Source organism: Neofelis nebulosa, chromosome X (assembly GCF_028018385.1).
Source record: "Neofelis nebulosa isolate mNeoNeb1 chromosome X, mNeoNeb1.pri, whole genome shotgun sequence".
Classification (NCBI taxonomy): domain Eukaryota; kingdom Metazoa; phylum Chordata; class Mammalia; order Carnivora; family Felidae; genus Neofelis; species Neofelis nebulosa.
The window spans coordinates 66,911,484-67,055,662 of record NC_080800.1 but is presented as its reverse complement, the minus strand read 5'-3'; the positions used below and the strand labels follow the sequence as shown (position 1 = coordinate 67,055,662).

At 36.7% G+C, this 144,179-nt stretch overlaps 1 protein-coding gene across 5 annotated transcripts; it reads right to left on the bottom strand.

Moving 5' to 3' along the window:
- Nucleotides 1-33,697: 33,697 nt before the first annotated feature.
- Nucleotides 33,698-133,913, bottom strand: TENT5D (terminal nucleotidyltransferase 5D). 5 transcript variants are annotated; one of them, XM_058713174.1, is made up of 5 exons: nucleotides 133,760-133,913; nucleotides 128,696-128,771; nucleotides 50,100-50,146; nucleotides 43,985-44,106; nucleotides 33,698-38,496 (listed from the first exon to the last, which is right to left on the bottom strand). In XM_058713174.1, the coding sequence occupies exon 5, from the start codon at nucleotides 38,475-38,477 to the stop codon at nucleotides 37,305-37,307; it is 1,173 nt and encodes a 390-aa protein (XP_058569157.1). In that variant the 5' UTR covers nucleotides 38,478-38,496; nucleotides 43,985-44,106; nucleotides 50,100-50,146; nucleotides 128,696-128,771; nucleotides 133,760-133,913; the 3' UTR covers nucleotides 33,698-37,304. The 5 variants fall into 5 exon arrangements, 4 of the variants coding, with proteins under 4 accessions (XP_058569157.1, XP_058569158.1, XP_058569159.1 ...); XM_058713175.1 differs by lacking the exon at nucleotides 43,985-44,106; XM_058713176.1 differs by lacking the exons at nucleotides 128,696-128,771; nucleotides 133,760-133,913 and adding an exon at nucleotides 50,876-50,965.
- Nucleotides 133,914-144,179: the final 10,266 nt, after the last annotated feature.

Below are 144,179 nucleotides of genomic sequence, written 5' to 3'. Positions count from 1 at the left end.
ATCCAATTCAATAAACTAGAGAGCAATTTGAAGATGGCAGAACAAATTCCATAACTACAGAGAAGCTGCGTCTGAAAACATAAAAAGGTCAGAAAGGTGGGGGAAGGTTACCTGCAGCAGGCAGAGAGCTGTGCACACACAGTGGGCAGAGAAATGGGCCCTCACACCAGGGAATTCATACAGGGAAGTCTAATTACCATAGCATTTGTTTTTAAAAACCAGAAGGGCTGAATTCCACGAGTTTGTAAAACCACTGGAGCTTTGGAGGTCAGCTGACTCAGCATTGGGCAAGCCAAGAGGGCAAGTGATAGCCATGTTGCCACCCTTAAAGAGACAGTAGCCTGCACAGAGAGGCAACATAAAAATGTTAGTTTACACAGTACCAGGATCAAACAGGAGACAAATCTGTTCATATTGATTTTGGAGCTTGTTGGGGGACTTCTCTGGAAACAAGGGGTCTGGCAGGTACCATCTTCCTCCCTTGCCCTTGCCATCTGGTGTAAGCGGAGACACCTGCTGGAGGTGGCCCTGCATAGATACTTGTTAAGTAACCACCAGCAGTGCACCACACCCACAAATTCTGATTATTCACCCATTTCAAGCCTGTTGGCCTCCATCCTGGGCTCAGGGAAAATTTTGTTAAAGCCAAGCAGGCAGCTCAGCTGCCAGGTGCATAGCTGCCACCAAATGCACCACATATCCACCACACCACACTTAGCTGTGAGTCCCCAGCCACAGGTCCCCAGCCACCACATCATTTCAGCAGATCCAGCATTGGATTATGTGGAGTCATTTCTAGAGAATGTATTATAAGTCCTGGAGGGCGAATGGGCCAATAGGTGAAACGTCAGCAATGTTCTGGTCTCAAGGCTTTTGAACATGATAGCATTATAAGGCTTTCGAACATGATAGCATTATGAGATCAGAGACCCATGATCCCCCAAAGGACATTTAAGAAATAAAACCTGTTGTAACTCCCTGACATTCCTTGAAACCACAAGCACTCCCTTATTGCCTTCACATAGCCACCAGATGTATGTCTGGCTAATATCTAAAGATCCTTAGTGCTCTCTTTCCTTGCTTTGATATTTTTTGATACTTCTATCTAATGAAATATGAAATAAAGACTATGTGCAGACTGCTGCTGTTGTTCTCACTGGCAGAGGCAGCCCTGCACATCTGCTCAGCCTAAGTGTCTGAGAACTTTTTCTTCAGTGTGAAGCAACAGGATTAGTGGTCCAGAATACATTTTGCTAACACCACGTCCCTGTTTCCATGTTCCCTGGTGGGTATTCTTGCCCAGGAGCTGGTATTCCTGGGTCCCTCTAACATCACAGAAGGCAAGCAGAGCCCACATCAGGCAGAGAGTCAGTGCAGATGACTGCACAGAAAGAAAAAGTGACTCAGACATAAGAGCAAGGTATAATCAAAAACAGGATACTCTTGAAGTGCCAGGTTCTGGAAAAGAGGGGACACTGTAAGGCAGTGTTCTCCAGAACTTCTTTTTCATTAAGTCACTACTTTAAAGAGCAGAAGACACAGAAAACATGACTTTATTAATACACATAAATAGACACAGAGAGGCAGACAAAATGAGGAAACAGATAAATATATCCCAAATGAAAGAACAGGAAAAGGCCACAGACAGAGACATAAACAAAACAGATATAAGTGACATTCATGATAAAGAATTTAAAGCAATAATGATTAGGATATTCACAGGAATTGATAGAAGAATGGAGGATATGAGTGAGACCCTTAACACAGAGATAAGGAATAGCATAGTAGAGATAAAGGGTACAATAAATGAAATGAGAAACACACTTTATGGAATGAATAGCTGTATGGAAAAAACAGAAGAAAAAAATAGTGACTTAGCAGAGACAGAAAAACACATGATTTCTCTCATATGTGGAATTTAAGAAACAAAACAGGTGCACATGGGGAAGGGGAAAAAAGAAAGAAGGAAGCAAACCATGATACTCTTAAATATAGAAAACAAACTGAGGGTTGATGGAGGAAATCAGGTAGCAGATGGGCTAAATGGGTGATGGGTATTAAGGAAGGCACTTGTGATGAACACTGGGTGTTATATATAGGTGATGAATCACTAAATTATACACCTGAAAACCAATTTTATGATATATGTTAACTAACTAGAATTTTTTTAATTATTTAAATTTTAGCCAACATAGAGTGAAATTTTGGTTTTAGGAATAGAATTCAGAAGAGTTAAGATGGTAGAGAAGTAGGGGGACCCTGGGCTTTCCTCATCCCTCAAACACAGCTCTATATTGAAATTAGATCACTTGGATCACCCAGGAAATCAACTTGTGGACAGGCAGAAAGATCTCCATGGTTGAAGACAGTGTGGCAGGTGCGAGGTACATGAGAGTGAATTGAGGGAGAGAAAAACACCGGTGCCACATAAGGGAGGGAACACTTTCTGTGGAGAGTAAAAAGGAAGAGAAAGAAGAGAGGAGTTGAAAGAGTGCAGTATCAGGTTTGTACAAGAGGAAAACCTCTCTGGATCATGGACTGTAGAGTGAGAAATACTGAATGTTGCAGGGTGTGTTTTGTTTTGTTTTGTTTTGTTCCAAACAGTGTTTGGAGTTTACGCTCTGAGGTTTGGAAGTGTGTGACTTTCTCTGGAGTGGAGCTGTGGTACACACTCCTGGGGAGAAGGAGGGAGCTGGCCCCAGAGTGCATGCATAGGGTGGTGTAGGGATCTCCAGGGCACACTGGGAGAGAACATTCCCCTTCCTGGCATAGTTTTGGAAGATGGTATATTGCCTCTCCAATGACAAAAGACCTTGTATGGACCAGCAAAAGACCTTTCACCAGTAGGAGACAGAGGCACATCCAGAGGGCATATAACCTTTTTCCTGCTTTTAGCTACACCATAGATTATGTGCACTACACAGGCATAGGACTGTTTTACTGGGACAAAAGATATCAGACACAGGGTGGAGAGTCTCTACTCCAGAGGAAGGGGCGGGTCCAGTTGTTCCCGGTACTTTAAGACTTCGAATTTTGAATCCCAGACATGTGCCAAGGAAAACACACAGGAGAGCTGTGGTGCCAGGAGAGCTGACTGTCTTTGCTATTGTGTGACGGCTGCCTGAACAGTAAGAAGTGTGAAAAACCCTCTCTGGGGATGAGAGATTGAGGTGGCGCCATTTTCCCTCCCAACGCCAACATGTTAGGACTTCAGAAAGCAGCACAGTGACCCTTCAGTGGAAGCAGGACATGCTTAGACCAAAACCTGCCCCCTGTGCCTGGAAACTGCTTATTTACTGGGGCAAGACTGACTCTGATCCAACGCAGCAAGGCCTCTTCTCCAGAAGACCAGCACAAGGCACCAACCACTCATGTCCATCAAGTGTACTGAAAATCAAGTGCTTCAAAATGACAACTGCAGTGCTGGTGGAAATAGGACCAGGCTTATTTTATTTTTTTTCCTTTTTTCCCCTTCTTCTTCTTTTGCTGTTTTGGAATCAGACTAATAGCTTTTTTTTAAATTTCCTTTTCTCTTTTTTTGGACCAGACTTTTCTTTTCTTTCCTATTTTTCTTTCTTTCTTTTTTTAATTTTCTTGTTCTTTCTTTTTCTTTGAAATCAGCCTTATAGTTTTTTGATTCTCTGTTTGGTTGGTTGGTTGATTCCCTTTCCTTTTCTCTTTTTTGGGTATCAGGCTTTTTCCTCCTTTTTTTACAGGCTTATTTTAACGAACAAATAAAAGCACACACCTAATTAACATTCCAAACACTCCCAACTACAAGCAAGGAGGAGCTCTCCAGAGGACTGACCAGTAGGAAAGAGTAACAAAAATGCAACAGCAGAGTGTACAGAGCATACACAAGAAACACTTCCTGAAGTTTCAGAAACTTGGACAGTGTATGACCCCTTTTAAATATAGCAGTACTATCAGGTGCAGGAAACATAACAATCTTTTAAAACATACAATAGAGCAGGAGGAGTTCAAATGGTGGGGAAGTGAAAGGACCTTTCTTCATCCCTCAAACCCAGTTGTATTGAGGTAAAATCACTTGGAACACCCAGGAAATTGGTCTGCAGACAGGAAGAAGGATCTCCACAGTTGGAAGGAGACACCTTGGTGAGTGTGTTATGTAGAAGTAAATCGGGAGGGGGACAGTGGTACTTCAGAAGGGAGGGAAACCTTTATGTGGAGAGACGTTAGGGAGAGAAACAAAGAAGGGCTGAGAAAGCATGGCAACAAGTTAGCACAAGAAGAAAACTTCTCTGAAAGAAAATTTCTTTCAGGAGAGGGAATTACTGAGTGTCCCAGTTCCTTTTTGCAAACAGCATTAGGAGCTGAAATTCTGAGGTTGTTAAAATGAGAGACTTTCTCCAGAGAAGAGACATGGGGTACACCCCTGGGAAAGAGGGAGTGGGCCCTGGAGTGCATACAGTGTTGTAGAGATCTCTGGGGCACACTGGGAGAGAACATTCCCCTTCTTGGAGTACTTTTAGAATAGGGTTTATTGCCTATCCAAGGAAAAAAGAGCCTGCAGGTGTCAGCCAAAGCCCATTCATCAGCAGGGTGGAGAGGCTCTACTCCCTTCAGGGAGTAGATCAGCATCATGCCAGGTCTGTGAAGACTTTCGGTTTTGAATACCAACCATGCACCAAGGAAAAAACAAAGAGTGTGTGCAGGGCAAGCTGACTGACCTCGCTATTCTGTAAGGGCAGTCTGAACCATGGGGGTTATGAGACCCTCAGTCTGGGGATGAGAGATTGGGCTGGTGCCATTTTTCCATCAATACCAACACAGTGGGACTTCAGAGAGCAACACAGCAGCAGTCCCCAGTAGAGGTGGGACCCACTTACACCAAACATGCCCCTCTTGCCAAGCAGCTGCTTATTTACTGGGAAAAGACTGAGTCTGAGCCAATTCAGGGAACTTATCTTCAAGAAGACCAACACAGCTAGCACCTCTCATGCACCAAGTTCACTGAAAATTGTGCCTCAAAATGACACAGACAGCTCTTTTTTCCTTTTTTCTTCCTTCTTTTTTTTCTTTTGAAATCAGGCTCATAGTTTCTTGTTTGATTTTTTTCATTTCCTTTCCTCTTTTTCTTGGATCAGGCTTTTTATTCCTTTCTTTTCCCTCTTTTTCTCTTTCTTCTTCGTTTTTCTTTTTTACCTCCCTTTCATTATCTTTGGAATCAACCTTACAGTTTTTGGATTTTCATGTTTTTTTTGTTGTTGTTCCCTTTCTTGAAATTAGAATCCCCCCTTTTTCCAGGTTTGCTTCAACAAGCAAATACAAGCACACCTAATTAAAGGTCCAAACACTCCACCACTGTAAGCAAGGATGAGCTCTGCAGAGGACAAACAAATACAAGCACACCTAGTTAAAGGTCCAAACACTCTACCACTGTAAGCAAATATGAGCTCTGCAGAGGACTGACCAGTCAAAAGAGCAGCCAAAACACAACAGCAGAATGTACACAGCATACCCAGAAATATTTCAAGTGCCAGGTCCTGGACACTGTATGACCCTTTTGTAACACAGTAGTACTCTCAGGTAAAGGAACCATAAGAACCTTTTAAAACACACAGAAGACAGAAACTTAGCAAAAATGACAAGACAGAGGAATTCTCCCAAAAAGAAAGGTCAAGAAGAAATCATAGCCAGGGACTTGGTCTAAACAGATATAAGCAATATGTCTAGACAAGAATTTAGAACAACAGTCATAAAACTACTAGCTAGGCTTGGGAAAAAGCATAGAAGACACTAGAGAAACCCTTGCAGCAGAGATCAAAGACCTAAGAACTAGTCAATATGAACTAAAAAATGCTATAACTGAGATGAAAAACAAACTGAATACATTGACAGCAAGAACTGAAGAAGCAGAGAAGAGAATAAGTGAAATAGAACATAGAATTATGGAAAATACTGAAGGTGAAAAAAAAGAGGGAAAGAAAATTATTAGATCATGGGGGGAGACATAGAGAACTAAGCAATTCCATGAAACAAAACAATATCCATACTACAGGAGTTCCAGAAGAAAAAGAGTGGGAAAAAGGGGTCAAAGGTTTATTTGAACAAATTATAGCTGAGGACTTCCCTGATCTGGGGAAGGAAACAAGAATCCAAGTCCAAGAGGCACAGAGAACTCTTTTCAAAATCAATAAAAACAGGTCAACACCACAACATATCATAGTGAAATTTCCAAATACAAAGGTAAAGAGAGAACTCTGAATGTAGCTAAGGAAAGAGGTCCATAAACTACAGGGGTAGACACATAAGGTTAGTAACAGACCTATCCACTAAAACTTGGCAGACCAGAAGGGAGTGGCAGGGAATATTCAATGTGCTGAATGGGGAAAATATGTAGCTAAGAATTCTTTTTCCAGCAAGACTATCATTCAGAATATAAGGAGAGATAGTTCCCCAAATAAACAAAAACTAAAAGAATTCATGACTACTAAACCATACCTGCAAGAAAATTTAACAGGACTCTGAGTGGAGAAAAAAAAAAGACCTAAGCAACAAAGACTACAAGGAATCAGAGAGCATCACCAGAAATACCAGCTCTACAGGTAACAAAATGACACTAAATTCATCTTTCAATAATCACTCTGAATGTAAATGGAGTAAATGCTCCAATCAGAAGACATTGGGTTTCAGAATGGATTTAAAAAACAAGGTCCATCTATATGGCACCTACAAAAAAAAAAGTTATTCTACACCTAAAGACACCTGCAGATTGAAAGCGAGGAGATGGAGCACCATCTATCATGGTCCTGGAAGTCAAAAGAAAGCCAGAGTAGCCATACTTATATCAGACAAACTAGATTTTGAAACAATGTCTGTACAAGAGATGAAGAAAGGGCATCGTATCATAATTAAGAGGCCTATCCTACAATAAAATATAACAATTGTAAACATTTAAGCCCCCAACTTGAACACCCAAATCTATAAATCAATTAATGACAAACATAAAGAAACTCATTGATAATAATATAATAATAGTAGGGGACTTTAACATCCCACTTACAACAATGGACATATAAATAAATCAATCACAAACATAAAGAAACTCATTGAAAATAATACCATAAGAGTAGGAGACTTTACTACCTCACTTATAGCTATGGACAGATCACCTAAGCAAAAAGTTAACAAGGAAACAATGGCTTTGAATGACACACTAAACGAGAAGGACTGAATAAATATATTCAAGAACATTTCATCCTAAAACAGTAGAATACACATTTTTCTCAAGTGCACTGGAACATTCTCCAGAGAAGATCACATACTTGGTCACGAATCAGCCCTCAAGAGATACAGAATAATTGAGATCACACCATGCATATTTTCAGATCACAATGCTATGAAACATTAAATCAACCACAAGAAAATATTTAGAAAGCCCTCAAATACGTGGAGGTTAAAGTACATCCTACTAAAGAATGAATGGGTTAATAAGGAAATTAAAGAAGAAATTTAAAAAAAACATACATAGAAGCAAATGAAATTAAAAGCTGTTACTGTACAAACACTTTGGGATGCAGCAAAAGCAGTCCTAAGAGGAAAGTACTTTGCAATTCAGGACTATCTCAAGAAGCAAGAAAGTTCCCAAATACACAACCTAATCTTACAACTAAAGGAGCTAGAAAAGGAAAAGCAAATAAAGCCTGAAGCCAGCAAAAGAAGGGAAATAATAAAGATTAGAGCAGAAATAAGTGATATAAAAACAAATTAAAACCATTAGAACAGATCAATGCAACTAAAAGCTGTTTTTTGAAAGACTAAACAAAATTAACAACCCTCTAGCCAGACTTATCAAAAAGAAAAGAGGACCCCAAAAGACAAAATAATGAATGAAAGAAGAAAGATCACAACCCACGCCACAGAAATACAAACAATTATAAGAGAATAATATGAAAAAATATATGCCAACAAAAGTCAATCTGGAAGAAATGGACAAATTCCTAGACACTCACACACTGCCAAAACTGAAACGGGAATAAATAGAAAATTTGAACAGACCCATAACCACCAAAGAAATTGAATAAGTAATAAAAAGTCTCCCAACAAACAAGAGTCCTGGGCCAGATGGTTCCCAGGGGAATTCAAGAAGACAATTAAAGATGAGTTAATACCTTTTCTTCTCAAACTGTTCCAAAAGACAGAAATGGAAGGAAAGCTTCCAAACTCATCCTATGAAATCAGCATTACCTTGATTCCAAAACCAGACAAAGACTGAACTGAAAGGAAAATTACAGGTCAATATACCTGATGAAACTCAATGCAAAAGTTCTCAACAAGATACTTTCAAACTGAATCCAAGAGTACATTAAAATAATTATTCACCATGAATCACTATGCCACCAAGTGGGATTTATTCCCATTGTAGGGCTAGGTCAATATTGGCAAACCAACGTGATACACCACAATAATTAAAGAAAAGATATGATCCTGTCAATAGATGCAGAACAAGCATGTGACAAATACAGCATCCTTTATTGATAAAAACCCACAAAAAATAGGAATAGAAGTAACATGCCTCAACATCATAAAGGCAATATATGAAAGGCCCACAGCTAATATCATCAATGGGGAAAAACTGAGAACTTGCCACCTACAGTCAGGAACATGACAGGGATGTCCACTCTCAGCACTGGTTCAACATAGTACTGGAAGTCCTAGCTTCAACAGACAACAAAAAGAAATAAAAAGCATCCAAATTGGCAAAGAAGTCAAACTTTCACTCTTTATAGTTAACATGATACTTTATGTGGAAAACCCAAAAAACTCCACCAAAAAGAGCCAATACGTGAAATTGGTAAAGTCGTACAATATAAAATCAATGTACAGAAAACGGTTGCATTACCATATACCAAAAATGAAACAACAGAAAGAGAAATCGAGGAATTGATTCCATTTACAATTTCACCAAAATCCATAAAATACCTAGGAATAAACCTAACTAAAGAGGTAAATATCTGTATACTGAAAAATATAGAAAGCTTATGAAATAAATTGAAAATGACACAAAGAACTGGAAAAACATTTGATTCTATTGGATTGGAAGAATATTGTTAAAATGTCCCAAAGCAATCCACGCATTCATGCAATCCCTATAAAAATAACATCAGTATTTTTCACAGAGCTAGAGCAAACAATTCTGAATTTGTACAGAACCAGAAAATACCCCAAATATCCAAAGTAATGTTGAAAAGGAATACAAAACCTGGAGAAATCACAATTCTGGACTTCAAGCTGTATTACAAAGCCATAATCATCAAGTCAGAATGCTACTAGCACAAAAATAGATACCTAGATCAATGGAAAAAAATAGAGAACCCAAAAATGGACCTACATATGTATGGTCAAGCTGTCTTCTCAAAGTAGGAAAGAGTATCCAGTGGAAGAAAGATAGTCTCTTCAACAAATGGTGGTGGGAAAACTGGACAGCAACATGCAGAAGAATGAAATTGGACCCCTTTCTTATACTATACACAAAAATAAATTCAAAATGGTTGAAAGACCTAAATGTGACAGGAAACCTTCAAAATCCTGGAGGGGAACACAAACAGCAACCTCTTTGACCTCGGCCACAGCAACTTCTTACTGGACATGTCTCTGGAGGTAAAGGCAACAAAAGCAAAAATGAACTATTGGGACCACACCAAGATAAAATTTTCTGTACAGCAAAGGAAGCAATCAAAAAACTAAAAGGCAACCAACGGATTGGGAGAAGATATTTGCAAATGACATATCAGATAAATAGTTAGTATTTAAAATATATAATGAACTTATCAAAATCAACACCCAAAAAACCCAAATAATCCTGTGAAGAAATATGCAGAAGACATAAATAGACCCTTTTCCAAAGAAGACATAGATGGCTAATAGACACACGAAAAGATGTTCAACAACACTCATCATCAGGGAAATACAAATCAAAACCACAATGAGATACAACCTCACACCTGTGAGAATGGCTAAAATTAACAACTCAGGAAACAAGAGATGTTGGCAAGGATGTGGAGAAAGGGGAACACTTTTGCACTGTTGGGGGGAATGCAAACTGGTGCAGCCACTCTGGAAAACAGTATGGAGGTTTCTCAAAAAAAAAATAAATAAAAATAGGATTTTTTTTTTAACTAAGGATGCTCACTTAGTTAAGCATCCAACTCTTGATTTTGGCTTAGGTTGGGATCTCATGGTTCATTGGGCTCTGCACTCATGGTGAGGAACCTGTTTGGGATTCTCTCTCTCCCTCTCTCTCTGTCTCTCCTCTGCTCTCTCTCTCTCTCTCCAAAATAATAAACTTTGAAGACAAAACTAAAAATAGAATTGCCCTACGATCCAGCAATTGCACTACTAGGTATTTATCCAAAGGATACAGAAATGTTAATTCAAAGTGGCAAATGCACCTCAGTGTTTATAGTGGCATTATCAACAGTAGCCAGATCTGGAAAGAGCTCAAATGTCCATCGATCAATGATTGGATAAAGAAGAAGTGGTATATATAAACAATGGAATATTAGTGATCAAAATGAATAAAATCTTACCATTTGTAACGACATGGATGGTATTAGAATGTATTATGCTAAGCCCAATTAGTCAATCTAGGAAAGGCAAATATATGATTTCACTCTTATGTGGAAGTTAAGAAAGAAACCAGATGAATATAGGGGAAGGGACAGAAAAATTAGATAAAAACAGAGAGGGAGACAAACCATAAGATATTCTTAAATACAGAAAACAAACAGGGTTGTTGAAGGGGTGGTGGGTGGGAGGATGTGCTAAATGGGTATTTAGCATTAAAGAGGGCACTTGTTGAGATGAGCACTGGGTGCTCTATGTAAGTGATCAATCACTAAATTCTGCTCCTGAAACTATTACTACAGTATATGTTAAGTAACTTGAATTTAAATTTAAAAAAATGTGGAAGATGGTGGCGTAGGAGGACGCTGGGCTCACTGCGCATCTTGCTGATCACTTAGATTCCACCTACACCTGCCTAAATAACCAAGAAAACCACCAGAAGACTAGCAGAACGGAGTCTCCAGAGCCAAGAGCAGAGGAGAGGCCCACGGAAGAGGGTAGGAAGGGCGGTGAGGCGGTGCGTGCTCCACGGATTGGTGGGAGGGAGCCTGGGCGGAGGGGCAGCCTGCCGGCCAGGCAGAAACCCCGAGTCTGGCTTGCAAAAGTGGAGGCGCCAGACGGAGTGTGTTCCGACAGCAAGCGGGACTTAGCATCTGGGAGGTCATAAGTTAACAGCTCTGCTCAGAAATCGGGAAGGCTGGAGGATGAAGGAAGGGAGAGTTGCTGAGCCCCGCGACGACAGAGCTCAGTTTGGCGGGGAATAAAGGCACTCGCCAGCACCCTCTCCCTCGCCCATCCCCCAGCCAAAATCCCAAAGAGAACCTGTTCCTGCCAGGGAACTTGCTCAATCCACGCAAACACCCAACTCTGTGCTTCTGCGGAGCCAAACCTCCAGCAGCAGATCTGACTCCCTCCCTCTGCCACAGGGCCCCCCCTGAAGTGGATCACCTAAGGAGAAGCAAGCTAAGCCTGCCCCTCCTGCCCCCGTGCACCATGCCTACCCACCCCAGCTAATACGCCAGATCCCCAGCACCACAAGCCTGGCAGTGTGTAAGTAGCCCAGATGGGCCACGCCAACCCACAGTGAATCCCACCCCTAGGATAGGGGAAGAGAAGGCACACACCAGTCTGACTGTGGCCCCAGCAGGGGGCTGGGCGCAGTCATCAGGTCGGACTGCGGCCCCACCCACCAGCTCCAGTTATACACCACAGCACAGGGGAAGTACCCTGCAGGCCCGCACCACTCCAGGGACTATCCAAAATGACCAAACGGAAGATTTCCCTCATAAGAATCTCCAGGAAATAACAACAGCTAATGAACTGATCAAAAAGGATTTAAATAATATAACAGAAAGTGAATTTAGAATAATAGTCATAAAATTAACCGCTGGGCTTGAAAACAGTATACAGGACAGCAGAGAATCTCTTGCTACAGAGATCAAGGGACTAAGGAACAGTCAGGAGGAGCTGAAAAACGCTTTAAACGAAATGCAAAACAAAATGGAAACGACGACAGCTCGGATTGAAGAGGCAGAGGAGAGAATAGGCGAACTAGAAGATAAAGTTATGGAAAAAGAGGAAGCTGAGAGAAAGATAAAAAAATCCAGGAGTATGAGGGGAAAATTAGAGAACTAAGTGATACACTAAAAAGAAATATTATACGCATAATTGGTATCCCAGAGGAGGAAGAGAGAGGGAAAGGTGCTGAAGGGGTACTTGAAGAAATAATAGCTGAGAACTTCACTGAACTGGGGAAGGAAAAAGGCATTGAAATCCAAGAGGCACAGAGAACTCCCTTCAGATGTAACTTGAATTGATCTTCTGCACGACATATCATAGTAAAACTGGCAAAATACAAGGATAAAGAGAAAATTCTGAAAGCGACAAGGGATAAACGTGCCCTCACATATAAAGGGAGACCTATAAGACTCATGACTGATCTCTTTTTGAAACTTGGCAGGCCAGAAAGGACAGGCAAGAGATCTTCAGCGTGCTGAACAGAAAAAATATGCAGCCGAGAATCCTTTATCCAGCAAGTCTGTCATTTAGAATAGAAGGAGAGATAAAGGTCTTCCCAAACAAACAAAAACTGAAGGAATTTGTCACCACTAAACCAGCCTTACAAGTGATCCTAAGGGGGATCCTGTGAGACAAAGTACCAGAGACATCACTACAAGCGTAAAACATACAGACATCACAATGACTCTAAACCCGTATCTTTCTATAATAACACTGAATGTAAATGGATTAAATGCGCCAACCAAAAGACATAGGGTATCAGAATCGATAAAAAACAAGACCCATCTATTTGCTGTCTACAAGAGACTCATTTTAGATCTGTGGACACCTTTAGATTGAGTGAGGGGATGGAGAACTATCTATCATGCTACTGGAAGCCAAAAGAAAGCTGGAGTAGCCATACTTATATCAGACAAACTAGACTTTAAATTAAAGGCTGTAACAAGAGATGAAGAAGGGCATTATATAATAATTACAGGGTCTATCCATCAGGAGCAGCTAACAATTATAAATGTCTATGCGCCGAATATCGGAGCCCCCAAGTATATAACACAATTACTCATAAACATAAGCAACCTTATTGATAAGAATGTGGTCATTGCAGGGGACTTTAACACTCCACTTACAGAAATGGATAGATCATCTAGACACACAGTCAATAAAGAAACAAGGGCCCTGAATGATACTTTGGATCAGATGGACTTGACAGATATATTTAGAACTCTGCATCCCAAAGCAACAGAATATACTTTCTTCTCGAGTGCACATGAAACATTCTCCAAGATAGATCATATACTGGGCCACAAAACAGCCCCTCATAATTATACAAGAATTGAAATTATACCATGCATACTTTCAGACCACACTGCTATGAAGCTTGAAATCAACCACAGGAAAAAGTCTGGAAAACCTCCAAAAGCATGGAGGTTAAAGAACACCCTACTAAAGAATGAGTGGGTCAACCAGGCAATTAGAGAAGAAATTAAAAAATATATGGAAACAAACTAAAATGAAAATACAACAATCCAAACGCTTTGGGATGCAGCGAAGGCAGTCCTGAGAGGAAAATACATCGCAATCCAGGCCTATCTCAAGAAACAAGAAAAATCCCAAATACAAAATCTAACAGCACACCTAAAGGAAATAGAAGCAGAACAGCAAAGGCAGCCTAAACCCAGCAGAAGAAGAGAAATAATAAAGATCAGAGCAGAAATAAACAATATAGAATCTAAAAAACCTGTAGAGCATATCAACGAAACCAAGAGTTGGTTTTTTGAAAAAATAAACAAAATTGACAAACCTCTAGCCAGGCTTCTCAAAAAAAAAAAAAGGAATTGACCCAAATAGATAAAATCATGAATGAAAATGGGATTATTACAACCAATCCCTCAGAGATACAAACAATTATCAGGGAATACTATGAACAATTATATGCCAACAAATTGGACAACCTGGAAGAAATGGACAAATTCCTAAACACCCACACTCTTCCAAAACTCAATCAGGAGGAAATAGAAAGCTTGAACAGACCCATAACCAGCGAAGAAATTGAATGGGTTATCAAAAATCTCCCAACAAATAAGAGTCCATGACCTGATGGCTTCCCAGGGGAGTTCTACCAGACGTTTAAAGCAGAGATAATACCTATCCTTCTCAAGATATTCCAAGAAATAGAAAGGGAAAGAAAACTTCCAGACTCATTCTATGAAGCCGGTATGACTTTGATTCCTAAACCAGACAGAGCCCCAGTAAAAAAAGAGAACTACAGGCCTATTTCCCTGATGAGTATTGATGCAAAAATTCTCAATAAGATACTAGCAAATCGAATTCAACAGCATATAAAAAGAATGATTCACCATGATCAAGTGGGATTCGTTCCTGGGATACAGGGCTGGTTCAACATTCACAAATCAATCAACGTGATACATCACATTAATAAAAGAAAAGATAAGAACCATATGATCCTGTCAATCAATGCAGAAAAGGCCTTTGACAAAATCCAGCACCTTTCTTAATAAAAACCCTTGAGAAAGTCGGGATAGAAGGAACATACTTAAAATCATAAAAGCCATTTATGAAAAGCCCACAACTAACATCATCCTCAATGGGGAAAAACTGAGAGCTTTTTCCCTGAGATCAGGAACACGACAGGGATGCCCACTCTTACCGCTGTTGTTTAACATAGTGTTGGATGTGCTAGCATCAGTAATCAGACAACAAAAGGAAATCAAAGGCATCAAAATTGGCAAAGATGAAGTCAAGCTTTCGCTTTTTGCAGATGACATGATATTATACATGGAAAATCCGATAGACTCCACCAAAAGTCTGCTAGAACTGATACATGAATTCAGTAAAGTTGCAGGATACAAAATCAATGTACAGAAATCAGTTGCATTCTTATACACTAACAATGAAGCAACAGAAAGACAAATAAAGAAACTGATCCCATTCACAATTGCACCAAGAAGCATAAAATACCTAGGAATAAATCTAATCAAAGACGTAAAAGATCTGTATGCTGAAAACTATAGAAAGCTTATGAAGGTAATTGAAGAAGATATAAAGAAATGGAAAGACATTCCCTGCTCATGGATTGGAAGAATAAATATTGTCAAAATGTCAATACTATCCAAAGCTATCTACACATTCAATGCAATCCCAATCAAAATTGCACCAGCATTCTTCTTGGAACTAGAACAAGCAATTCTAAAATTCATATGGAACCACAAAAGGCCCCGAATAGCCAAATTAATTTTGAAGAAGAAGACCAAAGCAGGAGGCATCATAATCCCAGACTTTAGCCTCTACTAAAATGCTGTCATCATCAAGACAGCATGGTATTGGCATAAAAACAGACACATAGACCAAGGGAATAGAATAGAAACCCCAGAACTAGACCCACAAATGTATGGCCAACTAATCTTTGACAAAGCAGGAAAGAACATCCAATGGAAAAAAGACAGTCTCTTTAACAAATGGTGCTGGGAGAACTGGACAGCAACATGCAGAAGGTTGAAACTAGACCACTTTCTCACACCATTCACAAAAATAAACTCAAAATGGATAAAGGACCTGAATGTGAGACAAGAAGCCATCAAAACCCTAGAGGAGAAAGCAGGAAAAGACCTCTCTGACCTCAGCCGTAGTAATCTCTTACTCGACACATCCCCAAAGGCAAGGGAATTAAAAGCAAAAATGAATTACTGGGACCTTATGAAGATAAAAAGCTTCTGCACAGCAAAGGAAACAACCAACAAAACTAAAAGGCAACCAACGGAATGGGAGAAGATATTCGCAAATGACATATCGGACAAAGGGCTAGTATCCAAAATCTATAAAGAGCTCACCAAACTCCACACCCGAAAAATCAATAACCCAGTGAAGAAATGGGCAGAAAACATGAATAGACACTTCTCTAAAGAAGACATCCGGATGGCCAACAGGCACATGAAAAGATGTTCAACATCGCTCCTTATCAGGGAAATACAAATCAAAATCACACTCAGATATCACCTCACGCCAGTCTGAGTGGCCAAAATGAACAAATCAGGAGACTATAGATGCTGGAGAGGATGTGGAGAAACGGGAACCCTTTTGCACTGTTGGTGGGAATGCAAATTGGTGCAGCCACTCTGGAAAGCAGTGTGGAGGTTCCTCAGAAAATTAAAAATAAACCTACCCTATGACCCAGCAATAGCACTGCTAGGAATTTGCCCAAGGGATACAGGAGTACTGATGCATAGGGGTACTTGTACCCCAATGTTTATAGCAGCACTCTCAACAATAGCCAAATTATGGAAAGAGCCTAAATGTCCATCAACTGATGAATGGATAAGGAAATTGTGGTTTATATACACAATGGAGTACTACAAGGTAATGAGAAAGAACAAAATATGGCCCTTTGTAGCAACATGGATGGAACTGGAGAGTGTGATGCTAAGTGAAAGAAGCCATACAGAGAAAGACAGATATCACATGTTTTCACTCTTATGTGGATCCTGAGAAACGTAACAGAAACCCATGGGGGAGGGGAAGGAAAAAAAAAGAGGTTAGAGTGGGAGAGAGCCAAAGCACAAGAGACTGTTAAAAACTGAGAATAAACTGAGGGTTGATGGGGGGTGGGAGGGAGGGCAGGGTGGGTGATGGGTATTGAGGAGGGCACCTTTTGGGATGAGCACTGGGTGTTGTATGGAAACCAATTTGACAGTAAATTTCATATATTGAAAATAAAAAGTAAATTTAAAAAAATGTGAAAAAAGGAGTAGAATTAAGTTATCCATCTCTTATATACAACACCCCATGTTTATCACAAGTGCCGTGCTTGATACCCATCACAGATCTAGCCCATCCCCCATCCATCTCCCTCCAACAATTCTGTTTATTTTCTATCTTGTGGTTTGTTTCCCTCTCTCTTCTTCCCCACCCCCTTCCTATAAGTTCATCTGTTTTGTTTTTTAAATTCCACATATGAGTGAAATAAAATGGTATTTGTATTTCCCAGATTGACTTGCTTAGAAAAACTAAAGAAAAAAATGGAAGCAAGAAAAATCTCAAATAAAACCTAATCTTACACCTAAAGGAGCTAGAAAAAGAACAACGAATGAAGGCTAGAGGCGGCAGAAAAAAATAAATAATAAAAATTAGGTCTGAAACAAATGATATAGAAACTAAAGAGAAAAAACAAACAATGCAACAGATAAATGAAACAAGGATTTGGTTCCTTGAAAAAATTAATACAGTTGATAAACCTCTAGCTACATTCATCAAATGAGAAGGAACCCAAATAAAATCATAAATGAAAGAGGAGAAATAGAAACCAACATCATAGAAATACAACCAATTATAAGAGAATATTATGAAACACTATATGCCAACAAATGGGGCAACCTGGAAGAAATGGACAAATTCCTAGAAACATATAAAATACCAAAACTGAAACAGGAAGAAATACAACACTTGAACAGACTGATAACCAGCAAAGAAATCAAATCAATTATTAATAAATTCCCAACAAACAAAATTCCAGGACCAGATGGTTTTAGTGGCAATTTCAACCATATATATATATATATATATATATATATATATATATATACACACACACAAATATATTTTATTTATATATATATAAAACAAATATATATATAAACAAATATATATATATAAAACAAATATATATATATATATATATATATATATATATATGAACATTTATTTATTTATTTTGAGAGAGTGCGAGCAAGCTATCAGGGGAGTGATAGAGAAAGAGGGAGAGAGAGAATCCCAAGCAGGCTCTGTGCTACAGAGCCCAACATGGGACTCAATATCATGAATCTTGAGATCATGACCTGGGCTGAAATCAAGAGTTGGATGCTTAACCAACTGAGCCACCCAGGCGTCCCTCAACTGAACATTTACACAAGACTCTAAAGCTATTCTTCTCAAACCATTACAAAAAACAGACAAGGAAGGAAAACATCCAAACTCATCCCAGGAGGACAGCATTACCCTAATACAAAAACCAGATGAAGACTCCACTAAAAAAAAGAACTACAGGCTAATATCCCTGATCAATATGGATGAAAAAATTCTCAGTAAAATACTGGCAAAGAAATCCAACAATACATTAAAAAAATTATTCACCATGATCAAGTGTGATTTATTCTTGGGTTGCAAGGGCAGTTCAGTATTTGCAAATCAAGGTGATATACCACATTAGTAAATGAAAGGGTAAGAACCATATGATGATTTCAATAGATGTAGAAAAAGCATTTGACAAAGTACAGCATCCATTCATGATAAAAGCTTTCAACAAAGTAGGTTTAGAGGGAACATACCTCAATATAATAAAGGCCATCTATGAAAAACCCACTATGAATATCATCCTCAACGGGGAAAAACTGAGACCTTTCCTGTATAGTCAACGATGGCACAGTAATGTCTCTGGTCAGGAACAACACGGGAATATCTCCACTGATTAAACACGGTACAATTAGACAAGAAAAAGAATAAAATGGCATGCAAATGGACAAGGAAGTCGTAAAACTTTCAGTATTTGCAGATGACATGATACTCTATAAATAAAACTTGAAAGACAACACTAAAAAATTGTTAGAATTGACACAGAAATTCTATACACCAATAATGAAGCATCAGAAAGAGAATCAAGTAATCAATCCCATTTACAATTGCACCAAAAACAATAAGATACCTAGGAATAAACCTAACCAAAGGGGTGAAATAACTATACTCTGAAAACTATAAAACACTGATGAAAGAAATTGAAGATAACACAAAGAAATGGAAAAGCATTCCATGCTAATGTTCTGGAAGAACCAACACTGTTAAAATGTCTATATTATCCAAAGCAAGCTACACATTTAATGCAATCCCTATCAAAATGCCAGCAGGATTTTTCATATAGCTGGAACAAACCATCCTAAAATTTGTATGGGACCACAAAAGACCTTGACTAACCAAAGCAACCACGGAAAAGAAAAGCAAATCTGGAGGCATCACAATTCCAGACCTTAGGTTATATTACAAAGCTGTAGTTATTGAAACAGCTTATTGTGTATGGGCACAAAAAAGAAACATAAATCAATGGAACAGAATAGAAAACCCAGAAATGAACCCACAACTATATTGTCAATTAATTTTGAACAAAGCAGGACAGAATATCCAATGGGAAAAAGACAGTCTCTTCAAGAAATGTTGCTGGGAAAACTGAACAGCAATATTCAATAGAAGGAAACTAGACCACATTCTTATACCATACACAAAAATAAATTCAAAATGCACTAAAGGCATAAATGTGAGACCTGAAACCATAAAAATCCTAAAAGGGAATACAAGCAATAACTTCCTTAACATTATCTGTAGCAACTTCTTACTAGATACTTCTCCTGCAGCAAGGGAAACAAGCAAACATAAACTATTGGGATTTCATCAAAATAAAAAGCTCCTGCACATCAAAGGAAACAATCAACAAAACTAAATGGCAATGCACAGAATGGAGAATGATATCTCACAAAATTTAGTATCCAAAATATATATAAAAATATATAAAACTCAATACCAAAAATATGAATTATGCTATAAAATGGTCAAAATATCTGAATAGACATTTTTCCAATGAAGACATCCAGATGGCTAACAGGCATGTGGAAACATGGTCATCTCACCAATAATTAGGGAAATACAAATTAAAACTACAATGAGATATCATCTCACACTTGTCAGAATGGCTAAAATCAACAACACACACAAAAATAAACAATAGTATGTGGAGAAAAGGGAATCTTCTTGCATTGTTGGTGGGATAGCAAACTGGTACAGTCACTCTGGAAAAAGTTCCTCAAAATGTTACAAATAGAACTCCCAGCAATTACACTACTAGGTATTTACCCAAAAAATACTAAAATACTAATTCAAAGGGATACATGCCCCTGATGTTTATAGCAGCATTATCTACAATAGCCAAATTATGGAAACAGCCCAAGTGTCCACTGACTGGTGAATGGATAAAGAAGATGTGGTATATATAAACAATGGATATTACTCATATATATATATATATATATAGCCATAATAAGAATAAAATCTTGCCATTTGCAATGACATGGATGCAGCTAGAAAGTACTCTGCTAAGTGAAATTAGTCAGAGAAAGACAAATACCATGTGTGTAATTTCATTTATGTGTGTAATTTAAGAAATAAAACAAGTGAGCAAAGGGAATAAAAAAGAGAGAGTGAGGCAAACTAAGAAACAGACTCTTAACTGCAGCAAACAGACTGATGTTTACCAGAGGGGAGGTGACGGGGGGTATGGGCTAAATAAGTGATGGGAATTAAGGAGTATACTTGTGATGAGCACTGGGTGTTGTATGGAAGTGTTGAATCACTAAATTGTAAACATGAAACTAATATTACACTGTATGTTAACCTATGGAATTTAAATAAAAAGAAATTTAAAAAAGGATCATACAGTGTTATCAAGTGGGAATCATACCTGGGATGCAAGAATGGTTCAACATATGCAGACAAAAATTGTGATATACCACATTAACAGAATAAAAAATAAAAATCATACAATTATTTCAATAGATGCAGAAAAAGAATTTGACAAAATCCAGCATCCTTTAGTGATAAACCCTCAAAAATTAGGCATAGAAGAAATACACCTCAACATTTTAGAAACTATATATGACAATCCTACAGCTGACATCATTCTCAATGGTGAAAAGTCAAAAGCTTTTCCTCTAAGATTAGAAATGAGACAAGGATGCCCATTTTTAACATTTTTATGGAACATGGTACTGGATATTTAGCCAGAGCATTTAGACAAGAAAATTTAAAAAAGTCACCCAAATGGAAAGGGAGGTAGTAAAATTTTCTTTTGCAGATAACATGATCTACATGTAGAAAACCCAAAAGACTCATAAAAAGTGTTAGGACTAATATATAAATTAAGTAATGTGGCAGGCGACAAAATTAATATGCAAAAAATTAATTTGTTTCTATGCATTCACAAAAAAAAACTATTTGCAAAGCAAATTAAGAATACAATCCCATTTACAACAGTCAAAAAAAACCAAAACATTATGAAACTTAATTAACTAAGGGTGTAAAGGATTTATGTGATAATTATAAAACACCAATGAAAGAAATTAAAGCAGACAAAATAGGCATCCTTTGTTCATGGATTAAAAGAATTAGTATTTTTTAAATGTACATATTACCCCCAAATGATCCACAGATTTAATGCTATCTCTATGCAAATCCCAATGGCATTTTTTTTACAGAAATTGAGAAAATTCTAAAATTTATATGGAACCATAAAAGAACCTGAATAGCCAAAGCAATTTGAGCAAGAAAATAAAAGCTGGATCCATTATACTTCTTAATTTCAAGCCAAATTAGAAAGCTACAGCAATCAAAATAGTATGGTAGTACAATAAAAACAGACATATAGACCAATGGAACTGAACAGAGAACCCCAAAATAAATCCACACATTGATAAACAACTGATCTTCAAGAAGGGTACCAAGACCACACAATGGGGAAAGCATGGTCTCCTTAATAAATGGTGTTGGTAAAACTGGATATCCACATGCAAAAGAATGAAACTGAACCTTTATCTAACACTATAAAAAAATATCAACTCAAAGTGCTTTAAAAACTTAAACATAAGACTTGAAACCATAAAATTCCTAGAAGAAAACCTAGGGAAAAAATGTTATTGACATTGACTTTGGCTATAATTTCTTGGATATGACCCCAAAAACACAGGCAACAAAAATAAAAATAGAAAAAGTGAAATAGTATCAAATTTGAAAACTGCACAGCAAAGGAAACAATTAACATATGAAAAAGTACTCTATAAAATGGAAGAAATATTTTCAAACCAAATATCTGATAAAAGGTTAACATATAAAATATATAAGGAACACCTATAACTCAACAGAAAATAGTGAGATTTAAAAATGGGGAAATGATAGGGTGCCTGGATGGCTCGGTCGGTTGAGTGTCTGACTTCGGCTCAGGTCATGATGTCACAGTTCACGGGTTCGAGCCCTGCATCAGGCTCTGTGTTCAACAGCTTGGAGCCTGGAGCCTGTTTCAGATTCTGTGTGTGTCTCTCTCTGCCCCTTTGCCACTCGTGCTCTGTCTCTCTCTATCTCTTAAAGATAAATAAATGTTAAAAAACATTAAAAAAAAATAAAAGTGAGGAAATGACTTAAATAGACATTTCTCCAAAGAAGATATATAAATTGCCAACAGGTGTATGAAAAAGATGCTTAATATTACAAACAACTAAGGAAATGAAAATAAAAACCATAATGAGATATCATCTAATACCTGTTAGGATGGCTATCAAATATTTATTATATACTAGTGTGTGTGTGTGTGTGTGTGTGTGTGTGTGTGTGTGTGTATATATATATAGTGTGTGTGTGTGTATATATATATAGTGTGTATATATATATATATACTAGTGTGTGTATATATATATATATATGTATATACATAGTATTGGTGAAGATGTAAAGAAAATCCTTAAATAATCTTAGTGGAAATGTAATTCAGTGCAGTTACTATGGATGAAAGCACAGCAGTTAACAAAAAAAAATGAAAATGAAAAATAGAACTACGGTATGATCCAGAAATCTTAGCTCTAGGTATATATCCCAAAGATATCTATAGGTATATGTCCCAAAGATATCTATATCTATCTATATCTATCTATATCTCTATCTCTATGTCTATCTCTATATCTATATCATCTATCTGTATCTAATCTATATCATCTATATATCTATAGTTATCTATACCTATGTATTATCTATCTATCATCTATGTAAGAGATATCTGAACTCCCATATTTATTTCAGCATCATTTACAATAACTATGACATGGAAACAACTATAATGTTCACTGATGGGTGAATAAAGAAATGTAGTAAACAGTGGAATAATATTCAGCCTTAAAAAAGAAAGAAATCATGCCATTAGTGACAACATGGATGAATCTGGAGGACTTTAAGTTAACTGAAAAGAAGCTAGACACAGAAAGACAAATATTTTGTGATACCACTTATATAAAGAATATAAAAGAGTCAAAATAATTAAAGCAGCAAGTAGAATGGTGGTTGTCTGGGCTGGGGGAAGGGGGAAAAGGGAAGGTATTAGTCAAATAGTACAATTTTTTTTTTGTCATACAAAATGAATAAGGAATAGAAATCTGTGCAGCATAGTGCCCATAGTTAGCAATACCATATTGCATAATTAACATTTGACTAAGAGAATGTATCTTATTGTATTAAGTGTTTTTATTTAAAAATAATCAGTGGGTGCTAGGAAGATTTTGAAGGTGGTGGATATTTTTGTGGCACAGAATGTGGTGATTGTATTTATTTCCAAACTCGTCATTCTGTATATATTAAGTATGCACAGTTTTTGTATGCCAACCATTCCTCAATAAAGTGTTTTAAAACTTTAAAAATAATAATTATACACCACAAACAAATAGGATTTATTCCAGGTATGTAAGGTTTGTTTAACATTTGAGAATTAATGTTATCTATCATATCAATAGGCTAAAGAAGAAAAATCACATGATCATATCAGTAGATGAAGAAAAAGCTTTTGAAAAATAGAATGCCTATTCATGTTAAAAAAAAACCTCCTAAAAAACTAGGAATGTAGGGGGAATGCCTTAATTAATAATATGTACAAAAAGTATAGCTAAAATCAGACTACATAGTGAGAAACTAGACTCTTCCCTTCTAATATCAGAAAAAAGGCAAGGATGTCTTCACTAACCACTGCTTTTCAACATCTAACTGAAACTCCTAGTTAATGGAATAAGAGAATAAAATGAAACAAAAGATATACAGAATGGGAAGAAAGAAATAAAAGTGTCTTTTTTTTGCAGATGAAATGACTGTCTTTGTAGGAAATTAAAAATAATCAATAACAAACCTGGAACTAATAAGTGATTGTTACAAGGTTGAAAGATAGAAGGTTCATATATAAAAGTCAATCACTTTCTTATATATCAGCAAGAAACAGGTGGAATTTAAAAAATTAAAAACATTATACCATTTATGTTGGCACCAAAAAAATGAAATACTTAGGTATAAACCTAACAAAATGTGTATAAGATACAAATGAGGAAAAATATAAAACTCTGATAAAAGAATTCAAGAAAGAGCTTAAAAAATGGGGAGTCCATGCTCATGGATAGAAAGACAATATTCTCAAACTGTCAACTTGATCTATAGATTCAATGCAATTCCAAAAAAAGTCGCAGAAAATTATTCTGTGGATATAGACAAAATAATATTTATATGTAGAGGCAAGAGATACAGAATCAACACCACAGGATTGAAAAAAACAAAAAAAAAAAACAAAGTCAGGGTATTGTCACTACCCATCTTCAGGACTACCTCAGTAATCAAGACAATGTATTGGCAAAACAATGGGCAAATAGATCAATGGAAAAACAGCTCAGAAATTGATTCACACAAATATAGTCAACTTAACTTTGACAAACTTTGTCAAAGGAGAAAATATAGTCATTTCAACAAATGGTGCTAGAACAACTGGATATCCACATTCAAAGTAGCTTCTACTTTATAAAAGACACAGTCAAGAGAATGAGAATACAAGTCACAGACATTGAGAACATACTTGCAAAAAATATAGAAACTGTTATCCAAAATAAACAAAGAGCTCTTAAAACTCAACAGTATGAAAATGAGCAATCTGATGAAAAAAAATGAACAAAACATCTTAACAGACACTTCACTGTATATCAACATGATATACAGATGGCACAAAAGCATATGTAAAGAATATTCAACATTATATGTCATTAGAAAATTGAAAATTAAAACAACAATGAGAGGGTTGACTGGGTGGCTCAGTTGGTTAAGCGTCGGACTTCAGCTCAGGTCATGATCTAGCAGTTCATGAGTTTGAGTCCTGCGTCAGGCTCTGTGCTGACAACTCAGAGCCTGGAGCCTGCTTCAGAGTCTATCCCTCCCCCACTCATGCTCTGTCTCTCTCAAGAACAAATAAATATTAAAAAATTAAAAAAACCCGAGATATCACTACACATCAATTAGAATCACAAAATTCTAAAATACTGACAACAACAAATGTTGGCCATAATGTGGAGCAGTAGGAGCTTACGTTCCTTTCTGGTGGGAATGCAAAATGGTACAGACCCTTGGGAAGACAGATTGGCAGTTTCTTAAACAAAACAAAACAAAACAAAATAAAACTTACACCTACTCTTACCAAATGATCCAGCAAACACATTCTTTAGTATGTGCCCAAATATTGAATATGTATGTCCACTCAAAAACCTGCACACAGATTTTTATAGTAGCTTTATTTATAAGTGCCAAAACTTGGAAGCAATGAATATGTCCTTTAGTAGGTAAATGGATAAACTGTAATACATACAGACAATAGAACATTATTCAGCGCTAAAAAGATGTGAGCTATCAAGCTATGAAAAGACATGGAGGATTCTTAAATATATATTACTAAGTAAAAGAGGCCAATCTGAAAAGACTACATGCTATAAGATCCCTACTATATGATATTTTGGAATAGAAAAAAATGTGAAAAGTAAAAAGATCAGTGGTTGCCATTGTGTAGGGGGAGAGAGGAATCAATAGGCAATGTACAAAGGATTTTCAGGGCACTAAAGTTATTCTGTATAATACTACAGTTGTGGGAACATGCAATTTAAAATTTGTCTAAACTCAGAATGCACATTATCAAGGTTGAACTCTAATATAAACTATGAATTTGGGTAATAATGATGTGGCAATGTAGATTCATTGATTTTAACAAATATATCACTCTAGTTTGAGATGCTAATAGTGGAGAAGGCAGGGTGTGCATAGGGGCAGGGGATATTTGGGAGCTCTCTGCACTTACCCCTCAATTTTGCAGTGAACTTAAAAATTCTCTAAAAATTAAGTATTTTAACGTTTTTTTTTTTTTTTATTTATTTTTGGGACAGAGAGAGACAGAGCATGAACGGGGGAGGGGCAGAGAGAGAGGGAGACACAGAACCGGAAGCAGGCTCCAGGCTCCGAGCCATCAGCCCAGAGCCTGACGCGGGGCTCGAACTCACGGACCGCGAGATCGTGACCTGGCTGAAGTCGGACGCTTAACCGACTGCGCCACCCAGGCGCCCCTAAAAATTAAGTATTTTAAAAAAGCCACTGTTTTTACTAAGATTCAGCTATTTCTCTCCCTGTATTGCTGCAAGCCTCTGGGTAATTTTGAGCTCTGGAAAAGTTAATTCTAACAATTTTTGTGTTTTTCATTGTTTTTATCAAAAACTGAAATTTTGTAAGTTCTTATTCCACCATTTTTATTGACTTCACCCTGGACATTTCACCTGATATAAGAAAATTTAAAAGGGGCGCCTGGGTGGCTAGGTCAGTTAAGCATCGGACTCTTGATTTCGAGTCAGGTTACAATCTCAGGGTTCCTGAGATGGAGTCCTGCATCAGCCTGCTTGGGATTCTCTCCTCTCTTTCTGCCCCTCCACCCTCTCATGCTCTCTCTCTCTCAGAATAAATAAACATTTAAAAAAGAGAGAAAAGTTAAAAGAATTAACTTTCTTGGCAGATGATACCATAGGCCATTAACATTTTGATGTTAGGGATGTATGAAGTACAGTCTATGGTGGGGGAATCATATAAGGATGCACATTTGTATGAGCTGGATGAAATGGTGGTAGTATAGGGGCTAGGATGCAGTCAAATGCTTAGGGGTCCGAGTCTTTGGAAGGGAGTGACTAAGCCATACTTAACAGTTTTCCCTAGGGCTTCCCCAATGGGGATTCTCAAAATTATTTCATATTGAGCAGTGGGGTGAATTAAATCAGTACAGAGATACTTGGTCTTTGAGTTTTAAAAGAAGATACTCAGACAAGCCAAGACAAGGGTTGTTCAGGTGAGTTTTAATTCTCCTTTAGAATCTACAAAGGCATTAGAAACCGACAAGAATATGATAAATTACCTTCCCATAGAACTACTTTCAGAGGGCTTTTTTCTTTTTCTTTTTACAATTTTCTGTATTAGTTGGTAATGCCTCTCCGTTCAGCCACTGTTTTATCCCATCTCTTGTCTAGGAAAAAAAAGATTAGTTTCAACAATTTTAGCTATAACCTAAAGCAATTCTCATATATATCTCCCTTTGAAATTGGAGAGGTGATTTTCCTCCATGACATGTATGTTAAGTACCTGCCACTTTTGTGTATCATTGTATGTATGGAGATGGGGAGAAGGAATCTCTAATAAAAAGCTGAAAGAAACGTGGAGATTATTTCACAGGTATATGTGTATTCTAAAGGAGACCAAATTTGTTGCTTGATCATGCTATTCAAATTATATTTTTAATGTTTTAATTCTTTCCATGGCAAATAATTGTGATTTTAGAAATGGAAATTCTGTAATAACACAGGATATGATAAATATGGAATCAGCTGTGACAACATGTAATGTGTGCAGTGATGGGAAATAGAACACTACTCATCGTCTTTCTTTTAACAACTTTATTTTTAAGTATGTAAAAATATTGTTAAAATTTAAACAAAAATGAATCTTTGAAGAAATCATGAAGGTAGATAGTTTTAAATATTCCTACTAATGACCAGACCCAAATTGAGTAGAAATGAAAGCATACAGAGTAATAACGCTTATCCACTTTAACATTGGAAATAATGTGTGTGGGGGGAGGACAAGTACAGTGATCGCAAAGTCTAATCAGAAATTTCATAATATGCAAGTACCTTAATGGCATCATTGTCAAGGATCCCAAAGTAAATGAATCTCATTTTTACTAATGCTTAATAATGAAATATTACCATGCTTGGTAAAATATCACCCATCGTTTAACTGTCTTGTTAGAAGCAAAACAATTTTTTTGACTTGCATTTTTTACCATCATTTGTTACTATAGTTGGCTCTTTTTATACAAGTGGATACTACCTATGCTTTCTGCTCAAGTTGGAAGTACCAGACGAGGCACAACTTATCCTTGCGTATTAAAGGATGAAAAAACTGTCTTGATTGTGTCAATGAATCATTTTATATTTTTTATAAGCAAGCAGCTCTTTTTTAATTTTATTTTTAAAATTTAAATCCAAATTAGCTGGCATATAGTGCAACAATGATTTCAGGAGTAGATTCCTTAGTGCCCCTTACCCACTTAGCCCATCCCCCCTCCCACACCCCCTCCAGTAACCCTCTGTTTGTTCTCCATATTTAGGAGTCTCATGTTTTGTCCCCATCCCTGTTTTTTATATTATTTTTGTTTCCCTTCCCTTATGTTCATCTGTTTTGTCTCTTTAAGTCCTCATATGAGTGAAGGCATATGATTTTTGTCTTTCTCTGACTAATTTCACTTAGCACAATACCCTCCAGTTCCATCCATGTAGATGCAAATGGCAAGATTTCATTCTTTTTGATTGCTGAGTAATACTCCATTGTATATATATACCACATCTTCTTTATCCATTCATTCATCGATGGATATCTGGGCTCTTTCCATACTTTGGCTATTGTTGATAGTGCTGCAATCTTGAAAAAGAAAACCAAAGCAGGAGGCATCACAATCCTGGACTTCAAGCTATACCACAAAGCTGTAATCATCAAGACAGTATGTCAAGACAGTATGGTACTGGCACAAGAACAGGCACTCAGATCAATGGAACAGAATAGAGAACCCAGAAATGGACCCACAAACATATGGCCAACTAATCTTTGACAAAGCAGGAAAGAATATCCAATGGAATAAAGACAGTCTCAACAGCTCTTTTTTAAAAATTTATTTACTTTGAGAGAGAGAAAGTGAGAGCAGGAGCATGAGCTGGGGAGGGGCAGAGAGAGAGAGTGAGAGAGAGAGAGAATCCCAAGTAGGCTCTGCATTGTCAGTGCAGAGCTCCATGTGGGGCTCGAACTCATGAACCTGAGCCAAAGTCAGATGCTCAACTGGTTGAGCTACCCAAGCGCCTATCATTTTGTTTCTTTATTGTAATCATATATTTTGCTTTAAGATTTAGCAATCTGATAATTTACATTATGTAAAGAAAATGTGCCAGCTTTAGCATGAGTGTATTTACTTATATATTGCTCTATAGTTTATGTAAAATAATGAATTCTCCAGCCTAGGGTTGCTGTTGCTAAAACTGTAGAACCTTCAAGGAAACCATATCAAGTGGTGTTTTCTCTCTCCAATCCCTTTCACCATAGTTCTTAATTCTTCCAATAAACACTGTATCCTAATATATTTTCCACTCCATAGAGTAGTCACTTAAGGTCATTGCTTGAATATGTGTTTAGCATACACAGACTTTAGTAGATACACTATCTGGCTCTGCTAAATATATGGTGCTGTTGTGTGTGTGTGTTTTGTAAGTTTCTTTGTACATTTTGAATACTAACCCTTTATGAGCTATGTCATTTGCAAATGTCTCCCATTCTGTAGGTTGCCTTTCAATTTTGCTGATTGTTTCCTTCACTGTGTGGAAGCTTTTTATTTTGATGAAATCACAATAGTCTTTTGTGCTTTTGTTTCCCTAGCCTCTGGATACATATCTAGAAAAAAGCTGCTATGGCCGATGTCAGAGAGATTACTGGCTGTGTTCTCCTCTACAATTTTTATGGTTTCATGTCTCACATTTAGGTCTTCCATCCATTTTGAATTTATTTTTGTGTAAGATAGTGGTCCCCAGAGAGATGGAGAGAGAATCCCAAGCAGGCTCTGCACTGCCAGCATGGAGCCTGATGCAGGGCTCGAACCCACGAACCGTGAGATCATGACCTGAGCCAAAATCAAGAGTTGGATGCTTGGGGCACAAAGCTTGCTTGGATGCTTGGGGTGGCTTAGTCGGTTGAGCGCCCGACTTGGGCTCAGGTCATGATCTCACAGTTCGTGGGTTCAATCCCTGCATCAGGCTCTATGCTGACAGCTCAGAGTCTGGAGCCTGCTTCAGATTCTGTGTCTCCTTCTCTCTCTGCCCCTCCCCCACTCACGCTTTGTCTCACTGTTTCTCAAAAATAAATAAATGTAAAAAAAAATTAAGAAAAAAGAGTTGGATGCTTAACTGACTGAGCCACCCACACACCCCTGAGACACAGTAAGTTCTTAAGAACACTTCAAAAGTTTTGTAGTAAAAGATCAAAATTGGTGCTGTGAACTAGAAGGCTGAAAAGGTACCTAAAACATTTATAAAGCTATATTTATATTCACTGTTTTCCTAAAGTGCTGAATTGTTTAACGATAAAATGTAGGCCTGTCTTGAAATAGTGTAGGAAATCATACCAGTTTTACTGGGTGCTCAGCAACTACATTTAGATGTTTCAATTTCATTTTCCACTCAGTGACTATAATTCCTTTCACTGATATTTTCTTTCATGCTTAACAATTGGATTTGAATTAACTGAAATTTTAAACACGTATTTGAGATAAATTCTTAAGTATTTCATTTGTTCTCTAAGCTTTGAAGTTAGATCTTCTAACTTTATTCTATATTGGATTGTTTTACATCTAATAAAATGGTATTATTGTAGGGATTTTCTCATATCCAATAGTTAATTTTGGTCTTGTCTATATGGGGAAAATGCAGTTATTCAATGACTTGGACTATAATTAATTTGGAACCACTTTTCCTTATTCATTAATTAGTGACATGTTTCAATTATCTGGACAGCTTCTTTGTTTTGCAGGTTGAAACATTGATTTAACATCCAGAATTTTAAGGAAATAACTTTCTATTTGCTCATGCTTTTCACTGATTTCACTCAATCTAAACAAGGACTATGTGAAACAATAGCCACAAGCTGTCAAAGAGAACTTTAGTTTTCAACTAAATGTAGTAGCACTCTATGGATATAAAGTAGATATTTTTTTCAGAGATATATAGGATTTGCTTTAAAATAGTGGGATATTTTTATTTAAAGAGCAAGTAAGAGTTTGCTATTTCACCTATGCTTTAGCATTAGTCATTTGTAAAGTGAAAACTTAAAGAACTTAAATTGGACAAGATAGTCCCAAGACAGTATCATTCAATTATAATGGATTAAGATCTGGAAAATTCAGATAATCCAACAGGTTATTTCCAATATTTACTGGAAGACACGCTCTTTGAGTGAAAATAATAAATACTAAAAATTTTCAATAAATGTAATACACAATTATAATTAATGAAGGTGAATCATCTATTAATAGTTTTATAACTTAATGTAACATTATTATACAGGAATTTAAAAATTTTATAAATTTATATACTCTAATGTATAATTTTATGTATTAAATCTAAGTTTATGGGGGGGACTTTTGTCCTTTTTAAAAGTTCAATTGGTTTGATTTACAATTTTCATATATACAAATGAAGTTGAAATGAAACTTACTTAACTTTAAAAAGTTCCAAGAATTATACAAAAGCACATAACACTTAAAATGATTTTGACTATTTCTTACTAAAAGTTAACTTATAACTTACCCCAGTCTGAACTCTGGATGATAGTCATGTAAGTGATTTCTCCACATTTAGTTGCCTAAAATTCTTAAGGAACTGAAAAGTGAATGTTTAAGAATCATGGCCTTTTAATTCAAGTGTTGTGTTTTCTAAGAGAAATCTTGAAAAATTGGAGATCCTAGAATTGGATTCTCCACAATGCACACATGAAAGTTTTCTTCTCTAGAATGGAATCATCTATGATTACCATCTTGAGTCAATACTTTTGACATTTCCAGACTCTTCCCTCACTTGGAACAGTGTCATTTTGTCTTTTGGTACTAAAAACAGTAATAAATAACCCTTAGACTGCATTTTTTTTGCATCTTATCACTATGAACACACAGAGGTATCATTTTAGTAAACAAGGGAAAGGTGGCACAAAAACAGAGGGAATTAAAAACTTGTTCTTCAGGAAAATGGATTATGTGCCCCCTTTTTGTAAACTGTCAGGATTACAATTCACATAACCTTTCTTCAGAGGTATTCACCTTGACTTAAGTAAACAGACACTGAATTTAATATAAATCTACTTATAGAATATTAAATATAGTCCTCTACCTTTCTAAAACACATAACCTCCCCAGCATGATTTTCATTTCAGGACACATATTGTGTACCTAGAAGATGATGATAACTTTCCCTTTAAAAATATATTTAGATGCTTTTACAAGTAGTAGATTTTTAACCTTAACTCTTTTAATTTATGTTCTTTACCTGCTGACATGATCTGAAAGCATTTCACCTGATAATAAATCTTGAGGAGTTACAGTAAGACAGAAGTTATTTGGACTTCATTGCCTGAGATACCATTGCTTTTTGAAGGCCTTTATTTTTTTTTTAATTTATTTATTTATTTTGAGAGAGAAAGACAGAGCACATGACCAGTGAAGGGCAGAGAGGGAGAGAAATAATCCCAAGCAGGCTCTGCACTGCCAGTGCAGACCCTGACATGAGGCTCAAACCCACAAACAGTGAGATCATGACATGAGCTGAAGTCAAGAGCCACATGCTTAACCGACTCATCCACCCAGGTGTCCCTTGAAGGCATTTAATCCTAAGTATCCCAAAGCTACCCTACAAAATTCCCCAAAACCATAAAGAAAATAACTTATGTAAAAATCTTTTTGTTCAAGGAGGTCACATGTAAGGCTTAAAGAAAATTATTTCCAATCCTCTTTATTCAAATATCCACTAATATATGCTCGGGTTGAATAATTTTATTGGGGAGAGGTGAACATTTGTTAAAACTTTTAAAACAGACATTTTAAATGTAAATGACTATGTAATACCAGTTTTTATTTAAAAACATTTTATTAGTGACTACTACAAATATACTGGAATTCCTTTTTTAACTGACTTTATAACTTAAAGATATTAAAATATCTTTATTATTTTTCCATTTAGTATTGAAGCCACATTTTATATAGAAATGTTTTTTATGTTGTCTTTCTATGATAAAAATGAAATTTCTGAATAAGATATGAGTGTGAACTTTCATATCACTCTCTACTGTCATTTTCATGGAGACCAATCTCCCCCACTGATTATTAGCATACCAATGCTAAAACAAGAATTCAGTCTTAGGATCCTGGGTTCTCTAGTTGAGCCAAAGGACCAAGTGTGACTTGGTCACATTTTATTTATAATGTAAAGTGGACTACTCACTAAAATTTTAGGGAACAGTTCAAATTCTACCACCAGTCTACAATTTATAACAAGTAAATTTTCATAAATCATCATGAAACCACTTAAATTGGATTTAACAGGGTTATTCAATCCATCACTTTTAATTTGGAATCATAAGAGAAAATTTTGCAAAGAGGGCCCTCTGAAGACACTTCTTTCTTAGGACACTTATTCATTTACAGGGGCTATTTTCTTGCTCTTTCAAAGACTACATCTAAACAAAAAGGGGTTTCTATTGTTTCAAACACTAATTCAATTCATTTAGCACTACTTGTGACATAACAATTTTGTGAAAAATAACTTCACATCCCCCATATTAAAGAAAAACAAAACTAGAAGTGTAATGTGTTGAGCTTAAAGATCACCTGTTACAAGTTAAATTTATTTACAGACACCATATACTCTAAACGGTATGTTTTTGTTCGCACTGACAAAATTTGAGGAAATCTGTTTTCTTAAGAAAGCACCTAAAAGCAATACAATGACATTTCAACAAATTAGCTGCTTCCATGTATACATGCTAAAAAAGTGTTCATAAAAGGGAGCAGTGTATCAGCAATACAATTTCCAAACTTGTAACTTTTAACATTGTAACATACAGAATATGACCACAAAAGAACAGAAGTGAAAAGAAAATATCATTAAAAGTATTTTCTTTTACAATGCAAAGCAAATAAATCCTAAAGAACTTTAAAATATTGGGTTTTAGGCCTTGACAAAATGGTCTTTATAAGAATACTTTTCAAACTGTAGTCCCACAAACCTCCCAATCCTGTTTTAATGTTAAGTTACAGACTCAATTATTTTTTTTTAAATCCTCTATAAATGGAACTGCCATATTCATAGATCAATATAATTTTGATAAGCATTAAAAACTTTAAAACTTCAAATTTTTTCTCAATTGTAAACTTTTAACTCTCTATATTTTCAAAGATGGATGAATCCTTCCAGATAATAGATCCATGCATGAAAAGAGTTTTAATCATATCTCAGACATTTTGTATATTGATCCTTCTTAATACCTAAAAACTAAAATATGGCTAAAGGCAAATTTTAAAAATTGTTTATTTTGCATGAATTTTAATAGAACATTTCTGAGATGATATTAACAAATGGAATTCGGGCCTAGGATATTTTCCCAGTTTTTTGGAGAAGTTCATAATTGTTCCATCTCTGTTATTTTGTCTTTAATTTAAATAACTTGTCTTCAACTTTCCTTGGCAAACTGGACATCAGTCACTATCAGAATATCTCTGAATTTAAAAGCTACAGTCTACTAATATAACTTTAATAATTATGTGAAAACATCTGTGAAATGCAAGAATATTTTGGTTTAAAAAATATGTACCTATAACTAACACCAACTGTGTCCCACTGGTATGAATACTACAACTATGTCAAACGATTTTTTTTTTGGTTTTGGTTAGGTTTCTGAGAAGAAAAAACAATTCCCAAACTAAGACTCAGTGTTGAATTTGTATAAAATAAAAGAGGAAAAGACAACATTTCTCTCTTGTAATGAAATGACATATGCTCTAGAGTCAAATTTAACTAACATCAATTAACTCCTTTAGGCAAAGAATCTGGAACTATTTTTATAGGAAAATTTTCCCATTTATTATCTTAATGAACAGAATGAGGTAATACTATATCTTAAGAAAACTAGCCTAATCCTGGAGAGATACTCATACGCTATTGAAGATAGATATTTTTCTGTTTGGTTGGAACCAAAGGACAGCCTAGCTTGGAAAGAAAACCATGAGAGATCAAACTACAGCTTTCTCTTTAGTGATACCATTTCCATTCAACAGGTTTGGATTCTCTTTCTTGAGAAAATCTTATATACCAAGTCTGAGCTTTTATACTACAATGAAAACACATATTTGAAAATGTTAGGAGTAAGCTGGTAGCTTTCAGGCCATTCTTCCAGCAGTATGTAAAGCTTTAGGAGAACACCATAGAGAATTTCCTCTTTAGGGAAAAAGGAGTTCAAATTCTCAATAGAACCAAAGGAAACTAAGGGAGCACATGAGGGATGTTTCCAAACAGCTTCAGAATTCTGCTATTCAGCATAAAATTCTGTGGAAATACTGAATCTTTCCCCATGACTCATAACTACTATAGTTCTTTTATTCCTAAATACTTTTCCCATATCTTTTGGAATTGTTTTTTGGTACTTAAACATAGCATATACTATTTCAGTTTTATGTGCAAGCACTCCCCCAACTGAAAACTAAAGATTATACTTTAGTACAGAAAGATCATTTTTCAGCCAATACACTATGTTAATAGATTACTAAATTTTCTCCTTAATGTAGTATTTATAAATTCTTTACTTTTCCCAAGCAAAGAGGTGAATCCATATAATGTTTAAAACAGGGTTGTATGATTGATAAATATGTGCATGTGTAAATACACATAAATACATTTTAAATATAATTCTTTAAAAATATACTGATGGCCAGTGGTGTGGTGGTATAAAACATCTTGGAAATATTTATTTGAAAATGCCATATTTTATGTACTTTTTGTGTCCAGTACTGTAATACAGAGAAGACAGATTAAGCACAGTTTATAAGTGACAAATTCTCAGAATATGCCTTTTGAATCATGCTGTGATGAAAAAACTTATGATGGTCAATGAAAACTGAGATGGAAAAAACAAAAAATCAGAAGCAAGTGAAAATGGTGAAGTTGTCTGATGGTCTTCTCTATATTCATTCAGGATAGTTCATCTTCTCTCTCATCTCCATTTATATTGGTTATGGATTATTTTCTTCATTATGGGAAAAACATTGTTTTAATTCTATTGGTAGATCTGCTAGCAGCATACCTGATGTAGTAGGCAAATAGTCAGATACCTGATGAATGTATGCAATTGTTGGATAAATTATAGTATTATGCAAAAACTCACATAAAGAGGCACTTGAGTAGCATGTTAGAAACTGACCTTTAATAAGAGCAAAGTGAAAAAAATGCACTTCAATGAACAATAATGAAAATATTTTAACTTACTGATACTGAGTATCTCCAGATATACTAATACATTAGACAAATAGGTCCTAAAAATGATAAATACCATCCATAGCTAAAAAAAACATTGCCTGTTTTTTTGCTATCTGCCATTTAGAGCCTCTAACAGATAATGATAAAAAATGTTCACATTCATAGTTGGTCATTTTCATTCTTTTCAACTTATTTAGGGGAAAAATGAAGACACTTATATAATTTTGATCGCAGTATTGATTTTACAGCTGGATGGTATTCTTCAGATCAACAACACTATTTGACAGTTGACAAACTGCTAATGTCCAGTGTTTTTTCAGAAATATTTTTTTCAGTGTTCCTTGAAATAACAGTAGGATTTTGTATCTAACCCAATTTAATTGGAAAACAAAATAAGTGCTTATAAAGTCCAGAGTTTTAATCTCTTCTGAATCTGTTGTCTTTGAAATCAGGCATTTTTGTTAAGTATTGAAAACTCAGTGATGGTAATATTCACCAGAAAAAAAATGGTGAAGTGAATGAAACACAGGAATTGATTGAATAAAAAAATGTTGGCACTTATCTTTACTGTACCTTTGAATTTGAAAATATGAGTTTCTTATATTTTAATCAAAGATTCAGGCATCTGTTATGTATTTTTCAGGACAAATTTGAGTCTTAAGACTTAGTAAGATCTGAAAATCATTTTAAGTGGTCCACAACATTTGAAAGTTATTATAGCTAATTAATAACACTTGAAAATCATTTACAGTGGTCAGTTTATAGATGATATTGTACTTACTATGATGGTTTAAGCTATAATTAATGGAAAATAGTTGATAACTGAAGAAATATAAAAAATAGATTTTAATTTTATGGATTTTGGAAACTTGCTTTTAAGAGGTGTTTAATTAAAGCAAAGTTTCTGGTGTGTGTGTGTGTGTGTGTGTGTGTGTGTGTGTGTGTTTAGACCATACCATTTGGCACATGAAAGTGCAGTGGTTGGTATGGTTGGAAAAAAATTGGTGGTGGTCCAGATGTTACATAATAATTAGGATACCCTCCCTCAGCAGCAAAGTATGGAGCAGGCTGATAAAAGCAAGTTACATTGTCTGTATTGGGTAGAATATTCTGTTCTCCAAGTACTTTTAAAGCCATAAGGGTGATCATATTGAGTGTCTGCCTTCTTTCATGACCCATAAGGCAAACAGTGCTTTCATTCACAACTCCACGCAAGGTCATAAGGTAGTCATATTTGCTATTTTCTTCACCTATGAAATGGTTACGGAGGTATGATTCAATCTTCTTTTGCTGTTCTACTACATCAGGAAAATCAATGAAGAATCTAGAACACATGTAACGTTCCAGTGTCTTGATTTCTGCTTCACAAGCTGGTTTAAAATCACGAACCAGCAAGTTGCTGTACTTCAGAAGGCCACCACCTCTAATCTCTTCAGGTTTTCTAGTAGATATAAGCTTGTATTGCAAATGTGTCATTGCTTCTTGGAAGTCTCCATACATGCTTTCAGCTATCACAACAGGGTAACATTCTTTGGTTAGCCTAGCATTTTTGTCACTGTAAAATTCTAACATGGGATCCAAAACAATTTGAAAGGAATCAACACTAAATTCAAATTGTCGTCTGAGTGAATTCACAAATTTTAGCTCTACATTTTTTCCAGTGTTGTTTGAAAGAGAAATGAGACTCCAACGATCATGCATATTGCAAACTTTGACCATCTTCTGCACATAAGCCTCTTTCATGGTCTTTAGGGTGATCTTTTCCTTTTTCACACCTTTTGGTAAAAAGTCCAGTAGACAACCTAGAACTGCATTCTTAACAACTTGAAATTCCTGATCACCTGGTAATTCAACACCAAAAATAACATCAAGATCCTTATAGCTGATTCCACTGTGGCTTGCAAGTATATAACTTGCTGTGGAACCATTCAATCGGGAATCTTTAACAATAATTCCTTGCTCTATCAATTGGTCTTTCACAACATGAATGATATCTTTTGGTTTTACCTCCAATGTGGGGAAATTTCCCCTTCCATGAATTGGAATTACTTCATCTAACACTTGATCCAGTATTATAACTTGATCCCAAGTGAGATTGCTAAATCTGATTTCAGACATTGTAAGGTCAGGAGATCAACTAGAAAGCAAGCATATATTGAGAGGAAATGTTAGCATCACAAAATCAGTGTTATACTTAAAGCATACGAAAAAGTTAAAAATAGACTTACCCTCATAAACAAAACTAATACTAGGAAGTAAATTGTCACTGTTCCTAATTGTGTTTAAATCTATTTTTTAAAGTTTTAATTTAAATTCCAGTTAGTTAACATACAGTGTAATATTAGTTTCAGGTGTACAATATAGTGATTCAACACTTTCATTCAATAGCCAGTACTCATCACAGCAAATGCACTCCTTAATCCCCATCACCTATTTTACCCATTTCCCCACCCACCTTCCCTCTGGTAACCATAAGTCGTTCTTAATAGCTAAGTGAAATAAAAGCCACTATGATTATGTCAAAATTGTTAGATCCACTGGTGCATGCAAACAGACATTCTCAAGGAATTGTTAGAAATGTAATTATTTTGTTATGTAAGATGGTGGCCTTTCTCAATCTTTCTTCATGTAAATACTATAATGATTGTATTTGGTATAATTTTTTTTCATGAAATAACCATAGTACATCACTGATATTAGTTGTTGTTAATTTCAAGTGAGATCAAAGAGCATATCTGTGTGTGTTAGACCCAGCTGACTGAAGGCATGATGTTTAGAAGCAATGCATAGAATCTTTAATCCAAAAGATTTAAGGCATTATGGTTTCATATATATTACTGCTCTCATTTTAAAGATTACTGAAGTCCATTAGGTTATGAATTCCTTGAATTGCCTGAGGATATAAGGATAGTACCTAACTTATCATCTCTTCTATGTGCCCAGTAACTCTAAGAAATGTTGAAGGAGGAGCACCTGGGTGGCTCAGTCGGTTAAGTGTCTGACTCTTGATTTTGGCTTAGGTCATGATCTCAAGGTTTGTGAGTTCAAGCCCCACCTTGGGCTCTATGCTGACAGTGCACAGCCTGCTTGGGATTCTCTCTCCCCTTCTCTTTCTGCCACTCCCCTGCTTGCACATTCTTTCTCTCTCAAAATAAAGAAATAAAAAAAGAAATGTTGAAGGAAATAATAAATGTCATTTTAAGATGAAGAACAGGGAAAAATGTGAAACAGGGGCACCTGGGTCAGTCGGTTGAGTGTCTGACTTAGGTTCAGGTCATGATTTCATGGTTCTTGGGTTCCAGACCTGCATCAGGCTCTGTGCTGACAGCTCAGAGCCTGGAGCCTGCTTTGGATTCTGTGTCTCCCTCTCTCACTGCCCCTCCCCATCTTGCACTCTCTCTCAAAAATAATAAATATGAAAAAACTAAAAAAAATAAATAAATAAAATGAAAAACAAATGAGACTACTATATTTTTCTCCAAAATGGGGGCAAAGATATAAAAAAACTGTAAGATTCCTGAGCTTTAAAAACTGTTTTCTGCAGATGTACAGTATGATATGCTCAGGAAACTTTACAGTTTGGAGTTAAGAAATTTAAAGTTATAAATACTATATATGCAATTGTTAAATATAAGTCTATTATGTAATTAGGTACAATTACAGTTGTTAAATGGATCTTCAAATACTCTAGTAAGCTGTCAAGCAGATATATCTAGGAAAATAAATAAAGCTAGTTATGGATGTAGCTTTGGGTTTAGGCTTTCTTTCATGAATACTAGAAATTAAAAAAAAAACATATGAAGTTTAAGGCAGATTTATATAGATAGTATTCATATTTTTCCCATGTAAATGTGTATAGATAGTATTCATATTTTTCCCATGTAAGGAGGTATTAAAACAGAATATCAATATTTAGAATTTAGTGTTGTATATTTCCCTAGTAGACTAGAGTAAATATAATCATCTTATTTGACATCTGTAGAATCAGCTTTTTTCTCTTTTTTTGCTTTTTTTATTTGCTTATTTCCAGTATAATTAACATACAATGTTATATTAGTTTCAGATGTACAATATGGTGATTCAACAATTCTATACATTACTCAGTACTCATCACACATCATGATAAATGTAGTCTCTTTTTTTCTTGAGAGACACAGAAATAGACGGCACAAAGGAGGGAGGGACAGAGACAGAGAATCCCATGAGGGGCAGAGAAAGACAGAGAGAGAAGCAGGGCTCACCTGAAGTGGGCCTTGTGTTTTTTACCTGAAGTGGGGTTTGTGCTCACCTGAAGCAGGGCTCGAGCTCACCCAATGTGGACTTGAACTCACAAACCATGAGATCATGACCTGAGCTGAAGTCAGATGCTTAACAACTGAGCCACCCAGGAGGCCACAGTAAGTGTACTCTTCATCCCCTTTATTTCACCCATCCCTCCACCCACCTCTCCTCAGGTGACCACCAGTTTGTTCTCTGTGTTCTGAGTTTAAGAGTCTGTGTTTTTGTTTGTCTCTTTATTTCTTTCTTCATTTGTTTCTTAAATTCCACTTATGGGTGAAATCACATGGTATTTGGCTTTCTCAGACTGACTTTGATAGTCCAAGCACTGGCAAAAGATCAATTAAGGAATGGCAAATCTATGTCAGTGGGAATATAAGACTAAATCTATTGTTTCTGTATATGAAATCACCATATATATGAATAAAAGTACTTATTTTTATTATGTGATGAAATGGCCCATGTAATGTATTGTTTCATTTTAAGCCACATTAATTACTAATGCTCAGAAAGTTTTATTAGCAATGTCAATATCCAAATCAATCCTTAAAGATGAAAGGGCTGAACTGACTACACACCAGGTTGTTGGAGTTTGGTTATTCATCCATCAAGTGAAATAGTATGTATATTGACTTTAGAACATTAGAAAAAATAAAATGTTACATGAAGAATAGAATATGCAGTAAAAACTGGCATGCCTATTACCTAATTTCTCTTCCTGAATTGTCACTGAATTGTTTTAAGCTAACAAAGTTTGTTATCCTCAAATTCTCAATCTAGAAAAATGATAATTCATAACATTGGCTGGCTTCATGTAAGGGCCTAAGGAAGATCAAGCATTTACCTAATATTTTAGAAATATCACATGTAAATTATTTAACTTTAATTGATATAGAAAAAGTTTCCAAGTTCCTTTTTAATATGTAAATTTCTTTTGCAAATGGCAATTTTCCTTTCCTTAATGGTAAATTTCCTTTGTTAATATTAGTTAAAAGTTTAAAATTCAATGGTCTATTACCAGGCCTACAATCCCCATGTGAACCTAAACCTTTAATCACCAATCATCTGAAAATAAAGATCACTTACACTGATATACTGATGTTATTAAAATTACCACATTCGGGGCGCCTGGGTAGCTCAGTGAGTTGAGTGTCCACTTCGGCTCAGGTCATAATCTCGCGATTCTTGGGTTCCAGCCCCATGTCGGGCTCTGTGCTGACAGCTCAGAGCCTGGAGCCTGCTTCGGATTCTGTGTCTCCCCCTCTCTCTGCCCCTCCCATTCTCATGCTCTGTCTCTCTCTTTCTCTCAACAATAAATAAACGTTAAAAAAATTAAAAAAAAATTACTGCATTCTTTTCCATACAGAAGTTTCCAGGATATTTATGTGCAAATAAAACCATCCAAAGACATGACTAAGTTAACTGTCAGAATGCGGGAGTCCTTGATCAAAAGGTGTCCATCAAATCAAGAAATAGTAAGTCTTACTTTGTATCTTGAATCTGCTCATAGATATAAGAGGAGGAAGGGAAGGGTCAGAATTTTGTTTCCCAGGCAGAATAATACTATGATCTTTCAAGGACAAGAAATATGTTGTTCAAAGGTTAACTTTACCTTACACTAGAGAAGTGGTGTAGGGAAATTGATCATCATTGAACTATAGAGTTGCTGCTTGATTACCCTATGTTAATGATACCCTATGTTAATTACCCAAATTTCTGGTTTTCAGAATTATCTAGAGAGCTTTAAAAAAATACACATACAGAATATTTTAGGCCTGGTATTTCTTGTTACAAAAGTAACAGTGACACCAACTTGCTAAAATGTAGGAAAACTGTCTTTGGTTGAGCAATATATTACTTAAATATCAAAATTGGAGCTTTGATAACCAGCTATTTTCTCTCATGTTTCTCTATGCACAACTATGTAAACATACTTTTTCTTAAGTTTATTTGTTTTGAGAGGAACAGACAGCATGAGAAGGGGAGGGGCAGAGAGAGAGAATCCCAAGCAGGCTCCACACCGCCAGCACAGACCCCGATGCAGGGCTGAACCCACAAAACCATGAGATCATGACCTGAGCCAAAACTGAGAGTTGGATGCTTAACTGACTGAGGCACCTAGGTGCCCCCAGAAGCATACTTTTTAAATCAAGCCTACTTCTCTACTGAATTAACATTATTACCAGCTGAGGAATTTCAAGCTACCATCTCACCAATCACCTCTACAGCTACATATACAGGAAATGCAAATTAGAATTTTAAAAAACAGTTTTAGAGAAAAGCATAGTTATGAAAATAAATCTGTGATACACAAAAACACATATATACATATAGACATACATGAGCATACAAAATATTATGAACTATATGTCACAATGGAATAAATATACATGATTTATATTGATCTGGAATCTATATATGCCTCCATCAATGCTCACCACTATAAACATGGATAATCAAGATTTGAGAGTAATGTTATGTTTTCCTGGCACATCTACTGTTTTAGCATAATGCACAATATCCATATAATGTTGTAGTTACAGATTTCACACATGGCACTAAAATAATAAGACTTATCTTCATGTGTGGGTTATGGCTCAGCAGTTAACTTCATATAGCAAAATAAAATACTTATATATCAATAAAAAATTATAAAACTTGGAAAATTTAATTTGAATTGCTGAACCAAAGATCATGGCTAAATATAAACTTTGGATGACTGATGGATATCATATTAAAGGTGGGAAAATGCCAACAAAACCATTCACAATGCTTAAGTTTATCTTGGATACAGTGCAGTTCTTAGTTACTGAAAGTATGTTTATTGAACATAAAATATAAAGCTATATTTTCAAAGACTAACAGCTCAAATTATAGGCAGAAATCCTTCAATAATGCATCATGTAAACTCAAACAGAAGTACAAAATCTGAAATTCCTATTCATCTCCAAATGAGGAAATCAGCAGTAGTTCACTATTTTGCAGAGTATATAAATCTTGTTCTCTCTGACTTCTCCCAATTTACTCATCCTTAAAGCTATCACTTTTTCCATCGACTTTAACTAATATTAGTGTGCCCCAAATGTATCCAACTATAGTAAACACAGAACGTGGTTTCCATTATTCAATTGGTTAAATTCACTGGAGTGCAAGGCAAGGTAAGCTGCCAAGATTTCACAAAGAATTGCAAATAGATACTTATATAATAAAGCATAATTGTTCTCCCTATCACCACCTTATGGTCCTTCTGACTACAGGAAAAAAAGGAAAACTTAGCCACTGCTTTCAATTTGTATTAATACTAGAATAGTATTTCCAAAGAGAGAGAAAAAAGGCTTAAGACTTACGCTGGAAAGACTACCTCAAGAATGCAATACAGTTGAATTAATGTGATGATTCAGTGGATCCCTTAATGAAGATAGGAATTTTCATTTTATCACTGAACAAAATAATGAATCAACCAGGAAAACTGCAGGAAGAAAAAAATGCAATGATGGGGTTCTTTGAAAAATGTTATGTACAAGTAATCTAGTGATCCTTGGCCAGTAGTCCTACAAATAATACACACACACACACACACACACACACACACACACACAGACATATATACACAGACAGATAAAGAGGAAGACAGCTTCAGGTGTACAACAGTGATTCAACTTATCTGTACTTATGCTATGCTCAGCACAAGTGCTGATAGCTGAAGGTTTTAAAATGGGATACGTGAAGTTTTAAAAATGTATATAAAGTAAGATGGAAGTTAAAAAACTCTAAAAGAACCAGTTTTTCCTTTCAATTCACTAGTTCTTTGTTCTGCTAAAATCAGAGTATGTTTTGCTTACAAGGAGACATAGAAATAAGCCTGTGTATAGAGTCTAACTATAGATGCAAAATATTTTAAAGTAAATTCATTCTTTTTATTCAATTTTACTTTCTTTTAATTCCAGTATAGTTAACATGAAGTGTTATATTAGTTTCAGGTGTATAATATAGTGATTCAACAGTTCCATACATCACCCAGGGCTCATCATGACAAGAGCACTCCCTAATCCCCATCAGCTATTTCACCCATCCCCCCACAACCTCCCCTCTAGTAACCATCAATTTGTTCTCAATAATTAAGAGTCTGTTTCTTGGCTTGTCTCTTTATTTTTCTTTGCTCGTTTTTTTTTTTAATTCCACATGAGTGAAATCATATGGTATTGTCTTTCTATGACTGACTTATTTCAGTTAGCATTATACTCTCTAGCTCCATCCATGTCACTGCAAATGGCAAGATTTCATTCTTTTTATGGCTGGATAATATTCCATTGCACTCTTAATAATAAATACTAACATTAAGTTCTGTGGACAACCCATAAAATTATTTTTATAAACATAATAATCACAATATATTTATCAATCTAAATAGGCAGCTATTTTATAATCTGTTAAAAATAAATATCTTGACTAAAAGTCATTGATTATAATAAAGTATTTGCGTGCTCATCTTTGTGGATTTTTCTGTTAGGCCATTACATTCAAAAGATTTAATTACAAAGAATTAAATTTTACCTGAATTTTAATTTCAGGTAAAATTTAGCAAAGGATGAATGTTTTAAAAGAAAAAGTGTAAACATTTGAAAGGGAAGCTGTGTATTTCCAAAGTTTTTAATATAGATAAAAATTCTAATACTTGTTTATAATCTAATTTAGAATGCTTATATGAAGCCTCTATTATTGTGTGTATACAATTTTTATATGATTGACCACAGTGCTTAAGTTCTAGAACAAATCTTGTATCACAAAACACTATATTATTAATGCCATAATGCACTGTTGATGTTACAATTCTATAGCATTTAAAGATTTGGAAGTGACTTCTCACTATCAGTTCACTTTTGGCATTAGTCATTTTCAAATTTAGTTCTGAAGAATAAATCTCATCACATTGATGCTATAACAGTTCCAATTTACATTACTTCAAAAACTATTTTATTAGCACAGAATTCTACTAATAAAACAAATGGGCTTATTTTTCAAAGTTATAGCCTCTTACAAATGTGCTTCAGACAATGATGAAACTTAAGAAAAAGATGTTTATTTAAATTTTTTCTGAATTAAAAATGTTTTAATTATGTTAAAAACACGTGTAATAACTTTATTTTCAATGAATAGAAGTGGCAAAGTGCTCAGAGATGTCACTGGACTTAAAATTAGGCTTGGGGGTACCTGGGTGACTCAGTCGGTTGAGTGTCTGACTCTTGGTCATGATCTCACAGTTCGTGAGTTCGAGCCCCACATCGGGCTCTGCGCTCACAGCTCGGAGTCTGCTTGGGATTCATTCTCTCTCTCTCTCTCTCTCTCTCTCTCTCTCTCTCTCTCTCTCTCCCCGTGTCGCTTCCCCACTTGCTCTCTCTCTCGCTCTCTCAAAAATAAACAACAACAAAAAAATAGGCTTGGGCCATGGAGTGAGTAGAAAAATGTTAACTTCTCATGTACCAAAAGATAGAAGTGTTCAAGATTTCTAGTTTCTACTCATACTCATAAAAACACAGGCAGGTAGATTCTACTTTAGCGTTATTAATATCCTAGTCTGTCATTCTCTTCACTTTATGTCCATCTCTTTTCAAACACTGCTTAGCTCTAATTTTCATTCTAATACTGTTTTTACAGAAAATTTGCATGAATTCCTGGTTTCCTGCCATTGATGATTAGGGAAATAACTTGTTCTTGAAATTCTTACATATGGATAGAACCATGCTAAAAGAGGGTTTTTGAGTTAAAAAGCTAAGATAAAAGGTGCATTAGAATAATTAAGATCAACATGCCAGGGGTGCCTGGGTGGGTTAGTGGGTTAAGTGTCCTACTTCAGCTCAGGTCATGATCTTGTGGTTCATGGGTTCGTGCCCCACATTGGGCTCTGTGCTGACAGCTCAAAGCCTGGAGCCTGCTTTGGATTCTGTGTCTCCCTCTCTCCCCTCTCTACCCCCACCCATGCTCTGTCTCTTTCTCTCAAAAATACACATTAAAAAAATTATAAAAAAAGATCAACATGCCAGACACCTAGAGAAAACAATACAAAAGCCTAAATGAGAAATAGCTCTGGATTTAAAAGCATGATGCTCAGAAGCTTAAAAACGAGCTACCTTCCCCCAGGTTAAACCTCTGCCTCTAATTCCAGAGAAATCTTATCATTTCCTTCCCATTCTGCCCCAATCCATAAATATACTTTGTGTTTGTTTATAGTTTTTGACTTGCTGTGGATATTATTTGTTGCTTCAAAGTGTTAAAAGTGTGCAGTGTTCTAAGGAAATCATCTCCCAAATCCTTTCAGGTTTAGCGCCAATCCCTTACAGTGGTAAGTGAGAGAGCTCTCAGTAATACTTCTTTCTTCCTTTTTCCCTCTGCTCTTTATATAAGTGGCTGATAAAGGCTGATAGCTATGCAGATTCAACCAAATCAGGCTTCTTTTGCTTCTAATGTACCTGATACTAAGAGTTGCTGCCTCTCCAAACTGTCATTAACCTCAAATAGGGGAGCTGGCCAGAGAGAACTCTATTTCCCTTTGGAGGGAATGACAGGGTGCAGAGATCACTGAGAAGGCTCTGAAGTACAACAGGATTCTGGGCAAACTGTGAGCTAAAGCTACCTAGTGAGAACAAAGCTCCATCCCCTTAGCACTGACCCTGTTCAGTTCACCATGACTCTCACAATAAACCCAGTAATCAGGTAAACATTCTACAAGTCATTACAGATCTGTTGCCTCTTTGTAGATAACCCTGTCAACACACACAGATCAAGGATGCTCTGGAGACTAAAGGAGATTCCAGAATTATAGCCAACAACATATATACCTTCCATATGACTCAGGAACACTACCTGAAGAAGGAGGAAAGTAGGAACTCACTAAAATGCTCAAGGAAAAAGCCTCAGTATTAAAAAAAATCTGTTAGCCTGTTTCCCCTTCTCCCTTCACAGCACCTTCTTGGCCATAAGAATTCACTTCACCAACTATTGTTCTCTTCAAATCTGTCCAGACAACTGGAGGGGGGCAGGGATGCCATGCTACAATGAGGCTTGGGAGGGGGGGCTGCTGATAAGCACAGAGAAGAAGGGAAAGGGTGGCCAAAGAGAAAGAATGAGAAATGTAGAAATTAAAAGGAAAGGAATAAAGGGAGAAGGAAGGAAAGAGATTTTTTTTTTATTTTTTATTTTTTATTTTTATTTTTATTTTTTTTTTCCTTTTTTCTATTTATTTATTTATTTATTTATTTATTTTTTTAATATATGAAATTTACTGTCAAATTGGTTTCCTTACAACACCCAGTGCTCATCCCAAAAGGTGCCCTCCTCAATACCCATCACCCACCCTACCCTCCCTCCCACCCCCCATCAACCCTCAGTTTGTTCTCAGTTTTTAACAGTCTCTTATGCTTTGGCTGTCTCCCACTCTAACCTCTTTTTTTTTTTTTTTCCCTTCCCCTCCCCCATGGGTTTCTGTTACGTTTCTCAGGATCCACATAAGAGTGAAACCATATGGTATCTGTCTTTCTCTGTATGGCTTATTTCACTTAGCATCACACTCTCCAGTTCCATCCACGTTGCTACAAAAGGCCATATTTCATTCTTTCTCATTGCCACGTAGTATTCCATTGTGTATATAAACCACAATTTCTTTATCCATTCATCAGTTGATGGACATTTAGGCTCTTTCCATAATTTGGCGATTGTTGAGAGTGCTGCTATAAACATTGGGGTACAAGTGCCCCTATGCATCAGTACTCCTGTATCCCTTGGATAAAAGAGATTAAGAAAGAAAGTGTACAGAAATCAGCTGTTGCTGTCCAAGGGCAAGTGGGTAGGGACAGTATTTCCCCCAACAGACCCCTCTAGCTCCACTCACCTACCCTACAAACTTCCCTTCCTCCCAGGCTAATCCCCCTTGTAGTGTAAGACCACTTTCATGGCAACCTATAGGCACACAATTTAAGGTGGCCTATAGTGTTGAGCCTACCTTCCCCATGCCAGTGATCTCTCCATTACTTTCCTTTTTCCTTTAGTGCTGAACTTTGTCCAGTGGAATACTACTTTTTCTCCCTCCCCACACAGAAAACCAATTTCCTATCATCTCCCCAAATACTGTCTGACATCTCTTTCCCCAAAACACACACCTACCATATATCCTCCTCCTTCCTATACCTCTTCAATCATTGGCAACATAAACACAAACTTAAATTCATGCTCAGAGGGCAGTTTTTCTGAAACAAGTGGCTTTTTCCCCTCGTGTTCTCTTTTTTCCTTAAGTCTCTCCATCATGAGGACTTCCCTCTCTCACTGAATACCTTCTGCCCCTGGAGGCACATGGGTGACCCAGTTGGTTAAGCATCTGACTTCAGCTGAGGTCATGATCTCACTGTTCATGAGTTCAAGCCCTACATTGGGCTTGCTGGTGTCAGCACAGAGCCTACTTCAGATCCTCAGTCCCTCTCTCTCTGTCCCTCCACCATGCATGCTCTCTCTCTCAAAAATAAACAAACATTAAAAATATACCTTCTGCTCTTAGTTTGGCTAGAAATATAGGTCCTTATAGTTTCTCCCATATCTATAGCTACTTCTAAGAAGAGAAAACAGCTGGATAGCATTTTAAAAAATTGTTTTTAATGTTTATTTATTTTTGAGAGACAGAGCACAAGCAGGGGAGGGGCAGAGAGAGAGAGAGAGAGGGAGACACAGAATCCAAAGCAGGCTTCAGGCTCTGAGATATCAGCACAGAACCCAACTTGGGACTTGAACTCATGAGCCATGAGATCATGACCAGAGCCAAAGTCGGACACTTAACTGACTGAGCAACCCAGGTGCCCCTGGATAGAATTTTTTAAAGAGACAATTTCAAAATGCAGTCTTTGATAATTTAAAATAGAATTGCCTTAATGAAATCCACTAAGTTTATAATCAGTAATATTAAATGTATTAATCTATTATTATTAATTTTAATTCCAGTATAGTTAACATACTGTGACAATATAATGATGCAACAATTCCATATATCATCCAGTATTCATCACAACAAGTACACCCCTTAATCTCCATTACTTAATTCACACATCCTCCGACCCACCTCCTCTCTGGTAATCATCAGTTTGTTCTCTAGTTAAGAGTCTGTTTCTTGGTTTGTACCCCTGTCTTTCTCCTTTTTTTTTCTTTCCTCATTTGTTTTGTTTCTTTTTTTTAAAAGTAGAATTGCCTTAATGAAATCCACTAAGTTTATCATTAGTAACATTAAAAGTATTAATCTGATTATTGTTTCCAAACTTTACTTCCATTAAATTCTTCTACTAGCATAAAATAAAGTTCACTTTTAAGGGTACCTCAAGACTATACAAAAGAGACAACTAATGGGTGGTTTATAAAAGGAAAAGTAAATCCTGAAAGGAAGTTCAGTATTATAGAAAAAATATATATGTAAATATGCTTGATTACCTGGCTGCAATATTCTTTCACTGGTATGTAGTAAACATACTTGATACCTAAAAAAACTGAGGTACAGACTTTAATACTTCACTTGAGAAATGTGTGAAGTTAAAGTTTTCAAAATCATTCACTATCTGGCTATTTATTGCAACGTAAATGTGTTAGTCGATTAACCTGGAGAAAGTTGTAATTCCCTTACCCTGGAGTTGTGAATAAACATAATTCTTTATACTACATCAACATATCAGTTATATTTTGTCTTTCATCTATCACTATTGACATAAACACAGAGAGTAAAATATAAAAACAATTACTGGGGCGCCTGGGTGGCGCAGTCGGTTAAGCGTCCGACTTCAGCCAGGTCACGATCTCACGGTCTGTGAGTTCGAGCCCCGCGTCAGGCTCTGGGCTGATGGCTCAGAGCCTGGAGCCTGTTTCCGATTCTGTGTCTCCCTCTCTCTCTGCCCCTCCCCCGTTCATGCTCTGTCTCTCTCTGTCCCAAAAATAAATAAAAAACGTTGAAAAAAAAATTATTAAAAAAAAAATAAAAACAATTACTGATGTCTTTTTCATCACATTAACTGAGTTCTATTTTTTACCACAGCTCTAATTATAGACATAATTAGTAACAAAATAGCTAATTTTCTAAGAAATTCAGTGCATATTTTAGTTGAGTAAAGTAAGTTTTCAAATGAAATGTAATCACAATGTCAATTTCAATGTCTACTCATAGCTGAAACTAAAAGAAAAAAGTAATTAAACTCCCTTTTTATGGGATTTCTCACCGTGTCTTTTCATAGCACACTTTTTTGAATTTAACAACACTACTACTCTGAAGATTAACTTCCTTCTCAAGAGTTCCCCATCAACTGATCTCCCCACATTCTCTGAAACTCACTTGCCACAACACAGTGGATACTGTTGCCAGGAAACCAAGAATATTACTGTCGCATCATTAATGCTCTTATAAAAATATTTTAAAATGAGAAATTTATATAAGGAAATTCTAAGTCTGAAATCTCAAAAGAATCCAAAGCTACATGAGACATTTTAAACATTAAAAATGCATTCCTAAGTTACTTTGACTTTAATAAAAATAGTAAAGACAGGGGCGCCTGGGTGGCGCAGTCAGTTAAGCGTCTGACTTCAGCCAGGTCACGATCTCGCGGTCCGTGAGTTCGAGCCCCGCGTCAGGCTCTGGGCTGATGGCTCGGAGCCTGGAGCCTGTTTCCAATTCTGTGTCTCCCTCTCTCTCTGCCCCTCCCCCGTTCATGCTCTGTCTCTCTCTGTCCCAAAAATAAAAAAAAAATAAAAAAAAAATAGTAAAGACAAATTTTTATAAATTTTTTAATGAAATTATCAAAATTGAGAAGATAGGCAAGCAAATAGATTATAGATAGGAAATATCTGTGAAAGCCAATGATCCAAAGGAGATGTTTTGGATAGTCCATGTAGTCATTTTGCAGTGAAATGTAGAAGGGAATAAGTACACTTTGGAAGGGCCAAAGATCAAACAAGACACTTGCTCAATTTTTTTCCTGGCACTAAAGTATATGTCAGAGGAAGAAGAAACAATTTTTGAATAACATCTAACAATACACATTATGTACATGAAGGAGATCATGTTAAATCAGAGCTTAATTTGAATAGGAAAATATATCTGTTCATTTTCCAAAAGGAAAAATACATAAGTTACATGACATTTCATATGTAATACTGAATATAGATTTTAAAATTTTAACTTTTTGAGTGTAGAACATTTAAACATGTAATTAAGTGGTAATAATAACTAAAATTATATAATGCTCATAATGTGTCAGGTACTAAGTGCTTTAATTAAGTCATGTAATTCTCACTCAAAAAAAATGTAAAGAAAATCAAAAGGCCCAAGATTCAGATGACAAAAACAAATAACAAATTATACAAATAAATTAGTGAGTAGAGTAATAGATATAATAGCCCAGGATTAACGAAGAGATCAATAGGTACAAGTCGGGGGACGGGGTTTTAAGTAGAATTTAAAAAAATGAAACAATGTAGTAATAAAACAAGACAGCACATTTAACAGTGAAGAAGATGATGGAAGGAGTCTTGGGAAAATAAAAAGACAAAACAAAAGTCAAAAGACAACTATCATTAAGTAGCTGTTTAGTGATCCAAATGTCTTATTTAAGTCCCATTCACTCCAAAGGTTACAATTCCCAACTTGATTAATTGTGCCATATCTCTTTTGACTTAGTTTGATACATTTAAAAATTCATTAAATATACTTTTTTTTTTCAAATATGAGTGATTTTAGAAATAACTGAGTGGGAACTGTCACATTTTAGGACAAAACACTGAATTTCTTCCATGAGCTCCAAAGAAAAGTTGTAGAGGAATCATGCTGTGAAGAGCCAGAAGGTTAGAAATTGGGATAATGAACACTGAATATGGTATAGACAGTGAAAAATCATTCTTAAATGGGTTTCTGAAAATAAACCTCTAGTAGAGTAACCAAAAACACTCAATATCTGAAGTACATAGGTGGATACATCCTTGACCATTGACATCTATCCTGAATGGAAACTATCTGTCGTTAGCTTGAGCTACTCAGATAAAAAGCATGAACATCTCCTTCATGGTAGGCTTATCAGGATGAAGAACAGTTTCCCTAGGATTTTTCACTTCACCTTCTTTTACCAGTAAAATGTTGCTTTATTTTAAAAGCTACACTATATTTTAGAGTGGCAGGTTCAGCCTGATTTTAATATGTATTTTTGTCTTTTTGTTTCACTGATTCAGATTGGTGCTTAAAAACAAATACTCACTGGAGTAAACTCAAAGATTATATTTGGTGAACAATTTTAATATCAAAAATCCAGATCCCAATATCCATTTAATATCACTTTGGGAAAGGAAATGAATAAGAACAAACTGAAGGTATCAAAAGATCTTCAGGAAGAAATTAGAATAATTTAAACAATGTAAAGTTATTGTGACACAATACAAAGCTCTTCTCTTCTAATATTTCTTTGTATATCAAGTAGTCTCTACTGATTTTTTAAAACAGCTAGATGTGCACTGGGAGTGCAGCTAAAGTTGGGACTATGTAAACATTACCACAGTACTTTATCTGAAATGCTTGGGTGGTAACAGGGCATCTTTTCAATGTCAGAATTTTTTTCAGATATTAGAAATGCAATATTGGAGTATATAGCAAGTATTATATAATACCTCCATTGGGATTTGGAGTAGCATCCTCTAATCCAATACATTAATATTTTTTCAATGAAACTTGATTATTCACACCAAATGGAATAAATAAATATACTAATTAACACCTCACATTTCTAGGGTTTGCTACCAAACGAGTTCATGTTAGGTCAGGGTTTGCAACCAAGATTAATTATGAAAACATTTTAGATTTTCAAAATTTAAAACAAATTTCTCAATTGTGGATAAGGAAATGTGGATCTGTATATAAAGTCTGGTTTTTCATTGGGAATATCTCTAGCCAAGAAAAACAAGAAAGTCAATAATACCAATTTCTATTTATACATCCATTATTCAAAGCCAGAGTTTTGTTTACAATCTCTGTGATAAATACTTGTTTGAATTTTATAATTGCATTTGAATTTCACTGATGGAACCCATGCACACAGTCAACACTTTTATATTGAAATTTTATCTGAGACTACAATCACTCAAACAAACATAATTATAATTCATTATATTTCAACAACTCTCTAATGTTTACAAATTATGTTTACATACATTATCTCCTAAGTCTGAAAGGTGGGTAGGGTAGCTGTTACAATGTCATTTCATGGATGAGAAAATACATTCCTAAGGATAAATGGTTGCTATTTATCAACTGTCCAATGTTGTTTTATCAGGGTCTTTTTGTAGGTGTGACCAATATAAATGATCATTGCTGAATATGTGTATAGAAAAAAACAAAACATTGTAGGTAGGTCAACAAGTAGAAAGCTATGACGGAATGGCTAAGGAATGCTCACCTGCATGCTTAGTGCCTTAAGGCCAAATGCAAGGCCTCTCAGAGATGCCTTCCTCTACTTAAAGATATAGCTTTGTACCGGGCTTTTGAGACATACTTCATTATACTCACAGAAAAAAAAAATGTAACCAGAACCGTGATTCATCAATTTGTTAATCAGTCTTTCCAGTAGAGACATATGTAAGCAGTAGGTACTATTTGGTACACATACTTTTCCTTAGTAAAGAACACAATGTTCTTCATTATGCTTTACTTTTGCCACAAGTCATGTCTTGCAGCTGAATTTCATCTCATAAAAAATTACACTCAGAAATAAAAATTAAAAGTTATTAAGCACAAGATCTAAGAGTTATAAAAGACCTAAAAGGCCATGAAGTCCAATCATCCAACAAACTCTTGAATTCTCCATGCAATACAGGCCTGCCTAACACGCATACTAATCCAACCCTAAACATTGTCCATTGACAAGTAAAAAACTCTAAAGCAACCCATTTCAGCTTTGGACAGTTCTGCCAGAAACTTATACTGAACTGAAATCTGTCTTTATATTGCTTTTACCCACTAATTCTAGTTCTACTGCTTACAAGTGTAGACAAGAAGTTATCCTTCATTACCACGAAAATTCTTCAACTATATGAAGACTGTGTTCAGGTCCCTCATGGGGTATCTTTACACTAGGCAAATAAATAACCTAATTCATCCAACAATGCTTTATATTCTATGATTTTGAATCTCTTTAACATACTGATCATAATATCCTGAACATGCTCTAGTTCTGTTTTTCTGTTTATGTATTCAACAGATTTTACTAAGGTAACTCTCATGTTTAGAGACCACTTTTTAATTTTTAATTTTTATTTTTTAATATGAAAATTTTTGTCAAATTGGTTTCCACACAACACCCAGTGCTCATCTCAACAGGTGCCCTCCTCAATGCCCATCACCCACTTTCCCCTCCCTCCCACACCCCATCAACCCTCACTTTATTCTCAGTTTTTAAGAGTCTCTTATGGTTTTCCTCCCTCCCTAACTTTTTATTTCATTACCCTCCCCCATGGTCTTCTGTTAAGTTTCTGAGGATCCACATAAGAGTGAAACCACATGGTATCTGTCTTTCTCTGTATGACTTAATTCACTTAGCATAACATTCTCCACTTCCATCAATGTTGCTACAAAAGGCCATATTTCATTCTTTCTCATTGCCAACTCGTATTCCATTGTATATATTAACCACAACTTCTTTATCCATTCATCAGTTGATGGACATTTAGGCTCTTTCCATGATTTGGCTATTGTTGAAAGTGCTGCTATAAACATTGGGGTACAAGTGCCCCTATGCATCAGTACTCCTGTATCCCTTGGGCAAATTCCTAGCAGTGCTATTGCTGGGTCATAGGGTAGGTCTATTTTTAATTTTTTGAGGAACCTCCACACTGTTTTCCAGAGTGGCTGCACCAATTTGCATTCCCACCAACAGTGCAAAAGGGTTCCCGTTTCTCCACATCCTCTCCAGCATCTATAGTCTCCTGATTTGTTCATTTTGGCCACTCTGACTGGCGTGAGGTGATATCTGAGTGTGGTTTTGATTTGTATTTCCCTGATGAGGAGCGACGTTGAGCATCTTTTCATGTGCGTATTGGCGATCTGGGTGTCTTCCTTAGAGAAGTGTCTATTCATGTCTTCTGCCCATTTCTTCACTGGATTGTTTTTCGGATGTGGAGTTTGGTGAGTTCTTTATAGATGTTTGATACTAGCCCTTTGTCCGATATGTCATTTGCAAATAATTTTTCCCATTCTGTTGGTTGCCTTTTAGTTTTGTTGATTGTTTCCTTTGCAGTGCAGAAGCTTTTTATCTTCATGAGGTCCCAACACTTCATTTTTGCTTTTAATTCCTTTGCCTTTGGGGACGTGTCAAGTAAGGAATTGCTGTGGCTGAGGTCAGAAAGGTTTTTCCTGCTTTCTGCTCTAGAGTTTTGATGGTTTCCTGTCTCACATTCAGGTCCTTTATCCATTTTGAGTTTATTTTTGTGAATGGTATGAGAAAGTGGTCTAGTTTCATTCTTCTGCATGTTGCTGTCCAGTTCTCCCAGCACTATTTGTTAAAGAGACTGTCTTTTTTTCCATTGGATATTCTTTCCTGCTTTGTCAAAGATTAGTTGGCCATACTTTTGTGGGTCCAATTCTGGAGTCTCTATTCTATTCCATTGGTCTATGTGTCTGTTTTTGTGCCAATACCGTGCTGCCTTGATGATTACAGCTTTGTAGTAGAGGCTAAAGTCTGGGAATGTGATGCCTTCCGCTTTGGTCTTTTTCTTCAATATTACTTTGGCTATTCAGGGCCTTTTGTGGTTCAATACAAATTTTAGGATTGCTTGTTCTAGCTTAAAGAAGAATGCTGTTGCAATTTTGATTCGTTTTGCATTGAATGTGTAGATTTCTTTGGGTGGTATTGACATTTTGACAATATTTATTCTTCCAAACCATGAGCACGGAATGTTTTTCCATTTCTTTATGTCTTCCTCAATTTCCTTCATAAACTTTCTATAGGTTCCAGCATACAGATGTTTTACATCTTTGGTTAGGTTTACTCCTAGGTATTTTATGATTCTTGGGGCAATTGTGAATGAGATCAGTTTCTGTATTTGTCTTTCTGTTGTTTCATTGTTAGTGTATAAGAATGCAACTGATTTTTGTACATTCACTTTGTATCCTGTGACTTTGCTGAATTCATGTATCAGTTCTAGCAGACTTTTGGTGGAGTCTGTCGGGTTTTCCATGTATAATATCATGTCATCTGCAAAAAGTGAAAGCTTGACATCATCACTGAAAATTTTGATGCCTTTGATTTCCTTTTGTTGTCTTATTGCTGATGCTAGCACTTCCAACACTATGTTAAACAAAAGCGGTGAGAGTGGACATCCCTGTCGTGTTCCTGATCTCAGGGGGAAAGCTCTCAGTTTTTCCCCATTGAGGATGATATTAGCTGTGGGCTTTTCACAATTGGCTTCTATGATGTTTCAGTATGTTCCTTCCATCCTGATTTCCTCGAGGGTTTTTGTTAAGAAAGATGCTGAATTTTGTCAAATGCTTTTTCTGCATCGATTGACAGGATCATATGGTCCTTTTCTTTTCTTTTATTCATGTGATGTATCACATTGATTGATTTGCAAATATTGAACCAGACCTGCAGTCCAGGAATGAATTCTACTTGATCGATTTGCTAGTATCCTGTTGAGAATTTTTGCATCCATATTCGTCAGAGATATTGGCCTGTAGTTCTTTTTTGCTGGGTCTCTGTCTGGTTTGGGAATCCAAGTAATGCTGGCTTCACAGAATGAGTCTGGAAGTTTTCCTTCCCTTTTTTGGAACAGCTTGAGAAGGTTAGGCATTATCTCTGCTTTACATGGCTGGTAGAATTCCCCAGGAAAGCCATCTGGTCCTGGACTCTTATTTGTTAGGAGATTTCTGAGAACTGATTCAATGTTTTCACTGGTTATGGGTCTGTTCAAGTTTTCTATTTCTTCCTGTTTGAGTTTTGGAGATGTGTGGGTGCTTAGGATTTGTCCATTTCTTCCAGGTTATCCAGTTTGTTGGCATATAATTTTGCCTAGTATCCCCTGATAATTGCTTGTATTTCTGAGGGATTGGTTGTAATAATTCTATTTTCATTCATGAGTTTATTTATTTGGGTCATCTCCCTTTTCTTTTTGAGAAGCCTGGCTACAGGTTTATCAAGTTTGTTTATTTTTTCAAAGAACCAACTCTTGGTTTCATTGATCTCCTCTACAATTTTTTAGATTCTATACTGTTTATTTCTGCTCTGATCTTTATTATTTCTCTTCTTCTGCTGGGTTTGGGGTATCTTTGCTGTTCTGCTTCTATTTCTCTTAGGTGTGCTGTTAGATTTTGTATTTGGGATTTTTCTTGTTTCTTGAGATAGGCCTGGATTGCAATGCATTTGCCTCTCAGGACTACGGTCACTGCATCCCAAAGAGTTTGGATTGTGGTGTTTTCATTTTCATTTGTTTTCATATATTTTTAAAATTTCTTCTCTAATTGCCTGGTTGACCCATTCATTCTTTAGTAGGGTGTTCTTTAACCTCCATGCTTTTGGAGGTTTTCTAGACTTTTTCCTGTGGTTGATTTCAAGATTCATACCATTGTGGTCTGGAAGTATGCATGGTATGATCTCGATTCTTTTATACTTATGAAGAGATGTTTTGTGACCCAGTATGTGATCTATCTTGGAGAAGGTTCCATGTGCACTCGAGAAGCAAGTATATTCTGTTGCTTTGGGATGCAGAGTTCTAAATATAGCTGTCAAGTCCATCTGATCCAATGTATCATTCAGGGCTCTTGTTTCTTTATTGATCCTGTGTCTAGATGATCTATCCCTTGCTGTAAGTGGGGTATTAAAGTCCCTTGCAACTACCACATTCTTATCAATAAGGTTGCTTATGTTTGTGGTTAATTGTTTGATATATTTGGGGGCTCCCGTATTCGGCACATAGACATTTATAATTGTTAGCTCTTCCTGATGGATAGACCCTGTAATTATTATATAATGCCCTTCTTCATCTCTTGTTACAGCCTCTAATTTAAAGCCTAGTTTGTTTGATATAAGTAAGGGTACTCCAGCTTTCTTTTGACTTCCAGTAGCATGATAAATAGTTCTCCATCCCCTCACTTTCAATCTGAAGGTGTCCTCAGGTCTCTTGTAGACAGCAAATAGATGGGTCTTTTTTTTTTTTATCCATTTGATACCCTATGTCTTTTGGTTGGAGCATTTAGTCCACTTACATTCAGTGTTATTAGTGAAAGATTGGTTTAGAGTCATTGTGATGTCTGTAGGTTTCATGCTTGTAGTGATGTCTCTGGTACTTTGTGGTCCCTGCAACAATTCACTCAAAGAGTCCCCCTTAGGATCTCTTATAGGGCTGGTTTAGTGGTGATAAATTCCTTCAGTTTTTGTTTGTTTGGGAAAACCCTTATATCTCCTTCTATTCTGAATGAGAGACTTGCTGGATAAAGGATTCTCAGCTGCATATTTTTTATGTTCATCACATTGAAGATGTCCTGCCATTCCTTTCTGGCCTGCCAAGTTTCAGTAGATCGGTGTGTTACTATTCTTATGTGTCTACCTTTGTAAGTTAGGGCCAGTTTATCCCTAGCTGCTTTCAGAATTTTCTCTTTATCCTTGTATTTTGCCAGTTTCACTATGACATATCAGGTAGAAGATTGATTCAAGTTACGTCTGAAGGGAGTTCTCTGTGCCTCTTGGATTTCAATACCTTTTTCCTTCCCCAGATCAGGGAAGTTCTCAGCTATGATTGTTTCAAGTACCGCTTCAGCCCTTTCTCTCTCTCCTCCTCTTCTGGAATTTCTATGATATTGTTTCATTTGATTGCATCACTTAGTTCTCTAATTCTCCCCTCATTCTCCTGGAATTTTTCTCTTTTTCTCAGCTTCCTCTTTTTCCATAATTTTATCTTCTAATTCACCTATTCTCTCCTCTGCCTTTTCAATCCGTGCTATGGCCACCTCCATTTTATTTTGCACCTCATTTATTTATAGTATTTTTTAGCTCCTCATGACTATTTCTTAGCCCCTTGATACCTGTAGCAACTGATTCTCTGCTGTCCTCTATGCTGTTTCCAATCCCAGCAATTAATTTTATGATTATTCTAAATTCTTGTTCTGTTATATTGCTTAAATCGTTTTTGATCAATTAGTTAGTCTTGCTACTTCCTGGAGTTTCTTTTGAGGAGAATTCTTCTGTTTTGTCATTTTGGGTAGTCCCTGCAGTAGCTCCAAACTGGGGCACTTCCTCTGTGCTGTCCAGAGTAACTTGTGTTGGTGGGCGGGGCCATAGTCAGACCTGATGTCTGCCCCCAGCCCACCACTGGGGCCACAGTCAGACTGGTGTGTACCTTATCTTCCCCTCTCCCAGTGGCAGGACTCACTGTGGAGTGGTGTGGTCCCTGTCTGGGCTACTTGCACACTGTCAGGCTTGTGGTGCTGCTTTGATGGGACCTGGCCAAGGGCATATTAGAAAGGTGCACAGGGGTGGGTGGGTCATGCTTAGCTCTCTTTGACCTTGGTGGTCCCCTGAGGGAGGGGCCCTGCAGCACTGGGAGGGAGGCAGGACTCTCGGAGGGATGGATCCACAGAAGCACAGCATTGGGCATTTGCGTGGTGCAAGCACATTCGGTGATGGGAACTGGTCTAGGGACCCCTTTAAAAGTACAGCATACATTACAGACATTCCTGTTTTAAATTATGTATTTTAGTATACATTGTTTCCTTATTGGTAACCACTGTCTTCTATTTTTAAGAGAGGACGTGCTCACCTGGTAGAAAAGTATTTAAGAAAAAGCTGCTGGTAGAAAATTTAAACAAAGTAACATTTTTAGGTGGTAATTTGTAAGGTAAAACAAGTTACCTCCTTGGATATTATCCTTTAATCCAATTTTATAACTTAAAACTCCTAATTGCCAACAAGTTCAACAATGTAACAGTTTGTGAGGTTTCTAGACAATGTGACATATTGATAAAGATATTATCAATCTTTATCTTTACTAGATAAGCAGCATAAATGGCTTAGTGAGCAGATGTGTGGAAAAAATTTAGGTGTTTATGTTGTAAAGAGGGGGGAAAGGAAAATCAAGGTGTCACTGACATCAGAGGTGTATTTTAAGAGAGAAAAAACCACAGAAAATAAACTGGGACCTGTAAGTATACAAACATAGCTAAGTTGGCTGAGTTGTCCTTATATCCAGTTTAGAATTAATATCAAAAAAAGAAGGGAGGTGGAACATAAGTGACAAATATTATGAAATAAAATTAATTGACCTCTTCTTAACAAGGTGTCCTATAAGGTAGGTAGTATAGTAGACCACCAATACTCAAACATGTCGGCCTCAGGATATCATTATATGCTTAGGAGTTGAGGAACCCAAGATATTTTGTTTATGTGGATTATATTCATCCAGATTTACCCATCAGAAATGAACACTGATAAATGAAAAAAAAAAAAAACAAATTACAGTTTTCACTTGCAAGTTTACATTTGTTCCTTGGCAATGAATACTGCCATTTACCTTGCTTGAAGTGAGAGATTCACTTTATCCACTTTGGAAAAACTGTCTGCCAAATATGCAAGACAGAATAACCAGTTTTTCAGTAGCTCAAGTAAAAATGGTGGTCCATGAAAAAAAAAGTGGCTAGGAAAGTCTCATAATTCACTTGATCTTATACGTGCTTTTTCTGGAGACAACCATCATTCTTGGTATGAGGAAGGAAGTGCTTTCGGTCCACTTTATACTCTATTTTATAGATTATTAAAGACATATATACTCAAGCATCTAGATCTAATAAAGTTAATAATTTTTAGTGATTCATCAGACATTAAATGAAATCGGCTTTTCTGCCCCTATGAGTGTACTCTGGTAAAGAATACAAATGATGACTACTAGAGCTTAGTACCAGTTCTTTGATTCATGCTAAAGTGTTAGTACTTTCACTTATCATTGCTTTTACACCATTGTGCAAATATCAACACAGTGTATAATGAAAATAATGTCTTAGTATTATGAAAATAGTTTTGACCTCATGGACCCACAGAAGTGTCTCAGGGACTCCTAGGATCCTTGGAATATACTTTGAGAACTGCTACAAAGGACTATACCTAAGAGCATTGAATTTCTCATTCATTTTTATTTGAAGCCAAAGCTTATTTTAGGTGACTGTATATTGTCTTAATTTTTTTAATGTTTATGTTTGAAAGAAAGAGAGAGAAATGATGGGAGAGGTGAAGAGAGGGAGGGAAACACAGAATCTGAAGCAGGTTATGGTCTGTGAGCTGTCAGAACAGAGCCTAACACAGGGCTTGAACTCATGAACCAGAAGATCATGACATGAGCTGAAGTCAAATGCTTTACCCGACTGAGCCACCCAGGCGCCCCTTACTGTATGTTTTCTTAATGAAATTGTAAATACTTTTATTGAATGAAAAAAATTTTTTTCTGTTGTTCCTATGGGAAAAGGGGAACTACAATCTAGTGGATATTTTCTATTCCCAAATTCATCTATAATTGAGGACCATATAACTCTCTACTGCCACTTGGCTACAGCAAACTCACATTACAAGAGACAGCAAATACGAATGGAAAATATTTAGTAAATATAAAATAATAGTTCATGGTGTATGGTGGTAATTTAAATGAAACAATTAGAAAGAAAACTATAATACTCATAAAGAATAATTTTAATTTTTTTTAATGTTTTTTATTTATTTTTGGGACAGAGAGAGACAGAGCATGAACGGGGGAGGGGCAGAGAGAGAGGGAGACACAGAATCGGAAACAGGCTCCAGGCTCCGAGCCATCAGCCCAGAGCCTGACGCGGGGCTCGAACTCACGGACCGCGAGATCGTGACCTGGCTGAAGTCGGACGCTTAACCGACTGCGCCACCCAGGCACCCCAAGAATAATTTTAAATAAGTTTTGTTTTTATGAGATTAAAAAAAGCTGCAGGGGAGCTAAGATGACAGAGTAGTAGGAGGGGTAGGAGGACCCCAGGCTTCTTGCCTCACCCCTCGAATACAGCTAGGTAAGTATCAAACCATTCTGAATACCTAAAAAATAAATCTTAGGACTGGCAGAACAAACTACACAACTAGCAGGAGAGAGAAGGCCACATCATGGAAGGTAGGAGGTGTGGAGATATGGTTTGGGTGAGAAACGGATGGCTGGTACTGCAGAGGGGAGAGAGCCCTGGTTGCAGAGAGAGAGAGGGAAAGAGAGAGAGAGAGAGAGAGAAAGAGAGAGAAGAACACACAAGAAATCACACAAGGAAAACACTTCCCCAAAGCCACTGACTGGGAAAACTTTTCCCCAGGGGATAATTTTTGTGAGTATTTGCAACCATTAGGGCTCAAAAACTGGAGTTTTAGAGGTTTGTGGAATGGCTGGTATAAAGCCCTGGGGGTGCTGCAGTGCTTCTGTACAGAAGACAAGCAGGTAACCTGGGAACAGAGGGTGAGATCTGTGGATCACCTGAGACATGTTAGGAAAGATGACAGTTCCTTCTTCTTGGAATACGTCTGATAGAGGTGGCATTGTATCTCAAGGGACAGAGGTGCCAGGAGGTGTCGTTTTCCTCCTTTGCTTCTCAGCATAGGCCTAAAGACACCTGCTGAAGGTGGCTAACCTGGAGAATGGCTCTTTAGCACACCTTGCTCCAAACCTCACACTCCTGAAGTCTGGTGCAACTGCTCTTGTGAGTTAAACCTGTATCAATACCAGTGCAGTGAGACCCTCCCGCAGAAGACTAGTGTAGTTCCTGCCACACCAGGTCCCTAAAGTTTGGAGATTTAAAACTCAGTGGGCCTGGCTGGGATAGACCCCAAAGTGTACTGCACTGGTCCAGGCAGGCAAGCAATGCAGACACAGTGTGAAAAAAAGCAATCTGAGAAACACCTATGATGGGTGAGGGGAAATTATTTGCTCTTCTGGGAGGGCTTCCCTGATAGCAGCAAGCACAAACTGCCCTCTCTGGGGACAAAGGAGATGGCTGGTACCATTTCCCTCTCCCACCCCTCAGGCATAAACTAACTTCAGTAAATAATACGTTGATAACACTGGCAGCTTGAACTGCTTAACCAAGTGCCACCACCATGTACACTGTTGGTACTTGCCTGAGAACCAGTGCAGTAGGCCCACTACCTGAAGAATAGCACAAACTCCCACACGCACCATGTCTACTGACAGTAGAGTTCTGCAAAACTTCAGCTCTAGTGGAAATAGTTTCAGGTCTCTTTTTAACAAAGAGATAAGAGCATACCTCATTAAAAGTCACCACACTCTCACCAAGGTCCAAACATTCCCCACTTCAGGCAAGCAGAACCTTGTGGAAGACTGACCTGAGGGACAGAGCAGCCATAACAGAGACACAGAGTGTATGCAGCATAAACCAGAGACACTTCCTGAATCACCAGGCCCTGGAAAATACATGACCTCATATTCATAAAGGCATTACTCTCAGGAGTAGGAAACAGGAGAGGCTTTCCTAATACAGAGAAGAAGACAGAGACCAAGACAAAATGCCAAGATGGAGAAATTCATCCCAAAAGAACAAACAAGGAATGGTCATGGTCAGGGATCTAACTAAATAACTAACTAACTAACTAACTAACTATAACTAAATAACTATAACTAACTATAAATAACTATAACTAACTAATAAATAATATGCCTGATCCAGAATTTAAAGCAACAATCATAAGGATACTAGCTGGATTTAAGAAGGCACAGAAGACACCAGGGTGTCCTTTACTACAGAGATAAGAGCTTAAAATCAATCAGGCCGCAATGAAAAATGAGATTTGAAACTGACTGGATGCAATGACAACAAGGATGGAAGAGGCAGAGGAATGAATAAGTTATATGGGCAATAGAATAATAGAAGGTAGAATGAATAACAGAAGACAGAATGAAGGTAATCAAAGCAGGAAAGAAAAATTTGGATCACAAAAGTAGACTTAGAGAACTGAGTGATTCCATGATGTAATAACATTCATAGCATAGGAGTCCCAGAGAAGAAGGAGAGAGAATAGAGGGCAGAAGGTTTAATTGAGGAAATTATAGCTTAAAACTTCCCTAATCTGGGGAAGGAAACAGACTTCAAATTCTAGGAAGCACACAGAACTCCCACCAAAATCAACAAATTCAGGCCAGCACCAAGATGTACTGTAGTTAAATTAGCAAAATACAGAGATACAGAAAAATCCTAAAAAGCACCAAGACCAAAGAAGTCCCTAACTTACAAGGGAAAACAAAGAAGTTTAGCAGCAGATCTCTCCACAAATCATGGCAGGCCAGAAGGGAAGGAGTGACATGATATATTCAACGTGATGAATGGGAAAAATCTACAGCCAAGAATACTCTATCCAACAAGGCTATCATTCAGAAGAGAAGGAGAGATAAAGAATTTCCCAGAAAAACAAAAACTAAAGGTGTTTGTGTCCGTTAAACTAGCCCTGCAAGAAATATTAAGGGGGACTCTTTGTGAAAAAGACTGAAAGGAACAGAGAAAATCTGTAGAAATGACAAAACAAGCAATAAGATGGCACTAAATTCATATTTATTAACAATTACTTTGAATGTAAGTGGACTAAATGCCCATTCAAAAGTCACAGGGTGCCAGAATGGATAAAAAAACAAGACCCATCTATATGCTGCCTACAAAAGACTCATTTTAGACCTAAAGACACCTGTAGATTGAAAGTCATGGGATGGGGAAATATTTATGATGCAAATGGACTTCAAAAGAAAGCCAAAGTAGCAATACTTCTATCAGACAAACTAGACTTTAAACCAAGGACTGTACCAAGAGCTGAAGAAGGGCACTTTAAAAGAGTCTCTATAATAAGATCTACCAATTGTAAATATTTATGGCCCCAACTTGAAATAACCTAACTATATGAAACAAACATAAGGGAATTAACTGAATATAATACAATAACAGTAGGAAACTTTAACACCTCACTTACATCAATGAACAGATCATCAAGCATAAAATCAACAAGGAGACAATGGCTTTGAATAACACACTGGACCAGATGGACCTAACAGCTATATTGAGAACATTTTATCCAAAACAACAGAATACACATTTTTTTCAAGTGCACATGGGACATTCTCTAAAACGTGTGACCACATGCTAGGTCACAAATCAGGCCTCAACAAGTACAAAAAGACTGAGATCATACCACGCATATTTTCTGAACACAATGCTATGAAATTTGAAGTCAACCACAAGAAAAAAATAGGAAAGACAACAAATACATGGAGGTTAAACAACACGGTACTAAAGAATGAATGGGTCAACCAGGAAAACAAAGAAGCAATAAAACAATACATGGAAACAAATGAAAATGAAAACACAATTGTCCAAAACCATTGAGATGCAGCAAAAGCAGTTATAAAATGGAAATATATAGCAATACAGGCCCACCTACCTTAAGAAGTAAGAAAAATCTCAAATAAACAACCTAACTTTACCTTATACCTAAAGGAGCTGGAAAAAGAACAACAAATGAAGCCTAAATCCAACAGAAGAAGGGAAAAATATAAAGATTAGAGCATAAATAAATGATATAGAAACAACAAGAAAAAAACCCAAAACCAAAAACATTGATATGTCAATGAAACCAGGAGCTAGTTCTTTGAAAAAAATAATAAAATTGATAAACCTCTATCCAGACTTATTGAGAAAAAGAGAAAGGATCCAAATGAATAAAATCATGAATGGGAGAGGAGAGATTATACCAAAACTACAGAAATATGAACAATTACAAGAGAATATTATGAAAAATTATATGACAACAAATTGAGTAATTGGGAAGAAATGGATAAATTCCTAGAAACATAAACTACCAAAACTGAAACAGGAAGAAATAGAAAACTTGAAGAGACTGATAACCAACAATAGTCCGGAGCCAGATTGCTTCCTAGGGGAATTCCAGCAGACATTTAAAGAAGAGTTAATACCTCATTTTTCTCAAACTGCTCCAAAAACTAGAAATGGCAGTAAAACTTTCAAACTCATTCTACAAGGCCAGCATGACCTTGATTCCAAAACCAGAGCTGACTAAAAAAGAGAACTACAGGCCAATATTCCTGATGAACACTGATGCAAAACTTCTCAACAAAATACCAGCAAATCAAATCCAACAGCACATTAAAAGAATTATTCACCACAATCAAGTGGGATTTATTCCTGGGCTGCAGGGGTGGTTCAATATCCACAAGTCAATCAAATTAATGTGATATACCACATTAATAAAACAAAGGATAAGCACCATATGATCCTCTCAGTAGATGCAGAAAAAGCATTTCACACAATACAGTATCCATTCACAATAAAAACCCTCAACAAAGTAGGAAGAGAGGGAACATACTTCAACATCATAAAGGTCATATATGAAAGGCCGACACTACTATCATCCTCATTGGGGAAAAACTGAAAGCTTTTACTCTATGGTCCGGAACAAGACTGGGATGTCCACTCTCACCACTGTTACTGCCATATTACTGGAAGCCCTAGCCTCATCAATCAGCCAAAAGAGAAAGAAAGAAAGAAAAGAAAAGAAAAAAAGAAAGAAAGAAAGAAAGAAAGAAGATACAAATTGACAAGGAAGAAGTAAAACTTTCACTATTTGCAGAAGACATGATACTCTATGTATAAAATCTGAAAGACTCCACAAAAAAATTGCTAGAACTGTTACACAAATTCAGTGAAGTCTCAGGATACAAAATCAATGTATAGAAATGTGTTGCATTTATATAAACCAATAATGAATCACCAGAAAGGGAATTCAAAGAATTGATGCCATTTACAATTGCACCAAAACCATAAGATACCTAGGAATAAATCTTACCAAAGAAGTAAAAGATCTGTACTCTGAAAAGTATAAAACACTGATGAAAGAAATTGAAGATGATAAAAAAAGTGGGAAAACATCTCATGCTCATGGATTGGAGAATTAATATTGATAGAATGTGTATACTACACAAAGAAATCTACACATGTAATGCAATCCCTATCAATATACCACCAGCATTTTTCACAGAGTAAAACAATCCTAAAGTTTGGAACCACAAAAGACCCCAAATAGCCAAAGCAATCTTGAAAAAGAAAAACAATGCTGGAGGCATCACAATTCCAAACTTCAAGTTACATTACAAAGCTGTAGTGACTAAGTCAGTATTATACTGGCACAAAAACAGACACATAGATGAATGGAACAGAATAGAAATCCAGAAATGGACCTACAACTATACGGTCAACGAATCTTTGACAAAACAGTAAAGAATATCCAATGGGAAAAAGGAAGTATCTTCAATAAGTGGTGTTGGAGGGGCGCCTGGGTGGCTCAGTCGGTTAAGCGGACGACTTCAGCTCAGGTCATGATCTCGCGGTCCGTGAGTTCAAGCCCCGCGTCGGGCTCTGTGCTGACAGCTCAGAGCCTGGATCCTGTTTCACATTCTGTGTCTCCCTCTCTCTGACCCTCCCCCATTCATGCTCTGTCTCTCTCTGTCTCAAAAATAAATAAACGTTAAAAAAAAATAAGTGGTGTTGGGATACGTGAACAGAAACATGCAAAGGAATAAAACTGGGCCATTTTCTTATACCATATGCAAAAATAAATTCAAAATGGATGAAAGATCTAAATGTGAGACAGGAAACCATGAAAATCCTAGAGAAGAACACAGGCAGTAACCTCTTTGATATTGGCTGTAGCAACTTCTTATTAGATAAGTCTCCTGAGGCAAGGGAAACAAAAGAAAAAATAAACTGTTGAGACTTCATCAAGGTAAAAATCTTCTTCACAGTGGAGGAAAGAATTAATAAAACTAAAGGGCAACTTTCATAATGGATAAGATATTTGCAAATGACATATCTTATAAATGATCAGTATCCAACATCTATAAAGAACTTCTAAAACTCAACACCCAAAAAACAAATAATCCAGTTCAAAATGGGAAGAAGACATGAATAGATGATTTTCCAAAGAATACATCCAGATGGCTAACAGACACATGAAAAAAATGCTCAACATCACTCATCATCATAGAAATACAAATCAAAACTACCATGAGATATATCACTTCACATCTGTCAGAATGGCTAAACGTAACAATACAAAAAACAAGAGATGTTAGGGAGGATGAAGAGAAAGGGCAACCCTCTTACACAGTTGGAGGGAATGTAAACTGGTATAGTTTCTCTGGAAAACAGTATGAAGGTTCCTCAAAAACTTAATAGAATTACCCTATGACCCAGCAATTCCATTATAGGTATTTACCCAAAGGATATAAAAATACTGATGTGAAGGGATACGTGTACCCTAATGTTTATAGCAGCATTATCGACAATGGTCAAATTATGGAAAGCACCCAAATATCCATCAGCTGATGAATGGAAGATGTGGTTTATATATATCAATGGAATATTAGCCATAAAAAAGGGAATGAGATCTTACCATTTGCAACAATGTGGATGGAGCTGGAGAATATTATGCTAAGTGAAATAACACAGTCAGAGACAGACAATTACCGTATGATTTCACTCATATAATGAATTTAGGAAACAAAACAGATGAACATAGGGTGGAAAAAGGCAGTAGCAAACCATAAAACAGACTTATCTATAGAGGACACAGAGGGAGATGCTCGAGTGGAGGTGGGGAGGGATGCATTAAATGGGTGATGGGTATTAATGAGGGCAATTGTGAAAAGCACTGGGTGTTGTATGTAAGTGATGAATCACTAAATTTTACTGCTAAAACTAATATTACACTGTATGTTAATTAACTGGAATTTAAATAAGAACTTGGAACTAGGGGAAAAGCTGCAGATAAAATATGTTTAATAAAATGATACAGTTACACAAAAATCCCTTTGCTTTAATATCATTTTTTCTAAATATTTACTATACTAATAAATCTCAGAAATTAGTACAGATCCCTTGCATAAAATATCACAATCTCTTTGATGACAAGGATGTCTTAGTTTGGCAGAAATAAAAAAATAGAACATGACTTTAATCAGACACTATCTAACAGGTTTTCTATTATCAACAGGTTTTGGTATTTCCAGAACATACTTTAGGCTTTTTTGACCCCAACGATTTGTTCTTCACACCTCAATGCTTCCCTTAATTTATGCCTATTACAAACCCTTTCATACCCTCTACTCTCTCCAAACCTACCTGACAGTCATTCTTCAGACCCATTTCAAAAGCCATTTCATCTTTGGAGTCTTTCCAGGTTCCTCTTACTTTTGGCATTTTCTGTGTCCTTTTTATGGTTTTCAGCATATTCTCCCTATTAATGATTTTATATATTTATTTTAGCCCTGTTACTAATGTTTCTTGAAGGGGCAGACTATTCTTTCCCATAATTGTATACCCTTCAAGGCCAGTCACAATAATTTTATCATTAAGAATAGGTTGAAGGGAATCTATAAACATTTACTTAGGTTGAAGGGAATCTATAAACATTTACTGAACCCATATAATGTGTGAGACATAGGCTAGGCAATATATATATGAACTATAAGACCATTCTTGACTTATGAGCTCTTATCATCTGTTGGGAGAAAATAAAGGATGAAAATAGCATGATATGTTGGTAAATAAAAAGTATAATGACTCAGATAATAAGGTCAGAGGAAGACTTTGAGCAAGGGTTTATTTAGGTTCTCACTCAGTTATGGCTGATGATAGGGTCATATAGGAATGAATAGTTCCTCCAAAGTGCTGTTATAACAGTGGTCCTCAACTAGGAGTAATTTTGCCCCCAAGTGGATATCTGGCAATGTCTCAAGACATATTTGGTTGTCACAGCTGTAGGCAGGGGGATTGCTATTGGTATCTAGTAGGTAGAGGCTAGAGATGTTCTAAACATCTTATAAATCACAGGAAAGCTTCTTGCAACAAAGAATTATTCAACCTAAGTGTCTACAGTGCTGAGGTTGAGAAACCCTGTGTTATTAGAAAGTACACAGATATTTATTTAATTTTTTTAACATTTATTTATTTTTGAGAGACAGAGAGAGATAGAGCACAAGCAGAGGAGGAACAGAGAGAGAGAAGGAGACATAGAATCCAAAGCAGGCTCTAGGCTCTGGGCTGTCAGCACAGAGCCTGACGCAGGGCTCAAACTCACGGACCATGAGATCATGACCTGAGCGGAAATCAGCCACTTAACCAACTGTGCCACCCAGGCAGCCCTAAAGTACACAGATATTTATTTAGATTCAATAAGAAGTATTTCTAGTAATGGATACTAAGGTCTTTAAAACTATAAGATTCTATTTTGCAAAACTACCAGAAATTCCTGGTTTTTAAGAAAGGGAAATTATAGCATGTTATGAGGTAATTAACAGTATATTAAAGATATTTCACAATGTCATCTTGCTGATTTTTATGGCAGATTCAATTTTTTAAACTCTAAGAAGCAATCAGATTATGTCTAATTTTTACTTAAAATGAATTTAAATGATTTTTTATCCCAGTAGCTTTATGTTAGAAAAATGATACATGTTCACTTAAAACTATTTAAGGACAGTAAAAAATACAAATAGCATAAAAACAAATTACCTTGAATCCTACCAGGGTTAACATTTAAGGAAAAACACTCTGGAATACTTTGTTCTCTCTGTGTATATATCATATGGAAGGTTAGAAGTAAGTAATTTTACTACAAGAAGATCATATGATATTATTTTAAATGTCAAATGTAATTTTAGTTACTTTTATAGACAAGGAAACTGAAGTTAAACTGAAGAAATTGCTAAATATCAGACAAATACTTCTTCACAGAAAGATAGATTCATTTTAAAAAGATTCCTCTAGGGGCGCCTGGGTGGCTCAGTCGGTTAAGTGTCCGACTTCAGCTCAGGTCACGATCTCACGGTCTGTGAGTTTGAGCCCTGCATCGGGCTCTGGGCTGATGGCTCGGAGCCTGGAGCCTGCTTCCGATTCTGTGTCTCCCTCTCTCTCTGCCCCTCCCCCATTCATGCTCTGTCTCTCTCTGTCTCAAAAATAAATAAGAACGTTAAAAAAAATTAGAAATTAAAAAGAATCCTCTAAAATTAAGTAAAACAATCATACTACATTAACATTAAAACACTTTTGTATTTTTAATTACCAATTTTAACTTTGTCAGAATTTATTGATTCCAAGCTATGAAAGACAATGATATTAATATGACATTTCATCTCCTTCATGACTGTTATTACCTATGTAATCATAATTATTTTAACATCACCAAAGTTTAAAGAATTTACACTTTATAACCAAAATTCTTTTAATTTCTCTATTTCCTTTCCCTTCTAATTTCCTAATACAATACTTATCCAAATGTGCTCTGTCTGCTATAGTGATGTTTACTTCCTATGATTCTGACATTCTGTCTATAACTTTTAGATCTTGCTAGATCTTATTATTCTAAGAAACACATTGTAGAGGTTGTTCTTGTACATGGAAAGTTGCAAAGAGTAACATTCCCACTCTAACAAGAAAAAATGGATAATATACAAAATCATAAATTGTCATGAACCTATCACAGAGGCAAGGTCACAGAGCAACAAACTGGACTGAAATGTAAAGAAAGCCAGGTGCTTCCAAGAAGAAATGAGACATGAGCACTGAGTAACTTGGGGAAGAACATGGAAGGGTAATAGGCAGCCATAAAAGCAAGAAAATTTTCAGATGAATTTTTTTAACAAATTGATGAAGAAAATTTGAACTAGCATGAAAGTACAGAACCCCTGAGACCTGTAGACTATGGAGAGAGCTCAAACACACTTGCCTCTTGGCTGCTTCATCACCATCGACCCCCCCCACCCTGCCCCCACAAAAAAATACTTAAGGAAGATCAGGAGGCCAGAGGAAACCTACCTCATGGTACAGGCTTGGGGAAAGGGAGTGGTTACTGATATGGGAAAAACATAAATTTCTGTATCACTGTTCCATTTGTTCCCCTATGGAACAAATACCTAAGATGCAGCAAAATTAGTCATTCTCGTGGCACATTTGAAGACTCACTGTGGATAAAGAAAATTTACAAAAACAAACAACAAAATAACAACAAAACTATACCACTAGGGGAAGGGCAGGATCACTGAGAAAGCCCTCTTTAGGAGAACCAGAAGCACAGGGCAATAGAGGACAGAAGCTAAAGCAAAGATGACAGAGAGTGCTTTCCCCTACTCCTACCAATATCATGTTTCAAGGAAAAATGAAGAGAGGTGTTTTTCTGAGGCACAGGATAACAGGGAAAGGCTAAACCCGAGGGTGTAATATGAATATTGGAAAAACCCTTCAGCAATGTAACATTCACTCTAAGTACAAGGTAACTACAGGGATTTGAATCTGGTAGTATACTGAGAATAATCACATCAAGAACAAAACCTACATCCACTTCAGTTACCTGATTAGATTATCTTAATTGGAATTTCTAGATTGTAATAATGTGATTATCTCAATTACAATATCCCAACCCCCACACTAAAGGCCTGACAGAACATACATGCCCATTTCTAGGCATAAATATTATTCACTCTAATCTGTTCTGTCCTACACATGCTACTCGATTATAAAGCAAAAAAAGGAAGAAAAAAGCAATACAACAGAAAGATTTGAATACAAATGATGTAAATGGTGAGACCATCAGAGTTAAAATAATACAGTAAAATACTCCAGTAGAAAAGGTGGACATCATTCAACATTCATGAACAGATGGGTGATCTCAGCAGCCAGATTGAAGCTACAGGCGTACCTTGTTTCATTGCCCTTCACTCTACTGCACTTTGCAGATATTGCCAGTTTTACAAATTGAATGTTTGTGGCAACCCTGAGTCTATTGGTGCCATTTTTCCAATAGCATTTCCTTACTTCACGTCTCTGTGTCACATTTTGGTAATTCTAGCAATTATTTCAAACTTTTGCATTATCATTATGTTTGTTATGGTAATCTGATCACTGATTACGACTCACTGAAAGTTCAGATGATAGTTAGCATTTTTTAGCAATGATCAATTTTTTAAAAATTTTGTTCACATTTATCATTTATTTATTTTTAATTTTATTTTTTTTAATTTACATCCAAATTAGTTAGCATATAGTGCAACAATGATTTCAGGAGTAGATTCCTTAATGCCCCTTACCCATTTAGCCCATCTTCCCTCCCACAACCCCTCCAGTAACCCTCTGTTTGCTCTCCATATTTAAGAGTCTCTTATGTTTTGTCCTCCTCCCTGTTTTTATATTATTTTTGTTTCCCTTCCCTTATGTTCATCTGTTTTGTCTCTTTAGAGACAGAGCGTGAGCAGAGGGGCAGAGAGAGAAGGTAACACAGAATCTGAAGCAGGCTCCATGCTCTGAGCAAGCATTCAACACAGAGCCTGATATGGGGCTTGAACCCACAAACCGTGAGATCATGAGCTGAGCCGAAGTCGGATACTCAACTGACTGAGCCACCCAGGTGCCCAGCAGTGAACTATTTTTAATGAAGGTATGTACATTGTTTTTTTAAAATACAATGCTATTACACACTTAGACTACAGTATAGTGTAAACATAAATTTGTTTTAATTTAAATCTAAGTTAGTTTACATATCGTGTAATAATGTTTCAGGCATAGAATTTAGTGATTCATCACTCACATATAACAAAGAGCCAGTGCTCATCTCAAGTGTCCTCCTTAATGCTCCTTGCCCATTTAGCCTATCTCCCCACCCAACACCCCACCAGCAACCCTCAGCTTGCTCTCTGTATTTAAGTCTTCTATGGTTTGTTTCCCTCTCTGTTTTTATATTATTTTTGCTTCCCTTCCCTTGTGTTCATCTGTTTTGTATCCTAAATTCCACATAGGAGTGAAATCATATATTTATTTTTCATTCTTTTTGATTGCCAAATGATACTCCAGTGTGTGTGTGTGTGTGTGTGTGTGTGTGTGTGTACGCCCACATCTTCTTTATCCATTCATTAGTCAATGGACATTTGGGCTCTTTCCATTCTTTGGCTATTGTTGACACTGCTGCTATAAACATTGGGGTGCATGGGCCCCTTCAAATCAGCAATACCTAGTAGTGCAATTGCTGGGTCATAGGGTAGTTCTATTTTTTATTTTTTGAGGAACTTCCAAACTGTTTTCCATAGTGGCTGCACCACTTTGCGTTCCCACTGGAAGTACAAAAGGGTTCCTCTTTCTCAGAATCCTCACCAGCATCTGTTGTTGCTTGAGTTGTTAATTTTAGCTATTCTGATAAGTGTGAGGTGGTACCTCATTGTGGTTTTGATTTGTATTTCCCTGATGATGAGTGATGTTGGGCATTTTTTCATGAGTCTGTTAGCCATCTAGATCTCTTCTTTGGAGAAGTGTTTATTCATGTCTTTTGCCCATTTCTTCACTGGATTATTTGTTTCTATGGTGTTGGGAAAACTGGACAGGAGCATGCAGAAGAATCAACCTGGACCACTTTTTTATACTATCCACAAAAATAAGTTCAAAATGGATGAAAGTCCTAAATGTAAGAGGAAGCCATCAAAATCCTAAAGGAGGAAACAGACAGCAACCTCATTTACCTCAGCCTCAGCAACTTCTTACTTTACATGTCTCCAGAGACAAGGGAAACAAAAGCAAAAACGAACTATTGGGACATCATCAAGATAAAAATCTTCACAGCAAAGGAAACTATCAGCAAAACTAAAGGCAACTGATGGAGTAGGAGAAGATATTTGTAAATGATATTAGATAAAGGGCTAGCATCCAAAATCTATAAAGAATTTATCAAATTCAGTACCCAATAAACACAACTTTTATATGCATTAGGAAACCAAAAAATTCATTTGACTTGCTTTACTGCAATATTTGCTTTATTGCAGTAGTCTGAAACTAAACCCAGAATATCTCCAAAAAAAAAAAATCAAGTTAAACTGTTAGGAATTAAACCAAGATAACAGAGATAAAGAATGTATTTAGCAAGCTCATCAGTAGACATGACACAGTTGAAAAAAAGCCAATGAACTTGAAGATAGATCAACAGAACTTATCCAAACTAAACACAATGTAGGGGAAGGGAGGGAGAAGAGAAAAGGGAGAAAAATGGGGAGACAGAGAGTGAATATGATAGAGAATGGTGTGTCTAACAGCTGTGGGGCAATATCAAATGATTTAATATACATGTAATTTTAATCCCAAAAGGAGAATATGATAGGAGCAGAAGAAATACTGGAAGTGATAATAAATGAGGATTTTCCAAAAGTAGTGAAGTACAATAAATCACAAATTCAAAAAGCTCAAATAACACAGAGTAAACACACACACACACACACACACACACACACACTTTCAACCAACCAGTTGATTGTTAAGTGATTCACAAAGAACCAAAATCTTTCTCCATAAAATGTATGCCTCCTAAACCACTGCTCAGTTTTATACATACATAGTTGTATCCTCTTTAACCAGTAATAGTGTTTATGAAATCTTTCAAAGACATGCATACAACTGCATGAAATATAGTGCAAATTAGGTTGGAGGAAGTATAAAATGAGGGAAAAATTCAGAGTTTTTAATCATGTAAATGATGGGCGCCACTAAATTTTTTATCACATTATAGGACAAAGAAATAAACTTAGTATAGATACATTTTAGAAATAAAATGAGGATGAAACATGAAAAAATATTTTAAAAATCCTGAACCACTAAAGACCTTAGGCATTGGACCATTGATAATGGCCATTAAAATTATCCCAAAGTGATTTGTAGAAAAGCATGATGTTACTTTTAAAATATAAATTTCAAGTTCCCACAGGTTTATAGATTTTTTATGCAATCATTATAAAACAGCTAAGTGAGCTAAATCATTCCTAAATTTACTACACAGAGTTGAAGAGAAAAGTGAAATGCACTAATATTTGTCAAGCCACTATTAAGTTTCAGATATTAATAGACTATATTTTATATCATTTAAGTCTCATAATAATTTTAAGTGGATATTATTATTAATATTTCAAAGATGAGAAATCTGATACTTAAATATATTAAGTAACTGGTGCCAGGTAACATTGATTTCAAGTGGTAGAAATAAGATAAAAATCCTAGGCCTATTTGGTTCCAAATACCAAATACTTTGTATAAAAGCAACCTGCTTTTCAAGAGATTTGCTATAATAACCTATACTTGGTTTCACAAGAATAAGGCTGCTTTATGAGTGAATATGTCTAATGCCTAGTGATACTTCAACTAAACCTTTTCAAATGGGGTCTGGGATATCCCACATATAATAAAAACTACTCTGATAAAAAAACATCATAATTTTTCATTTTATTTTTAGCCTGCATTTTCTCATATGATAATACTTTTTGTTTTATTATGTCTTCTAGGTTTCAATGGATGTTCAGTACATAATTCTGATATCTCATAAATAATGTGTGTATACCTTCTTTACACACTCAGGGTTCATTTTTTCAGACATGATATATTTTTTACTACCATTGCAAAAGTGAGGTCAATATCATTTATAAAGAAGATTGAAGTATATATCCCAGTAGGATTTTAATGCCAAGATGGTCAGAATTCATGTTGAAATTGTGATCAGTTTAGGAATATATTAAAAAAATAAGGATGCACAGTAATTTAGAAAGAAGGTTTTTATTTAGAGCTGGAGTAATGAGCTTTATGTTATGCCATAGTTGAGAGTGGTTAAAATATAAAGAGAGGGGTGCCTGGGTGGCTCAGTTGGTTAAGCGTCTGACTTCGGCTCAGGTCATGATCTCACAGTTTGTGAGTTCGAGCCCTGCCTCTGGCTCTCTGTTGTCAGTACGAAGCACGCTTCAGATCCTCTGTCTCCCTCTTTCTGAACCTCCCCTGCTCTCTCTCTCAAAAATAAATAAACATTAAAATTAAAGTAAATAAATGAAATATAAGGGGAAAAATTTCAAAGTATTATTTAGTTTAAGGTATGTTTAACTACTACTTATTTGCTTTTATCTCTTAATAAATAGATATTGGTGAAAAAGTAACAATATTAATCTAAACCTTAGACAACCTACATCCATAAATAAACCAAGTGACTTTAAACATGTTTATAATTATAAAAAACACCAAAAAAATAAATAAGAGTCTCTTTTTACTGCTTAGTTTGCAATATGAACTTATAAAGTAAACTAACACAGAGTTCATTATAAAAATATTTGGCTTTTGGGTAATTGTGTAATCAGTGAGGGTATTATTTATAGCATATAAATAGCACTGAAGGCTGCTGAAGAGCACCAAAAGGAAATGACATTATTACTTTAACATAAGTTCCATAGATGCTTGGTAGATATTTTAATAAGATGTATAACAAAGTTATTCTATATTCTATGTAGTAATATACATATGTTTTCAGAGTTTCAAAAATAACACTCAAATATCTGTTCAAAATTATTTCTATAAATTGAATGTGAGCTAAAGTATCCATTTTTCTTTGGCTTACCTAATATTAGATACTCGCAGGGTCCAAACTATATAGAATCCTACTCTATTTCAATGAGGAACCCCTCACACTTGTTTTCAAACAATCTTTTCCTTCATACAATGTTCACCTTGTCAGCAATTTAAACTTCTAGTTTTAATAAGAATAATTTCACCATAACTCTAGAGAGGTCCTGACACTTCACATTTTGGGTTAACTACTAATGGTTTGAATATGTCCTTTTGTTGTTTACTTTATCTCCCTAGTTAGTATGTATATTTCAGCTGTGTACTATTTAAAACAAGAACTCTGATAAGTCAATTAACAATGTATTTCTGCTCTCTTGTGGGCAATTTCTGGATTACCTCACCTTGACAGACTAAAAGCCCTGGGTAAATGAATACCCTGGATGTTTTCTGAACATTATATGCCCATAAAAGTTAACAAAGGCCTAGTATATAATAGGTGCTCAAAATTTTTGATGAATAAATGCATGAATGAATTTTAGGAAACTGAGAGGGTTGGAAGGTGGCAGTGGAGTAGGAGGACTCTAGGCTCACCCTGTCCCACAATTATAACTAGGCAACTATCAAATCATCCTAAATACCCAGAAATTCACCTGAAGATTGGCATAACATACTCCTCAACAAAAGCTAAAGGAGAGGCTACACTGAAGAAGAAGACAGGAAGTATGGAGACAAAGTATGGGAGAGAAAGGGATTCTGGCCACTATGGTGGAGAGGAAGGTGCAGTCATCGAGAAGCACAAGAGATAGACCAACACAAAGAGGAACGCACAGGGAAGAAAAAATCCCCATAGACGTTGCCTTGGAAAGCAAGAAAGGCCAAATTTCATGACTTCTGGCAACCAGCAGGGCTTAAAACCTGGAGTTTTAAAGGTCAGTGGGCTTAGCTGGCATAGAACTCAGAGGACATTGTACTGTTCTTGGAAAGAAGGAAGGCAAACAACCTGTGGATATAGAGTGTAGAAACAGCCATGTGAACAGCACCTGAGGCCCACAGTAGAGAGGTAATTTGCTCATTTCAGTGTGTTCCAGAGAGGCAGCATTCATGGAGAGACCACTACTGGAACAAAGGAACTGTCAGGCACCATTTCCCTCCACTGCCCCTCAGCATAAGCACAGGGCCACCTATGGGAACCCGCACAGATCCAACACTTGCTACTTAATTGCTTACACCAAGTCCCACCCACCTGCAATCCCATGAACCACTCTTTCCAGTTTCACTTACCTCAGTCCCAAGGCAGCCAGTCCCCTTCTCCAGAAGACTGGCCCAGACCCCTGCTCACGCCATGTCCCCCAACTTGGGAGTTCTTTGGAATCACAGTTCCAGTGGTGGTGGTAACAGCTCTCATTTCACAAGAAGATCAGAGCACACCTACTTAAAATGTGCCATAGTCAGGCCAGGGAGGAAAAACTGCTCACAACAGGTAAAGAAAGCCACTGCAGACTACTAACCTGAAGGATAAAGCAGCCAGGACAAAACAGCAGAGTATACTCAGCACACAATAGAGATACTCCCAGAAGCACCAGGCCCTGGGGAACAGGGAAACTACATGGCAGAGCACTACAGGACTTCTTCAAAAGGCCATTTACCTTAAAAACAGAGGAGAAATAGCTGACTTTTTTAACACAGAGAAACAGGCACAGAGACTTAGACAAAATCAGAAGACAGAGACATTTATCTCAAATGAGAGAACAGGACAAGACCATGACCAGAGATATAAGCAAAACATATATAAGTAACATGCCTGACAGAGTATTTAAAGCAGTGATATTAAGGATACTCACTGGACTTCAGAAGAGTAGCAGGCATGAGTGAGACCATTAACACAGAGATAGGAATAATGTAGCAGAAATAAAGGGCTAAAAACTGAAATGAAAAACATGCTTGATGGAATGAAGAACAGGTTGGAAGAATCAGAGGAATTAACTAATGACCTAGAAGACAGACTACTGGAAACTAATCATGTGGAACAAAATAAAAAAGAAGAATTATGCAAAATAATAAATTTATGGAACTCAATGACTCCATAAAATGTAATATCACTGATATTATAGGAGTCCTAGAAGAAGAGAGAGAAAAGGGGGCAGAACATTTATTTGAAGAAATAAAATCTGAAAACTTCTCCAATCTGAGGAAGTAAAGGGATATCCAGATCCAGAGGTATAGAGAACCCCTAATAAAATCAACAAAAGCATATCCACAATGAGACATATTGTAATTAAACTGGCAAAATAGTGATGAAAAAAATTTTAAAGCAGCAAGAATAAAGAAGAGAGTAACATACAAGGAAATACCATAAAGCTAGTATGGGATTTTCTAGCATAAAATTTGCCAGCTAGGAGGGAGTGGCATGATATATTCAAAGTGCTGAATGGGAAAAAAATTGCATCCAAGAACACTCTATCAACCAAGGCTATCATCCAGAATAGCAGGAGAGACAAAGAGTTTTCCTGACAAACAAAAACTAAAGGAGCTCATGACCACTTAAGCCCACCCTGCAAGAAATATTAAAGGGGACTCTCTGAGTGGAAAGGAGAGACCAAAAGTGACATTATGAAGGTAGGGAACACAAAATCAGTAAAAATAAATATTTCTCAAAAAAATCAGTTAAGGAACTCACAAATAAAAGGATATACAATATGACAATATACCTAAAATGTGAGGAGGAGAGAAGTAAAGAATGGGTTAAACTTAAACAACCACCAACTTAATACAGACTGCTAATATGCAGAAAAGGTTATAAACAAACCTAATGGTAATCATATATGAAAAACCACTAATAAATATGCAAAGTATAAAGAAAAAGTAATCCAAATATATCAGTAAGGAAAATAAGAAAACCATAAAAGAGAGAAAGATTAGAAAGGATCAGAGAAATCTTCAGAAACAACAAAATATGTAATAAAATGACATTAAATACATATCCATCAAAAAGTTATTTGAATGTTAATGGATTACATATGCTCCAATCAAAAGACACAGGGTAACAAATGGATAAAAAGTAAGAATCATCTCCTGTCTACAGGAGACTCTTTTTAGACCTAAAGGCAGCTTCAGATTTAATGTGATGGTATGGAGAAACATCAATCATGCATATGGATGTCAAAAGAAAGCCAGAGTAGCAATACTTATATTGGACAAAATATACTTTAAAACAAAAATGACAAAATACAAAGAAGGACTGTATAGTAATAATAAAGAAGATAATCCAACAAGAAGATATAATAATTGTAAATATATATGCACCCAACATGAAGGAACCTAAATACATAAAACAGTTAATAGCAAACATAAAGGAACTAATCAATACTTGTACAATAATAGTAGAGGACTTTACACCCAACTTACATTAATGGACAGATCATCTAAACAGAAAATCAACAACGAAACAATGGCTTTGAATGACACATTGGAACACATGGATTTAACAGATACATGTAAAACATTACATCCTAAAAGAGCAGAATACACATTCTTTTCAAGTGCACATGGGACATTCTCCAAAACAGATCACATATTAAGCCACAAACCAAGCCTCAACAAATGAAAAACAAAACAAAACAAAACAAAATCATGCCATACATATTTTCTGACCACAACTGAATGAAATGAGAAGCCAACCAGAAGAAAAAAAAAACTGGAAAGACCACAAATACATGGGATTAAATAATATTCTACTAAACAATGAAAGAGTCAACAAGAAAATAAAAAGAAATAAAAAAAATTATATGGAAAAAAAATGAAAATGAAAACAATGGTAAAAATGTTTGGTATGCAGCAAAAGCAGTTTCAAGAGGGAAGTTTATAGCAATACATCAAAAATCAAGAAAAATCTCATACACACAACCTATCCTTACACACAAAGGAGGTGGAATAAGAACAAATAAAACCTGAAAAACCAGAAGGAAGTAATAAAGATTAGATCAAAAGCAAATGATATAGAACTAAAGGAATAATAGAACAGATCAATGAAACCAGGCCTGATTCTTTGAAAAAAATAAATGAAATTGATAAACCTCTAGCCAGACTTACCAAGAAAAAAAGAAAGGACTAAAATAAATAAAATCACAATTGAGAGAGGAGGAATAACAAATCACATGACATAAATGAAAACAATTATAAGAGAATATTATGAAAAACTAAACAGCAACACATTGGACAACCTGGAGGAAATGGATGAGATCCTAGAAACATAAACAACCAAAACTGAAACAAAAATAAAAAATTAAACATACCAATAACCAGCAAAGAAATTGAATCAGTAATCATAATTTCAACAAGCAAAAGTTCAGGACTAGGGGGTTTCTCAGGTGAATTCTATCAAACATTTAAAAAAGAGCCAATACCTATTCTTTTCAAAGTACTCCCCCAAAATAAAAAGGAATCAAAACTCCCAAATTCATTCTATGAGGCCAGCATTATCCTGACACCAAAACCAGGTAAAGACTCCACTAAAAGAGAACTGCCTGCCAATATCCCTTACAAACACACATGCAAAAAATCCTCAACAAAATTGTAGTAAACTGAATCCAACAATATGTAGATACTACCCAAAGAAATCTACATATTCAAAGCAATCCATATCAAAATAACAACAGCATACTTTACAGAGCTAGAACAAACAATTCTAAAACTTTTATGGAAACAGAAAAGACCTTGAAAAGCCAAAGTAAGCCAAAGTTGAAAAATAAAACCAAACCTGGAGGCATTCCAGACTTCAAGCTGTATTACAAAGGTGTAATCATCAAGACAGTATGGTACTGGCACAAAAACAGACATATAGATCAATGGAACAGAACAGAGAACCCAGAAATGGACCCACAAACATATGGCCAACTAATCTTTGACAAAGCAGGAAAGAATATCCAATGGAAAAAAGACAGTCTCTTCAGCAAATGGTGTTGGGAAAACTGGACAGCAACATGCAGAAAAATGAACCTGGACCACTTTCTTACACCATCCACAAAAATAAATTCAAAATGGATGAAAGACTGAACTGTAAGACAGGAAGCCATCAAAATTCTAGAGGAAAAAAACAGGCAGCAACCTCCTGTACTTCAGTTGCACCAACTTCTTACTTGACATGTCTCCAGAGAAAAGGGGGAAAAAAAGCGAAAATGAACTATTGGGACCTCATCAACACAAAAAGCTTCTGAACAGTGAATGAAACAATGAGAAAAACTAAAAGGCAACTGGTGGAATGGGAGAAGATATTTGCAAAAAACATATCACAGAAAGAGTTAGTATCAAAAATCTATTCAGAACTTATCAAACTCAATGCACAAAAAACAAATAATTCAGTGAGTAAGTAGACAAAAGATATAAATAGATACTTTTCCAAAGAAGACATCCAATGGCTAACAGACACATGAAAATACTCAACATCACTCATCATCAGGGAAATACAAATCAAAATCATAACAAAATACCACCTGACACCTGTCAGAATGACTAAAATTAACAACTTAGGTAACAACAGATGTTGGTCAGGATGCAGAGAAAAAGGAACTTTTTTGCACTGTTGGTAGGATGCAAACTGGTGCAGTCACTCTGGCAAACAGTATGGACGTACCTCAAAAAGTTAAAAATAGTACTACCCTACAACCCAGCAATTGTACTACTAGGTATTTATCCAAAGGATACATAATCACTGATTCAAAGGAGCACATGCATCCCAATGTTTATAGCAGTGCTATCTAAAATAGCCGAAGTATGGAAAGAACCCAAATGTCCATTGACTGAGGAATGGATAAAAGATGTGGTAAATATATACAATGGAATATTACTTGGTGATCAAAAAGAATGAAATCTTGCCCTTTGCAACAACATGGATGGAAATAGTTTATTATGCTAAGCAAATAAGTCAGTCAGAAAAAGATATCATATGATTTCACTCATGTGGAATTTAAGAAATATGACAGATGAACATAGTGGAAGGGGAGGAAAAATAAGATAAAAAAGAGAGGGAGACAAACTATCCAGCAAGTCTTAAATATAAGTGAACAAACTGAAGGTTTCTGGGGGGGTGTTGGGTAGGGGGATGTGCTAAATGGGAAATGGATGATGAACATTAAGGAGGGCACTTGTTGGGAGGAGCAATGGATGCTATATGTAAGTGATGAATCACTAAATTCTATTCCTGAAATCATTATTACACATATGATAACTAAATTGGATTTAAATTAAAAAAAAATCATTCACCATGATCAAGTGGGATTTCCTCCTGGGTTGCAAGGGTAGTGCAGTATTTGCAAATCAATCAGGGAGGTACATCATATCAATAAGAGAAAGGATAAGAACCATATTATCATTTCAATAAATGTGGAAAAAGCATTTGAGAAAGTACAACATTCATTCTCAAAACCCTCAACAAAGCAGGATTTGAGGGAACATACCTCAACATAATAAAGACCATATACAAAAACCCCACAACTATCATCATCCCTCAAGGGTAAAAATGGAGAGCTTTCCCCCAAGGTCATGAACAAGACAAGGAGTATGAGGGGAGAATTAGAGAACTAAGTGATGCAATGAGATGTAATAATATCCGTATAATAGGGATTCCAGAAGAGGAAGAGAGGGAGAAAGAGGCTGAAGGTGTACTTGAACAAATCATAACTGAGAACTTCCCTGATCTGGGGAAGGAAAAAGGCATTGAAATCCAAGAGGCACAGAGAACTCCCTTCACACGTAACTTGAATCGACCTTCTGCACAACATATCATAGTGAAACTGGCAAAATACAAGGATAAAGAGAAAATTCTGAAAGCAGCTATGGATAAACACACTCTAACATATAAAGGGAGACTGATAAGACTAGTGATGGATCTATCCACTGAAACTTGGCAGGCCAGAATGGAATGGCAGGAAACCTTCAATGTGATGAACAGAAAAAAAAATATGCAGCCGAGAATCCTTAATCCAGCAAGTCTGTCTTTCAGAATAGAAGGAGAGATAAAGGTCTTCCCAAACAAAAACTGAAGGAATTCATCACCACTAAACCAGCCCTACAAGAGATCCTAAGGGGGATCCTGTGAGACAAAGTACCAGAGATATCACTACAAGCATGAAACCTACACAGATCACAATGAATCTAAACCCAAATCTTTCTATAATAACACTGGATGTAAATGGACTAAATGCTCCAACCAAAAGACATAGGGAATCAGAATGGACCAAAAAAAACAAGACCCATCTATTTTCTGTCTACAAGAGACTCATTTTAGATGTGAGGACACCTTCAGATTGAAAGTGAGGGGATGGAGAACTATCTATCATGCTACTGGAAGTCAAAAGAAAGCTGGAGTAGCCATACTTATATCAGACAAACTAGACTTTAAATTAAAGGCTGTAACAAGAGATGAAGAAGGGCATTATATAATAATTACAGGGTCTATCCATCAGGAAGAGCTAACAATTATAAATGTCTATGCACCAAATATGGGAGCCCCCAAATCTATAAAACAATCACAAATATAAGCATCCTTATTGAGAAGAATGTGGTAAGTGCAGGGGACTTGAATAATCCACTTACAACGGGGATAGATCATCTAGAAACAGGATCAATAAAGAAACAACGAACCTGAATGATACATTGGATCAGATGGACTTGACAGATATATTTAGAACTCTGCATCCCAAAGCAACAGAATATACTTTCTTCTCAAGTGCACATGGAACATTGTCCAAGATAGATCACACACTGGGTCACAAAACAGCTCTTCATAAGTATACAAGAATTGAGATCATACCATGCATACTTTCAAACCACAATGCAATTAAACTTGAAATCAAACACAGGAAAAAGTCTGGAAAACCTCCAAAAGCATGGAGGTTAAAGAACACCCTACTAAAGAATGAGTGGGTCAACCAGGCAATTAGAGAAGAAATTTAAAAATATATGAAAACAAATGAAGATGAAAATAGAACAATCCAAAAGTTTTGGGATGCAGCAAAGGCAGTCCTGAGAGGAAAATACATTGCAATCCAGGCCTATCCCAAGAAACAAGAAAATCCCAAATACAAAATCTAACAGCACACCTAAAGCAACTAGAAGCAGAACAACAAAGACACCCCAAACCCAGCAGAAGAAGAGAAATATTAAAGGTCAGAGCAGAAATAAACAATATAGAATCTAAAAAAAAACTGTAGAGCAGATCAATGAAACCAAGAGTTGGTTTTTTGAAAAAATAAACAAAATTGATAAACCTCTAGCACAGGCTTCTCAAAAAGAAAAGGGAGATGACCCAAATAGATAAAATCATGAATGAAAATGGAATTATGACAACCAATCCCTCAGAAATATAAGCAATTATCAGGGGATACTAGGCAAAATTATATGCCAACTAACTGGACGACTTGGAAGAAATGGAGAAATTCCTAAGCACCCACACACTTCCAAAACTCAAACAGGGAGAAATAGAAAACTTGAACAGACCCATAACCTGCGAAAACATTGAATCAGTTCTCAGAAATCTCCCAACAAATAAGAGTCCATGACCAGATGGCTTCCCTGGGGAATTCTACCAGACATTTAAAGCAGAGATAATACTTATCCTTCTCAAGCTATTCCAAAAAGTAGAAAGGGAAGGAAAATTCCAGACTCATACTATGAAGCCAGCATTACTTGGATTCCCAAACCAGACAGAGACCCAGCAAAAAAAGAGAACTACAGGCCAATATCCCTGACGAGTATGGATGCAAAAATTCTCAACAGAATACTAGCAAATCGAATTCAACAGTATACAAAAAGAATTATGCACCATGATCAAGTGGGATTCATTCCTGGGCTGTAGGTCTGGTTCAATATTCGCAAATCAATCAATCTGATACATCACATGAATAAAAGAAAAGAAAAGGACCATATGATCCTGTGAATAGATGCAGAAAAAGTATTTGACAAAATTCAGCATCTTTTCTTAATAAAAACACTCGAGAAAGTCGGGATAGAAGGAACATACTTAAACATCATAGAAGCCATTTATGAAAAGCCCACAGCTAACATCATCCTCAATGGGGAAAAACTGAGAGCTCTCCCGTGAGATCAGGAACACTACAGGAATGTCCACCCTCACCGCTGTTGTTTAACATAATGTTGGAAGTGCTAGCATCAGCAATCAGACAACAAAAGGAAATCAAAGGCATCAAAATTGGCAAAGATGAAGTTAAGCTTTCACTTTTTGCAGATGACATGATATTATACATGGAAAATCCGATAGACTCCACCAAAAGTCTGCTAGAACTGATACGTGAATTCAGCAAAGTCACAAGATACAAAATGAATGTACAGAAATCAGTTGCATTCTTATACACTAACAATGAAGCAACAGAAAGACAAATAAAGAAACTGATCCCATTCACAATTGCACCAAGAATCCTAACATACCTAGGAATAAACCTAACCAAAGATGTAAAACATCTGTATGCTGAAAACTATAGAAAGCTTATAAAGGAAATTGAAGAAGATACCTAGAAATGGAAAAACATTCTGTGATCATGGTTTGGAAGAATAAATACTGTTAAAATGTCAATACTATCCAAAGCTATCCACACATTCAATGCAATCCCAATCAAAATTGTATCAGCATTCTTCTCGAAGCTAGAACAAGCAATCCTAAAATTTGTATGGAACAACAAAAGTCCCCAAATAGTGAAAGTAATTTTGAAGAAGACCAAAGCAGGAGACATCACAATCCCAGACTTTAGCCTCTACTACAAAGCTGTAATCATCAAGACAGCATGGTATTGGCACAAAAACAGACACATAGACCAATGGAATAGAATAGAAACCCCAGAACTAGACACACAAAAGTATGGCCAACTAATCTTTGACAAAGCAGGAAAGAATACCCAATGGAAAAAAAGACAGTCACTTTAACAAATAGTGCTGGGAGAACTGGACAGCAACATGCAGAAGGTTGAAACTAGACCACTTTCTTACACCATTCACAAAAATAAACTTAAAATGGATAAAGGACCTGAATGTGAGACAGGAAACCATCAAAACCCTAGAGGAGAAAGCAGGAAAAAACTTCTCTGACCTCAGTTCCAGCAATTTCTTACTTGTCACATCCCCAAAGGCAAGGGAATTAAAAGCAAACATGAACTATTGGGACCTCATCAAGATAAAAACTTCTGCACAGCAAAGGAAATAATCGAGAAAACTAAAAGGCAACCAACAGAATGGGAAAAGATATTTGCAAATGACATATCAGACAAAGGGCTAGTATCCAAAATCTATAAACAGCTCACCAAACTCCACACCAGAAAAACAAATAATCCAGTGAAGAAATGGGCAGAAGACATGAATAGACACTTCTCTAAAGAAGACATCCAGATGGCCAACAGGCACATGAAAAGATGCTCAACGTTGCTCTTCATCAGGGAAATACAAATCAAAACCACATTCAGATATCACTTCATGCCAATCAGAGTGGCTAAAATGAACAAATCAGGAGACTATAGATGCTGGCAAGGATGTGGAGAATTGGGAACCCTCTTGCCCTGTTGGTGGGAATGCAAACTGCTGCAGCCACTCTGGAAAAAAGTGTGGAGGTTCCTCAAAAAATTAAAAATGGATCTACCCTATGACCCAGCAATAGCACTGCTAGGAATTTACCCAAGGGCTACAGGAGTGCTGATGCACAGGGGCACTTGTACCCCAATGTTTATAGCAGCACTCTCAACAATAGCCAAATTATGGAAAGAGCCTAAATGTCCATCAACTGATGAATGGATAATGAAATTGTGGTTTGAATGCACAATGGAATACTACTTGGCAATGAGAAAGAAAGAAATATGACTTTTTGTCGCAATGTAGATGGAAGTGGATAGTGTTATGATAAGTGAAATAAGTCATACAGAGAAAGACAGTTACCATATGTTTTCACTTTTATGTGGATCCTGAGAAACTTAACAGACATCCATGCGGGAGGTGAAAAAAAAGAGGTTAGAGAGGGAGGGAGCCAAAGCACAAGAGACTCTTAAAAACTGAGAGTAAACTGAGGGTTGATGGGGGGTGGGAGGGAGGGGAGGGTGGGTGATGGGTATTGAGGAGGGCACCTTTTGGGATGAGCACTGGGTGTTGTATGGAAACCAATGTGACAATAAATTTCATGTTAAAAAAATAAAGCCAACTCTCTGCCTATTTCTTGCCTGAACATGTACAAGTGAACATGTGTTAAAAAAAACACAAAATATTCTGACAAGTCTCACTTTAAAATTAATTAACCAGCAATTTTGAGTATAATTGTAATGTTGCCAGCCAATCATACTGAACTTCCCTAGTTAATTCTCTTCCACTTTCCTAGACAACTATATATAATTCTCTCTTCTCAAATCTTTAACACCTTCTCTCCAGTTGTCATGCTTATCAGAGCACCTTGTTTCCCACCACAGTGAGAAATCAGAAACAAAAGATAATTTTTATAAGCATCTAAAACTGATTTCTACTCATTTATATCTGTCTCTGTGCCTATGTATGCTGCTTTCTCTCCTGTTTAGTATGAATGATTTGCACACATTTCTGGCCAAAGCAAACCCCACCACCTCAGTATCCTATCCCATCCTTTCCAGTACTCAAGGATATTGTCCTGGATATTCTATCCTCCTTCCTGGAATATCATTCTTTCCCACTTTACTAAGTTCATTCTCATCAACATAGAATTTTCCTTAGTGTTAATATGCCTAACTTTCATGAAATAAACCTATTACTATTTTTAAACCCCCCATGGAATATTACTGTTATTTCTTGCAGATTAAATAAAAATTCTCATGACTTTTCCCTCTCTAGCTATCATCCCATTTCTCTTCCCTTTACAGAAATACATTTTCTGTAAGCTGTATGTATGTCTTATCTCCATTTTATCTCCTCACACCAGTTCACTAAAGCATTCTCTAAAGATGTTGAAGTTGTTAAATCCAATACTCATTCTGTAGGCCACATCTTAGTGAATCTACCTACCAGCATTTGGACACTTGATCCCTCTGTCTTTTTAATTTTACTTTTTATTTTTTATGTTTGTTTGTTTGTTTGTTTTTTGAAAGACACAGCATGAGCAGGGGAGGGGAAGAAAGAGAGGGAGACACAGAATCTGAAGCAAGCTCCAGGCTCTGATCTGTCAGGACAGAGCCTGATACAGGGCTTTAACTCACAGACTACAAGATCATGTCTGAGCCAAAGTCGGACGTTCAACCAAGCCACCCAGGTACCCTGATCCCTTTTTCTTTTTTTAAAACACTGAGGATGGCACTTGTTGGGATGAGCACTGGATGGGTGTTATATGTAAGTGATGAATCATGGGAATCTATTCCCAAAACCAAGAGCACACTGTACACACTGTATGCTAGCCAAATTAACAATAAATTGTATTTAAAAACAACAACAACAACAACAACACTTTTTGCTTGTTTTTCACAATCCCACACTTATCTGGTTTTCCATTGCCTTTCTGGCCACTCCTTAATATTCTTCTTTCCTTTTTCATTTCTTTAAATTTGGATTGAGTTAAGCTCTAGGAATTTTTTAAAGATACATTTATTACTTCAATGATTTTATCAGTTTCACAGCTTTATATATTATCTATGATTATGGCTCTTCAATATAAATCTCCAGGCTGAACTCTATCCTGAATTCCAGATTTGTACATCTAACTGCTAACACTTCTAAGTGCTAATACTTCTCAAATTTAATGTTTCCAAAATTGAATTCATGATAGTATTCAAAACCCCAAACATATCCCTATGCAAGGTTTCACACATCTCAGTAACTGTGTGTGTCATCATGGGCTCATTGTTTTCAGCACACCTAAATCTAACCTATCAACAAAAGCTGTGAGCTCTCCCTTCAAAATATATCCAGATGTCAAACCACCTCTTAACACCCCACTGTCCCCAATCTGGCCTAAACAAATCATTACCTCTTGCCTGGATTATCGCAAGATCCTTCTAACTGGTCTCCCTCCTTCTACCTTTACTTTCTTGCATTTTTTTCAATATAGAACCCAGAGTTAACCTTTAAAAATAGAGGTCTGATTATGTCCCTTTTTCTACTCAAAACCCTTTAGTGATTTCCTGTTTCACTCAGCATAAAAAAAACAAGCTCTTATATAAAAGAGAAAGCTCTAGAACTCTTTCAAGTGGTAGAGTTCTGGAATTCTCTCTGGGGTTGGAAGGGCTGATAAACATAGTCTACAATCCCCCTCCACCTTGAAATCACAGACCAGTGTCCAGGCACCCAAACCAGTATGCCAACTCAATGAGCCCTGGGCCCCTAGCACACACCAGTACCAGCTATTCTACCATGGCAGCCACAGGGTTGTGTACAACAGGGCACCCCTGGTTAGTGCTCACTACAGCTTCAGTCTTCGTGCCAAGGTGACACAAGTACAAGGTACCCTGGAACACTCCAGGCCCATACCATTTTGGCTTCAGACAGCATACTACGGTACGACTTCTGTAAAGTGGTCCAGTACCTCCCACCTGATGTCTGCTTCAGATTCAGCCAACCCACCAGGGTGCTCCCTGTGTAAAGCGCCAAGGAACACCCCCACCCATGCCAACTCTGGATCCAGTTGCCCAGGCATAACACCTCCTGAACTGACCACCCTGGTTTGTACTCACTTTAGGTTCAGCTGTTCCACCAGGGTGCCCTCAGTGTGAAGAGCCTCATGTCAATCCAGCTTGCAACCACTTCAGTTTCAGCTATCCTGCCAAGGCACATTTCATGTAGAGCTCAGGAACCACAATGGTCCAGGATCACTTTTGCTGTCCTGCCAGGGTGCCTCCTGTGCAGAGCACCCCAGAAACTCCCAGCCTATATCCTGCTTCAGCTACACTGGCACTCTAGGGCACACTCTATATGGAGAGTCCTAGAATAACCTGGTTTACACCCATTTCAGCTTTGGCTTCCCTGCCAAGGTGCCCTATGAACATAGAGTCCTGTGACCCCCTCCCCAACTTGTATCCACTTTAGCTTTACCTAACCTATAAGGAAACCTTCTATACAAAGAGCCCAGGGACCTCCCAGCTGCACACTGCTTCAGCTCCAGCTGTCCCACTGGGGCACCCCCACTGTGGATCACCACAGGATCCTCTGACTTACACCTACATCAGCTTCAGCTGTCTTTCCAGGACATGTTGGGTACCCCCAACATGTGGAACACCAAGACCCTTGGCCTCCATCCACTACAGCTTTAGGTGTCCTGTCAAAGTGTTCAATATGCTGAAAGCCCCAGGAACAGCTGGCCCATACTTATATCAATTCTAGCTAACCTGCTAGGGCACCCTTTGCACAGAGAGCCCCAGGATGTCCCACATAACCTCCACTTTGGCTCCAGCTATCCTGACAAGGTTCACTCTATATGTAGAGCCTCAGGACACACTGGCTTGCATCCACATCAGCTTTAGCTGTCCTGCCAGGACACCCACTGCATGGAAAGGCCAGGAACTACACTGATTTGCACCCACTTCAGCTTTAGCTATCCTACCAGGAGGCCCACTATGTGGAGAGCCCTGGGACCCTCAGCCCATGCCAGCCACAGATCCAACCAGCCAGAAAATGTCACCAAGCACACAAAGTCTACATGGGGTACAACCATACAAAGGACCATTCTTTCAAGTTTAGAGGAGTAGCTGTTCTAGCTAATCTGTAAAAATTAAAACAACAGAAAGTCAAGCAAAATGGGGAGAAAACAGGAAAGCATTCCAAAAGAAAGAGTTGATCCTCAGAAAAAGAACTAAATGAAATGGAAATACACAATATGCCTGATAAAGAATTTAAAGGAGAGTTAATAACTACTTTTCTCAAACTATTCCAAAATAAAATAGAAGTGAAACAAAGCTTCCAAATACATTCTACAAGGCCAGCATTATCCTGATACCAAAACCAGACAAAGACGCGACAAAAAAAAAAAAAACAAAAACAAAAAACAAAAACAAAAACAAAAAAACAAACAAAACAAAACAAAAAAAAAACAAAAAAAACTTCAGGCCAATGTCCCTGATAAGCATAAGTGCATAAACTTCTCAGTAAAATACTAGCAAACCACATACAACATTGAAAAGATCATTCAGCGCGATCAAGTGGGATTTATTGCTGGAATGCAAGAATGGTTCAAAATTTGCAAATCAAACAATGTGATACACCACATTGTTAAAAGTTATATAATCATTCCAATAGACACAGAAATAGATAAGATTAAACATCCATTCATGATAAAAACTTAACAAAATAGGGTTGCGGGAACATACCTCAACATATTAAAGTCAATATATGGAAAACACAGCTAACATCATATTCAGTGGTGAAAACTGTGAGCTTTCCTTCTAAGGTCAGGAACAAGACAAGGATGCCCACTCTTAGCACTTTTATTCAACAAAGTACTAGAAACCTAGCCACAGTAATCAGACAAGGAAAAGAAATAAGAGGCATCTATATTGGCAAAAAAATAAATTAAAATATCTCTATTTGCAAAAGTCACGATATTATACATTGAGAATTCTAAAGATTCCACCAACAACTACTGGAAATAAATTCAGTAAACCAGCAGGCTACAATATTAATACTCAGTAATCAGTAGAATTTCTATACACTAAAAAATGAAGTCAGAAAAATAAGAAATTTAAAAACAAACATTTACAACTGCAACAAAAAGAATTAAATATCTAGGAATAAATTTAACTAAGGAACTTAAAGACATATACTCTGAAAACTATAAAACATTCATGAAAGAAACTGAAGAACAAATGAAAAGAACAAATGAAAAGATATTCTATGCTCATGGATTGGAAGAATTAATATTGTCAAAATGTCCATATTACCCAAAGGAATCTAGAGATTCAATGCAATCCCTGTCAAAATACCAATAGCATTTTTCACAAAATTAGAACAAATAATACTAAAACTTTTATGGAACCGTAGAAGACCCTGGATAGCCAATGCAATCCCGAGAAAGAACAAAATTGGAGGTATCACAATCCCCGATTTCAAGATATACTACAAAGCTATGGTAATCAAAACAGTATGGTACTGGCACAAAAAATAGACCCATGTATCAAAGGAACAGAATAAAGAGTCCATAAGTAAACCCACATTTCATGGGGGGTTAGGCTAAATATATATGGGGATTAAGGAATGCACTTGTGATGATCAGCAGGTATTTAATAGAAGTATTGAATCACTGTATTGTACACCAAAAACTAATATTACACTATTAACTAACTAGAATTTAAATAAAAACTCAAAAATAAAAGTAGGTATGAGGCTCTGGAGTTACACTAACTGGGTTTATTTCCTGGTTCTAGCACTTACTAGTTGCCTGGCCTTAAGGTTTAATTTGCAGCCCTATGAATAGGTTTCAATGTCTGTAAAGAGGATTATATGAGTCATATATAAAGTCTTTAGGACAGTACCTGGAACATCATGTTAGCTCTTTGTGTGCTTGTGTGTGAGTGTGCTGGTGTAAGTAGGCGTGTATATGTGTACAAAAATGGGCAATCCATTCAACTTACATCAGATAAATGGAGTTCAGAAAGGTTATATAAGTTAAAGTCAAACTTATTATAAGCTTTATAAAGCTTACAAATATGTAAATATTTGTTCTTGTAGAAGAAGCAGCTAAAGAGTAAAATGTTTTAGGTGTTTAGAGACATGAATGAAAGACTGCAGAGAAAGTCAGGCTCTCTACTAGACTAGATTTTAAAACAAACTGGATTACTGATAAGAAACAATTTTCTAGTTATGATGGACAAGGAAAGGTTAATTTATTATCTTTGAGATATAAGATATTCTTCTTAAAATTTTTTCTAATGCCTATTCTTGACTTTGTAGAAACAGGGGAAATAGGCAGAGTGGCCGTAAAGCCATTATGAAGATCTTCTACACTACTGATGGTACCTTCTCCTTGACGTCAGTTGCTCATTTTATTCTTGATATGTCTTGAATTTACCATTATAATTAGCTATGTGTCATGATCTAGGAAGTTAACTAGTTACTATTGTTTATTAGTGCTAGAGTTGGAGTGAAAAGACGAATAATTAAAATAATGGATAATCTCAATAACTACTAAGTTCTTTAAAATGTATTATAAAGATCCTTGGGAAGATGGCGGCGTAGGAGGACGCTGGGCTCACCGCGCGTCCTGCTAATCACTTAGATTCCACCTACACCTGCCTAAAGAACCCAGAAAACCGCCAGAGGATTAGCAGAACGGAGTCTCCGGAGCCAAGCGCAGACGAGAGGCCCACGGAAGAGGGTAGGAAGGGCGGCGAGGCGGTGCGCGCTCCACGGACTGGCGGGAGGGAGCCGGGGCGGAGGGGCGGCTCGCCGGCCAAGCAGAGCCCCCGAGTCGGGCTGGCAAAAGCGGAGGGGCCGGACGGACTGTGTTCCGACAGCAAGCGCGACTTAGCATCTGGGAGGTCAGAAGTTAACAGCTCTGCTCAGAAAGCGGAAAGGCTGGAGGACAAAGGGAGGGAGAGCTGCTGAGCCCCCGGACGGCAGAGCTCAGCTTGGCGGGGAACAAAGGCGCTCGCCAGCGCCATCTCCCCCGCCCATCCCCCAGCCAAAATCCCAAAGAGAACCAGTTCCTGCCAGGGAACTTGCTCGCTCCGCGCAAACACCCAACTCTGTGCTTCTGCGGAGCCAAACCTCCGGCAGCGGATCTGACTCCCTCCTGCTGCCACAGGGCCCCTCCTGAAGTGGATCACCTAAGGAGAAGCGAGCTAAGCCTGCCCCTCCTGCCCCCGTGCACCTTGCCTACCCACCCCAGCTAATACGCCAGCTCCCCAGCACCACAAGCCTGGCAGTGTGCAAGTAGCCCAGACGGGCCACGCCACCCCACAGTGAATCCCGCCCCTAGGAGAGGGGAAGAGAAGGCACTCACCAGTCTGACTGTGGCCCCAGCGGTGGGCTGGGGGCAGACATCAGGTCGGACTGCGGCCCCGCCCACCAACTCCGGTTATACACCACAGCACGGGGGAAGTGCCCTGCAGGTCCTCACCGCTCCAGGGACTGTCCAAAATGACCAAACGGAAGAATTCCCCTCAGAAGAATCTCCAGGAAATAACAACAGCTAATGAACTGATCAAAAAGGATTTAAATAATATAACAGAAAGTGAATTTAGAATAATAGTCATAAAATTAATCGCTGGGCTTGAAAACAGTATACAGGACAGCAGAGAATCTCTTGCTACAGAGATCAAGGGACTAAGGAACAGTCACGAGGAGCTGAAAAACGCTTTAAACGAAATGCAAAACAAAATGGAAACCACGACGGCTCGGATTGAAGAGGCAGAGGAGAGAATAGGTGAACTAGAAGATAAAGTTATGGAGAAAGAGGAAGCTGAAAGAAAGAGAGATAAAAAAATCCAAGAGTATGAGGGGAAAATTAGAGAACTAAGTGATACACTAAAAAGAAATAATATACGCATAATTGGTATCCCAGAGGAGGAAGAGAGAGGGAAAGGTGCTGAAGGGGTACTTGAAGAAATTATAGCTGAGAACTTCCCTGAACTGGGGAAGGAAAAAGGCATTGAAATCCAAGAGGCACAGAGAACTCCCTTCAGACGTAACTTGAATCGATCTTCTGCACGACATATCATAGTGAAACTGGCAAAATACAAGGATAAAGAGAAAATTCTGAAAGCAGCAAGGGATAAACGTGCCCTCACATATAAAGGGAGACCTATAAGACTCGTGACTGATCTCTCCTTTGAAACTTGGCAGGCCAGAAAGGCTTGGCACGATATCTTCAGTGTGCTAAACAGAAAAAATATGCAGCCGAGAATCCTTTATCCAGCAAGTCTGTCATTTAGAATAGAAGGAGAGATAAAGGTCTTCCCAAACAAACAAAAACTGAAGGAATTTTTCACCACGAAACCAGCCCTACAAGAGATCCTAAGGGGGATCCTGTGAGACAAAGTACCAGAGACATCACTACAAGCATAAAACATACAGACATCACAATGACTCTAAACCCGTATCTTTCTATAATAACACTGAATGTAAATGGATTAAATGCGCCAACCAAAAGACATAGGGTATCAGAATGGATAAAAAAACAAGACCCATCTATTTGCTGTCTACAAGAGACTCATTTGAGATCTGAGGACACCTTTAGATTGAGAGTGAGGGGATGGAGAACTATTTATCATGCTACTGGAAGCCAAAAGAAAGCTGGAGTAGCCATACTTATATCAGACAAACTAGACTTTAAATTAAAGGCTGTAACAAGAGATGAAGAAGGGCATTATATAATAATTACAGGGTCTATCCATCAGGAAGAGCTAACAATTATAAATGTCTATGCGCCAAATACCGGAGCCCCCAGATATATAAAACAGTTACTCATAAACATAAGCAACCTTATTGATAAGAATGTGGTCATTGCAGGGGACTTTAACACCCCACTTACAGAAATGGATAGATCATCTAGACACACAGTCAATAAAGAAACAAGGGCCCTGAATGATACATTGGATCAGATGGACTTGACAGATATATTTAGAACTCTGCATCCCAAAGCAACAGAATATACTTTCTTCTCGAGTGCACATGGAACATTCTCCAAGATAGATCATATACTGGGTCACAAAACAGCCCTTCATAAGTTTACAAGAATTGAAATTATACCATGCATACTTTCAGACCACAATGCTATGAAGCTTGAAATCAACCACAGGAAAAAGTCTGGAAAACCTCCAAAAGCATGGAGGTTAAAGAACACCCTACTAACGAATGAGTGGGTCAACCAGGCAATTAGAGAAGAAATTAAAAAATATATGGAAACAAACGAAAATGAAAATACAACAATCCAAACTCTTTGGGACGCAGCGAAGGCAGTCCTGAGAGGAAAATACATTGCAATCCAGGCCTATCTCAAGAAACAAGAAAAATCCCAAATACAAAATCTAACAGCACACCTAAAGGAAATAGAAGCAGAACAGCAAAGGCAGCCTAAACCCAGCAGAAGAAGAGAAATCATAAAGATCAGAGCAGAAATAAACAATATAGAATCTAAAAAAACGGTAGAGCAGATCAACGAAACCAAGAGTTGGTTTTTTGAAAAAATAAACAAAATTGACAAACCTCTAGCCAGGCTTCTCAAAAAGAAAAGGGAGATGACCCAAATAGATAAAATCATGAATGAAAATGGAATTATTACAACCAATCCCTCAGAGATACAAACAATTATCAGGGAATACTATGAAAAATTATATGCCAACAAGTTGGACAACCTTGAAGAAATGGACAAATTCCTAAACACCCACACTCTTCCAAAACTCAATCAGAAGGAAATAGAAAGCTTGAACAGACCCATAACCAGTGAAGAAATTGAATCGGTTATCAAAAATCTCCCAACAAATAAGAGTCCAGGACCAGATGGCTTCCCAGGGGAGTTCTACCAGACGTTTAAAGCAGAGATAATACCTATCCTTCTCAAGCTATTCCAAGAAATAGAGAGGGAAGGAAAACTTCCAGACTCATTCTATGAAGCCAGTATTACTTTGATTCCTAAACCAGACAGAGACCCAGTAAAAAAAGAGAACTACAGGCCAATATCCCTGATGAATATGGATGCAAAAATTCTCAATAAGATACTAGCAAATCGAATTCAACAGCATATAAAAAGAATTATTCACCATGATCAAGTGGGATTCATTCCTGGGATGCAGGGCTGGTTCAACATTCGCAAATCGATCAACGTGATACATCACATTAACAAAAAAAAAGAGAAGAACCATATGATCCTGTCAATCGATGCAGAAAAGGCCTTTGACAAAATCCAGCACACTTTCTTAATAAAAACCCTTGAGAAAGTCGGGATAGAAGGAACATACTTAAAGATCATAAAAGCCATTTATGAAAAGCCCACAGCTAACATCATCCTCAATGGGGAAAAACTGAGAGCTTTTTCCCTGAGATCAGGAACACGACAGGGATGCCCACTCTCACCGCTGTTGTTTAATATAGTGCTGGAAGTTCTAGCATCAGCAATCAGACAACAAAAGGAAATCAAAGGCATCAAAATTGGCAAAGATGAAGTCAAGCTTTCGCTTTTTGCAGATGACATGATATTATACATGGAAAATCCGATAGACTCCACCAAAAGTCTGCTAGAACTGATACATGAATTCAGCAAAGTTGCAGGATACAAAATCAATGTACAGAAATCAGTTGCATTCTTATACACTAACAATGAAGCAACAGAAAGACAAATAAAGAAACTGATCCCATTCACAATTGCACCAAGAAGCATAAAATACCTAGGAATAAATCTAACCAAAGATGTAAAAGATCTGTATGCTGAAAACTATAGAAAGCTTATGCAGGTAATTGAAGAAGATATAAAGAAATGGAAAGATATTCCCTGCTCATGGATTGGAAGAATAAATATTGTCAAAATGTCAATACTACCCAAAGCTATCTACACATTCAATGCAATCCCAATCAAAATTGCACCAGCATTCTTCTTGAAACTAGAACAAGCAATCCTAAAATTCATATGGAACCACAAAAGGCCCCGAATAGCCAAAGTAATTTTGAAGAAGAAGACCAAAGCAGGAGGCATCACAATCCCAGACTTTAGCCTCTACTACAAAGCTGTCATCATCAAGACAGCATGGTATTGGCATAAAAACAGACACATAGACCAATGGAATCGAATAGAAACCCCAGAACTAGACCCACAAACGTATGGCCAACTCATTTTTGACAAAGCAGGAAAGAACATCCAATGGAAAAAAGACAGTCTCTTTAACAAATGGTGCTGGGAGAACTGGACAGCAACATGCAGAAGGTTGAAACTAGACCACTTTCTCACACCATTCACAAAAATAAACTCAAAATGGATAAAGGACCTGAATGTGAGACAGGAAACCATCAAAACCTTAGAGGAGAAAGCAGGAAAAGACCTCTCTGACCTCAGCCGTAGCAATCTCTTACTCGGCACATCCCCAAAGGCAAGGGAATTAAAAGCAAAAGTGAATTACTGGGACCTTATGAAGATAAAAAGCTTCTGCACAGCAAAGGAAACAACCAACAAAACTAAAAGGCAACCAACGGAATGGGAAAAGATATTTGCAAATGTCACATCGGACAAAGGGCTAGTATCCAAAATCTATAAAGAGCTCATCAAACTCCACACCCAAAAAACAAATAACCCAGTGAAGAAATGGGCAGAAAACATGAATAGACACTTCTCTAAAGAAGACATCCGGATGGCCAACAGGCACATGAAAAGATGTTCAACGTCGCTCCTCATCAGGGAAATACAAATCAAAACCACACTCAGATACCACCTCACGCCAGTCAGAGTGGCCAAAATGAAGAAATCAGGAGACTATAGATGCTGGAGAGGATGTGGAGAGACGGGAACCCTCTTGCACTGTTGGTGGGAATGCAAATTGGTGCAGCCGCTCTGGAAAGCAGTGTGGAGGTTCCTCAGAAAATTAAAAATAGACCTACCCTATGACCCAGCAATAGCACTGCTAGGAATTTATCCAAGGGATACAGGAGTACTGATGCATAGGGGCACTTGTACCCCAATGTTTATAGCAGCACTCTCAACAATAGCCAAATTATGGAAAGAGCCTAAATGTCCATCAACTGATGAATGGATAAAGAAATTGTGGTTTATATACACAATGGAATACTACATGGCAATGAGAAAAAATGAAATATGGCCTTTTGTAGCAACGTGGATGGAACTGGAGAGTGTGATGCTAAGTGAAATAAGCCATACAGAGAAAGACAGATACCATATGGTTTCACTCTTATGTGGATCCTGAGAAACGTAACAGAAACCCATGGGGGAGGGGAAGGGGAAAAAAAAAAAAAAAAGAGGTTAGAGTGGGAGAGAGCCAAAGCATAAGAGACTGTTAAAAACTGAGAACAAACTGAGGGTTGATGGGGGGTGGGAGGGAGGGCAGGGTGGGTGATGGGTATTGAGGAGGGCACCTTTTGGGATGAGCACTGGGTGTTGTATGGAAACCAATTTGACAGTAAATTTCATATATTAAAAATAAATAAATAAATAAATAAATAAATAAATAAATAAATAAAAAAAAAAAAATAAAAATAAAATGTATTATAGATTTTTGATAGAAAATTTACCTTTTTAACTAAGTTTCTGATTATGGATAATAAGATTGAATTATATTCCCTGAATATACATACATGGGCTGCCCAGCAAGGAAAACCTACATGATAACATGATGGCAGATAGGGAAACCTAAGATGTAGAAAGAAGTTCATTCACAAAATAACCAAAACATGAAAAATTGAGACCTGAGTAAAATGTTAATAGCCAATTTCAAGATAGGTTTTTAAAGACACATAACCAATGTATATTCTGTTAAGTCTGAAAAGAATGGCTCAGAGAAAAGTGATACAGGAAGAATTTGAAAGAGAGAACGAGAAGTTAATAAAATACACACACAAAAAAATAATTACCTATTGAACAAAAAGATAAATTTCATCCATCGATGTTTAAATACAATAACTCTCTATACCCATTCCTAGCAGATATATTTTTGTTGTGTAGTCTATTTTCTAATTATGATAGAAAACTGCAACACTATAAAGATACAAGAAACATTTCAGCACTTCATTGACTTTGTGAATGGGGATCAACGAACAAGAAAAAAATACAATTTATAATATAGTGAGATTATTTACCTCTTGTCCTTTCAACAGAGAAAAATTAAAATACAATGGTATAAGCAATTAGGCCATAAACTTTAATAATTACAAGTAGCAAAATACCAAAATGTCTTTGAGATCTATCCTATACCACCTTCAAAAAATCAGCATTGAAATTCCTTATCTAGCCCAACAGTGTGTATTTCAGAAAACTGTTGTGATATTCAATTTACCATCTAGGAATATAAAAATCTATTTATATCAAATAAGTAAACAACATATGGCACATAATATTTATTGCCTTATTTATTACAATCAGGTATTCCATTTCACCAGAAACATCAGTAAACACAAAGCTAAATTCTTAAGAGAATAAAAATATCAGTACCCTAAGCACAGGGCTATGTTTTTTTCAGAACTCTGTAGGCTAGAAATTTGAGTTTTAACATTGATATTAAAGGTTTCTAGAGTTTTTTTTCAGAAATATTATGCTTAATTTACCATGTAAGTTTTCACTAAAAATTAGTAAGAGTTGTATTGACATCATTAGAAAAACTATTTTTCATGCAGAGTTTTCTTGTCTTCCAGAAATTAGCACAGAAAGGAAACAGAAAACAAATAGAAAGGAGGTAGAAAAAAATGTAATCATAAAAGAAATGGGTGAAAAGGTCACTTGAATTAAACTGACTTAAAATATACATATACAAATTGTACAAAATATAGTTATAAACTGGTTCACAATTAGAAATTTTACATTTCAGCAAGACTTATAATGTTATCAAAATGGGAGTTCCGGAAGATGGCGGCTTAGGAGGACGCTGGGCTCACCGCGCGTCCTGCTAATCACTTAGATTCCACCTACACCTGCCTAAAGAACCCAGAAAACCGCCAGAGGATTAGCAGAACGGAGTCTCCGGAGCCAAGCGCAGATGAGAGGCCCACGGAAGAGGGTAGGAAGGGCGGCGAGGCGGTGCGCGCTCCACGGACTGGCGGGAGGGAGCCGGGGTGGAGGGGCGGCTCGCCAGCCAAGCAGAGCCCCCGAGTCGGGCTGGCAAAAGCGGAGGGGCCGGACGGACTGTGTTCTGACAGCAAGCGCGACTTAGCGTCTGGGAGGTCATAAGTTAACAGCTCTGCTCAGAAAGCGGGAAGGCTGGAGGACAAAGGGAGGGAGAGCTGCTGAGCCCCCGGACGGACGGCAGAGCTCAGCTTGGCGGGGAACAAAGGCGCTCGCCAGCGCCATCTCCCCCGCCCATCCCCCAGCCAAAATCCCAAAGAGAACCAGTTCCTGCCAGGGAACTTGCTCGCTCCGCGCAAACACCCATCTCTGTGCTTCTGCGGAGCCAAACCTCCGGCAGCGGATCTGACTCCCTCCCGCTGCCACAGGGCCCCTCCTGAAGTGGATCACCTAAGGAGATGCGAGCTAAGCCTGGCCCTCCCGCCCCCGTGCACCTTGCCTACCCACCCCAGCTAATACGCCAGATCCCCAGCACCACAAGCCTGGCAGTGTGCAAGTAGCCCAGACGGGCCACGCCACCCCACAGTGAATCCCGCCCCTAGGAGAGGGGAAGAGAAGGCACTCACCAGTCTGACTGTGGCCCCAGCGGTGGGCTGGGGGCACACATCAGGTCGGACTGCGGCCCTGCCCACCAACTCCAGTTATACACCACAGCACGGGGGAAGTGCCCTGCGGGTCCTCACCGCTCCAGGGACTATCCAAAATGACCAAACGGAAGAATTCCCCTCAGAAGAATCTCCAGGAAATAACAACAGCTAATGAACTGATCAAAAAGGACTTAAATAATATAACAGAAAGTGAATTTAGAATAATAGTCATAAAATTAATCGCTGGGCTTGAAAACAGTATACAGGACAGCAGAGAATCTCTTGCTACAGAGATCAAGGGACTAAGGAACAGTCACGAGGAGCTGAAAAACGCTTTAAACGAAATGCAAAACAAAATGGAAACCACGACGGCTCGGATTGAAGAGGCAGAGGAGAGAATAGGTGAACTAGAAGATAAAGTTATGGAGAAAGAGGAAGCTGAAAGAAAGAGAGATAAAAAAATCCAGGAGTATGAGGGGAAAATTAGAGAACTAAGTGATACACTAAAAAGAAATAATATACGCATAATTGGTATCCCAGAGGAGGAAGAGAGAGGGGAAGGTGCTGAAGGGGTACTTGAAGAAATTATAGCTGAGAACTTCCCTGAACTGGGGAAGGAAAAAGGCATTGAAATCCAAGAGGCACAGAGAACTCCCTTCACACGTAACTTGAATCGATCTTCTGCACGACATATCATAGTGAAACTGGCAAAATACAAGGATAAAGAGAAAATTCTGAAAGCAGCAAGGGATAAACGTGCCCTCACATATAAAGGGAGACCTATAAGACTCGTGACTGATCTCTCCTTTGAAACTTGGCAGGCCAGAAAGGCTTGGCACGATATCTTCAGTGTGCTAAACAGAAAAAATATGCAGCCGAGAATCCTTTATCCAGCAAGTCTGTCATTTAGAATAGAAGGAGAGATAAAGGTCTTCCCAAACAAACAAAAACTGAAGGAATTTGTCACCATGAAACCAGCCCTACAAGAGATCCTAAGGGGGATCCTGTGAGACAAAGTACCAGAGACATCGCTACAAGCATAAAACATACAGACATCACAATGACTCTAAACCCGTATCTTTCTATAATAACACTGAATGTAAATGGATTAAATGCGCCAACCAAAAGACATAGGGTATCAGAATGGATAAAAAAACAAGACCCATCTATTTGCTGTCTACAAGAGACTCATTTGAGATCTGAGGACACCTTTAGATTGAGAGTGAGGGGATGGAGAACTATTTATCATGCTACTGGAAGCCAAAAGAAAGCTGGAGTAGCCATACTTATATCAGACAAACTAGACTTTAAATTAAAGGCTGTAACAAGAGATGAAGAAGGGCATTATATAATAATTACAGGGTCTATCCATCAGGAAGAGCTAACAATTATAAATGTCTATGCGCCAAATACCGGAGCCCCCAGATATATAAAACAGTTACTCATAAACATAAGCAACCTTATTGATAAGAATGTGGTCATTGCAGGGGACTTTAACACCCCACTTACAGAAATGGATAGATCATCTAGACACACAGTCAATAAAGAAACAAGGGCCCTGAATGATACATTGGATCAGATGGACTTGACAGATATATTTAGAACTCTGCATCCCAAAGCAACAGAATATACTTTCTTCTCGAGTGCACATGGAACATTCTCCAAGATAGATCATATACTGGGTCACAAAACAGCCCTTCATAAGTTTACAAGAATTGAAATTATACCATGCATACTTTCAGACCACAATGCTATGAAGCTTGAAATCAACCACAGGAAAAAGTCTGGAAAACCTCCAAAAGCATGGAGGTTAAAGAACACCCTACTAACGAATGAGTGGGTCAACCAGGCAATTAGAGAAGAAATTAAAAAATATATGGAAACAAACGAAAATGAAAATACAACAATCCAAATGCTTTGGGACGCAGCGAAGGCAGTCCTGAGAGGAAAATACATCGCAATCCAGGCCTATCTCAAGAAACAAGAAAAATCCCAAATACAAAATCTAACAGCACACCTAAAGGAAATAGAAGCAGAACAGCAAAGGCAGCCTAAACCCAGCAGAAGAAGAGAAATCATAAAGATCAGAGCAGAAATAAACAATATAGAATCTAAAAAAACTGTAGAGCAGATCAACGAAACCAAGAGTTGGTTTTTTGAAAAAATAAACAAAATTGACAAACCTCTAGCCAGGCTTCTCAAAAAGAAAAGGGAGATGACCCAAATAGATAAAATCATGAATGAAAATGGAATTATTACAACCAATCCCTCAGAGATACAAACAATTATCAGGGAATACTATGAAAAATTATATGCCAACAAATTGGACAACCTTGAAGAAATGGACAAATTCCTAAACACCCACACTCTTCCAAAACTCAATCAGGAGGAAATAGAAAGCTTGAACAGACCCATAACCAGTGAAGAAATTGAATCGGTTATCAAAAATCTCCCAACAAATAAGAGTCCAGGACCAGATGGCTTCCCAGGGGAGTTCTACCAGACGTTTAAAGCAGAGATAATACCTATCCTTCTCAAGCTATTCCAAGAAATAGAAAGGGAAGGAAAACTTCCAGACTCATTCTATGAAGCCAGTATTCCTTTGATTCCTAAACCAGACAGAGACCCAGTAAAAAAAGAGAACTACAGGCCAATATCCCTGATGAATATGGATGCAAAAATTCTCAATAAGATACTAGCAAATCGAATTCAACAGCATATAAAAAGAATTATTCACCATGATCAAGTGGGATTCATTCCTGGGATGCAGGGCTGGTTCAACATTCGCAAATCGATCAACGTGATACATCACATTAACAAAAAAAAAGAGAAGCACCATATGATCCTGTCAATCGATGCAGAAAAGGCCTTTGACAAAATCCAGCACCCTTTCTTAATAAAAACCCTTGAGAAAGTCGGGATTGAAGGAACATACTTAAAGATCATAAAAGCCATTTATGAAAAGCCCACAGCTAACATCATCCTCAATGGGGAAAAACTGAGAGCTTTTTCCCTGAGATCAGGAACACGACAGGGATGCCCACTCTCACCGCTGTTGTTTAATATAGTGCTGGAAGTTCTAGCATCAGCAATCAGACAACAAAAGGAAATCAAAGGCATCAATATTGGCAAAGATGAAGTCAAGCTTTCGCTTTTTGCAGATGACATGATATTATACATGGAAAATCCAATAGACTCCACCAAAAGTCTGCTAGAACTGATACATGAATTCAGCAAAGTTGCAGGATACAAAATCAATGTACAGAAATCAGTTGCATTCTTATACACTAACAATGAAGCAACAGAAAGACAAATAAAGAAACTGATCCCAATCCCAATTGCACCAAGAAGCATAAAATACCTAGGAATAAATCTAACCAAAGATGTAAAAGATCTGTATGCTGAAAAGTATAGAAAGCTTATGCAGGTAATTGAAGAAGATATAAAGAAATGGAAAGACATTCCCTGCTCATGGATTGGAAGAATAAATATTGTCAAAATGTCAATACTACCCAAAGCTATCTACACATTCAATGCAATCCCAATCAAAATTGCACCAGCATTCTTCTTGAAACTAGAACAAGCAATCCTAAAATTCATATGGAACCACAAAAGGCCCCGAATAGCCAAAGTAATTTTGAAGAAGAAGACCAAAGCAGGAGGCATCACAATCCCAGACTTTAGCCTCTACTACAAAGCTGTCATCATCAAGACAGCATGGTATTGGCATAAAAACAGACACATAGACCAATGGAATCGAATAGAAACCCCAGAACTAGACCCACAAACGTATGGCCAACTCATTTTTGACAAAGCAGGAAAGAACATCCAATGGAAAAAAGACAGTCTCTTTAACAAATGGTGCTGGGAGAACTGGACAGCAACATGCAGAAGGTTGAAACTAGACCACTTTCTCACACCATTCACAAAAATAAACTCAAAATGGATAAAGGACCTGAATGTGAGACAGGAAACCATCAAAACCTTAGAGGAGAAAGCAGGAAAAGACCTCTCTGACCTCAGCCGTAGCAATCTCTTACTCGGCACATCCCCAAAGGCAAGGGAATTAAAAGCAAAAGTGAATTACTGGGACCTTATGAAGATAAAAAGCTTCTGCACAGCAAAGGAAACAACCAACAAAACTAAAAGGCAACCAACGGAATGGGAAAAGATATTTGCAAATGACACATCGGACAAAGGGCTAGTATCCAAAATCTATAAAGAGCTCATCAAACTCCACACCCGAAAAACAAATAACCCAGTGAAGAAATGGGCAGAAAACATGAATAGACACTTCTCTAAAGAAGACATCCGGATGGCCAACAGGCACATGAAAAGATGTTCAACGTCGCTCCTCATCAGGGAAATACAAATCAAAACCACACTCAGATACCACCTCACGCCAGTCAGAGTGGCCAAAATGAAGAAATCAGGAGACTATAGATGCTGGAGAGGATGTGGAGAGACGGGAACCCTCTTGCACTGTTGGTGGGAATGCAAATTGGTGCAGCCGCTCTGGAAAGCAGTGTGGAGGTTCCTCAGAAAATTAAAAATAGACCTACCCTATGACCCAGCAATAGCACTGCTAGGAATTTATCCAAGGGATACAGGAGTACTGATGCATAGGGGCACTTGTACCCCAATGTTTATAGCAGCACTCTCAACAATAGCCAAATTATGGAAAGAGCCTAAATGTCCATCAACTGATGAATGGATAAAGAAATTGTGGTTTATATACACAATGGAATACTACGTGGCAATGAGAAAAAATGAAATATGGCCTTTTGTAGCAACGTGGATGGAACTGGAGAGTGTGATGCTAAGTGAAATAAGCCATACAGAGACAGACAGATACCATATGGTTTCACTCTTATGTGGATCCTGAGAAACGTAACAGAAACCCATGGGGGAGGGGAAGGGAAAAAAAAAAAAAAAAGAGGTTAGAGTGGGAGAGAGCCAAAGCATAAGAGACTGTTAAAAACTGAGAACAAACTGAGGGTTGATGGGGGGTGGGAGGGAGGGCAGGGTGGGTGATGGGTATTGAGGAGGGCACCTTTTGGGATGAGCACTGGGTGTTGTATGGAAACCAATTTGACAGTAAATTTCATATATTAAAAAATAAATAAATAAATAAATAAATTAATTAATTAAAAAAATGTTATCAAAATGTTTTTGCAATGTTACAGATCACTAGCTTATTGAGCATCTATTACAATAAGGCACTAAAGAAAACATGAGGTACTCTCCATGCCTACAAAAAAATTTACAACTTAGTAAAATAAGACATATATACATATATACCCATATACTTGAAAAGTCAACTAGCAATGCAAACAGTATATACAGTTAAGTGCCCAATGAACTGCACATAAAAAGAGAATAAGAGTTCAGAGAAGGGAGAGACTGGATATGATGAGAAAAGGCTTTTAGGTATGGACCTTAAGTTTTATTTTGAAACATAGGTAGAATTATGAAAAATAGGTAAAAGGGATAGAGTAAATATTCCAGGATGGGAAAAATTAAAAAATAGAAGGAGGCACCTGGGTGGATCAGTCAGTTGAGCGTCTGACTTCGGCTCAGGTCGTGATCTCATGGTTTGCAAGTTTAAGCCCCACACTGGGCATGCTGCTATCAACCAGTCAGTGCATAGCCCTCTTTGGATCCTCCATCCCCCTGTCTCTGCCCCTCCCCTGCTTGCACTCTCCCAAAAATAAATAAGTATTAAGAAAATTAAAAGTTGAAATAGAATGTAAAAAACAACAGTAAAAAGGGAATAAAATGGATGGCACAAGGCATGCAGATGGGAGTCAATGAGTAAACCAGACTGGCTCTTACAAATTAGAAAAATTTATTTAAGAGATAAGTTTAAAATACAGTTGTTAGGTCATAGGAGACACCAAAGTTTCTGAGTATGAAAGTGACTTGTCAAAAATGATGCCTTTTGTTAAGATTAATCCAGAAATAGTACATACAGTGAACTAAAGGGCAAAAGCCAGGGAGTATGATAATAGGAATGAGAAAGCAGAAGAGTGGGGACATTATAACTTTAGAATCAATTACATTTGGTGATAAATATATATGGGAAATCAGGAGAAAAGAATTAACCAAGAGGACTAGATACATGGCTTTGGTCAAATTATTTAACCTTCTGTGCCTCAGTTTCCTTATCTATTATAATGAGAAGGTTCTCTAGAGTTCATTCCAAATCTAAAATGATTCCATGATTCAATAGCTTGAAGATTTCAAACTTGGGTGACTGACTAAGGAGAATGATATACTGGTGGCAGACATATACTGGTGGCAGCAGAGAACTACTGCTCTCAAACTTTAGCCTACATTAAAATCACCTGGAAGGTTTCTTAAACACAGATTGCTGACCCAACTACCAGAATATCTGATTGGGAAGGTTGGAGTAGTGGCAGAGAATGTGCATTTCCAACTTGCAGGTGATTCTAATACTGCTGGTCCAAAGACCCTACCTTGAGAATCCCTGGTTTAGGAAATGGGGAAAAAAATCCATCGAAATGGAATGTGTATACACTACAATTTGGAATGGTTCTCATGAAAGCACCCGCAAGTATTCATGAAACTATTCTATCACTGGTGCATATACTTAATAACTACATTTTGTAAAATTTTACGTGAGAAAATGAAGTCACAGAATTATAGTTTCATATAGAGTTATAGTTGCTTCTTCTGGTTTCCATAGCACTTTCTACATATATGTATTACTTAATATTGTTAACACCTCCTATTTTATTATCACATCATTTGCTTTCATGTCTGTCTCTTTTTTTTTTTAACGTTTTATTTATTTTTGAGACAGAGAGAGACAGAGCATGAACGGGGGAGGGGCAGAGAGAGAGGGAGACACAGAATTGGAAGCAGGCTCCAGGCTCTGAGCCATCAGCCCAGAGCCCGACGCGGGGCTCGAACTCACGGACCGCGAGATCGTGACCTGAGTTGAAGTCGGCCGCTTAACCGACTGAGCCACTCAGGCGCCCCATGTCTGTCTCTTTCAATGGACCCTCAAGTACTAGAGGTAGAGGATCATCTTATTTCATTCCCAACATCTAATAATTCCTGAAACATATCAAGAAAAATAAAATAATGAGATAGCATTTTTCTTAAAGTAGTAATTTAAAAATGAGATGGAAGCAAAGATTTAGGCACAAAGATATTCAATGAAAATTAAACATTCAATAAAAGAAAGGTTGGATACATTATAGATAACAGACTGTTAGGCAGACATTTAAAATCATTTTAAGACTGCCTTTGCTGCATCCAAAAGGGTTTGGATTGTTGTGTTTTCATTTTCACTTGTTTCCATATATTTTTTAAATTTCTTCTTTAATTGCCTGGTTGACCCATTCATTCATTAGTAGGATTCTCTTTAACCTCCATGCATTTGGAGGTTTTCCAAACTTTTTTCCTGTAGTTGATTTCAAGTTTCATTGCATTGTGATCTGAAAGTGTGCATGGTATGATCTCAATTCTTTTATATTTATTGAGGACTGTTCTGTGACCCAGTATGTGATCTACCTTGGAGAATGTTCCATGAAAAATAAAATAAAATCATTTTAAAAGAGTACTTAATAGTATTGGAAAATGCTCAAGATGTTAAAATTGGATATAAAATGTTACATACTATGATGCAAATTATGAAAAATATGATATACATAATATATACATAGATAGAAAAGTAATACAATATAATTTGGGTTATAAGAAGTATTTTAATTCAATAAAAAGTATATAATAATTTAATCATCAACTTGAGGTTTAGTTGTGGTATATCACATTGAAGTTGAATGCAAAAATTTTTGCACTGTTTTTATTTGCTTGTGATCAATAAATGTTTATGAAGAAATTACTCTAGGTAACCATAATGCTAGATGATAAGGATGAACAGTATCCCAAAATCATTTTCTTTAGAATATATTAACTGGTATATAAAGTTTCTTTTTAAATGCTAGATAACTTTATTTTAAATGTTAAGGGTCTATCATATTTCTGTCTTGAGCTTTTGCTGATGTATTTTCTTTAAAAATAATTTTTTAAGTGTATATATTTTGAGAGAGAGAGCAAGTAGGGTAGGGACAGAGGGACAGGGGAGACAGAATCCCAAGCAGGCTCCACATTGTCAATGCAGAGTCTAATGTGGGGCTCAAACTCACGAACCATGAGATCATGACCTGAGCTGAAATCAGGAGTTAGATGTTTAGCTGACTGAGCCACCCAGGTGCCTCTGGGTGTATTGATGTATTTTCAAAATTCCCTTTATTTCAGACATCCAGAATGGAGTATTTCTTCAGAACAAAGGTAAAATCTAAGTACAATTCTTAGTATGATTCTCCTTACATTTGGATTTTTTTTATAATTTTTATTTGAGAACATTTGTGTTATGAAACATCTCTTTCCTTTTAACCAGGATAAAGAATGAACAATGTTCATGATCATGAAAAACTTCCTTTTTAATCTTCTTGATTAAGATGTTTCTAACAGAAATGGAAACAGCATTCAAATAAAATATGATACTATTTGAGCAATCCAAGTGCTCCAAATCACTTGTACCTGTTCTTATCAGATAACTGAAGCAAAAATCCTATGTATGTATATACAAGTACATATCTCTGAGTTCCCTTAATAGCACCCAGTGAAAGAAAGTTCTGGCAAAAAATAAGAGCTTAATTAACATTGAGTAAAACAGCATAACTATCATATTTAATTATTACCATTCACTAGTGCTAGTAACTGGTGTTTTGAGGAAAAAGAGATTAATAGAAGAAATAAATTCCTGAATTCTGTAAGTTACAGTACAAGGTAATGGTCCTCAAGCTTTTTGAGTATAAAGACATCTTTTTAATACCAAAAATTTCCATGAACCCCACATAACAGTAGTTGTCAAGTTCAGTGTCGCTGAGCAACTACATAAAAATAGTAACTTTCATAAATTAAGTACCACTTTTAAGTAAATGAGAAATTTTATTAAACTATAGTCAATTCTTGTTGCAAATAAAAACAGGGATCACCTGCAATGACAGAGCTCTCGATTCCTAAGGGAATCACCAGTAAAAAGTGTATAGCTTTGGCAAAGATATACATACAATGTATATCAATTGACTATAATAATTTTGAAGTTCCTCCTAGGTGCCAGGCACTATGACAGGCCCAGGTGATAAAAGATAGAGTCCCTACCTTCAAAAAGTTTAATATAATGGAACATTAACCAAAAATTATAAATACAGTCAGTACAAAGAATGATATAATTAGATAAGGAGATAGTGAAGCGGTCAAGAAAAGGTGCCTATGGATGACAACTGGGGCAAGTCTTAAAGGATGAATTGGAATTACTGGGGTTTAGGAGAAGATGGAATTCCAGGCTGATTGAAAGCCCAAAGAAAATCTACAGAAGTGATAGATATTATCATGTGGACTTGGAGACAAAGCTCTGAATTGGTCCTATAAAGTAATATATAAAGCAATTGTAGAATATAAGGATAAAAGAGATAGGAAGAGGAATAGTCATAAAGGACCTTATGTGATTATGTTAAAGGAGCCTGAATCTTACGCTGAAAATAATGAGGAACCATTAAAGAGTTTTAAGCTGAGATGTGGCATAATCAGACTTCTACTTTAGATAGAACTTTCAGGTAGCTGTAGAGTAGATGAACTTGAAAAGGATAAGAAGAGAGGTAAGGAAAATATTTGTTGAATAAAATGATTTAATGGACGGATAATCCTGTAATAAGAGGATTTAATGGACGGATAATCCTGTAATAAGATAAGGTGAGAGTTTGAACTATGACTATAGTAGTAGGAATAGAAAATAAGGAACAGTTCAATAAATATTTACATCAAATCAGCAGGATCTAGTGACTGATTGAATGTAAAATATAAAGGAGAAGAAGTAAAAGATAAATCCTAGTTTGAGTAACTGGGAAGAAAATGGTGTTTCCAAATGAGACTGAAAATACTGAATGAAGAAGTCTTTTGAGCGAAAAACTGAGGTCAATTTTAAATATGTTGAAGTGCCTGTGAGACAGAGCTATCTAGCAAGAGTTGGATGATGAGCAAGTGGTGAGTGTGATGTTCAAGTGAGAGAAATGTGGGCTTGTCATATAGATTAATCAAAGATAAAGTATAAATTAGTTCACACAAGGAAAGAGTGCAAAATCAGAAAAAAATGTGTAAGAGAATCCTGGGAACACCTACATTGAGAGAGTGGAGAGAAGTCCATGAAAAGCATAGAGAAAGTACAGTTAAATATACACAAGGAGAGCCAAAAAATGTTAAAGAGTGTTATGAAGTAGAAAGTTTCAAAGAGAAAAATGTGATCAATATTGTGGAATGAAGTTGTGCTATCTAGTAAGAGAAGACATTTTTAAAATGTTCATCAGACTTAGAAATTAGACAAATAACAATAATGATAAATAACAATAAGTAGTTTCTGTGGAGTGTTAAAGAAAATTTAGACTCCAGTGGGCCATAAATTCCTTTATTTCTTCAACAGTGATTTATTAAGTATGTTTCATTTGACAAGCATGATACCATATACTGGGCAAAATAACAAAATAACATGGCTGCCTTTCCTTATATTGCTTTTACCATGTGGGTAGGTGCCTATCTCACCAATACTCTGGACAATGGAGAAGAATAATTTTAATGGGGAATATCAAAAAATTAAGGAAATAATTTGCAACCATTTTCCTGGTTAGAGAGAGGAAATATATTCTCAATTAGGAGGAAGAGAGAAGATTTTATATTTACACACACACACACACACACACACACACACACACACAACGCCATAATCCTGAATCAGCTGAGCTCCAGGAAAACCAAAAACCTAGATTATTTTTTACTTTCTTTATTTTTCCCCATCTTAACAAATGACAAGAGGAAAGGAAATAGATTTAAAATGAAGCTGTATTGGATAGACAGGTTGGAAGATGGTGGCAGTGTAGGAGGACCCTAGTCTCTGTCCCAGAAATACAACTAGATAACTACAAATCATCCTAAATACCCCAGAAATTGACCTGAAGATTGGCAGAGAAAACTCTACAACTAAAGGTAGAGAAGAGGCCACATAGAAGAAGGTAGGAATTTTGACATGGTTTAGGAGAGAAACAGATCTTGGCCACTGTGGTGGTGAGAGAGCTGCAGTCATGGAGAGTGGCAAGAGAAAGACTAACACACAGGGGAGCTCAGAGCATGGGGAATAAATCCTCATAGAAACTGGCTTGGAAAGGGAGAGGGGCCAAACTTTGTGACTTCTGGCAACCATCTGGGCTTAAAGTCTGGAGTTTTAAAGGTCAGCAAGACAGGCTGGGATAGGGGCCGGAGGGCACTGTGGTGCTCCTGGAGTGAAGGCAGAAAAAACAACCCATAGACATACAGTGGGGAATCAGTGATCTGAAGAGTACTGGGACACACAATGGGGAGGTTATATTCTCATTTCAGAGTGTGTCGCAGAGAGGCAGTGTTCATGGAGAGACACCTCTGGGAACAAAAGAACTGGCAGGTGCCATTTCCCTCCCCTGCCCCTCAGCATAAGCACAGGGCAACCTGTGGGAACACGTATAGCTCCAAACTTGCTATCTAACTTGCTTACATCAAGCCCTCTCCCCCCATATTCTGGTGGAACTGCCCTTCTCCACCTCCTTTGATTCAGCCCCCAATGTGGTAGGCCCCCTACCCCAGAGGACTGGCCCAAACCCCTGCCCACACTGCATCTCCTGACTTGGGAATTTTGCAGAGTCTCAGTTTCAGTGGTGGTAGCAACAGGTCTCATTTCAAAAGCAGACCAGACCATGTCTAGTTAAAACATACTACATTTATGGCAGGGACCAAACACTGCCCACAACAGGCAGAGTACCTCTGTAGATAACTACCCTGAAGGACAAAGCAAAAGGCAGAACACATGCAGCACACATTGGAGACACTTCCAGAAGCACCAGGACCTGGAGAACAGGGGATACTACATGGCAGGGCACTACAGGACCTCTTCTTCATAAGGCCATTACTCTCCAAGATATCTCATTTTATTATCTCCTTACTTTGGAAATATGCTTTCCTGGGTCTATCTAGTAAACCAAATCTCAGATTCAGCAGATTATATGCATCTATATCCCTATAACTCTTGGACTTTTTCACCAAGAACCCTAGGTTTTCCATATTCTTTCTAAGATAAAGACTTTCCATATTTTCCAGTATTATTTTTGTTTTTCAGCTTGAGTTTCTCCATTTTAGTATCTGTCTTATTCTTTATGGGTAAAAAGCTCCTAGCTACTTCTGAATACTTATTTGTTTTCCTATTAATACCCCTTGTTGTTGTTATTCTAATAAGTGGATTCTTTGATTTCAATTTAAAATTTTTAAATCTTTGGATCTCTCTAGATATTACCAATCTTTACTACTATTCTTTGCTACTTTGAAAATATTTAGGTGCCTAACTTGCCACAAAATGTGAATAAAATACTCCTCTTATTACTTTTTTTTTTAAAGGGAAGTCTTATTTTAGCAAGTGTATCCTTCAAATCATTGCTATCCTCACATTTTACTGTCACTCTCTAAAAGCAATCCACAGTATGGGGTGCCTGGGTGGCTCAGTCAGTTAAGCATCCAACTTCAGCTCAGGTCATGACCTCATGGCTTGTGAGTTCAAGCCCTGCGTCGGGCTCTGTGCTGACAGCTTAGAGCCTGGAGCCTGCTTCAGATTCTGTGTCTCCCTCTCTCTCTGCCCCTCTCTCGCTCATGCTCTGTCTCTCTCTCAAAAATAAACATAAAAAGTTAAAAAAAATAAAAGCAATCAACAGTAAGGGATAATGATAGACAACAAAAATACTGTTATAGAAGCTTACATTTAGTCTGGGAATCCCTTTTGAGCTGCTATTATTATTAGCTATTATAATTATGTTTGTAGTTGAATATATTGTACTGTGAAGTAAAAAAAAATTTGCCTTAATAACCATCTGACTTTGAGCAATTTTTTTACATCTCAAACCTAAATTACTAGGTGAGGAAATAGTGCAATGCAACAATAGCAAGTATATTAGAAAGTCAGGAGGCATGATGGACTAGATATACTAGATATACTAGAGCAGGGTATATATATATATATATATATATATATATATATATATATATATACACACACACACACACACATAATGCATATATATATACATATTTTTAAATATTTTATTTATTTTTGAGAGAGAGAGAGCGTAAGCAGAGGAGGGGCAGAGAGAGGGAGACAGGAGACAGAGAGTCCTAAGCAGGCTCCATGCTGTCAGTGAAGAGCCTATATGGGGCTCGAACTCACAAACCCCAAGATCATGACCTAGTCTGAAATCAAGAGTCCGACACTTAACCCACTGGGCCACCCAGACGCCCCAAGCACTGGATATATTTTAGCATTTAGATGGACTATCTAGAAATTCTGACTTTTAAAATCCTCAGTAATCTAGGGGCACCTGAGTGGCTCAGTCTGTTGAGCGACTGACTTCAGTTTAGGTCATGATCACGCAGTTCTTGAGTTTGAGCCCTGTATCAGGCTCTGTGCTGACAGCTCAGAGCCTGGAGCCTGCTTTGGATTCTGTGTGTCTTTCTCTGCAACACCCCCCAACCCCTGCTCATGCTTTCTATCTCTCTCAAAATAAATAAACATTAAAAAAAGTTTTTTTTAATCCTCAGTAATCTAAAAAAACAGGTTAAAAGAGTTTATATTTATATTTTTCTTAGATGTCCTTTTAGTCTTTTTTATTTCATGTCTTGGAAGGATAAACGCTATTAGAAATTCTCTCTCGTACTTTTTTTGTACTTTTTTGTAGTTTTATGTTGGATTTGCTTAATGGGTGTTTCATCATCACCTGTAAACAAAGAAAATTAAACTACTATGCATAGCACATTTAACAACATCAGAAAACACTTTAAAATAATGAATAAAATATTTTGTAAATCAAAAAAACCTCTTGGTATATTTGAGACTCCTCTGGAACCATACTTTCTTAAGGTATTATTATTCTCTGTACTATGTCAAAATGAACTAAGAAATATAAAATCAGAATTCTAATCAGAATTGAACTGTAAATATGAGACACATTTTAAAATTCACAACAAAAGGGATCAGCTTACATTATGATTAACATCACATAAAAAATTACTGGATTGTGGTTATTTCACATTAGTTATCTGGGTGTAAAGGTATGACAGGTTTTAGGTTTGGGAATTATTAGACTGATACAGATTCAAATTCCAGCTATGCCACTCAATAACTAAGCAGTCATGGTTAAATTACTTAAATTCATAAAGTCTCACATCTTTTATTTATAAAATGTATCTAATTTTAGTAAACATGGATGCTATGAAAATTAAAAAGAGAGAATGTACTATGTAAAGTACCCATTGTGGTACCTTAAACATTACAGTGTTCAATAAATACTGAAAGCAGCATGATCTAGTAGAAAAATAATATTATAGTCTTAGAATCTGAGTATTTATAATTTATCAACTATGTTACCATGAGTAAGTCGTCTAATCTTTGTATCTTTGTTTTCTCATCTATAGTGAGGGCAACAATGATAATATACTTTACATGGCTATTCAATGATTAAATAAGAAAATACACAGTAAGCATTCAATAAAGCATTCATTCTCTTACCTTTTCTCAAAAATCAAATATAATGTATAGCTATCTCTTAAGAAAATAGAATGGAATATTAAGAATGAAATCTTGCCATTTGCTACGATGTGGATGGAGCTAGAGAGTATTATGCTAAGTGAAATAAGTCAGAGAAAGAAAATACCATATGATTTCACTCATATGTGGAATTTAAGAAACAAAACAGATGATAATAGGGGGAAAAAAAGAGGCAAACCAGGAAATAAGACTCTTAACTACAGAGAACAAACTGAAGGATACTGGAGGGGATGTGGGGGGGGGATGGGTTTAATAGGTGATGGCGATTAAGGACTGTCTGTACTTGAGCACTGGGTGGTATATGTAAGGCTTGAATCACTAAATTGTACACCTGCAACTAATATTGCACTGTATGTCAACTAATTGGAATTTAAATAAAAAATTGGAGACAGAAAAAACTGCATATCTGCTATGTCACTATAAAAACACTTAGCTCTAGGTGAAGGGGATTAAGGAGTGAACTTGCTGTGATGAGCGCTGGGTGTTTTATGGAAGCGCTGAATCACCATATTGTACACCTGAAACTAATATTACACTTCATATTAACTAACTGGAATTTAAATAAAAACATAAAAAATAAAGACATTTAGCTCTTACGTCTTCTGTGATACAAAAGGATAACTGAGAAAGTCCTTATCAAAAAAATGAAATATAAGCTATAGCCAAAAATGCTGTTTTTAACCTTGTTTTGTAAAGTACTACTACTTTAAATGAATTTTACTAAAAGGACAAAATTCTAAAGTTATCTGTACAATAAACAATATTAAGATCTCTATTAAAGCCAAAGAGCTAGAAAAATAAGACATTTTACTATTTTCTCAATAAAAACACTGACACCATTATTAAGGTTTCATAATACATTTGTGGAATAAATTCCATAAGGAAAGCACTCATTCATTCTCTCTCTCTCTCTCTCTCTCTCTCTCTCTCTCTTTCTCCCCCACCCCTCCTACCACTGGGACAATCTGTTTAGTAGTATAAATAATGACACTGACAATCCTTTCAACTTTTCTTAACATACCTTGAGAAACTATTAAACAGTGCAAGTGAAACTTATGAAATAATCATTGAACCCAATGTCTGCCTGAAGAGATTTCACATTAGCTATGACACAACATATTGCTATGACAAAACAGTATGGTGACAAAAGCAACAATTACTATTACAATTATTCTGCTGCTGCTGCTCTTAACAATAAAATAATGACTCCTATCTTTTATTGAATATTAATTGGGTTTCTTGTAGTCTGCTAAATACCTTTAACTATTTTGTCTCAGTTAATCCTCACAACAACTGTATGAAGAATGTATAACCACCTTTGTTTTATAGATAAAGAAACTAACTTGCCAAAAGGCACAGTTGTCAGAGTCAGGATATAAAAACCAGGTCTAACTCAGGGTGCTCATGTGGCTCAGTTGGTTAAGCCTCTGACTCTTGATTTTGGCTCAAGTCATGATTGCATAGTTTGTGGATTTGAGCCCCTTGTCCAGATCTGTGTTGACAGCATTTGCAGAGCCCACTTGGGATTCTGTGTCTCCCTCTCTCTTTGCCCTTCTCCCACTTGCGTGTGTGTGTGTGTGTGTGTGTGTGTGTGTGTGTGAGTGTGTGTGTGCGCACTTTCTCTCTGTCAAAAATAAATACATATTTTATTTAATTTTTTATTTCTTTTAATGTTTATTCATTTTTGAGAGACAGAGAGAACAGAGCATTAGCTGGGGAGGGGCAGAGAGAGAGGGAGACAGGATCCAAAGCAGGCTCCAGGCTCTGAGCTGTCAGCACAGAGCCTGACGTGGGGCTTGAACTCACGGACCATGAGACCGTGACCTGAGCCGAAGTCAGATGAGCCACCCAAGTGCCCCTCAAAAATAAATAAATATTTTTTAAAAACAGGTTAACTCTAAATCCCATGGTTTTTGGGGCGCCTGGGTGGCTCAGTCGGTTAAGTGGCCGACTTTGGCTCAGGTCATGATCTCGCGGTCCGTGAGTTTGAGTCCCGCATCGGGCTCTGTGCTGACAGCTCAGAGCCTGGAGCCTGTTTCGGATTCTGTGTCTCCCTCTCTCTGACCCTCCCCTGTTCATGCTCTGTCTCTCTCTGTCTCAAAAATAAATAAACGTTAAAAAAATTAAAAAAAAATAAAGCCCATGGTTTTTAAAACTGCCTCCTAATTTCTCTAGGAACATTTGTCTTATACTGCTACAATACATATATAAAACACCATAAATCTTGTTTCTTTTACAAATTTTTAAAATAAAAACGAAGACATGGAAATTTATGCAGTGGATGATTCTGATGTTTCTTACATAAAAATGAGAATATTTACTCTGTATCAGACAAGTTTTCTTAATATTAAGAACACCACTAATTTTACCATTAACAAACACAAAAAGTAGTTCAAAAACTTGGAAATATAATTCCTGGTAATTCTTTTCTGATCCTACAAAAAATCTGTTTAAATGTTTATTTAATTTTGAGAGAGAGAGAGAAAGAGAGAGAGATTACAGGATTACATAAGAATCACTAATATTAGGAATTTCTGGTATAGGAGAGGATAATGATAAGATTTACCAGGGCTAGCATGTTTTTTAACGACAACATTCAAATCATATCTTGTCTCATATCGGTAATAAGTTATAGTAAAGACTAGATTTGGAAAGGAGGATACCTAGATTTTAATATTGACTCTAATACTGTCTGTGGGACTTGCCAAGTCACCTCACCACTTTGAAACTTTAGTCTCCTCTGTGCAATTAAAGGGTTGGACTAGGTTAAGAACATTAGCATCCCTGGGACACCTGGGTGGTTCAGTTGGTTAAGCGTCCCACTCTTGATTTCAGCTCAGGTCATGATCTCTCAGTTCATGGGTTTGAGCCTTGCATTGGGCTCTGCACTGATAGTGCACTGTCAGTGCAGAGCCTGCTTGGGACTCCCTCTCTCTCCCTCTATTTCTGCCCCTCCCCTACTCTCGCTCTCTCAAAATAAGTAAACTTAAAAAAAAAGACCCTTAGTATCTCTAACTTTATATGAGTTTATTCTACAAAAACAGAAGGTCAGCTATCTTAAGGACACTGCGCAGAACTACTTTGCTCAATTTGGAACTCTGTTCGTTATCTTTTTCAGTTTTATTTCAACATGTAGAGCTATTAGTGAAGAGCTCCCTTGGTTCTTCTAATATATATGCCTTTATCACAAATATCCAAATAAGCTGACTATTGCTCTGTAACCTCCCTGAACATACACTATCAAATATCACACACAAATGATATTTCTCCCATATCATGTGCAACCAACAATCTGCATTCCTCCTAGTAACTTCAACAGACTAAGAACTTGAGTTGAACTTTATTTTGTACTTTAAGAAAAAAAGTCACTATTTACCGAAACATATTTTCTAGTTCTAGCTTATATCAAATTGAAAATTCATTTTTTATACCAAAATTCAGCTTTAAATCACATACAGTTAACCAGTCTGAACAGGAACCAACACTACCAAATTCTAAAATTAATGATTCAAACTATCAAGATATTCTCCAAATGCACCTGAATCAAAATAGTATTTCTTTTGGTTCAAATGCCTTAATTGGATTTTTTCACCCTTCTATTAGAACTGTGTGGTAACTGATAGCCCATCCAATAAGATATTAGCTTAAAATTCATTCAAAAGAAAAGAACACATCTTTCAATACCCAAAACAAAAATTTTATTCACAACTTATAAATTATCTCATTATTCATCTGCCCATTGAGTTATTTAGCAATAAGATCTTATTGCAGCATTATTGCTATTGTATCATATTAAGTGCAAACTAAAAAAAAAATAATGGTGTCGCTATAGGCAGTACAGTAAAAGCTGTACATTTGTGTTTGCTTATGTGTAAGATAGTTTAATGAAGCCATAAATATCAACCAATAAACCAGGGACAATTGATTTCTCAGTCTCACTCATCTGGTTCTGGACCTTCTAAAATTATTTTAATATCACACAGCTCTAAACTATCTTTTATTTTTTTATTAATTTTTTAATGTTTATTTTTGAGAGAGACAGACCGAGTGTGAGTGGGAAAAGGCAGAGAGAGAGAGGGAGACACAGAATCTGAAACAGGCTTCAGGCTCTGAGCTGTCAGCACAGAGCCCAGCGTGGGGCTCGAACTTTGGAATGGCGAGATCATGACCTAGGCTGAAGTCAGATGCCCAACAGACTGAGCCACCCAGGCGCCTCTCTAAACTATCTTTCAAAGACTGACATCTCTAATCTCTACTACACAGGACAGAGTTAACTAGGAAAATGTTACTAAGATATTACCCTTGATATGCTTATTTGATTGGTAGCATTTTCAGTCAGTGAAAACATGCCATGGAAGAAACAAGAAATACATTACTTAACTACATAAACACTAGAGTTTCATAGTCTCCCAGTTAGGATTTAAGGTGGGGTTACTGACTATACCAACACAGACATACCCCTGGAGTGTAAATAGGTATTAATCTTTATCCCTATGTTTTCAATCATGTCATTCTACCTATCTGGAATTACTTTCCTTTCTCCCATGGTCTACCCTAATCTTTTAAGTCTGATGTCTTCCATGAAACCTTGAGCATTCTAGTCAATATTGATATCTTCTACATCAAACCAGTGTTGCAAAGTTAACACTTAGTGTTCTCTAATTGTTCAATATATGCTGGTTTGATTTCCACAACTGAATTATAACTTCCTTGAGGACACATTCATGTCTTACATTTCTTTTTCATCCAGAGTTGTGGGAAAAAGAAGGTATGCAAAAATGTTCATTAATTGATTAATTAGATTCAACAAAAACATCTCCTATTACTACATTAGTACAAAGACATTAGGAGAACCTTTTCTCCAAAAAAAAAGTTCCCAAAGAGTAATTAAAACCACAAGTCTGCTTCATGAAGAAAACTACTGATTTAATAAAATCAGTGTATTCTTTGTGTATAATGATATCAATTTGTCCTATGATTACAAGCTTGAAGATAGTTCTTTGCCCATTCAGTTTTAGAGAGGACAAGTATTTAAAAGTTCTTACTACATCTCTATGACCAAAATGCTTCAGACACAATTAAAAAATAATAAACCAGGACTTGCTTCCTGTAACACTTAACTACATGGTATTTGACAAGGTCTTCTTTTTTAGTCATTCACAATGAAAATTATCTTTTGTGGTGGGGGTGGATATATTTCTCTTGAAAGGTATTCTAATCAGAAGGACACTTCAATATATGATATTTAATAACTGTAAAATTACAGGACCATCAATCAACTAACCTATACCATTTATAAAGATATCAGGGTCATAAAATCAGGAACAACTTTGCGAGCACTAAAATTAGTTAATTTTTATCATTATCAGAACAGAGATACCTGAGATTCATAAGAGAGTAGTTTCCACTGCTAATTCTGTTGGAAGCTCATTCATGCTCAGTTACTGACTGGTATCAAAAGCATCTAATATGTATAAACATAAATAATCTGCTATTTGTATTGAACAGGCAGTTCTCAACTTCAGATATATTCACTTAGACAGAGATTATTTTAACAGACATGTTTGCCTGCTGAAAATAAGAGTTTCTTGTCTTCTCTCTTCAGCTAATTAATCTTTTCCAAATCTCTTACTCTCAGCTAATTAATCGTTTACAAATCTCTAACTCCTCAAATATTTGCATATGTTTCCCAATCACAGACATGTAACTGGTTATGAAGTCATCTCTCTGAATAAAAGAAATAGCTCTAATTTAAAAATTAATAAAACCTCATCAATATTAAAAATGTACTAAGTTTCGGGGTGCCTGGGTGGCGCAGTCGGTTAAGCGTCCGACTTCAGCCAGGTCACGATCTCGCGGTCCGTGAGTTCGAGCCCCGCGTCGGGCTCTGGGCTGATGACTCAGAGCCTGGAGCCTGCTTCCGATTCTGTGTCTCCCTCTCTCTCTGCCCCTCCCCCGTTCATGCTCTGTCTCTCTCTGTCCCAAAAATAAATAAAAAACGTTGAAAAAAAAATGTACTAAGTTTCAACTATATGCAAGGAAATCAGTTGGTTCCAGGGGTCACAAGTCATAAGTAATAAAATGACCTGGTCCTAAAGAAGCTTATAAACTGAATGAAGAGATAGGCACACAGATAAAAAGATAATAACAATTTATATAGTAACCAAAGTTGTTTATTGCAGTGATTACTAGAAGTGGTTGTATCACTCTGATTGACACCAAATTTCTAAACGGTAACTTTTTAGAAGTTGACAGATTTCTAGTAAATATTAAAAAACATGAAGTATTGGAACATTTATACATTCATGCACCTGATGTGGTCCCTCTTTGCCTAATATAAGACTATTAACTAAATCTTCACTTAATTGAAGTGCATCCTATGAATTCTAGTTAACTAAATCTTCACCTTAAAGTTGCACTGTATCCTATGAATTCTAGTAAACCCTTCTGAGTCTAAGTATAGAAATCTCAGTTGAGCTTGAGATTCCTTGATCAGGCATGACTTTAAAGTATTCCAAAGGGTTGGTACTAAGGATGAATATGAGAATGAGTAAAATAAATAAAAAATAAAAAATTAGGGAGGGGCACCTGGATAGCTCAGTCAGTTGAGCATTTGATCCGATTTTGGCTCAGGTCATGATCTCACAGTTCATGAGTTTGAGCCCCACATCAGGCTCTTTGCTGACAGCTCAGGGCCTGGAGCTTCTTCAGACTCTGTGTCTCTCTTTCTCTCTGACCCTCCCCTGCTCACGCTCTGTCTCTCTCTCTCTCTCTCTCAAAAATAAATAAACATTAAATTTTTTTTTTAAATTAGGGAAAGGGTAATAAAAAAGGAGAAAGGAACGCTAACAACTACTACTGCTTTAAATAAAAAAATTAAGAACTATAAAATAATAATATAATGGAAAATATGCTTATCAAATATATGCCCATAATCTTTCTTTCCTTCCCTCTATACAAAGTTAAACTTACTAAAACCATACTTTATTTATTAACATAATTGTCAAAGGGAATTTTCAAGATGATCCTTTCTACCCTGTTCATAAATACATATTAAATGAGGAGTTATTTGAAAGGTGAAATAAGAAATGAAAGGCTAACTTCACAACAATCTAATGTATGATCTTTAGCAAGTTCCACAACCTCTCTTTTTTCCTCCAAGTCATATATTTGTGCCTCTCTAAACTTTGTATCTTATCTCCAGTTAAGGTAACTTCAGTTAGATAGATGTGAAATATTCAGTGATTTCTTTTATAAAGAATTAAATCTGAAAAAAGGAACAGGCTATTAATTTTTATGTAGTCTGGATTACTGCCTAGATCTGATTAAGCTTCAGCTTAGGACAAATGTTAACTTCCAGTATATCTCAGCTACAACTAATCAATAATGGTCTTATAAATGTGAGGTTCAGAGAGGAGGAAAGCATGTGACAAACCTTCTTGACCAGAGCTACGCAAATCAAACAGGCAATGAACCTGATATACTCACACTTCGTATACTTTTGCGTGGTACATTGATCTTGTCCTGTAGTCTTTCCTTTTGACTGAATAAGAGCATAATAAAAGCCACCCTGGATTAGTTCATCCAGCTCAGTATTCTGTTTCTCATAATATCAGTTGTGCAGTTCTAAGCACATACTAGGCAATCAATATGTCATTAAACTGTTTTTGAAATAAGCAGGCATATCTGACTTCTAAAGCATCCCAAATAAAAGCCATAAAATGCTTCCATCAAATGCATGCAAATTTAACTCCTTTTTGAAACTTCATTTCCAGTATACAAAACCTTTTTAACTACTTGTCCACTTATCTTAAGATAGATATTTCTACCCAATGACCCAGTAATTCTACTTTCAGTATATACCTTAGATAACTCTTGCAAATGTGTACAGCATTATACAGTTAGTTACTGCAGCATTTCTTGTAATTGGGGAAAAAAATGAAAGCAACCTATAAATGTCCATGAAGAGGGAGTGGATAAATAAAATGAGCCATATTTGTATAATAAATTATTACATATACAAATGTAGATACATCAACATGGGTAGATATCAAAAGTAATGCTTGATAAAGGGTACAAAACCTAGACATATACTAATATTTATGTAAATTTAAAAACATAAATATATTGTACATTTTATTTTATTTAAATGTTTAGTTTTGAGAGAGACCTAGAGTGAGAGCAGGGGAGGGGCAGAGAGAGAGAGAGACAGATAGACAGACAGACAGAATTTGAAGAAGGCTCCAAGCTCTGAGCTGTCAGCATAGAGCCTGACGCAGGGCTCAGACTCATGAACTGTGAGATTATAACCTGAGCCGAAGTTGGATACTCAACCAATCGCGCCACCCAGATGCCCCCAAAATATTGTATATTTTACTTGAATGCATATTTATGCGTGGAAAAGGATGCACCTAGTACCTCATGAAAGTAGTTGTCTCCAGGAGGGAGAGCAGAGAATAATACTAGTGAGCGTGGTCAAAGAAGACTTCAACTTCACTATATTTTATTTACTTGGTTTTAAAAAGAACTGGAAACAAATGGGACAAAATATTGACTATTGTAAACTCTTGGAGGTGGAAACATGGATATTTAATATATTATTATTTATAACCTTTATATTTTAAAATTTTCTCATATAAATAAATTTTCTTGGGGCACCTGGGTGCCTCAGTTAGTTAAGCACCCAACTTTGGCTCACATCATGATCTCGCAGTTTGTGAGTCTGAGCCCCATGTTGGGCTCTGTGCTGACAGCTCACAGCCTGCAGCCTGCTTCAGATTCTGTGTCTCCTCTCTGCCCCTCCCCTGCTCACACACTGTCTCTCTCTCTCTCTCAAAAATAAATGAACATTAAAACATTAAAAAAATTTTTCTTATAAAACATACAAAGAGAATCATGTAATATTGAGACAATATACTATAAAATTATTAAAAGCAAACAAAAAATAAATACCTCCCTCTATCATCGAGTAGGCTGAGTCACAGGAAGATAGCCCACTCTTTGCTGCTCAAGATCCTAGGAAAAAATTCATATTTACTCTACCCATACACTCCACCATTTATGCTGATTCAATCAACATGTGCCCATTCTTTCTAGACAGAAGAATATTAAATAGTCCATTCTGATCAAGGCCCTTCTGACACTTTTCGTAACTTCTTCTCTGACCCCTTTCTTTTCTTTTAAATGCTTATTTATTTTTTTGAAGAGAGAGAGAGGGAGAGAGAGAACAGAGGAGGGGCAGAGAGAGGGGCACACAGAATCCTAAGCAGGCTCTAGGCTCTGAGCTGTCAGCACAGAGCCCAATCTGGGGCTCAAACTCACAAACTAGGAGATCATGACCTGAGCCAAAGTTGAATGCTTAACTTACTGAGCCACCCAGGTGCCCCTCTGACCATTTTATTGACATTAATTCTTTCTCAAGAAGTGGTGAATAGAAATACCAAAATTTTTCCAAGCACCAAGGTACCATGCTTTTATATCAGTATGATTTTCTCCTTTGTTTCAAATACCTTTCTTGATGGTTACCTCTTTATTTAGGGTGTTTTGGCTGCAGAAGACATTACTAAGCTATGATTTCTGAGAGCCTCTATTTTAAGTATTTTAACATTCAGAATAATCTCATTTAATCCTCATAATAAACCTAGGAAATAAATATTATTACCCCTGTTTGTGTGAATGAGGAAATTGAAACACAGAGATTAAATAATTTGTCCAAAATAATCAGCTATTAAATATAGGAGCCAGAAATTCAAACCTAGCTCTGAATGACTCTAAATGTCCTGCTGTTTCAAAAGCCTCCATAGAGAAAAATTTTACAATGACTTCAAAACCCCTGTCCTGGATCCAATTTTAGCAATTTTAGTAAAACAGTTCAAAATCTAGAGATGTTATTGTTGCATTGCTTTTGCCACAGTTATTCCTAAAGAAGAGTAAGCTTAAAGATGTTTTGCGGTTATTGCTGTTGTATGTCTGTTGGTTTTATACATAAGGCAGCACTAGCTGATGTTAGAGCTAGAGTACTGGTCCTTAATTAGAGATTTTATCCTCCAGAGGATATTTGGCAATCTCTGGAAACATTTTTGGTTGTCACAACTTTGGTGGTGGGAGTAAGCAACTGGCATCTAGAAGCCAGTGATACTGCTAAAAGTCCTATAATGTATAGGACAGCCCTCCAAAACAAATGAACTAACCAGCCGAAAACGTCCATAGTGCTGGTTGAGAAACCCTGACCCAGAGGTTAAGAATTATGGGCCACATTATAGATGATTTTGGGAAAAAAATAACATGCAAAAATAATAGAATGTATGTTAATTACATTGGAATTAAAATAAAAAAAAACTTTAAAAGATAGAATGTGTGTACTAAAATATAGAGAACTAAAAGGATTTACAAAGCATGCTCTGTACTAACCAGTTACCAGATAAATTTCTAAAACCATAGGAATGACTGACAGAATTTTGACTTGAAATTCTACAACCGGTCTATGGTGAGAAAGTAAATAAAAGCAGTGTCTAGAACTAAGTGTGTAGGTGCCGTGGTCAGTAAAATGGGATATAGGAGTACAGAACAGTAGCTTTTTAAGAGAGCAAGCGCTTTGTTTTTTACCTTGCCTTCACTTGTCCTTCTGATAAAAGTCTCTTATTTTTGCTTTTTCTTCTCTTGAGTTTTCTTCAAACAGCTCCTGGATGGTAAAATAACAGAGATAAGAAAAAGGCATATTAAAAATGAATTTCTTTATAAGCATTTATACCTATATTAAAGAATTTCTGAATTATACAGCTCTCAAAACTACTTTGGAATCATCCCAAAGGGGAAAGCATCTCTAATAATAATGGAAAATACTTTATTCTTTCTCATGTCACTCATTAAGAATCAATCAACTCATCTAATAAGATATAATTGTATTGATTATTCACATTTTAAAAAGGTTTCCTGGCAAAAGCAAATTTTAATGTCTTGAGTGCTCTGTTATAATCAAAGCTTTCCAGAAAAATTCTCTTTCTGATAACTATATACTACAATCACCAAATATCACCATTTGTTACTAAAATAACAATGAAATCTTAGGAATGATCACTTATAAAGGTGGTAAATAAATGGATGTATTTTTCCTAATTATCCAAGACTTTTTTCTGTTTCTATTTAGTTGACTCTTACACTCAGCTTCTTATCTGGTCTCCTTATGTTTATCTCTCACTTGCTAATCACAAACTGGATATTTTTCAGGTCACCTATTGCAGCCACTCAAACCCATCTTCTTGTCTTTAAACTTCTGTTCCTACCTCACCTTCTATATGTCTCAGCTAATAGAACTTTACCTCTTCTGTGCTCTAATTTCTTTCTTCTGTCACTTGAAGAGTTATAGACTAGGAAACCCAGGAGACAAATGATACCAGCCTAGGGAAAAACTTTTTCCATTGTGAGCAAAGAAAGACCCTATGATATGGATAGAGCTAGAGAGTATTATGCTAAGTGAAATAAGTCAGTCAGAGAAAGACAAATATCATATGATTTCACTCACATGTGGAATTTAAGAAACAAAACAAATGATCATAGGGGGAAAAAAAAGAGAGAGGCAAACCGAGAAAGACTCTTAACTATATAGAAACAATGGATGGTAACCAGAGGGGAGGTAGGGGGAGGGATTAAATAAGTGATGGGGATTAGGGAAGACACTTGTGATGAGCACTGAGTGTTGTATGTAAGTGTCGAGTCACTAAATTGTACACCTGAAACTAATATTACACTATGCTAACTGGAATTTAAATAAAAACTAAAACAAACAAACAAACAAACAAAAAACAAAAACTAAAAAAAACCCCTTAGATTCTACCTCTCTAGGATTTCTAAAAAACTGAATCTTCTTATAGAAACCAGAAAGACTGCTGACCAACTGGAATAACTGTTCATTTTATTCCTATACCCAATGGGCACCTAAAGTATAGAAAGCAAGAAACAGAAGTGGTCTAATGATTCCTACTTGCCAATCTGCTATATTCATTCAAAAGTGCTGGATTAGAAATCAAGGAGTCCTGAACTGAATATAGACTCCATTTGCTCAAAACTTGCTTGGACAGGGGCACCTGGCTGGCTCAGTTGATCAAACATTTGACTCTTGGTCTTGGGGCTGTGAGTTCAAGCCCCACTTGGGTGTAGAGCTTACTTTAAAAAAAAAAAAACTTGCTTGGGCAAATCATATGATCTCTCTGAGCTTTGGTTTTTAATTTTTTCTTTTAATTGGTAAAAAGAGGATCATAATTCCTGCTGAGGTTGCCTTACATTACTTTTAAGTATCAAATTAAATGATGTATAAGAAGCATTTTGTAAACTATGAAGTTGCATCCACATTGAGCTATTTTAGGCAATGCAGGATATATGTTACCCTATATTAAAATGTTCATTTCAATTACACAAACAGAGGCAAAATACAGACTTCTGAGACCTATTCCAAATTTATTCTATCAGAATCTATAGAGATCAGTCCCAGCCATCTGTATTTTTAACAAGAACACCAAACTTTGAGAAATACTACATATAGTACAACATTCTCATTCATAGTGTATGAGAGTTTACTTCATACTTCAGTGAAAGTTTAACCATAGTTACCATTTGATTTTCTGATCATCTTGAAACCATTTGTTAAAATATAACAAAAATGCTGTGTAGTCACAAAAGAACTAAAATTAAATTGAAAAAAATTAACTAATTTAGGTTTTAACTGCAATTTTTAATAAATATTTTTAACTTTAAAAAGCAAAGCTTGTTCTTTTTTAACACAGATTGTAAACATAGTTGATTAACCATGAATATAACTCAATTTACAGTGGGAATTAGTATAATTTACATTAACTTTATTTGAATAATATCAAATTTTAATATATTCAATAGATGCTGAGTTAAGACAGTATGTTGGCTCTTTATATCTCAATTATCATAGTAAAAATGCATAGATATTTTAAAACACATATAAGTATCCATAATGAAATTTACCACATCCGGTTTATCAATATGTGACTAATGTTGCTTCAGTTAAACCTTCGTATCTAGAGTTAACTAAAATCCAAAAGAACAATTTGGGAGGTCCAATACTTGCCATCTTTATCATTATAGCCCTGTTCAAAGGGTGAAAGGAGAACAAGGTAGTTGCCTATGTAGGTGAGACAGAGTTGGAGGTATTAATCTGATAGAGTGGAAGAACCAAAGCCAAGATCCAAGATAACCCAAAATAATAAGAAATATAAATACAATAAACAATAAATGAGGGGTGCCTGGGTGACTCAGTCAGTTGAGCTTCCAACTTCAGCTCAGGTCATCGTCTCAGTCTGTGAGTTTGAGCCCCGCATTGGGCTCTGTGCTGACAGCTCAGAGCCTGTAGCCTGCTTGAGATCTGTGTCTCCCTCTCTTTCTGCCCCTCCCACCGCTCGCACTCTGTCTCTCTCTCAAAATAAAATAAATACATAAACATTAAAAAAAATAAATGAATAATAGTTCCTAGGGTGAGAGAGTAAAATTATATTGTTAAAGATTATATCTGACTTTAAAAAGGTTAACTTTAATCATCACTATAATAAAATAAACATTGCCAGATTTCATCCTAATATGTTAGGAGAGTTAAGTAAGTTATGGATCTTAAGTGTTTAGAGTATGTGTTAATATAACACTAATATATTATTAGAGGCTATATAACCTGGAAGCAACCCAGATAGCCATCATCAGAATAATGAATGGGAAATTACAAAATGTTCATATAGTGGAATACTCTACAGCAGTGAAGATGAATGAACTATGGTTACAAGCAGTAATACAGACAAGCAACATTACAATGAATTACAAAAGCAAGTCAAAGACGAAAAAGAAGTATGATTTACACAGAGTTTATGCACAACTAAATAACTTTTGTTATTTGCACAACAATAACTATTGTTCGGGGATATAAAAACTATGATAAAATTATAAAGAAAAGCAAGGAAATTACATATAGATTTGAGACAGCAGTTGCCGCTAAGGAAGGAAGGAAAGGAATGTGATTAGGGAATGGGTACACACGGGAATTTAAAAGGAATGGTAGTTTTCTTAAATTGGGTCACAGATGTTTGCTGTATTGCTTTTGTTTATTCTATACTCATGTTTTACAAATATTATTTTATACATATTCAATATTTAATAAAAACAATTGAAATTTGATGTCTTTGCTTTCTATATTTCTTTGTAATAAAAGAAGTTTATGATTTTAAGACATTTCAATTCCTTGCTTCAGCAGCAGGAATTATACATATACTTTAAATACTTCTATTACTATGTCTAAAATCAAAAAATAAATTATAAAGCTAACTTTAAGACATAAGATATCCAACAAAAAACCGGGCAAGTTTTGGAGTCAACATTAGTTCACAACTCATAACAATTTCTTAATCTTCTAAGTGGTTAATCAATCAAAGATACAGGATATGCATTTTTTTTACTTAACATGGACAACAATAACAAACTTCTTAATTGTAAAAATCTTTATATCTTAATTCTACTAAAAACCCTAGTCTATCCTAAAGATTCCTCTCTTAAGAAGTTCTATGAGATGCAAAACACTTTAAAAACACTTTTTTTAAAGGCTTATTTTATAGGCTATGCACATATAACTAAAAATAACACAAAACATGGAAATTCTGAAGCTTTAGTGAATTGTTCTGGTCTACGTGTGGATTTATTGTAAGAGCTGTGTTAATACATATTAAGCATATAGGAAAGAACTTATTTAAAAATATTTTTCATTTTCATACAAAAAAAAAGTTCTCAAACAGTGAAATGCAATTGCTTATCTAGCATGGAAAGTGATGAAACAACGACGAAATGTGCCATTTTTTTTGTCTCTATAAAGGTAAACCTTCATCTGAAACGTATAGAAACAGAGCAGGATCAAAAAATAAATATAATCTTTATATAGTTTCATTTATGTAAGTGGTTTCCAAATTGTACTTTCCCCAAAACCATATATTCCCCCAAAAAAGGTTTTTCCAGCATCGAGCATTTATAATTTGGTAACAGTCTGGACCTTATAGGACCATTTTGGTGCACCAGGAAACCATCCTAAAGATAAAAAGACAATTATGTATTCATTATTTTCCCACATATTGAAATTTTAAAGATGAGAAAAAAATTAAAGCCAAACTTATAAAATTCCTCAGAAAGAGAACAATTATCCTAGCTATTTTTTTTCCAAAGCAGATCTTGGAATTTCCAAGAGTTTTAAAACGAAACGCAGCGATACCGGTAAAGATCCCCGCTTCCTTCCCACAAATCTAGAGATGGCGTCTAATAAATTACCTTTGGATATTTTAATATCGCATATAAAACGCCGACCACTTAGTGGTTCAGTTAACCCGCCACCGATTATATTTTGGAAAGGTTTCATAGTAATTTTCGTAATTTACACCATCTACTGTGAAAAATAAGAATAATCTATTTTGTACGAATTTATACTTCACAGCAGCTTCACCTCTTAAACCTGCGCTTACTTATTTTGTCCTCCCCTTCTAACTTAAAACTTTAAGGATCATGATCCTTTTTAAAAGTTCAACTGAACCTCACAAATCAAAATTACCAACCCCGCTAATCCCGGAGGCCCTCATTTCATACGGTTATACATATTTTTAAAGTATTTTAAAAGCCCTATACCTTTTCCTTCCTCCGTAAGACTTAAACTCTGAAAACAGAAGTGAGGGGCCAAGGATAGTGTGAAATCTGTGGAAAGAGTTGGGGTGGAAGATTAAGTAGAGTTCGGAGTACAACAAAAGAAAGAACTAGACTGTTAGCTGGAGGACGAAATCCGTTAGGGGCTGGGTTAAGAACACAAGGGGGAGGGGCAGAACCTCGAGAGCCCGCCGACGCCCCCAAGCGACTGCAGCCCACCCTAACAGCCTCTCTTGGAGGCAGCCATTTTGGCATTATACAAGCTCCGCCCCTCCGTCTCAGACCGCTCCAACCCCCCCACCCCCGCAGGCTTTGCGCGGAAACAGGAAGTGGGACTGCGAATCTGGGAGCTTGGGGAGCAGCAGGTCGGAACCAGGGCGGTACCCTGAACGCTCTCTTATGAAACTCGTGTCACTGCTTTGGGCTGTCGCCTCACGAGAAAAGTTGTGGGACCATGTCGAATATGGAGAGTATCCTTTCCCGTCTGAAAAGCTGCTGCCAGGGTTTAGGGAATGGAAGAAGGGCAGGGCCTGGTGACCTTTTAGGTCTAGTTGTGGAAGGATGGGGGCACTGATGCTGGTTGATAGGCGCCTGTAACTTTTGTTTGTTGTTGCTGTTGTTTTCCTGGTAGCCGCCTTTATCCAGGAAGCGGGACTGCTTTGGCGAGAGTCAGAGGAGTAGGGGGGACTGGCTTGAAATGATTCTTGAGCGTGAACCCTTGTTCAGGGCTGCTGTCACCTGTCCTTTCAGTTACTTTATCTGCTTCTTAGAAATTGAGGGGGAGTTGTATGGAAAAAGGCAGCAGGAGTTTGCTAGAGGTTTAGAGCAGAGGTATAGGTTTTGAATGCAATACGAGGGCAAATAGTTTTTGTGGAATTTCTTCGTTTTTCTGGGCTTAGGTGACTGGTAATGAGGTGAAGTCCTTAATAGCGGCCCCGCAAACTAAATTGAGTGAGTGCTTGTTGTTAATAATTTGATTTAGCACATGAGGAAACTCATAGTTCCCCAAAGCTATAAAAGTTCATCAGTTGCAACTGTGTTTCCACTTAAGCACTAAGGTCAGGTGAAGGTTAGGAACCAAGCTGTATGACACCCTGAATTGAAGGATGAATTCGTTTTTTACAACTGAAATACCATCACAGGATTTTCATTTCTCTGTAATTTCGCCTTCTTCCAGGAGTTGGCATTGTAGAAAATAGAGTAGCTTTGTATTCTGCCACTGAATGAAACTTGGCAAAATGACAAAATGTGGGTAATTGTTTGTTATTGTTTGATAGCTTATGTTAAAGCTCTTTTGTCTTCATTACTTTGTAAATCTGATAAAAAGGAAGACTTCTGCTGGGAGGATAGAATTATATAAGCCAGACTGAGAATATTGATAACCTATTCTGTGCAGACTGATCATGATAAACAAAGAATAAAATGATCTATTTCATGAACAGAGTAGATAACAGAAAGGTCCAGTTATCACTGCAGTTTAAAGGATATGAGTTATGGAAGTGTAGTTGTGTTAGATGATTGTTTTTAAAAGTAGCATCATAAAGGAAAGAGCACGGGACTATGAGTCAGAAGATGAATTTCTAATCCCAGTTCTGCCTCTTAAGAAGTGAGTTAGGGCAAGTCATAAAGCCTCTGTAAGACAACCTTTACTCATTTGTAAACATACTAACCTACCAACCTTATAAAGCTACTGTGAAGGTAAAATGAAATGGAAGGGCTTATAAATTGTAAAGTTTTGAACATACAGTTAAGTATTATGAAATAGAGTACAAATTGCTATCTCTTTCCCCAGAACTTTGGGAAGGATTTGAGGTAAAAGCTCTAAAATTGCTTTTTGTTTCCTATTCGAATAATGCAAGTTATTTTTGCTCTTCCTAAGCCCACCTTATGTGACTTCCAATAACAAGATAATTAGTAATTTTCTTTACTGAAAAGCATGTATGCCTGACTATAATTCAAATTAGTAGTACTGTTATCAATAGTTTTATACCTAAAATGATCTATTAACTACCCTTCATTCTATCAAAAGAAGTGTAGAATCCAGACCTTTGCCTTATAGAGGAGTAAAATGACATGGACTCAGGCCTGTCTTCCATAAATAAAAGATTTGAGTTGAAACTTGAGTAACATTTGTCACCTATATAAAATGCAAAAATCTCATTACTACAGTATATAGGAAGACCAAATGTGCTAACAGTTGAATTAGCATGGTAATTGTGACTTCTGTTTTCTGTTAAACACACTGAATTTATCGTGGTGGACTAGATTAAATTTCACTTTAAAGAACTTGATGGAATGGCCAAATATAGTTGTTGTAATGTGTTTGTATAGGTGTTTTACAAGTGTAGAACTAAGAGCAATATGTGTGTAATATTAATACAGGTGTTTCAGTAGTGTTTGATTAACTTACAGGAATGAAACAATAGAAGAGAAATTAAGGGATACTTCCTACTCCAAGCTGCCCCATTTTTTTTCCTTCCTTCTCTAAGTTTCTACCCCTTTTCTGGCATTTTGTTGTTTTTGTTGGACTTGGCTCAAGCATGCTTCATATCCAGGAAGCTTTTGATGTCATCTTAATTTTCTAACTCACCATCCTCAACAAACCTAAAAATCTGTGAGCACCAGTTCCTCTTCGGCGCTCGCCTAGAAATCTGTGAGCACCAGTTCCTCTCCTGTACTCCTTTCCCCATCTGTTTTCCCCTCCACTTTAGCATTTTTTCCCACTATTGTAATTATAGTTTTACCTATTTATCTCTTACATTGGACTGTGAGTTCCTTGAGGATTGGATCCTTGTCTTTCATCTTTGAATCCTCATTTTCTTGCACAGTATTTGGCTCATAATGGACACAAAATGGGTAAATGACCTTTTGTTAAGAATTAATTATTAACATATATTGAGTCAATACTATGTGCTGAGGAATGCACCCAGCTTTTTTTTTTAATTTTTTTTAATGTTTATTTATTTTTGAGACAGAGAGAGACAGAGCATGAACAGGGGAGGGGCAGAGAGAGAGGGAGACAGAATTGGAAGCAGGCTCCAGGCTCTGAGCCATCAGCCCAGAGCCCGACGCGGGGCTCGAACTCACGGACCGCGAGATCGTGACCCGGGCTGAAGTCGGACGCTTAACTGACTGAGCCATCCAGGCGCCCCTGCACCCAGCTTTTGATACAGAGGATTGTAAGACTTATTCCTAACTTCTAGCACCTTTTTAAAATACTTACATATTTTGAGAGAGAAAGAGTGAGTGGGGGAGGGGAAGAGAAGGGGAGAGAGAATCCCTAGCAGGCTCCATGCTGTAAGTGCAGAGCCCGACTCAGGGCTGGAACTCGTGAACCGTGAGATCAGGACCTGAGCCAAAATGAAGAGTCTGATGCTTAACCTTAAGACAGAGCCATGCAGGAGCCCCTCTACCACATTTTGATCTGAGTCAGGACATACATGAGTGGGGATAAATATCAATACAAGGTAGCCCATGCTAACTGAGGTGAATGCCTGAACGGTGATTCTTGATCATATGTGTGCTAAACTTGAAACCGTATGTAAGATTTTCTATGTTAGTATGTGCCTTTTCCTGGGGGAAAATATATGTAGCTGACATCTGTTTTTCCAAGGGGTTCCAACCTGAAAAAGGTTGGTAAGTAATGAAGTAGATAATAGGTACTATAGACATTCTGAGAGTAGAGAAAAATAAGTGAACTGGACTGGTATCATTGTCTCCTGTTGTAGTCACCCAGAAAGATGAGACTGTGTTACAGGCAAAGAATACCAGCTGCCTTAAGAATGCCTGTTTGCCATTATGAATGGCTTTATATCCTAAAGCAGAACTAATTACATATCAGAATCTCTTGAGGCTTTTATAGTATTGACAAATGTGTTGTGATATTTTTGGGGCTAAATATTAATAATACCTCAAATGTGCTTTGTAAATATCTTTACCTGACATTGGTCTCATAATTTATGGCCTTGCTAGCTAGTAGAATGTTGTGTCTTACAAGAAGTATTGCATGTAAGGATTACTTACGGCTAATCATTTGAGGCCATTTAAGGACCAATTCTGAGTAATTCACTCTGAAAGCTAAAATGCAAAGAGGGAAATAATGAGTTATGCTGGATTTGGGTTCCTTATTGTTCTTTTATTCAGTAATTACTGCTCAATTATCTAGCTCTAGGCTTTAGTCTTCACATCTGTAACAAGAGGGAAGTTGACAAGTGATTTTTAGGGTTCCTTTCAATTCTGATGATCTCCCTGTATTTCTGGGATCCCAAACTCTATCTACCAGAGATATACAAGGGATGATCAAAATGCTGGGAGCTGAAAAAGAGGAAAATTGGATTCATAGTGCCACGTCTTCTCCAAATGTATGAATAAACAATCTATGGTATTGATATTACTGCTTTGTTCTAGAGCAGGCAGGTGCTAGTGGAATATTTTTATTTCCTTCCTCTTACCTCCATTTTTCCCCCATCCTTTACTTCTGTCTGCCCAAAGGACTCATAATCCTACCGTTAACACTTGGAATCAAATAACTTTCTGCCTTACTGTGTTTAGATAATTTACTTTTACTTGGTGTTGCTCCGCCACTTCAAAGAGGCAGACAGGACGTGAGATTTCTACTATGAAATTCTTCTAGTAAACTGACCATAACAATTTTCTTGAGGTAGCAGATTGAAATATTAAAGCAAGACTTCATTATGTATGCAAAATGAATATGTTGAACCCTAATGATTCTTATTTATTGAAATTTAAAGCAGTAATATACTAAGACACAGGTGATTTTCATTCCTTGCCTGTCAGCAGTGTAACTGCAAATATATTAACTCACATAGAATGTTTTAAAGAGACAATGGAACTTTTTATTTCCTGAATAACCATATTGTCCAATTAAGATATGTGACTTAGTGAGGTGGTAATGAAAATTTATTGAACACCTATAATGTGCTAAATTTTGTGCTAGGGATTTTGTATATATTATCTTAGACTCTCAAAACAACACTGGAAGACAGGTGGTAGTATCATTTTATAGAAGAGGAAATTAAAGCTAAGAAAGCCACATTACTTATAAGCACAGTGTAAAGGATCTGGGCTGGACTCCAGTGTGTCTGTTGTGTTCACTTTAACATGGTACCTCCACATACAGCACAATTCAGTTATGTTTGATGGAATCCTAGGGTTATGCAGAGATACTTTTTCTATATAATGACATTCCACTTGAGATTTTGCTTTAAAAAGAGTTTGAGAAACCATGAATCTACACAATTGCTTTAGAGAAGCCTAACCTAGATTGGTCTTGAAGACATATCCTAGTAAAAGATATACCTAGATGAGGTTATGTTTTACATTTTAATTTTGTAGAATTGGAAGGAGGAGAATTACTACTTTCTGAAACTTTGAAATTGAAATGTTGACATGATTCAATCCCAAGGGCCACACGAGTTTGTTTTTTGTTTTTACATGGATTTAGGCAGTAGGAGGGAAACCTATTGCCATTAATGGAGTTCTTTGAGAACAGTTTCTCAGAGTCAGTGTTATTGTTTATGTTAGCCAAAAAGCAAGCATGGTGGTGTGTCTTAAACCTGATAGGAGTTAAGAGGAACAGGGTAGAAAGGGGAAGAAGAAGGGTAAACTAGGCAAAGGAATTGTATGTAAAAGCAGAGAGGTAACTGGTAGAGGCCAACATCCCTGAAGCACAAGGTGCTGGAACCTGGGATTACCCAACATCTAGTTTAGGACCTTCTGCATCATTCTGTACACAATAAACACGTTAATAAACGTTACTGTTCAATCTTTTTTTAAACTTTCAGTCCATTAAAAATAGAGTACTTCAGCCATTGTCTTTCCAGTGGGCAAAGAAAAATAAATGCTGTCTTAATAGCAACTACTTTGCCAAATTGAGTTTGTGATAGTCAGTAAAGGAGATTATTCTGCCAATGTTGTTTTTCCAAATAGAAAAATACTCCAGGGATTTATAGTCAACTAAAATATCCGAAGTATTGCACAATATGTCAGCTGGTTCGTCGCTCAATTTAGTAGTTGAATTGATGCCGTTATTTTCCATATCAGCAATCAGTTTCCCCCACTCAATACAGAGGATGTTCACTTATTGTAGTATACACAGAGGGTGACTATTTGAATAGCAGACACCTGAATTTAAGGATCTCATACCCTGCCTGTAGAAAGTATCTAGGTGTTAGAGGCAAGGGATGACCCAGGGATGTCTTGATTTCCAGCCTTGGGCAAAAAGATTCATCATCAAGAAAACACTGGTGTTAAAAGTTGCCTGGGTTGGGGCGCCTGGGTGGCGCAGTCGGTTAAGCGTCCGACTTCAGCCAGGTCACGATCTCGCGGTCCGTGAGTTCGAGCCCCGCGTCAGGCTCTGGGCTGATGGCTCGGAGCCTGGAGCCTGTTTCCGATTCTGTGTCTCCCTCTCTCTCTGCCCCTCCCCCGTTCATGCTCTGTCTCTCTCTGTCCCAAAAATAAATAAAAAATGTTGAAAAAAAAAAATTAAAAAAAAAAAAAAAGTTGCCTGGGTTATGTAGACATATATGAATATATTTGGCAATGATGGCAGTCTAAGATACGTAGTTCTCTGTGGATTCATGTGCTTATATTTATATATACTTAAACTGTACTAAAACTATTGGTAATCTTGTCTATCAGAGTATGATGTAAGACTGAGGTTAGGAAATTCATCTCCTTATTCATTTCTGAATGTATAGAACTATTTGTAATAAGAACTGGTAAAAATTCACATGCCCTAAATGTTAGCCTCATGTTAGTTAATGTTTTTTAAATTGAAATTTAAAATTTTTTTTTCAACGTGTTTTTTTTTTTATTTTTTTATTTTTGGGACAGAGAGAGACAGAGCATGAACGGGGGAGGGGCAGAGAGAGAGGGAGACACAGAATCGGAAACAGGCTCCAGGCTCCGAGCCATCGGCCCAGAGCCTGACGCGGGGCTCGAACTCACAGACCGCGAGATCGTGACCTGGCTGAAGTCGGACGCTTAACCGACTGCGCCACCCAGGCGCCCCTAAAATTTTTTAAATTGAAAAGAACTTGACTGTAGAATGTGTGTGTGTGTGTGTGTGTGTGTGTGTGTGTGTGTAGACACATGCATTTTCTGCTTTTGTGGGACAGAGTTGTTACTCTGAATTTATTAAAATAAGTAATGAAATAATAAGTAATAATTTAGTAATTGTTTATATAATTAATAGTCTCATGCTTTATTTTACTAGTCGTTGAATTGCATGAAGTAATTCTCATAGTTAAAATATTCCTCCTGACAACTAAAATTACTTTTTAAATTATTTGAGCTGTTTTAAAACTTAATTTATAAGTATTCAAGGATATAGACTATTTACTAAGCTCCATATGCTTTCAAAAACAAAATATTCCTGATAAGAATTAAAAATAATTTGATTATACAGGAAAATAACTCTTTACATAGAATGTCTTTCCAAAAAGAAACATTTAAATATTGGCTTATGTCTCCTTAAGTACTTTTATGCTTTTAAAGTGTGAACATTTTATTTTTTTAACCTGATGCTTTTATTTATTTATTTATTTTTTATACTAAATATAATTTATTGTCAAATTGGTTTCCATGTAACACCCAGTGCTCATCCCAACAGGTGACCTCCTCAATGCCCATCACCAACTTTCCCCTCTCCCCCACCCCACCCATCAATCCTCACTTTGTTCTTAGTATTTAAGAGCCTCTTATGGTTTGCCTCCCTCCCACTCTGTAACTTTTTTTCCCCTTCCCCTCCCCCATGGTCTTCTGTTAAGTTTCTCAAGATCCACATAAGAGTGAAAACATATGGTATCTGTCTTCCTCTGTATGACTTATTTCACTTAGCATAATACCATCCAGTGCCATCCACACTGCTGCAAATGGCCAGATTTCATTCTTCCTCATTGCCAAGTAGTACTCCATTATATATATAAACCACATCTTTATCCATTTGTCAGTTAATGGACATTTAGGCTCTTTCCATAATTTGGATATTGTTGAAAGTGCTGCTATAAACATTGGGGTACAAGTGCCCCTATGAATCAGCACTGCTGTATCCCCTGGGTAAATTCCTAGCAGTGCTATTGCTGGGTCATAGGGTAGATCTATTTTTAAATTTTGAGGAACCTCCACACTGTTTTCCAGAGCAGCTGCACCAGTTTGCATTCCCACCAACAGTGCAAGAGGATTCCCATTTCTCCACATCCTCGCCAGCATCTATAGTCTCCTGATGTGTTCATTTTAGCCCCTCTGACCTGCATGAGGTGATATCTGAGTGTGGTTTTGATTTGTATTTCCCTGATGAGGAGTGATGTTGAGCATCTTTTCATGTGTCTGTTGGCCATCTGGTTGTCTTCTTTGGAAAAGTGTCTATTCATGTCTTCTGCCCATTTCTTCACTGTGTTATTTGTTTTTCGGGTGTGGAGTTTGGTGAGCTCTTTATAGATTTTGGATACTAGCCCTTTGTCCAATGTGTCATTTTCAAGTATCTTTTCTCATCCCATCAGTTGTCTTTTAGTTTTGTTGATTGTTTCCTTTGCAGTGCAGAAGCTTTTTATCTTCACGAGGTCCCAATAGTTCATTTTTGCTTTTTAATTCCCTTGCTTTTGGAGATGTGTCAAGTAAGAAATTGTTGTGGCTGAGGTCAAGGAGGTTTTTTCCTGCTTTCTCCTCTAGGGTTTTAATGGTTTCCTGTCTCACATTCAGGTCCTTCATCCATTTTGAGTTTATTTTTGTGAATGGTGTAAGAAAGTGGTGTAGTTTCATCCTTCTGCATGTTGCTGTCCAGTTCTCCCAGCACCATTTGTTAAAGAGACTGTCTTTTTTTTCCATTGGATACTCTTCCCTGCTTGTCAAAGACTAGTTGGTCATACATTTGTGGGTCCAATTATGGGGTCTCTATTCTATTCCATTGGTCTATGTGTCTGTTTTTGTGCCAATACCATACTGTCTTGATGATTACACCCTTGTAGTGGAGGCTAAAGTCTGGGATTGTGATGCCTCCTGCTTTATTTCTCTTCTTTATTCCTTTGGCTATTTGGGGTCTTTTGGGTTTCATACAAATTTTAAAATTGCTTGTTCTAGTTTCGAGAAGAATGCTGGTGCAATTTTGATTGGGATTGCATTGAATGTGTAGATTGCTTTGGGTAGTATTGACATTTTAACAATATTCTTCCAATCCATGAGCATGGAATGTTTTTCCATTTCTTTGTATCTTCTTCAATTTTCCTCATAAGTTTTCTATAGTTTTCAGCATACAGATCTTTTACATCATTGGTTAGGTTTTGTCATTGGTGTTTTATGATTCTTGGTGCAATTGTGAATGGGATCAGTTTCTTTACTTCTCTTTTTGTTGCTTCATTATTGGTGTATAAAAATGCAACCAATTTCTGTACATTGATTTTGTACCCTGCGACTTTGCTGAATTCATGTATCAGTTCTAGCAGACTTTTGGTGAAGTCTGTCAGGTTTTACATATAGAGTATCATGTTGTCTGCGAAAAGTGAAAGCTTGACTTCATCTTTGCCAATTTTGATGCCTTTGATTTCCTTTTGTTGTCCCATTGCTGATGCTAGGACTTAAAACACTACGTTAAGCGACAACAGTGAGAGTGGACATCCCTGTCATGTTCCTGATCTTGGGGGAAAGCTCTCAGTTTTTCCCCATTGAGGTTGATATTAGCTGTGGGCTTTTCATAAATGGCTTCTATGAGGTTTAAGTATGTGCCTTCTATCCTGACTTTCTCGAGGGTTTTATTAAGAAAGGATGCTATATCTTGTCAAAGGCTTTTTCTGCATCCATTGACGGGATCCTATGGTTCTTATCTTTTCTTTTATTCATGTGATGTATCACATTGATTGATTTGCGAATATTGAACCAGTCCTGCAGCCCAGGAATGAATCCCACTTGATCCTGGTGAATAATTCTTTTTATATACTATTGAATTCCATATACTAGTATCTTGTTGAGAATTTTTGCATCCATGTTCATCAGACATATTGGCCTGTAGTTCTCTTTTTTTGCTGGGTCTCTGTCTGGTTTATGAATCAAAGTAATGCTGGATTCATAGAATGAATCTGGAACTTTTCCTTCCCTTTCTATTTTTTGGAACAGCTTGAGAAGATTAGGTATTATCTCTGCTTTAAAGTATGGTAGAATTCCCCAGGGAAGCCATCTGGTCTAGGACTTTTATTTGTTGGGAGAGTTTTGATAACTGATTCAATTTCTTTACTAGTTATAGGTCTGGTCCAATTTTCTATTTCTTCCTAGTTGAGTTTTGGTAGTGTGTGGGTATTTAGGAATTTGTCCATTTCTTCCAGGTTGTCCAGTTTGTTGGCATATAATTTTTCCTAGTATTCCCTGATAATTGCTTGTATTTCTGAGGAATAGG

Excerpts from the sequence above, each read along its gene's own strand:
- TENT5D (XM_058713174.1), bottom strand. The coding sequence starts at position 38,477 with ATGTCTGAAATCAGATTTAGCAATCTCACTTGGGATCAAGTTATAATA.